General features: G+C 44.5%; 3 protein-coding genes across 4 annotated transcripts; 2 read left to right on the top strand and 1 right to left on the bottom strand.

The window, feature by feature from the left end:
• Window positions 1-13,767: 13,767 nt before the first annotated feature.
• RPS24 (ribosomal protein S24) lies at window positions 13,768-22,974 on the bottom strand. 2 transcript variants are annotated; one of them, XM_045024566.1, is made up of 7 exons: window positions 22,883-22,974; window positions 21,923-21,988; window positions 21,066-21,275; window positions 20,384-20,494; window positions 18,440-18,457; window positions 14,698-14,721; window positions 13,768-13,918 (listed from the first exon to the last, which is right to left on the bottom strand). In XM_045024566.1, the coding sequence occupies exons 1-5, from the start codon at window positions 22,883-22,885 to the stop codon at window positions 18,452-18,454; spliced, it is 396 nt and encodes a 131-aa protein (XP_044880501.1). In that variant the 5' UTR covers window positions 22,886-22,974; the 3' UTR covers window positions 13,768-13,918; window positions 14,698-14,721; window positions 18,440-18,451. The 2 variants fall into 2 exon arrangements, with proteins under 2 accessions (XP_044880501.1, XP_044880503.1); XM_045024568.1 differs by lacking the exon at window positions 18,440-18,457.
• Window positions 22,975-43,530: 20,556 nt separating this feature from the next.
• On the top strand, window positions 43,531-55,148 carry LOC123374519. Its single transcript, XM_045024590.1, has 3 exons — window positions 43,531-43,817; window positions 45,069-45,120; window positions 46,303-55,148. Exons 1-3 carry the CDS (start codon window positions 43,671-43,673, stop codon window positions 55,146-55,148), a joined length of 9,045 nt encoding a protein of 3,014 aa, XP_044880525.1. The 5' UTR covers window positions 43,531-43,670.
• A 21,707-nt stretch (window positions 55,149-76,855) lies between these two features.
• Window positions 76,856-132,790, top strand: POLR3A (RNA polymerase III subunit A). The gene is made up of 31 exons (XM_045024534.1): window positions 76,856-76,944; window positions 78,265-78,400; window positions 79,292-79,429; window positions 81,078-81,249; window positions 83,966-84,120; window positions 85,361-85,600; window positions 87,328-87,490; window positions 87,719-87,855; window positions 90,329-90,432; window positions 95,926-96,067; window positions 96,638-96,778; window positions 98,498-98,567; window positions 99,174-99,301; window positions 101,198-101,336; window positions 103,248-103,412; window positions 103,675-103,847; window positions 105,303-105,414; window positions 106,579-106,697; window positions 108,212-108,349; window positions 110,996-111,166; window positions 112,196-112,309; window positions 117,701-117,787; window positions 117,882-117,964; window positions 120,080-120,250; window positions 120,961-121,054; window positions 121,180-121,272; window positions 123,855-124,019; window positions 124,749-124,913; window positions 125,295-125,426; window positions 126,837-126,969; window positions 129,469-132,790. Exons 1-31 carry the CDS (start codon window positions 76,901-76,903, stop codon window positions 129,612-129,614), a joined length of 4,170 nt encoding a protein of 1,389 aa, XP_044880469.1. The 5' UTR covers window positions 76,856-76,900; the 3' UTR covers window positions 129,615-132,790.
• Window positions 132,791-138,778: the final 5,988 nt, after the last annotated feature.

The raw sequence follows: 138,778 nt of genomic DNA, 5'->3' as shown, positions 1-138,778 counted from the left end.
AAATGGAGGTATACTAGCTTCTGCATTAGAATGGTATGTCTGGGGCTCAATGGAATTTTTGAATTGGACAAAGAGTTCTTGAATTAGCATATCCTTAAAAAGATAGGAGACAGGGGAATTCACTACAATTCTAAGTCTAACTTACCTGTCACTTTTTAGCAAGCAAGCAAGAAAGAAAGAATAAACTAAGGAAGGAGAGAGAGAAAACTGTGCTTACTAGACTCAGACACAGGCCCCAAGATTACTTGATTCAACTTTTTTTTTTTTAAAGAAGCTAAGACATTAAATAGTTATATCAGAATAGCTCACTGTCTCTGAGCTTAAAATATTGTATCAAATGTTTGCTGGACCCCTAAGCTTTAATTTAAAAAATGTTTCTAGCTTTTTTTCTTTACAGAGATGAACCTCAAAAGCCTTATGTGTACTTGCAAAATGACCTGTGGGTGTCTGCAGATGAACTAGTACCACATATAGGGTTACCAGATGTCCTGTTTTTAAAGGGACATTCCCATTTTTTGGGACTTTTTCTTATATATGTGCCTATTACCCCCTACCCCCTCTCCCATTTTTTCACAGTTGCTATCTGGTCACCCTAACCACATAGAGTTTGTTCCCTAGGCTGCTCTATCGCTTGGGCTATCATAGACTAGCCCACGGTATTGGGGAGATATAATTGTCTCTCCAGAACCCCTTTCTCTTACTTTCCTGTGCCAAGTGGCGCTCAGGAAAGAATCGGCCCCTGTTGTGCAATTTCACTGCTTTGCACTAACATAGAGTATACGTTGTAAAACACATGTAAATGACTGCAACTCATGTCCTTGTGGGGATCTATGCTCAGTATCATTGGTGGCACTTGGAGTCAAATCTTGGGCAGCACCAGCCCAGCTACACCACTTGCTGATGTCTGTTGTCAGAACTGCTAATTTTACTTGTTTAGACAAGGTGTTAGCATAAACTAATTGCCAGGAAGTAGGCAGGTTTGTCAACATGGAGGAGGAAGGGGAATCTACATCAAAATGACTTAAGTTGTTTGTAACATCAGACACACTTTAAAATGTTGAAATTGCTACTCAGGGAACTAACCCCTTTTTTACCTTGCTTGAGACTGGAAAGTGGGAGACCACTATAATTAAGTTGACTGGATCCATCCATTTGACAATGGAATTTCTTTGATGGTTGGAGTAGAAATGAATGCCTCACTTTGCTATTCCTCCCATAAATTCCATGGTAATGCCAGTACCTCCTCCTGAGGTGGGGTGGTGGAGCCCAGAGAAAGTCTCATACTGGGGCAGAGGGGGAAGGAGATGATAGGAGGAGGGAACAGAGTCTTGCATGGAGGTGCGGAAGGGAAAGGAAAAGAAGTGGAAATAGAATGGATAGGGAGAAAAAAGTCTTACACTGGGGCAATGAAAGCCAGTTATCAAAGATGGGAAAGAGCTCCAGAATTGGTTGGACTGCTTTTCCTGGCAATGTGGTGGGGGATCTGAAGCTCATTCTGCCAGCCCTCTAACCCTCTAGTCCAAGGGAAGTGGTCTCTGGGGCACATAATTTCCACTAAGTCCCATCCTTGTATTGCCTGTAATAAAGTTACCCTGCTTAACTTTCCCACCCTCTCAATAAGAATTCATGTTCTGCCTAAAATAACCAAATTGGGACTCCAGAGAAAAAAGCATTGCAGTAAATGAATACAGAAGAAAATAATTTCCTCAGAATCTTCAAACCACTCAGTAACTCTTAGAAAGCCTGGGGAAAGAAAACCCTGAGAAAACCTTTCCTAGGGAGCTAGTAATGTGCACTCTTCCATTCTCGTGAATGAGGAGCCGTGCACCCAAGTGATAGGAACCCCATCACTTACTCTTATCTATGGGGTATCCTCTAATTTGATATGAAAGTGTAAAAATGTTTTGAAAGTAGGTCTTGGCACAATTCATGCCCTTCAAGCCTCTTCCAATGGAATCGTTTATCAAATATGTGAGACCATGTCAGAGTGAGGATTTCTGAGCCTTATCCTAACTTGCATTTTATGTATGGATTAATGAATGAAGAAATAAATCAAGAAAGACTGCTCTGCTCAGATTGCTCTCAGTTTGTCATATGCAATTTCTTTTTAATGTCCTACCTGGAAAAGGGAAAGAATCAGGCTTCCTCTTCATGTTGATTCTATCCACTGTTATTTGCCTTATTGAATAAATATATTTGCACTGAGCTGCCCAATAGATGGCACTGCTGGGATAAAAAACTTGCAACCCCCATCTTTATGTGCTCTGAGAATGGCCTGCTGGGACTTTCTACAATAGTTGTAGACTGGCTTTTAGAAGGGGCTTATATATTTAATGCCATTGGCCCCTTATGTGCTATGAAGTATGGAGATATTTTTTTTAGAAATTGAGGCAATTTTGCTCCCACTGTAGCCAGTGGGAATTTTGCTGGTATCTTCAATGGTAGGTCACATAAGGCAGGTTAAGTATCAGAGCTAAGTTAGTCTGGATCTGTAAAAGCAGCAAAGAGTCTTGTGGCACCTTATAGACTAACAGACGTTTTGGAGCATGAGCTTTCGTGGGTGAATACCCACTTCGTCGGATGCATCCGACGAAGTGGGTATTCACCCACGAAAGCTCATGCTCCAAAACGTCTGTTAGTCTATAAGGTGCCACAAGACTCTTTGCTGCTTTTATAAGGTAGGTTAGGTACCATGATCAGAGATCTTCTCTCCATGAGAGGGTTTCACTGATTTAACTACCTAAATCGATATAAGGTTCTCTTAAACCAAAATAAGAGTGTCTATATGGGGAGGCTGCATCTTTACAACTAAATTGGTTCTAACCCAACCCTTTCTTAGTTAACTCAGTGCATCTTTTTCATGTACACAAGGGCGGAATGGAGATGAAATGGTTTTAAAGCCTTTTCAAAGCTGTAATAAAGCAAGCCTTGCTACTGGGACTTGCAGAATCTGCCTGGAGTTATTTTCCTGCAGTATCATTAGGAAGAAGTGAAAATGGTGTAAAGGCATTGCTGGATCCCCACAGTAGCAGAATATCTGTGATCATTCTACGGTAATCATTAGTGGCCTGAATGATCTTCATTATTCTGCTGCTGGAAAATCCCCCATGTGCACCCCAAAGAATTGGGTTTGCTTTAGTCCTCATTTGCATTTTCTCTTTTATCCATACAATAACAGAAGTTCAGTGTTTCGACAGGTTGTCATCTGCACCATCCCCATCCTGAGGGCTGGTGCCATATATGCAATTGTTCTCCGCAGCCCCTTTTATCTTTCCTATATAGTGTTAAGAAAGTTGGAAGACGATTTCAATGTTTTAACATGTGTGCTATTGGAAAGAGGGTGTAGAGCATATGTTAGCATCACGCTAATATAACTAATCTGGAAGAGGCTGGATAGAGGGCTAGGAAGAGATGACATCCAGTGCAGGAGACTGGATTAAATTGGTTCTGAAACACTCTCTCTTAGCACTGATGTCATGAATTCACAGATTGTTTGCTTACTAGAGTGTTTGTTTTTTCCTTATTGATAGTTTGTTTGTTATATTTGGAAAAGAGAAAGGAAAGGAAGAAAGGACATCTGTGTTTAGACGTGCAGGAGAGAAATAAAGCAAGCCTTTTGAATGTGTCTTTTCCTCACATTTAGAGATTAGTTTAGCCTTTGCAATTTATATCTGATCCCAGCTGGGTGTGGAGGAGAATGAAGGGAGAGAGTGAGTTAGGAGGAGGAAAAAAGAGAGGGAAACTGAATAGAAATGTGGCCCAAATTCTGAAGTCCCAACACAGTACAAATTTTGTCTGAGTAAGGACAATTTCAGGAATTTAAGGCTGACCCAAGGCTTACTGAAGTCATTGGAAGGACATGCATCTGATGAAGTGGGTATTCACCTACAAAAGCTTATTCTTCAATATGGCTGTTAGTCTGTAAGGTGCCACAGGACTCTTTGTCGCTTTTTACAGATCCAGACTAACATAGCTACCCCTCTGATAATTGGAAGGACTGTCAGTGACCTCAGTGGGCTTTGCAACTTCAACAATCAAGCCCTTCATACACAGATCCAAGGAAAGAGAGACTTAGAAATCCATATGTCAGTGATTCTAAGTCACATTTATTCTAAATTATAAATTAAATTAATACAATTTTGGAAGGTGGATCCATACATTGAATTTGCTGGTGCTGGTCTTTCTGGGTGAGTCTATCTTTAGGCTCAGTATTGTCCTGTCTATTGTGCAATGTTTTGAAGGATTTTCTTTCTGGTATATTGCAGGCCTGTCCATTTGTCTATCCATTTTATTACTTTTTATTGCATAGACAATATTTCAGCGAAATCTCACTTCACCAGCCAACTGCCATGGACTACTAGCACAAGAGAAAGTGCCATCTCTACCTGAAAAGTAATCAAAGAGGGGAAAATCAAAAAAGTTAATAGCCACAGCTGCCACTTTGAGTTCCCCTGACACAAACTCTTTCGGCTATAGGATATCAGCCAGAGTTCAGGTAATAACAGTGGTGTAGTGCAAAGTTTTATTGCCACTAGTAGGCAATGACTCCTGAGTAGAGCTGGTCAAACTTTTTCAGTAGAAACATTTGTGAAGAGAAAAGACCTTTTCTGAAAACAAAGTTTTGCCTGGAAATATGAACTAAGCAAACTTTTCCCACATCTGTTTAGCTTAATCAACTGGCATCTGATGCCTACCCAACCTACTTGAGCAGATTGGCATGGTTTTTTATGAAGCCAGACTTCTTCCTTTCCAGCCAGGCTAATCCTGCAGGGCATAAGCAAACACCAATACACCATGAAAAATTCCAATTTTAGCCATACATGCCAACCTGAACACTGCCGCTGGTGAAATCTCCAAATTCCTCCCTGGTATATATGATTTATAGCCATTTATTGGTCAGAATCTACCCAATAGGACCTTCCATAAGACCAAGATTCCTCATAGTCCTCTCCAACTTCAAATATGAAGTGTTTTTTCATTCTGGTGTCCAAGATGAAACACCAGCTGAATGCAATAGTTAATGCTATAATGTGGTCATACATAACCACACAAGTTCCTCCATAAGCTTCATTTAAATTAGTCAGCCATGATTTTCCTCCCACTCTCCTAAAATGTGTCCGCTCATCCTTCTCTGTGTAACTTTGCAAACATGGCAATGACACCCAAGTATGCCTCACCATACAGTGGAAAATATTTAAATGAAGAGGTAGTGGAACTACCCAGCCGAAGAACACATGTTTGTTATACTTTAGAACTCTAGTAAGCCTTAATCCAGGGGTCCTGGCCAGTGTGAATAACAAAGGATTTTTCAAAATTTCTTTGGGGGTTGTTTGTTTTTCTCATTTAGCAGTCACAGCTCTCACTCAGATTTTTATAAACAGGCATAGGGCTGGGGAATGTTTTAAACATTTTATTGATGTATCGGGTATTCACTTAAGGGGGCTTCAATGTATTTTGACAATATTATTACACTTGTGCAGCAAAAACAAGCATCTCAAGAATCCTTATGAAAACATATGAAGGGAAATTATTGTGATTTGCTATTATGTTCCAGCTGTCTTCTAATGAGATCATTTTCATTCTATTTCAAAATAAAGGGTAGGGGGCCTCATTTCTGGACTGGTGGCCCCAATTCAAGAAATTGCTTAGGCACATGCTTAAGTCATGTACTTTAAAGTAAAAAATTTTCCTAAACAGGGATGGATTTAAGCATATGCTTAAGTGCTTTCCTGAATCAGACCCTGGCTAAATTGACATGAGCCTCGCAGTAAACTCAAAAAGAACAGGAGTACTTGTGGCACCTTAGAGACTAACACATTTATTTGAGCATAAGCTTTCGTAGGCTACAGCCCACTTCATCGGATGCATGCAGTGGAAAATACAGTAGGAAGATAGATATATACAGAGAGAACATGAAACAATGGGTATTACCATAGTAACTTTACACAAAGTAAAACTATTTCCCCATGCTTTTTTCCCCCCCCCCCCCCCCCACTCCCAGTTCCTTACATCTCCTTGTCAATTGCTGGAAATGGACGATTTTCATTACCACTACAAACAGTTCTTTTTCTCTCCTGCTGATAATAGCTCACCTTAACTGATCACTCTCCTTATAGTGTGTATGGTAACACCCATTGTTTCATGTTCTCTGTGTATATATATCTATCTTCCTACTGTATTTTCCACTGCATGCATCCGATGAAGTGGGCTGTAGCCTACGAAAGATTATGATCAAATAAATGTGTTAGTCTCTAACGTGCCACAAGTACTCCTGTTCTTTTTGTGGATACAGACTAATACGGCTGCTACTCTGAAACAGTAAACTCAGCCATCCAGTGTGCAATATGGGGCTCCTATTCCACTCAGAGGTAGCCTCAATAGGTGTTGATGATGAAAAGGCTAATATACCTTTAAACAATGAGGAGTGGAGTGAATGTACCACTATAATGTATCCAAAACCCCAGCTGTTGTAATAGCACAGTGAATGTTCCTGTTTCTTAAAGGGTGGCAAGCATGTCGAACCCTTCTCAGTCTTAATTACAAAACAAAACAAAAAAGGATCCTCTTACTGTATATCTTTATTTATCCTCTCATCTGCTGTAGCATTTTAATATCCACATTTCAGTAGAAGACAGATGCCTAGTTTTTAACACTCTGTTGTAATGGCTTAATACTCTAGGTAAGATTGGGGGGGGAGCCACATTGAGCACAACTTTCGAGCAAATGGGCTTGAATATTCATTAAACAACATTTAAATTAAACACCCAAACTCTAAAAGCAGCAACATATGGCCTGTTTTATTTTACATCAACTGAATGGGAGGTTGTGCCATTAGTTTCTGCAGACATAATGTTTGTTACAAATGAAGTATGTTTTCCTTTAGGGACTGCAACACCATTTCTGTATCAGTGCGGTGTGGTGAGCCCCCAAAGGGCTGGGTATATTTCACGTGTGAAGTGCTCTTGACAACACTCTTCAAAATGTAAACAAAATTCCCATAAATCTTCAATGGGGAGGGGAGGCTGGGGCAAATTAAACACTTTAATAAGGAACAAACAAGGAAGACAGCTCTCACTTTTCAGGATTTTATTGTGGTTTATAGAATCTATTCATGCTCCTGTCCTCCCCCCATTCCTTTGTGATTAGACATTTTTGTATCACTAACTGTGTGTCATGTGGCTCTACAGTCCTCTGCTGGTTAAACAGCTGCCTTGCACCAGCTCTTAGAGAATCCATCTGGTTTCTTCTGAGCGTCTTCCCCAAAAAGCAGGAAGGAAAGTGCTTGCTCTTGAAGTTGTCATAGACAGGAAATGGGTTTACAAGACATGTTCGCTGCTCAGCAAGCTCTGAGGAAAGTATTTTATAGTCCGCTGTGTTTCAGTTCCCAGGACAGCTGCTTAGAAGGTCAAACAAATAAGAAAAGAGGGTGCTGAGAGAGATCCCTCTGAGAGTTGAAAACCAGAAGGGGAAACCACTATATCTGAGATTTTGGGCTCAGTTCTCGCTCTGCGGTGCTCACATAACTCTCAAGACAGTTAGCACTCCATATTAACTGAAGAAAAGACCTGAGAGAGACCGGGCTATGTGTTGATTAGGCAGGTACCTTCAGGACCATGCTCCTGTTGTTCCTATATACAAACACATGCCACTGAATTTACATTAGCAAACACATGATGTTTGTTTACATTTTTTTAAGTTAAGAAACCCAGCAGTATTTATTCTGTATCTTTAATAAAGAGAGAGAGAGTTAATGTGGAGTTGGTTAAATGTGGCTGCCAGACACATGCTGATTGTTTACTTTTTGTGTTTCTCTCGGGTTGAACAATGGGATTTTACTAATCCGTTTCCCTTTTGTTTATAGTCCGTGTATTTTCCGACTTCTCATGCACTAGTATGCTGCTTCAGTGGGTTGGGATACAAACACGAGAGAGGAATGTTCAATGCCAGACAAGCTGCCTTTTTCAAAGAATTCATGCAAACATTTCTGTACACTTTCAGATTTTTGTAAAATCTGGCTTTTACAAAACACTGAAATTGAGCCTAAATCAAACTAACCATCCTCTTTAGTATTTAGTTAGAGGGAAATGGCTTGAAACCTAGTCAGCTCAAAAAAAAAACAAAAAAAAAAACAATGTAGTTTGAACTATTGCATCTGCCTGAGCCAATTTTTTTTCTTTGTTTGTTCGTTTTCTCTTATAATTACACTTTTCTACTCTTTAAAAATGCTTTTCTCTCCTCTTTTTGCTGCATGGAAAGATCTACACAAACTACAGGGGAAACAATGAAACTGACAAAGTGCTGTCAAATTCACAAAATGAATACTTTTTTTTTTTTACTTGTAACAATATTAGATAAATTTTCAGTGTGATTTTTAAGTTGGCTGTGTCCCTTTAAACTAGTCAGCAAATGTTAAAACAGGAAAGTGTCTGAGCTAGTCTTTTACCTACCTACAGTCAGGACTATTGTAGAAAAGGTACATCAACAACCAGGCAAGCAAAATGTTTACAGAAAATTATGTCAGGACAGTACAATCAGATCAGATCATGATGAAACAAAATGAAGCATGGTTTTTGAAACTCAGGTCAATTTAAATTCTGGCCAGCCTCATTAGATAGCATTTTAACCTAACAAGTATAAAACACCTTCTTCTGCCCCCAGTCAAGGAAAGGATTTGTACATTTTGCCTCAGATTGTAAGAATATCTACAGTTGTTGAGAGAAGACACAGATGAGAGAAATGTACTTCTGCCTAAGCTTGCTACTTGACCCCGTTTATGATTTCTGTATGTATGAATAGCAATATCTGCAAAGGAAGATAGTTCTTTCTTCTTATTATAGTACTTGTTGCCGATGGCCAACTCCTGGAAAAAATACAATTATCTTCTAGGGCTCAGGATGCCTTTTAGCCACTTATGCAGCTGTTTCATTAGCCACAGCTCTTCTGGAGAGTGAAAGCTAAAATTAAAAGGGAACTTATTGAATTCCAAATGAAGGTAAAATTCATAGGGGAATATGAATTTGAAGCTTGTTTTTTTTTTAAAAAGAGTTCACACTACTGGGGTTCACCAAGTGTTACCAATGCAAGACTGTGCTCCCCAGTTAAGCCCTTAAAGCAAGCCCCAAAGCTTTAGTGTACCAGGATATGCCCTGTCATAGCATCAGTGTTGTCAAAGCCTACCTAAAACTGACCATAGCCACAGCACCTAATTTGTCTTTTTAGTCAGGCAGAATTTCACACTATAGGTAAAATAATAATTGGGGTCACAGTGCAAAGTTCACATGTGAGACTGATTTTTTTGAAAATTTAGAGGGAAGATGGGCTGTCAATATCTGGAGTTTTTCCTCAACCAAAATATCCATCCTCAAGATGAGGCCATTAAGCTGTGACTTGGATCTGATCAAACACAAACTTCAGGGATGTTCAGATTTGGAGTTTTAGATCAGGTTCATCATCTCAAATATCAATCCTCCATCGACAGCCGCCCTGGTGTAAAGTTCTATATCCCACCCTTTTTCCTAGGAGCTGCTGTTTATATTAAGAATGCTGTACACTACCCTATCAAGCCACTTAGAGTACCTGATTTCTTCTGCTCACTGTTTGCTCTGAAATAGATTTGAGTGTGACCTATGTATAATAGAATACTACAAATTAGAAATAGTATCTATAACATCATTTTATCCCTCCCCTAACCGTACAGGATTGCTCCCCAAAGCCTATTTCCTGCTGTTCCTGGGTCTGAAATGATGGTGATGGGTTAATGAAGATCTTACCATTCAACCTAAGATGGGACTATTGACAAGCTGGTAGTTTAATTTAGAGGTCTCTACCCCATAAATCTCTCACTGGTTTTAATTTGGCCTTCATGAAGGTCATAAGAAAGATACTCATGGTTGAAGATGGTCTATTAAGGAAACCCCCAATCTTGAAAAAAGACTAAGTACATTATATTGAAGCCAGGGCAAAAAAGCAGGTAGCTATAACTAAAACTGTGGCTTCTACAGAGGACAGGACACATTAAGATCAGCAAGAGACACAAAGGTGTCTTCAGTACACAGCAGGAATGGCATAAAGATTCCTCTCTTCACCCATGCCTTCTATATAATTTTTACCTCCCATAGGAAAGAGTTACCTTAGAGTATCATCACAGCATGAAGAGTGTGTGTGCATGTGTGTTAAATTTTGAGTTACAGAACAGCAGCTACTCCTAGCTCAGATTGTATAGCAGGAATGAAAAATGTTGCCAGAATAAAATCATATATAAGGGGAGAACGCTCGGAATAATTTAGAAACAAAGTTTTCAATTAACAAATCAGTTGCCTGCCATATTCCACCCTGGGTGGCAGAGAACATCCCCACAGACCACATATTTTCAGCTCAAAAAAGACCCCAAAGCATTGAAGATAAACTCAGGTAACTGTATGATATGTCATCAGTCTGATACGGTAAGTTCATTTCAAACTACCTGTACTTCAAAATGACCTGCTATATTCTCCCTAAAGGTGAGCCCATTGGAAATCCTTAGTGTCCCAAACTGCTGGATAATTTTCAAACAACAATTATAAACTAAACCTTTAGAAGGAAAAAATCTGTTTCCCCATTAATTCACTGGTCTGAGCTGTCACTGCACAGACGAGCTGAATATGTCGCAGTTGCAGATCACAGATACATACCACAAGATATGCTGGAGGAATGGTGCTGGGCTATAGGTAGGGCCCTACCAAATTCACAGCTATGAAAAATGCATCACGGATCATGAAATCTGGTCTTTCGTGTACTTTTACCCTATACTATACAGATTTAATGGGGGAGACCAGCATTTCTCAAACTGAGTGTCCAGACCCAAAAGGGGAATGGGGGGGGGGGTGTCACAGTATTGCCACCCTTACTTTTCCACTACCTTCAGAGCTGGGTGGCCAGAGAGTGGTAGCTGCTGGCTAATGGCCCAGCTCTGAAGGGAGCAGCACAGAAATAAGGGTGGCAATACTACACCTACCCCCAGCCTCCTTTCAGGTCAGGCCCCCTACAGTTACAACACTGTGAAATTTCATATTTAAATACCTGAAATCATGAAATTTATGATTTTTTAAATCTATGACCATGAAATTGACCAAAATGGACTGTGAATTTGGTAGGGCCCTAGCTATAGGTAGCCAAAGAAATGGCAGACAATGTATATACACTGTTATATATATATATATATATATATATATATATATATACACATATATATATATATACACATACACACACACACACACACACACTGCTCTGCTTTGAAAAAAAAATCTCATAAATATGATTTGATAAACAATCCTGGGATTTAAAAAAAATATGTTTTACCAAACTGCTCTTTCAGTGAGAAATGCCATCCTAATACTGAATTAAATCCTCCTGTGAACTATAGATATACCCTTTCTGCAACTTCTGTAAAAGTCACAGGAGAATTTTTGCCACAATTACAGCTACTCCACTGCAAAAGGGTTTTGTATTTGTTTTAATTTGTACAATCACTTTATCAAATAGCCTTTTTTTTCTTATAGCTAAAGGAAGGAGACAAAGGAGGAGTCAGAACAGGACAAGCAATATAGATTTACATCAGTGCTCTAGTGGTGCCTTCATAATATTTGAACTGCTTAGTACATTTTATTTTTTATATAGTTCTCTTGAAACAGTGTTAAGGCTGATTGCTGATTTATTACTCCTCACCCCCCACCACCACTACTGCCTTCTCCTCTCCCACTTCTGAGAAGGGTTTGCCCTCTGCTGTTCAGCATGATGTGGCTTCTAGGTTTTTGTTTTTACAGAAACCATTCAGGTATTTGTATTGCTTTGTTCACACTACCCTCTAGTGATGGTTCTAATATATTTGATAGTGCTAAACAAGATGCAAGGAGAAGAGGCTTAGGAAGGGAGTCTCACAGCTTTTAAAATACATAATTTAATATCCAATCCAAGCTCAATTAAGTCAATGGGTGTAATTCCATGACTAGAACAAGCTTTGAATGAGGCTCCTTTATGTTTCTTTGCTCTTTTATAAGGAGGAAACATAGCCCCTTGTTATTTCATCTTACAAAATTCACTAGAGATAGGAAAGGAATTAAATGTGTATGTAATAACCCATTCCCACAGCAAATCCCACACCTTTTATTACACGGAAGCTCCCATGTCCACACGGATCCATGTTTCCTTCACTGCTGCTCACAAAACCTTCCTTCTCCCTCATATCCTCATCATTCCTCTTTCCTTAAGAGGTCCCCCCACAGAAGTTTGCAAGGGCTTGAGGTGGGGCACTCTTAATACTCACACAGGAGGTCTCCTGGGATGGGAAACTGCTTAACAGGTGAGATGCATCCATCATTCAGTAGTTTGTTCTTAGACAAGTAGTGAAATAGGAAAAAAAAGCATCCCAACTGATTGATTAAAGGCAACACACATTACTTTCAATTATAGATTTTTTTCATATCTTAATGGCTTTATTCCATTTTTTATTAACAGCACATTAATATAAATGTATGATATTATAAATGAGCCTAGAGCAAACACTTAAAAAATCTGCATCTGAGTGCACATCAAAATAAGGTGCCATTTTTACTGGGGCACCCATGGCTAGGCAGGTACACAGAAAAGGTGTTGTTTTTTTTAAGTCTTCCCTACTTTTCACTCACCCTATCCTTATAGAACTACACACTCTCTCATTGAGTGCATGCTGCAGACTCTACTGCATCATTAGCATAGTTTAGTAATAAAAACACCCATTGTTTCCATGGGGTGCGTGTGTACACACACAGACAGAACATGAAACAATGGGTGTTACCATACACTCACTCTCGTTAGAATGTGTATGGTAACACCTATTGTTTCATGTTCTCTCTGTGTGTGCGTGTGTGTGCGCGCGCGCGTGCGTATATATATAGAGAGAGAGAGTCTTCTCTGCAGCAACATGTTTGTTCCTGAACTTTGTTTTGTGTTTCTTGGCATAGATACCCAAGTGCTGAATTTTCAAAAGTCCATTATGTATTAATACAGGAGCTACAGGATAAAGTAAAAGCTGGATCTGACCTGATTGATAGCCCACACTCCCACGCCTCTAATCTGCTTGACAGGGAAGTCTAAAAATATGGTTGAGTTTTCTTATTGACTTTCAGGGGGGGCAAGAATAGGTCATTACTTGTCAATACAGTGATTTATACATTTGTGCAAACATGTTAAACTCAGACCTGAGCATAAACAAAAAATACTTAAACACTATTAATAAAGTCCAGCAACTGGCTAATAGATTAATCTTGTTTGCAAAGTTCTAGCCCCGGAATTAAGTTTGATCATACCTTATCACCACTTGAAAATATAGCTTGGCAAGTTTCACAACTTTCCAAAGACCCGCTTTCAAGCAATTGAAGTATAAGACCACTTCACTAAGCATGTTGGTTTAGTTCAGGGGTTCTCAAACAGGGGGTTATTATGAGGGGGGGGAGGGGGGGAAGCTGTCAGCTTCCACCCCAAACCCCACTTTGCATCCAGCATTATTAATGGTGTTAAATATATTAAAAAGTGCTTTTAATTTATAAGGGGGGGGAGGGGTCACTCACATAGCAAGCCTCTGAGTAAGGGGTCACCAGTACAAAAGTTTGAGAACCCCATGTCTAGTTCCTACTGTTTATAAATCAACTCAAGATATTTGGACATGACTGTCTTCAAGTAAAAATATTGATGCTGAAATAATGCTCATACCAAAAAGTGTAAACAATGCACCAGATCTGAACAATCCCGTATCTTTCAAATTCAGTTTATAAGATCTTTATTGTACATTTAAAACTGTTTAAAAAAAAAAAAGAGCATTTCAGTTTGTATAGTTTATTTGACAAGCTTCTGTTAGATCACCATCATCTTCTCTTGTTACCTTTGCAGGATAACTTAGTCTCTGTAAAAGGAGGATGGAAAATAGTCAGCCCTATAACATTATCTTTGCAATGGAATGTAGTCGGCTTTTTTTTTTTTACATTAGAAAAGTGACAAAGGCCCTTATCATGCAATTAGTCCTGTGCAGAAAAAGGCCACTGCAAGATCAGAGCTTCAGACACTCAATTCTTTAAAAATGCTATGAACAATTATTAAACCATAAGATAGGATTTAAAGTATATTTGATAGCCTTTTAGTTAAGTCTCATCAGTCCACTTGAGAGACTTCTTGCTGGTATTAAGATAGAAGTTATGATTATAAAGCTGTCAATTTCTATCAGTGAAACAAACATACTGCTTTAAGCAGTAGTAAAAATACTCAGCATCATCCCATTATATTAGTTATTAATTAAATTAAAAGGACAATTTGAGAAGTCATCACAATTTTTCTATTATGAGAGATAAATCTACATTTTCAGCATTTACTTTACTCTAAACATTAGAGTCCACTTTGTTTACTGTAAGTTACATGATTTCCTTGTGTAGTTTGGGTCTTCCACACAATGGAGGTGTGGGTGAGGCCACGGGGAACATGCCCACAAAAACTAGCAGTCGATACCGTATGCAAAGAGAGGAGTGTTACCTTAAAATTTAAAAAACTGTGTTAAAAACTTCCTTGTGGCCTTATGTTCAAAGTCAGCACAGCAGGATAAAATGTTAAAGTCATTTGATTAAGATGAATTCTTAAAAGAAAAACCAAATCACCAGCATAGCAGAATGCCAAACATTTAAGAAGTTATACCTGTTATTTCCATTTGCCAGCTCACTGAAACAAGAAAACAAAAAAAAAAAAAAAAAATCAGTAAATACTTGAACACCAAACAAATTACATGGTCATTATTACACAGTCATGTTACCCTAGAAAATCCAACTTGTTTATGCGAGTGTGTCCTAAAAAAAGGGCTAATGGCACTGTTGGGTTTCATGCTTATTTTCAGTAACTTTCCTAAAAAGTTCACCCTGTTCATAAAATATTGGAGCGGGGGACCTTGCTTTAACTAGCAACATTGTAGGCTCCACTGTGGCCCGGAAAATCAAGTGTGTTCCAACTGCTTAAAAAATAGTCAAAGATTTGATGAGGCAGGTTGATCAGGCTTCTTATAAGAGTCTTCTTCTCTTTATTAGTTACAAAGATCAGGGGATCAATTTTCACAATTATACAACTGAGTATTGCCACACAGATGGCTACTTAGGCCATTGATATGCTTGAGTGTGAGTGCTAATTTACATATGTTATGAAAAACAAGCTAATACCTTTAAACATAATGAAAGCTGTCAATGTAAAAAAGCACTCAAATCAGATACAAGAAGAGTTGCTAATACAGCTTTACTATAAGGGTACCTTTGGGGCACCCAGAGATGGGGTAGATTTGTGTGCCATAAGGAGCAGTAAAAATAGTCATGTGACAATGCAAGGAAAGGCACATTGCTATTCAGATTTAAGATGTTCAGAGGTTGTGGTGTATGAAACTGTCAAGCCACGAAAAGTCAGGAGCTAAATGATCATGAAGAGAAAGCAGGCTACGTTGTCAGTTCCTTAGCTTTCTGCCTTAGTCATGTAGAAGCAAGAGTAAGGCCATGTCTACATTAGCACTTATATCAGCAAAACTCTTTTCACATCCCTGAGCCACGGAAGTTTTACCAGCAAAATTGCTGGTGTGCATAGCGCTATGTTGACAGGAGACTCTCTCCCACCAACAACATAGCTACTGCCATTTGCTGAGCTGGTTTTATTACATCAATGGGAAAGCTCTCTCCCATTGGTATAACATGGCTACATGAGCGATCCTACAGTAACACAGCTGTATTGGTGCAGCTGTACAAGCTTATAGCGGTAAATCTAGACATGGCCTAAAAGACTTCAAGTAAGATAGATCATTTATAGTCACAGCCTTCCCCTAACTCCAGCCATCAGTGGCCATTCACCATATAGATGCACCAGAGCCAACAGGATAAGCTATAAGTTTACAATAATGGATGCAACTTTACCCCTTGAAAATGGAGTAAACTCCATATGTGCAAATAGCAGTTTTTCCCAGTGCAGCCACACCAGTGTCCGATCACCAGAGTCTGAAATTTAGACTATTTTCCAGTGTAAACAAGGCCTTACAATGGATGTATAATGGTACATCCCAAAAGAGAACACACACATCCCAATTCAAACAACCTAAAGTGAGAGAAAGTGGTATGGTATGACCCCTATGTTCACAACAGGAAGGGCAAATGAAAGCAATTCAACGTGCATATATTTACATTTTCAGATATACTTAGCATACATTTCAGACATTACATTTCCATTTTGAAGATTCAAGTATATACAAAGCCAAAAACTGATTTAGCAACAACCGTATTTCCATGCAAGTTAAGACTATTACAAGTGACTAGACTTACTCAGAAACAGAGTTTCCTTTAGTTACCAATGCGCCTATAATGATTAATGTTTCAATTACAGTGACTACTCTGCTCTGCTTTTTGTTCCCCCAAAGAGCTCTGCAGCCAAATGAAGAAGATGTGGACATCTACTTCTACTCTACCCCAATGCTTCATTTTTTGTTATTCCTCCATCCGTAAACCTCCTCAAAATAAGTTTTACAGAAATATCACTAACTTCAGTTTTTCTAGTTCATTTAAAAGATTGTTATGTCTGTCTATTTAAACTATGTAAGCTTTAAGTAATATAGTATACCTCAAACCATTCTTTAATTGAGACATTGTTACGTTATTTGGAACAGCGTGTACACATAACCTACCACCATGGGGCCTTGATCATGGTCTCTAGAGACACTAGCATAGTAATAAATATTGGCCACGTGTTTTATAAATTAGAAGAATAATCCATGTGCACTAGGCTGTTAAATTAGTCAGATCTAGATCCTTTAAGTCAGGTGTGCCCAACCTACAACACACTAGAGCATGTCATAAGGCCCAGGGCCTGCTTCAACACAATACACTAAAGGCAGATTTATTAGTGTTTTATCATGTTTACATATTCTTAAATTGTGATTTTTTTTTTTACTCCCCCCCCCCCCATTTTCTATCGTTCTGATATACATTTTATGTACTGATTTCTTGATTTTTAACTAAAACTACTGTATATAAACCTATCCATCTGTTTGGCCCTCACAAGGTGGTGCTTAGGTTTATGTGCCCCTCCTGTATAATGAAGTTGATCACCACTGCTGTTAAGTGATGCCCCCAAGCCAATTTTTAAACTCTGGTCAACCTCAAATGAGAATAAAATCAGTCAAGAGAACAATTACTTCATTTCAAGGATTATACACCACATCAGTCAAAAGAGTAGCATTAAATTATTTTATCGTCTACTTGTCCTACCTAGACTGAGATGCATTATAAGTAGGGCCCTGTGTAAATCATGAGGTTTGGGGTTTTTTAGGGAACTCATGAGTGTAAATGGCGAAGTATAGAATTTCACACAGAGTTTGCAGGGAATGAATTTAGCCAGCAAAATTTAAACCATAAGCATACAACAAATACACTGATTAAACTCATTCCGCCCTTGAAATTGACTAAGTTTGCACACAAGGTGGGTGAGGTAATATCTTATTGGGCCAACTTCTGTTGGTGAAAGAGACAAGCTTTCAAACTACAAACCACTAAGAGCTCTTCTTAAATAAAGTGCATTCCTCTTTACTATTATGCAGTTAATATTAGCAGGGCTTCATCTTTATTAACCAGCATATTACAGTGTTTAAACAAAAAGAAAAAAAAAAAGGATCAAAATGAAGCCTCAGTTTTAAATGCAAGATTTGAGCACTTGGATTCCGTAAACTAAAATTGATACAAGATATATATATGTACACACACTATAGGTAGTAAGCATGTCTTTCATAAAATGGATTATAATGAGGACGTAACCTAACTGTCTAACAAAGACTTTGAGCTACACAACAATTCACACCTTCAAAAGTTTAGGAATCCAGAATCCAAAAATTAAGTATTCTATACATACAGTAGTTGCCTGGGTATGTGGTTACAGCAGGTGCACACTGCCTTATGGTACTATGGCTTAAATCCAGAAAAGCATGGTGCCTTTGTGGTAAACACGTTACACATGCAGCTGTTTTTGTTTTTTTGTTTAAATATGCTGTTAAAAAAAATGAGCCAATACTTTTCACTTCATGCTCAATGCATACTGTTGAGGCATCATCCTTCACCCCATTCATTGGTATTTCATAACAAGTTATGATATGCACAAGTACTTTTAGAGAGCTTGTCAAGATCCAGTGTATTTGGATGAGCAGTGACAGAAAACCAGATTTCACTTCTGCACCAGTTTTAGTTAGCCACCCTCTGTTTCTGTAGCAGTGTTTGCACAGTAGCAGAATACTGTATACTGAAGGGCAGAAATGAACTCAGGTTCAAAGTGAGAGCACAGGCATGCAAAGCAATACACAAGCACATCTCAAGCGTGTAAGTGATGCATAATTCATACAGCCACCACCACATCCATTCTCACTCAGTACCTGCTAGTCACTTCACTTCTGATGAATTCCAAGAAAGTAAGAAAGGTTAAAGTAAAGAAATGTTACTAAGATTCAAGAAAGGATATTTGGTTATTTATAGCATTTTAGCAACAACAACTACTATTTACTAGAAAGATCAGCTTTTTCTATTACCCACCACCTTCACTCTACCTCCAAAGCAGTGCTAAAAACACTAAAGTCTGATTTTAAGTATCCTTAGTATATATTGTACCTCTCAAATCCTTTTGAGTAACACTGTTCTGTCTTTAAAGTTTCATTTCTACACTGTACCTCAGTTTTTTTATTCTGCTTGAGAACATCCCAAGATCCCCCTCCAAGTCAGGCTGGCTTGCCATCCCTCTGCAGGATTGACACAGCTACCACCAGAGGCTGAGCACCAGTGACTGACCAGGCAGAAGAGAACAGCTGTGTCAGATAGACATTCTACCTCCTCACAGCCTGCACAGGTGGAGGGCACTGCCTCAAACACATGGCTCCTAACGCTAAGGGCTTGGCTACACTTGCCGCGCAATAAAGGAGCCCCGGGCACCCTAGCTAACTGCCCGTCCACACTGGCAACATGCGTAGAGCGCTCTGTCTCCACGGCTACAGCACTGCTCGTACTCCACCTTGGTGAGAGGAATAATGTTTGCTGCACCTTGGCTACAACACACAGGCATCAGTGTTGGTTACTGTGCTCTGATTGGCCTCCGGAAACGTCCCATAATCCCCTTAAGTCAAGTGGCCACTCTTGTCATTGTTTTGAACTCCCGTAGGAATGCGGAAATGCACTTTCAAAGCTCCAGTTTCTGACAGCCATCGTGAAAGCCATTAGTGTGGAATGCAGTGTGTAAGATGGGGGGGAGGGAAGGTCTGCTGCTGTTGGAACTTACAAGACAGCATGCTGACATGCTCTCCCCCCACATACACATAACACACTCCCTGTCACACTCCACCCCCCCCCCCATTTGAAAAGCACATTGCAGTCACTTGCATGCTGGGATAGCTGCCCATAATGCAGCGCACCCAATACAGCTGCAAGTGCCACAAATGTGGCCACGCCAGTGTGCAAGCAGCTGTCAGTGTAGGACAGACTGCAGTGCTTTCCTTAGTACACTCTCTGAAGGCTGGTTTAAACTCACAGCCATCTACATCTGCAAGTGTAGCCATGCTCTCTGTGATTGGGGGAGGGAGCATAGGATCCTACCAGCAGCCCACCAGGCTGGCTGGAATTCTTGCACATGGTGGAGGTGGAAATGTAATGAACAAAACTCAAGTCCGGGGAGAACTTAAGTTTTATTGTCCATCATCGGAGTTATCTAGTAATTAAAGTGAGGTGTCCATTACTTTGATTGCAACAAAGTACTGTTTCACAAGATTTAAAAAAAGAATATTAAATATGCTATCACTTAAATCTTCATATTAAGTTAGCTACTGAGCAGTAATCAGGTGAGCAAAACTATATGAGAAACTCAGAGTTAAACACACCTCGGGAATGGAGGCTGTTCATTACTCTGAAATGTTCGTAACTCTAAACAAAACATTAGGGCTATTCTTTCAAAAGTTTATAACCGAACACTGATTTAATACAACTTTGAAATTTTACTATGTAGAAGAAAAAAGCTGCTTTCCTTGTTCTTTTTATATGTACTTCATGTTTAACACAGTATTTGGTGGGAGTTTCTTGGTCTCTGCTGCTGCCTGATTGCATACTTCTAGTTCCAAATGACGTGTGTGGTTGATTGGTCAGTTTGTAACACTGAGGTTCTACTGTAAACTACTGAGTTAGAACTACACAGGATCTCATAAGTTACCTTCTGTTATCCAGTAGGAAAGGTAAAAAAAAAATTTAAGAAAGAAAATTATTTTGTTGAGGAAGAAACCTGTCTACCAAAGAAACTAAAAATCCAGTATCTATGCTGTAGTCTGCAGGTTTCATCATACCTTCTTGCCAGCACCAACATTTGCCTTGGCTGTGCCCCTGACTTTCTTCATTCTGTTCTTCCGCTCCTTTCGCTGTTTTCTTGAAGTCTTCTTCTTTTCATACAAGCCATGCTAGTAGTAAGAGAATTATGCCCACAATTACTGAAGTGAACTCAATAGTATCTATAAAGTGTTTCTATATTAAATATTTACATATTTCAAAAGCTTTAATAATTCAAAGTATACTTATTAATGTAAGCCCTAAAAATGTATTTAAGTTCTGTAGACAACTGCTAATACCGCACCTAATACAAAGTGAGGCAACTTTATGTGCTGAAAATGTAGAAATAAAGTTGAGTATATTTTTAAGAACATATATACTATGCATGCTAATCCCATGATCTTGTGCCCATTCCATTAACCATTAGGTTGTACTGCTAAAATCCACAGCTGATCATAAATCATTTCATTCCCCTTCATCTGCATTACAACAAAAAGCTTGTTTCTACTCTGTAAATTCATGAATAGAGAGAAGGGATTTTTATTTATAGATCTCATTTTTGTACCTCAATAAAAGAGCCTAAGTTAATAGTTTCACTTTGCTGCAATGTTTCAGGTTTTGGACCCTAACTATATGCAAGATGCCCTTTAGAACAAACAGCAAGCTTCTTGGCACTGTAAAAATTGCAGGCAAGAAACTCACCCTGGCCAGTCTGTGCTTTGGTTCATTCTTCTTTGCATAGTCGAGGGAATCATAAATCATGCCAAAGCCTGTTGTCTTGCCACCACCAAAATGGGTTCTGAAGCCAAAGACGAAAATTACATCTGGCGTTGTTTTGTACATTTTTGCCAGCTTTTCCCTGATTTCAGTTTTGGGAACTGTGGCCTTTCCAGGATGAAGAACATCGATCACCTACAGAGGCAAGTTTTTCCCATTAGAAATATCCATACTTTATAATAGTATAAAGATATTCCATACATAACAATAATATCTAAACAGCCTTAAAATAGCTAATAAGGAAAATATCACTACCCACAGTTGGCATCTAACTTAACACACCACAGCAACAATGGAAGCCAGCAGTTCCCATTTGGTGTACATCTCACTATACAGAGACTCAAGAGTCAAAAATCAAGTTAAAAACTACCATCATTGCAGAGTTCTCATGAGCTCTGCTTCCACATTATTCTCCATGCCACTCACAGTAGCTTTGGCTACATCTTCAGAATAAAAGTGCAGCAAAGCAATTAGTGGGCAGATTAGCATTTTCAAGCTTTAACAATGATCATAGGGAATACTTCGGTCCTATTCCCTAATTAGAATCTTCGTACACATTTAATGGTCTAGCAAGACATTACAACAAATTAATTTAAATGGCAACTATAGACAGCCTACCCACTAGGCAGGTATAGCTTGAAAAAAGTCTACCCAATATAGAAGTCTTTTCCCTAGTCATTCTAAAGAGTACAAGCTTTAAGAACTAAAAGTACAGTAACATAAAACACATAATTCAGCATAAACAGATAAGCAAAACTAAGGTAGTACCCAATATTTCTTACCATTTGCTTACGCTGAAGCAGTCTATTAGTCATGAACTTCCTGGTTCTGATGGTCACTGTGTCATTCTACAAGATAGTTCAGAAAACCAATTAATATCCATTTGAGTTCTTCCATGATCTTTCTCACCAAGATGGTACATCAACACAGTACTTCAAATAACTCATCAGCTGGTTTGCAAAAACTGATGAAAAACCTGGTCTGAAACTCATGGCAAGATGCTGCTGCAATACAACCTCCACCTGTGCTAGAAGAGCTATTGCAAGGATGCAGAAAAAAAAGCTGTCATGGTAATACTTACGGAATTCATGCAGTTTGCAGCCCACAGAACAATGTCCACAACCTGTCTGACACTGAGCACCCACCAGTATGCAATATTATTTATTGTAAAAAGGAAACTAGACCTGGGTTATGGGGCACTAACAGGGATACAAGTCATGTTTGTTACACGAACAGTTCAGGTTTGATCCACCTGTAGACCAAGAATTTTTTATACCAAGGTGTAGTTTAAACCTCGCGTGTAAGGTGAATACAATCCCTACATATGAAAAGAAAGTGCCTGCGGAGGCGGGCTACTAAGCGTTTGTCAGGGTGCAAAGGGGAACCATCACTTGCCTGAGCACCCCCGGCCGCTGCAGCTGCGCCTCGGTCCAGCGCCCGGGAAGCGCTGGGTCGGGGGCAGAGACGCAGCGGGAGGCGAGGTGGGACGGAATGCGCGTGTCACGTGTCACATCCCCCCCCCGCCGCGCTGCCCGGGGAGCCCCAACCCAGAGGCCCGGCGCGGGGGGGGGGGGGAGTAAAGCGGCCCCGCCGCTACCCTGACTCCCGCCCGGGCTCCCCAATGCCCGCGCAGCCGCCCCCCGCCAGTGGGCCCGGGAGGCCGCGGGGTCCCGGGAGCCCCGCGGCGGCAGGATGGCGGCGGTACAAGGCGGATAAAAACGGGTCGCGCCGCGGACACTCACCATCTCGGCGGTTAGCTCTCTCCGAGGGAGCGAGGAAAGGAAGAAGGACCCCGCCGCAGCCAATCATATCCCGGCGCGCGGGGGCCTAGTGAGGGGGCAGAGCCGAACGCGAGGGCGCCTCATTAGAGCCTGAGTAAAAGTGCATGAGAGAGGCGACCAGCCCAGCGCCTGACTGAAAATACGGGGTTGGAGCATCCTGCTTGGCCGAACTTTGCCAACCTGCGGGCTGGAGGGGAAGAAACTTAATCATTTCTTCATTTTTGTTGGATGCAGCGGTGATTATAAACAGGAAATTCTGGGAGTTTCCACGCCCACTCCCCCAAAAAAATTATGTTACACATTCCCCATTAAAGTATTAGTTATTTCTTATTTAATTGTATTATGGTAGCACCAACAAGCTCCAGTTATGGACCAGGACCCCATTAGGCAGGGCACTGTACAAACACACACCAAAAAGATTGTTAAGTACACAGATGTAGGTGATGGAACCTTGCAGTATTGTCTTTTCTCTGAAGGACATGTGATAATACAATCTGAGTTTACACACAACCTGAATACCTTTACACAGTTAAATAATAATTATTGTAGAAAAAAATTACTTCATTAAATAAGAGTTAGGCAGTGTCTAAACAAGGGTATTGATTTTGTTCCAGACGTCCTTGCTTGTTCCACCATCCTGGCTGATGGTGCTGCCCAAGGTTTTTCAGCTCTGCTTCCACATCAGTAAAGCCAGGAACACCTTCAGGATCTTAAATACAGTCTGGAAAGCATCAAAATACAACACCAAAACCAAACTCAAGATTTATCAGAACTGCGTATTTTCAACACTACTTTACAGTGCAGAACGCTGGAGAATGAGAAAGTCTGACATGTCCAAACTGTCTTCATTCCATACAACCTGCTTCAGAAAAATCCTCTGTATCTTTTGGCCCAGAACAATCTCACATCAAGATCTAGTGACACAGTGCAGAAAAGGGGATATGAGCACCATCATTGCCAGGAGGTGTTGGAGATGGATCTGTCATGTGCTTTGGATGGAAATTGATTCCGTCACCAGAGTAGCAATAAGATAGACACCTGAAGGCAAGTGAAAATGAGGCTGCTCGAAAACAATATGTTGAAGAGCTGTGGAAGCCAAGCTGAACACCATGGGGCACAGCTGGGGAACCCTGGAAAGACTTGTCAGAAACAGACAGGAGTGAAAGAGCTTCATCACTGCTCTAAACACCAGAGGCGTAATACGAACATGATGATGAAACTAGGGTACGCTTTTTAAAATGTCCCATCATTACTAAGGTTATGATTTTGTCACAGATCATGGAAGTCACAGAATCCATAACTTCCAGAGACCTCTGTGACTTCAGCCCAAAATGGCTGGGAGCTGCGGAATCCCCCTGCTGCCGGTGGCCTCCAGGAGCTACAGGGTACCCTCACAACCAGAGGCAGTGGGGCCCCTGAGTACTGAGCTGCCACAGGGAGAGGGGTTTTCCTGCAGTTCTCTCTTTTGTCACGCATATTTTAGTAAAAGTCACGGACAGGTCACAGGCTTCTGTGAGTTATTCTTTATTGCCCATGATTGGTCTGTAACTTTTACTAAAAACGTGTGACAAAATCTTAGCCTTAACCATTACATATAAATTATGTAGGTGTACCATTGGCTGCTAGTGGCATTTTAAACAGCATTGATTAGACCTTTTCAGAGCAACTAAGAAGTATGTGAGTTGTGGGGGAGAGAGGAATTATGAGAGACTGTACAAGGCAGATATGGTAAAGAAGTTATTTGGACAGAGTGCACTGGAGGTGGGTGATGGAGATTATTCTGGGGGGCTTCACTACAGTGACAATGTTGTGGATCATTCTGAGGGCTGTACTAGAGGGACATACAGGGGCTATCGGGGAAGCACTGGGGGTGTTGGAGATTATCCTGGGGAATGCAATAGGGGGCCATTGGGGATTATTCTGGGGCCTGCACTAGGGGAGTGCTGTAGGCTTTCCTGGGGCTGCATTAGGGATTGCGGTGAGGTGAGGGGATTGTTTCGGGGCAGTGGTTTCCCCAGGAATTTAAATTGGGGAAGGGTGGGTGTTCGAATTTAGGGGGGGGTGCTCAGGGCCAATAAGGGTTGAGACTGGGAGGGTGAAGTTTGGCTGTATGGCACCATAGTAAAAACTGAAAACTGTTTCATGACCATTTTATTAGATTTAACTCGTTTTTAAGTCATCACACAAATTAAAGTTGGCTACTCAAGCCTTCTATGCAGCACTACGTCTAATCCTTCTTGGTTTCATGTTAGAGTTGTGCACAACTCTGTTAATGAACTTCCTGAATGCAATGCGTTCATCTTTGGTGGCTTCTCGTGTGTCCGGTACTTCCATTCCTTCAATTGATATGCTCATTAGTTCATTGGCATGATCAGGCAGAAGACGACTTCTTTCAGAACACAAAATTCTATTCAATGATGAAAAAGAACACTCAACTGTAGCTATTGTGACTGAGAGTAGCAAGAGATAATTCCTACTTCTTTCATCCCAGGAAACCGAACACAAAGATTGGGTCGAGCCACTAGTGATGATAAAGAAGTTGAAGTCAAATCTCCATTCATCGTATGATATTGTGTTCAAATTCTCTATTCTGTCCAGATCACATGGCAGCCCCATTGCTGGTAGTGCCTCACTCCACTCAACTGTTAGTGTTTTAAAGGACAGGCATCTGTAAAAGCTATGTAGAGGTTGAGTAGAATCTAGAATTCGCTGTTGTAGATTTAAGTCTGTGTACTTTTTCAGTTGTCTTAAATACTTCTCGTCTTCTTCACTTAAGGATTCAGTATAAAATGCCTCGTGTTAGGAGATAGATATTCAGGCCTGTCTGCAAAGGCCTATACTTTAAGAATTTAGGTGTATTCTTATCACTTAGCTAGTTATGGAAGTATAAAAGAAAGGATCAAAGATCACTATCTGTGTAATGGCCTTCTCTTACTGTGACAGGCTAAGGCAGGGGTCGGCAACCTTTCAGAAGTGGTGTGCCAAGTCTTCATTTATTCACTCTAATTTAAGGTTTTGCGTGCCAATAATACATTTTAACCTTTTTAGAAGGTCTTTTTCTATAAGTCTATACTATAACTAAAGTATTGTTGTATGTAAAGTAAATAAAGGTTTCAGAATGTTTAAGAAGCTTAATTTAAAATTAAATTAAAATGCAGAGCCCCCTGGACTGGTGGCCAGGACCCGGGCAGTCTGAGTGCCACTGAAAATCAGCTTGTGTGCCACCTTCGGCACCCGTGCCATAGGTTGCCTACCCCTGGGCTAAGGCCTTCAGCTAAGATGTAGTTAGGCAGCCATAAGTTGGGAAGTGTATGGCACATCCTCACATTCCAAACTAGTCACATAGAAATAAGGTGCTATTGGGCTATTAGAAATACAATCCTGTCCTGATATTCCTATCACCTCCAGAGAAAGAGAAGTGCCTAGAAGATGTAAAAGAAAACTTAGTTTAATAGCATCCTGTCTGGCAAGAACTCACTTATCAATAGACACAGCTGGAAAACCCTTATGTCTATATAGATGTAGTTGTGAGATCCTCACTTCTGTATTGTTTTGTATGTTTATTTGCATGGTCTCTGTCTGGTTCTGTCTGCTGTATAATTAATTTTGTTGGATGTAAACCAATTAAAGTGGGGGGTATAATTGGTTAAATAACCATGTTACAATATGTTAGGATTGGTTAGTTAAATTTCAGTAAAATGATTTGTTAAGGAATAGCTAAGCAAAATGCAGGTTTTACTATATAGTCTGCAGTCAATCAGGAAGTGGGGGGGTGGAAATGAGAACAGGGACTGGGAATGGGGGAATTGGGATCATGTTTTGCTAAAGGGGGAAATGGGAACAGGGGATGGGAACAGAAACAGGGACACAGGCTCTGTGGTGTCAGAGCTGGGAAGGGGGACACTGAGGAAGGAAACTGGAATCATGCTTGCTGGAAGTTCACCCCAATAAACATTGAATTGTTTGCGTCTTTGGACTTCGGGTATTATTGCTCTCTGTTCATGCAAGAAGGACCAGGGAAGTAGGAGGGTGAAGGAATAAGCCCCCTAACACCTCCATTAGTCAACCTCTGGACTGAAGTCTCTGCTTCTTCCAGTACTTTTTCAATGGATAGCTCTCTGATTGATCCATATATAGCTTCTATTGCTGGACAAAGATCTACTACTGTTGTAGCAGATGCCTGGATGGTATTGTTTAATGACCCAAGTGGTTTCAACAATAGACTTATAAGAGAGAGAATGGAAATAGTCTTCTCTGAATGTAGTAGCAAAAGTAATCCACCAGCCACTTTGACCCAAACATCGGGAACTGCCTTTAGCTTTTGGAGACACTGTTTCTTCAGTAGGTAGCTGTATTTGTGCTTCGGTCTGGTCCGATGTAGATATACCTCTTAACCCTCAGATGACATGTTGATATATTCTTGGTTCTTGATGTGTTCTTCACCTTGGTTAGTTTTTGATGCCTTTGAGTGGAAAAAATGTATTTTTTTTTACTTTTCATTTTCACTTTGACCTGCAACATATAAAAGAGATATGAATAAAGTGAATGTTTTGTTAGGATAATGGAAATTTAACATAAAGCTAAAGCAAGTTACACCAAAACACATGACAGGTCTAGATTTCTAAAATATATATATATTATATATATAATTTTTTTAAAAAATATTTAATTTAAATTGACTTTTGAAAAGTAAGCCATCATGGGATAAGAGGGAAGTCCTCTCATGGATCAGTAACTGGTTAAAAGATGGGAAACAAAGGGTAGGAATAAATTATCAGTTTTCAGAATGGAGAGAAATAAATAGTGGTATCCCTAGGGGTCGGTACTGGGACCATTACTGTTCAACAGGTTCATAAATGATCTGGAAAAATGGGTAAACAGTGAAATGGCAAAATTTGCAGATGATATAAAACTATTCAAGATACTTAAGTCCCACACAGACTGTGAAGAGCTACAAAGGGATCTCACAAAACTGGGTGACTGGGCAACAAAATGGCAGATGAAATTTAATATTGATAAATGCAAAGTAATGCACATTGGAAAATAGTCTCAACTATATATACACAAAATGATAGAGCCTGAATTAGCTGTTAAACACTCAAGAAAGAGATCTTGGTGTCATTGTGGATAATTCTCTGAAAACATCCACTCAATGTGCAGCGGCAGTCAAAAAAGCAAACAGAATGTTGGGAATCATTAAGAAAGGGATAGATAATAAGACGAAAAATATCATATTGCCTCTATATAAATCCATGGTAGGTGCACACCTTGAATTCTGTGTGTAGATCTGGTCACCCCATCCCAAAAGAGATATATTGGAATTGGAAAAGGTACAGAGATGGGCAACTAAAATGATTAGGGGTCTAAAACGGGAGGAGAGATTAAAGTGACTGGGAATTTTCAGCTTAGAAAAGAGATGACTAAGAGGGCATATGATAAAGGACTATAAAATCTTGAGTGGTGTGAAGAAAGTGAATAAGGAAATGTTATTTAATCCTTCACATAACACAAGAACTAGCAATCACCCAATGAAATTAATAGGAAGCAGGTTTTTAAAAAAACAAAACAAAAGGAAGTACTTCTTCACACAACAAAGTCAACTCGTGGAACTCTTTGCCAGGGGATGCTGTGAAGACTAAAACTATAACAGGATTAAAAAAAAACTAGATAAATTCCTGGAGAATAGGTCCATCAGTGGCTATTAGCCAGGATGGGGAGGGATGCAACACCATGCTTTGAGTATCCCTAGCCTGTTTGCCAGAAGCTGGGAATGCGCAACAGGGGATGGATCACTTGATGATTGATTACCTGTTCTGTTCATTCCCTCTGAAGCACCTGGCCTTGACCACTGTCAGAAGACAGGATACTGAGCTATATGAACCATTGGTCTGACCCAGTATGACTATTCTTATGTAAAAAATTATAATAATAAAAATGTTTAGTACAGAAACTCCCCAACATAATGACCTCTCAAGATAGAAATGATGTGAGATAACAACGTTGGCAAATAATGCATTTTAAAAATCTTGGCCTACTAGGAAACATAGTTATATAAGTTTCCATTCACAGTCACAAATCTAACATTCTGGAGCAAAGTCACTAAAATATAATCCAACAAAGAAATGTTTATTTAACATGCTCCTCACTTTCCCCTCCACCACACCCCACTCACCAGGGTTGTCCTTGGTCAGTGGAGACTTAGAGTTCAGAGGTGCTTTCATTAAAGTGACCATACGTACTGGTTTTACCAGTACAGTACTGTTTTTTTGGACATTGGTCTGGTTAGTCGTGAGATGTAACCAGTACAGTTTAGGACTACAAAATCAAAAATTATTAATTTATCAAAAGATTGAGTACATCAAATCAATCCTTGATAAACCAGTCTAAATCAATTTTATTAATTTATCCTAGTTTTAGTTTTATTTTACACGATGGTTCTTGTCGTTGGATCTTGGCAATACTCGGCATTCAGCACACGCACAGTCACTATATTGTGGCCGCGGCGACTCTTCGATAATACTCCCGCGCATTACATACAGCCCGACCGTGGGAACTCGATGATGACGTCATCACACAGAGCCCGCCAAAATCGACCAATTCGGTGTTAGCTTCGGACTATAAAAGGCCCTCCGCAGCACAGGACAGGCACCAGTGATCTGGCATCTTCGGACCGTGACACTGGCCCTCAGAGCTCCGCGCTCTCTCGGTTACTCGAGCTTTTTGCTCCGCCGTTTTCACAGCGCACCTCGCTGCTTCGCCAGGACCCGATGACTTCGCCCCCTTGGACCAGGATCGACGCCTTCGCCCCTTTGGACCAGGACCGGCGTCTTCGCCCCCCTCGATCCTGGACCGGTGACTTCGCCCCCTCGGACCAAGACCGACATCCAACGAAGTTTGTAATAATTGTTTATTTTTGGACACCCATGGCGCCAAAACGACGAAAGTGCGTCTTCAATGACGAGTTAAAATCGAAATATACATTCATCAAAGCAAGTACTAATAATGACAATAGTGAGGTAGAATGTGTAAAATGCAGAAGTATATTTTCTATTGCAAACAGTGGAAAAACCAACATTGAAAACCACATACAAACAGTCAAACATAAACGGGCCGTGTCTGCAGCAATTGCAAGTACGAGTGTGACATCATATTTTAAGAAAAAACAATTTGAAGATGCTGAAAGAAAACTAGCTGCAGCTGAAGGTTTATGGGCGTACCACACAGTAATGCATAATCACTCATTCCGATCAATGTATTGTACCTGCAAACTGATTAAAACATGTTTTGATGCCAGGTTTACATGTTCTAGAACAAAATGCGAGGCAATAGTTACCGATGTGCTGGTGCCTTATGAGAAACAGTTATTGGAAGAGGATTTAGATGCTGCAAATTTTATTTCTATTTATTCTGATGCATCAAACCACAGGGAAATAAAGTTGATTCCCATAATAATAAGATATTTTTCATACCAGTCTGGAATACATGTCAAATTTTTGGAAGTAAGAGATTTGCCAGGCGAAACATCTGACATAGTTACTGATTATATTTTGGAAGTATTAAAAAAGTATCATTTAGATACCAAGGTACTTGAATTTTGTGCTGACAACACCAATACTAACTTTGGAGGAATGCGAAGAAGTGGGAAAAATAACATTTTTACCAAGCTGAAATCAAATTTGGGTGGAAGAGAGCTTGTGGGAATTGGTTGTGCCGCTCATATTTTGAACAATGCTATACAAACTGCAGCCGACTGTGTACCAATTGATGTGCAAACTTTCATCACCAAGATTTATTCATACTTTTATATATATACAGTGCGCGTTAATGAATTGAAAGAATTTTGTGAATTCGTGGACATCGAATATAAGAAAGTCTTGGGATACAGTGCCACACGATGGTTGGCGTTACGACCCGCGATTGAGCGCGTCCTACAAATATATCCTGCCTTAAAATCATATTTTGCCTCAAACGAGAAGAGCCCCACAATTATCACAAATTATTTTGATAATTCAGAGACAGAGTCTTGGCTTTACTTTTTGCATAACGTGTCATCAATGTTCCACAATGCTATTTTGAAAATAGAAGGACAGGAGATTTCTATTATAGAAACTAGCAATATTTACAGTGACTTAAAAACAAAATTAGCTGACAGAAAAGCAAACGTTTTCTTGCCGTTACAGGTGCGGCAAAATTTGAAGCAGCTTGAGGAAGAAGGCATATTAAAACCTGCTATTTTCAAAGAAAAAGTGGTAGAATTTTATGACACATGTATTCAATATCTAGAGGAATGGGAAGGACCTATTAAGCATACCAAAAAATTCAATTGGGTTTTGTTAAACACTAAACTCACCCATGACAACATTCAAGTTTGCAGTGATTACATTCTTCAGTATTTTTCTGAAATCAATTTAGTAGAAGATGAACTGTTTGATGAAACCTGCTTTTTCCTGCGCTACATTACAGATGAAAAAATTACTCACTGGAGACAAAATTCTGTACCAGTATCGAACAGATGGATTGAAATATTCAAAGCCTTCAGTGAAAATGATGTTTCCTACAAAAACATTGGCAAATTGGTAGAATATTGTCTCTGTTTACCAGGAACCAATGCACCTGCCGAACGTCTTTTTTCTTTGATGAACAATTTCTGGTCCAGTGATAAAACTCAATTACATGTTGAAACTTTGAAATGTTTGCTAATTACTAAATATAATTTTAACCAAACTTGCATGGAATTTTATAAAAACATCCAGGAAAACGAATTATTATTAAAATCAATCCACTCTTCACAAAAATATAAGAAGCAAAATTAGGAATGTAGATTAAGTACTTTTGTACCATTTTTTATTAAAACCATTTTGTTTTACTGCTACACTTGTTTCTTTATTACTTGGATCCCAAAATCCTAAGTATACAATTATGTACTAATCTACCCATATCAAATATTTGTTTTTTTTTCGCAAAATTACTTTCATAATATATAATATAAATAAAAGAAGTACATTTTATTGTATTCTTTCACTTAAAGAAAAAAAAAAGATAAGCATACTCCGCAATATTTTTTCAGCTTATATTCTACGACAGCGACTATTACTCATGCTGGCTGAGCTATTTTAAATGTCCTGGTTTTAAATTTGAAAAAAATGGTCACCTTACCTAGCCTCTGTTCATCAGAGGATGGAGATGGATGGCAGGAGAGAGATCACTTGATCATTGCCTGTTAGGTTCACTCCCTCTGGGGCACCTGGCATTGGCCACTGTTGGTAGACAGATACTGGGCTAGATGGACCTTTGGTCTGACCCGGTACGGACATTCTTATGTTCTTATGTTCTTATGTAATGGTGTAGGTAATCCACCTCTCCAAGAGGTGGTAGCTAAGTGGATTGAAAAATTCTTCCGCTGACCCCATGCCAACTATATCGGGGTTAGGTTGATATAGCTACAACTCTCAGGTGTGTGGATTTTTTTGCTTTTGCAAAAAAAAAGCAAATGTAATTTTTGGATGCAATAACAGAGGCATAGCATGCAAGTCAAGGGAGGTGATAGTGCCGCTGCACTGGGAGCTGGTTCGGCCTCAGCTGGAGAACTGTGTCTAATTTGGTCACCAGTGTATAGGAAGGACGTAGAGAAACTGGAAATGACCAGAGGCAAGTGACAAACTTGATGAAAGGGAGAGAATTCAAGCCATATGAGTGAAGGCTAAAGGAAGTGGGTATGTTTAGTTTGGGAAAGAGGAGACTGAGGGGGACATGGCAGCAGTGTTCCAGGATTTCAACAATTTCCACCCCACCACCAACCTCAGCCTGGACCAGTCCACACAAGAGATCCACTTCCTGGACACTGCAGTGCAAATAAGCGATGGTCACATAAACACCACCCTATACCGGAAACCTGCTGACTGCTATACTTACCTACATGCCTCCAGCTTACATCCAGGACACACCACACGATCCATTGTCTACAGCTAAGCCCTAAGATACAACCGCATTTGCTCCAATCCCTCAGACAGAGATAAACACCTATAGGATCTCTATTAAACATTCTTAAAACTACAATACCCACCTGGGGAAGTGAAGAAACAGATTGACAGAGCCAGAAAGGTATCCAGAAGTCACCTACTACGCAATGGGCCCAACAAAGAAAGTAACACAACGCCACTAGCTGTCACCTACAGCCCCCAACTAAAACCTCTCCAGCGCATCAGCAAGGATCTTCAACCAATGCTGAAGGACGATCCCTCACTCTCACATACCTTGGGGGAAAGGCCAGTCCTCGCTTACAGACAGCCTCCAAACCTGAATCAAATACTCACCAGCAATTACACACCACACAACAAAAACACTAACTCAGGAAACAATCCCTGCAAAAAAAACCCCATTGCCAACTCTGTCCACATATCTATTCAAGGGACACCATCATAGGACCTAACCGCATCAGCCACACCATTAGGGGCTTGTTCACCTACACATCTACCAATGTGATATATGCCATCATGTGCCAGCAATCCCTCTCTGCCGTGTACACTGGCCAAACTGGACAGTCTCTATGCAAAAGAATAAATGGACAAAAATCAGACATCAAGAATTGTAACATTCAAAAACCAGTAGGAGAACACTTCAATCTCTCTGGACACTCAATGGCAGACTTAAAGCTGGCAATTTTTTAACAAAAAAAATTAAAACAGACTCCAACGAGAAACTGCAGAACTGGAATTAATTTGCAAACTGGACGCCATCAAATTAGGCATGAATAATGACTGGGAGTGGATGGATTACTACAAAAAATAATTTTTTCCCTCTGCTGATACTCACACCTTCTTGTCAACTGTTGGGAATGGGCCACCTTGATTGCATTGGCCTCGTTAGCACTACAAAAGGCCTCAGCCTGGTATTCACCCCTTCTTGTCAACTGCTGAGAATACGTCACATCCACCTTAATTGAATTGGCTCGTTACTACTGACCCCGCACTTGTAAGGTAACTCCCATCTTTTCATGTGCTATTCTGCTTACTGTATTTTTCGCTCTATGCATCTGATGAAGTGGGTTTTAGTTTATGCCCAAATACATTTGTTCATCTCTAAGGCACCACAACGACTCCTCGTTGTTTTTGCTGATACAGACTAACACAGCTACCGCTCTGAAATAAAAAAAGATGGAGAAAAGTTGTTCACTCTTGCCACATAGGGCAGGACAAGAGGCACTGGGTTCAAACTACAGCATAGCAGACAGGGGCGGCTCTATGTATTTTGGCCGTGTACCTGGGAGGTTCCATGGTCCCTGCCGCCGAATTACCCCCAAAGCCGCGGGACCGGCAGACCTCCCGCAGGCATGCCACTGAAGGCTGCCTGATTGCTGCCCTCACGGTGACCATCAGGCCACCCACCCCGTGGCTTGCTGCACCAGGCACGCGCTTGGAGTGCTGGTGCCTGGAGCTGCCCCTGATAGCAGATTTAGATTAAATCTCAGGATAAACTGCCTAAATGTAGGAACAGGAAGCCAATGGAACAGACACCTCGGGAAATCATGGAGGCTCCTTTACTGCAGGTTTTCTAAAGGAGGCTGGACAGTCATCTGTCCTGGATGGCTTAGACACAACAAATCCCGCATATTGGCAGAGGTTAGATTAGCTGACCCTTGCAGTTCCTTTTCACCCTGTGGCTGTAGGATTCTATGATGTAAAATGCCAGTGTAGACCAGACCTTAGTCAAACACAAAGGATTCACTAATGGATTGGCCATTGTAGGTGGTGCTGGTGGCACCACTGTTGGTTAAGGCTGTCTGACACCTTCAATTAGGAGACCTCATTTTCAGTTGCTTATAAATTTGCCAAACTTTAAGCATTTGGACTGAAATTTCACACAGAATATCAGGGTTAGAAGGGACCTCAGGAGGTTGTCTAGTCCAACACACTGCTCAAAAGCAGGACCAATCCCCAGATGCCTAAACAGCCCCCTTCAACGATTGAACTCACCACCCTGGGTTTGGCCGGCCAATGCTCAAATCACTGAGCTATCCCTCCCCCAAAGCCATACAACACAGCACCACCAGGCATTGAACCAAGGATCTCCTGTGTACCCAGCTGGTGCTTTAGCCAGCTAAGCCACGGTGCCTGCTTCAAGAAAGTGTTTGCAACACATACCAGGTGTCTGCTTCTGGCTGAATTGTTTTTTTGAGTTTCCAGCATAACATTTGAGCCGACTTCTCAAATGAAGCTAGGAGAAAAGATGTGTTGCCCATGCTGAAACATTCTTAGCTGACTTTTATCTCCATGGAGCTGCTTGGGATCCTCACTGGAACAATTCTAACAGCTACCGCTCCCCCGTTAAGAACCAGAGCCCTGAAATGGAAGAGGATGACAAGGTGAAAGTGTCTCTGCATTAACACACAGCTGGCTCCTGAGGTCTTTACACAGTTCTTACTCCAGTGGCAGTTTTGCCTCAGTGGGGCTTGAGCAAACAGTAGGCCATGGCCTCAGAATTTGGCCTTGCATTCTACATCTACTAACCATTTCATCCTGAAGAATCTACTGTGGCACTGACATGCAGCCACTTTGGGGCTGGAGGCCATCAGCCCAGGAGGGTACAGCAAAGAGGGACATTTTAACCCATGATACTGAAGCAAACTCATCCACTGTGGCAAGGGCCCTTGGATGTTTAATGGCTGTGCAGAGCGGAAAGGACCACAGACCTATTCTCTGTCCCATCACGTCCACATTGCACTGAGTTTGTCGAGCAGGTGATCTCCTCAGCAAGAAGTGGGTACCTGTGAATTCTGAGACAGACACGTCTTCCCTGGGAATCCCCCTCAGGTAGCGGTGTCACACACCTCTCTCACTCCAGCATCTGCAGCAATATCCCACACCAAAAGCTGACACAGTAATGTGCACCATTTCTAATATAGCTCTGTGCAATCCCAGGAAGGTTCACTCAGCCTCTAGCAGGTAAGCAAGCATTTGAATGCAAACAGGCTGGAGAGAAGCCTGTCTAGGCTTCTGTGTTCTTTATCCAGCTTTGGGAGTAAACAGTAATTAAGGGACCTTCCCAAAGGGAGATAAAAACTCTTGGGCTCTGTGCTGAGTCAGAGAGGAATTGGCTGGTCTGTGCATTTGTGTATATTTAAAATTGTAGTTGATTAGTAGGAAAACAAATGATAATGTTTAAAACTCCCTGTAAAGTCCCAGGTGGGATGGGTAGATAGTAGACAGACAGATCTATAGAAAGATGCCTGAGGGGAGACAGATGCATTTTCTGCAGGCACACGGTGCTGTTACTAAGGGATCAGAGTAATTCTCACTAGTAATTATCATCATACTGTGCAGAACCATTCACTGAAGAATGTTCAAAACACCTAGTAAAGGAAAGTCATTATGACCATGCCACATTAAACAGATAGGTAAACTGAGGCACAGGGAGATGTTATTTGGCCGAGGACACACAGAGATTGAGTGGCAGGATGATAGACAGAACCCAGGCATCCTGACTTCCCTGCCATAACCACAATCTCTCCGTCACACAAAGAGGGAAATGTACTCCTGCTCTGGCAGGGGCTGTTCATTGGGTGGGATGCAGAGGTTAGGCTGGAAGAGGAAGCCTGTGCCTTCACCATACACGTTTTAGAACTAGCTGGAGCTCTCCACTCCTGTGAGGTGTGAACTCCGGGACTCCACTTCTGCTCCCACTCAGAAACCTGCCAACTCATCACAGTCACTAGGGTGGCTTCAGGGGAACAGACTTAGAAAAAGCAACACCAACAGAATACTCCTGTGGATAGAGTACAGTTGGGGTCCTGCCTGGGGACAGAGGCCTCACCCCAAAGCTGCCAGGAAACAAGAGTGTGGGGGAGCTATAAGCAGGATAGAGACTGGATTAGTGTTTGCATTGGATTTGTTCTCTGCCTCTTGCTTCACTTTCTTCCAGTGTCTCCTAAGTGGAATTGAAATCTAATGTTCCAGGCTGTCAGACTTTCCAGGACTGCAGCAGCTGGAGGGCACTTGGATTCCCACAGCTGGACTCCCTGCCTGCTCATCTGGCTAATTGGGGTATTTCTCCAGTGCGGAGCACCGGGGTTTTAAGTACTGAAATGAGACTGAATGAATTCTCCTGACAAGGGCAACAGGGACGCCGTGTTCACCTGCATTCAAGTTACTAACGCTCTGTACCTGCCACTCATGGTTTGACCTTTGTCTGTAGCTAAGGCAAAGGGAGGGGGAGGCCCTGATTTGGCTGGATTAGTGTGTTAATTATTTTTTATCATTATTTGTGTTGTGGAAGAATCCAGAGGCCCCGCTCCAGTTCAGGGCCCCTTGTGCTGGGCCCTTCACAAACACTGAAGGAGAAACAGACCCTGCACGAAGGGGCTTATAAGTCACATTAAGACAAGACACAGCTACTGTGTGCAGCAAACCAGAATGTGGGTAGGTGGGAGATGGGGGAGGAACAGCACTAAGAATGGGTGGTTCCACAGGCTGCTGGGTTGGTGTGAGACAGCTGAAATGCACAGCCCTGCCCTGGCTCCATAACGATGCTGGCTGTGGTGGGACCCAACTGAGAGTGCCAATTCTGTAGAGGGCAAGCATAGGAGTTTATTACACACAGCGCTGGCGGAGTGTCACCTTGCTTATTAGGCTCAGAGACACTGCCAATCAATTGATTACAATAGAATATATAGATTTTCCATGGGCGGGGGGAAATGACAGGGTAGGCAGTTCCACACCCCGGGATAGGTTTTGCAGCAAGACAAGATAGCACATTAGCCAGTGGTTAAAAGGTTACATAATGTCTCCGCCCATGGTCTCAAGTTAGCAAGTTAACATTTAATTAATACTTTGATAAAATGTTATTAATATAAAATAACCCAGGGGTTCTCAAACTGGGGGTCGGGACCCCTCAGGGGGTCACGAGGTTATTACTGGGGGTTGCGAGCTGTCAGCCTCAACCTCAAACCCCGCTTTGCCTCCAGCATTTATAATAGTGTTAAATATACAAAAAAGTGTTTTTAATTTATAAGGGGGGGGCCACATGCAGAAGTTTGCTATGTGAAAGGGGTCACCAGTACAAAAGTGTGAGAACCACTGAATTAACTCCTCTGGAGACTTGGGGAATGCAGGGGAGAGGGGTCTCCCTTGGTAGGGTTGGGAAGGAGGTAGGTGGTGTCGGATATTGCTCTTCTCATGTGATCCCTCCCCCATGGAAAAGATAACAGCTTGGCTCTTTGTGTTAAATAGCTGTCTGCAAGCTCAAACTGCTGAATGAGCTTTAGGGTAGGGAAGGCTGTGCCTTCCCAAACAGCCTGGCCCTGCCCCCTATCTGACCCCATCTACTTCCTGCCCCCCAACTGCCCCCCAACTGCCCCCCAACTGCCCCCCTCAGAATCCCCAACCCATCCTGCACCTTGTCCCCTCACCACCTCCCCAAGACCCCCCAACCACCACCCCAGGACCCCACCTCCCACCAACCCCCCCCCGTTCCCTGTCCCCTGACTGCCCAGACCCCTATTAGCCCCCCCACCAAGTCCTGACAGACCCCCAGAATGCCCACAATCCAACCCCCGTTCCCCATCCCCTGACTGCCTCCCCAGAACCTCTGCCCCCTACCTGTCCCCTGACTGTCCCCAGGACTCCCTGCCCCTTATCCAACCCCCCCAGCCCCGGCCCCCTGCCATGCTGCTTACCCCACCTCCCCCCTCTCCCGGGGGCTCAGCGTACCACGTCCAGGAGCGGCCCTGGACAGCACTGAGGCGGCGTGGCTCCAGTGGGGCATGAGCTCGCAGCCCCGCCCCCTTACCACGCAGCTCCGAGTGGGGAGGAGCTCAGGCCCCGCCCAAGCCATGCCCCTTTAGCTCTGTCCAGGGCTGCTTGTGGGTTACCCCCGCCTCTCCTCTCTCTCGGAGCCTCAGCGCACCGCATCCAGAAGCTACCCTGGCCCCTGGACAGTGCTGCCGCAGCATGGCTCCGGCGGGACCGGAGCTCGCAGCCCCGCCCGCTTACCATGCGGCTCTGAGCAGGGAGGAGCTCAGGTCTGCTCCCTGATAAAATCCTGCAGGCTCTGTTGTTGTTCCACCTGTCAGGTCAGGAAGGCCTGCTTCTCGGTCTGTTGGGCCAACTGGAGATTGACCAAGGTCTGCTTCATCTCCTCCTGCTGCTTCACCAGCCATTTTAGGGTCTCTTCCATCTCCAGGGTCACCAACCACAGTCACTGGCGTCAAATCCTGGATGAGTCCCCACATTTAACACCAGTCTAGGCACCAAAAACACCCAGAGACCAACCGAGGTGCAGCACCCGTGTCCTTTTATTGTTTGTGTCTGTTCCCACCACCTATTATTTACAAGTATTTACAGAGACCAACACTCTGGGAGACTACTAGCCTCCCAACCAGCAGGGATCTAGACCCCACACCCCTCCCTTTCCTGTCTCTCCCCTCCCTTCCTGTCTCTTAGCCAGCTTTATAGGGCAGGCTGGCTACCCAGACCTGCAGGTGGAGCCACTCTGGTAATTAGAGCATGACCCCTCAGCCAGCCCAACTAACCCTTTTTCCTCTTGAACAGGGCTAATGGGCCTGGCTTGTCTTTCCTAGCCAACACCCTGTTATAGGTGCCACAAGTACTCATGTTCTAATCATTTTTGCATGTTTTGTTTCCATGCAGCTTGCAGGGACCGAATGGCTGGGCAGCAGTTCTGAAGAAAAGGACCTAGGGGTTACAGTGGACAAAAAGCTGAATATGAGTCAACAGTGTGCCCTTGTTGCCAAGAAGGCTAATGGCATTTTGGGTTGTATAAGTAGGGGCATTTCCAGCAGATTGAGGGACGTGATCATTCCCATCTATTCAGCACTGGTGAGGCCTCATTTGGAGTACTGTGTCCAGTTTTGGGCCCCACACTACAAGAAGGATGTGGATAAATTGGAGAGAGTCCAGCAGAGGGCAACAAAAATGATTAGGGGGCTGGAGCACATGACTTATGAGGAGAGGCTGAGGGAACTGAGATTGTTTAGCCTGCAGAAGAGAAGAATGAGGGGGGATTTGATAGCTGCTTTCAACTACCTGAAAGGGGGTTCCAAAGAGGATGGATCTAGACTGTTCTCAGTGGTAGAAGATGACAGAACAAGGAGTAATGGTCTCAAGTTGCAGAGGGGGAGGTTTAGGTTGGACATTAGGAAAAACTTTTTCACTAGTAGGGTGGTGAAGCACTGGAATGGGTTACCTAGGGAGGTGGTGGAATCTCCTTCCTTAGAGGTTTTTAAGGTCAGGCTTGACAAAGCCCTGGCTGGGATGATTTAGTTGGGTTTGGTCCTGCTTTGAGCAGGGGGTTGGACTAGATGACCTCCTGAGGTCCCTTCCAACCCTGAGATTCTATGATTCTATGATTGCAGGCACTTCACTCTTGTTACTCTTTCTTTTAACGTCTGTTAGCAAGCTACCTCGTTCTTACGTAGTTCCCCTTTCGGAAGTTAAACGTTACCGTGGTGAGCTTTGTTGGTATTTCCCTCCCTACAAGGATGTTAAATTTAATTACATTATAGTCACTATTACCAAGTGCTGTAGATATATTCACCTCTTGGACCAGACCGTGTGCTCCACTTAGGACTAAATCAAGAATTTCCTATCGCCTGGTGGATTCCAAGACTAGCTGCTCTAGGAAGCAGTCATTAGTGGTGCCTAGAAATGTTTTGTCTGCATCCTGTCCTGAGGTGACATGTATCCAATCAATACAGGGATAGTTGCAATCCCCTATTAGTATTGGGATTTTTTGTTATTGTAACCTCTCTAATGTCCCTGAGCATTTCACAGTCACTGTCACCATCCTGGTCAGCTGGTCAGTAATATATTCCTACTGCTATACTCTTATCCAAGCATGGAATTTCTATCCATAGTCTATGGTTCAGTTTGATTCCTTTAAGATTTTTACTATATTTAACTGTCTCTTTCTTTCACACACAGTGCCACTCCCCCACCAGCATGACCTACACGGTCATTCCTCTACATTTTGTGCCCTGGTATTCCCCTGTCCCATTCATTATCATCAGTCCATCACGTTTCCGTGAGGCCTGTTATATCAATGTCCTCATTTAATACCAGACATTCAAGTTCACCCATTTTAGTATTTAGACTTCTAGCATTTGTACACAAGCACTTAGAGACTTTGTCGATATTTAGATGTCTGCCTTCATAGGATGTAATTGAATGGGACTTTCTTTTGTCTGTTTCTCTTCAGTCCCTACCTGCACTTATCACTGTCTGTCCTTGTCTCTTATCTAGGATATAGAGTATCCCCTTCAATAAATCCTTGCCTAAGAGATTTACCCAGGCTGTTGGTGGATTCTCCATCACTTGGCAATTTTTGAATCACGATTGGCTGTTTTTTCTAAAAGCTCTGCTCTAGGAACTATTATGGGGCTGGTCTCTGGCCTGTGCTGTACAGAGAGTCAAACTAGATGATCACGATGGACTTGGACTTGGAATCCATGAATCATTCTCCTTAGGTCCCCTTAAGTGAAGCCCATGGGAGCCCCAGTTCTCACTGGACAGTACTAGAGAACAGACCCCCGTGTGGCTGTATCTTCCCTGCCCTGTCTTGATATCCCAAGGAAGCTGGTGCATTTTTTCCAGTCCAACCCCCCATCCCTACTCCCCCACCCCATACACACACACTGGGCTCACTACAGCTAAGCAACTGAAGCTCTTCGAGTTCCACTGAAGTCAAGGCACTTTGCTGAAGTGGGGACCTCAGTAAATAACCAGCTGGCTGTAACCTTGGTCCTTCTTTATCCATCTCCTATGCACCACTGTTTGCCCCTGCCCCCTGCCATGTGCCAGGCTGGAAATTACATTGCCAGCCCATTGGCACAAGGACTGGGGTCTAAATCTTAGTTGCCTAGACACCCTTTGAAGATATAGGCCCATGTCATTATATCTGAGCCTGGCACACTTCTCCCTGAGGCCCTGCCCCCACCCCACCCCTTCTCCCCAAGCCCCTGCCCCCACGTAACCCCTTCTCCCCATGGCCCTGTCCCCACATCACCCTAAGCCCCAAGTACCTGCCCCCATCCCGCCCCTTTTCCCTGAGGCCCTGCCCCCACCCCGCCCCTTCTCCCTGAGCCCCTGCCCCCATGCCACCCCATCTCCCCAATTCCCTGCCCCCACATAACCCCTTATTCTCAAGGCCCTGCCCCCATCCTGCTTCATCTCCCCATTCCCTTGCCCCTATGCAGCCCCTTCTCCCCGAGGCTGTGCCTTCATCCTGTCCCTTCTCCCCAAACTCCCCACCCCACATTGCTCCTTCTCCCCAAGGCCCTGTCCCCACCCCACCCCTATGGGGGCCTGCATGTACCTTAAAAAATAGCCTCGGTTTAATGATGTCCCGACATGCAGGTCTAGTACCCAGAAAAAGTAGACAGGTGTGACCTAAACCTGACGAGAAATGTTACGCTGAGTTTTATATTGCCTGCTCCGACCAGAGTACAGCATACTGCCAAAGACAACGGCAACGCCTGGCAGGTTGTGTCAGGCAGACTTGTAGCCCATGAAGGGGTACCTGCGTGCACTGTCTGCCTGTACGCTACACAACGTAGGCTGTGCATCAGCAGACATGTGTCGTCAAGCGACCTGGGTCTAGGCTCTGCTACTGACTTGCTGTGTTGTCTTGGCCCAGTCAGCAAATTCAGCAAAAATATTTCTTTTGAAAATTTGGACCAGGTCTAATAATAATACAGGAATGGCTGTCGCTCTAATTCCCAGATTTATCAAAAATAAAACTCCACAACTCAGTTTACTTTTATTTATTTAAACTCTACATGAAAAATAAGAGGGCTATCAAAAGGTCACAAATGCGTTGCAAACAGAACAGTTTGTACTATATAATTTCAGTGTTATGACCCTCCAGAGTGCAAAAATCTTGAGTCAGGTCCCATAAAAATCGAGAGATTGGTTCCAAAACCATGATTAAAAAAAATAATAAATTTGGATTCTCTTTATTCACCTTCTGGGTTTTCAATCTTTAGGGTGCACTTGGGTCACATTTTTTCTTTTCTGAACAACCATGAATGCCAGAAACTTACTTATTGTTGTCATGGAAGCTGAGAGTCTCATATAATCACGTGACTCCAGCAGTTGAGGCTTTGCATCAAATGTAGCAAATCTCCTGATAAAATGCAAGCATGGGCAATGTTGTGTGAATGTGTACAGTAAATGGAGATATCCTTAGTCATACTGAGCAGAGAATTGCTTATCAGATTTTCTTCTGAAAATTCTCCTCTCCCTGTCTCTGAATTGAACAGTGCCAGGGTGGAAGATGGTGGCACATAAGAACGGCCATATAGGGTCAGACCAAAGGTCCATCTAGTTCAGTATCACGTCTTCTGACATTGGCCGGTGGATGTTGACAGACAGACACCTGGTCTGGGGACCAGTCCCATCCAGAGCCTCACAGCGCCTGCCTGATTCACTGTGGTGTTACTCCAATTTAATGCCATTCTCCAAGGGGTTATGCTGGTGAATGCCATTCCAGAAGGATACAGTCTCTAAGGTACAGTCTCTAAGTACCTACATGGGGTGCTGGGGAGGGGCTGCAGGAAGCCAGGGTCTTGCCCACCTCTGATGCCTGCAGTCCCTTTGTGATGTCAGGACCCGCCTGGTCCTGGCCCTTTATGATGCGTCACTGGAACAAACAGCCCCTCAGGTGAGATCCAGCCACAGCAGTAGCAGGGAGTGTAGTGTCTCCACCCCCAGTGCGCGTCCAGACCGTCCTCCCCAGCATGTTTGACACGGGAGTGGGGATCATGCAGAGCTGGTTCTGTGCCTGCTTTGACAGCTCCTGGGTGTTGTACACCTGCGTCCTTCTGGTCCTGGTCATCTGGGTGGCCATCATGACTCAGCACAGCTTCTCCTGGAGAAGCAGGATGGTAGGAGGACCCTCCCCCACCCCCACCCCCAAGCCGTCCTGCACTCTCAGCAGAGCTTGCCTGGACACAGCCTCATGGAAGGGAGGGTGGGTGGGTAGGAGCGCCCGAGGCCCCCTGTTCTGACCAGGCCCCATTGGGCTGGTGGGGCCAGGGGCGGCTCTACCTTTTTGGCCGCCCCAAGCAGTCATGCGCGGGAGGCGCCCCGGAGCCGCGGGAGCAGCGGACCTCCCGCGGGCATGACTGTGGAGGGTCCGCTGGTCGCGCGGCTCGGCTGGACCTCCCGCAGCTGCGGACGGTTCGCAGGTCTGGCGGCTCCGCTTGAGCTGCCGCAGTCATGCCTGGGGGAGGTCCAGCCGAGCCGCGGGACCAGCGAACTGTCCGCAGTCATGCCTGCGGGAGGTCCGGTCGTCCCGGGGCTCCGGTGGACCTCCCGCAGGCATGACTGCAGCAGGTCCGCCAGCCCAGCCTGCCGCCCCCCCGGGAAAGGGCCGCCCCACGCGCGTGCTTGCTGCGCTGGGGTCTGGAGCCGGCCCTGGGTGGGGCACATCCACAGAGAGAGACAGGGCCACAGACAGAGCTCGTGGCTCCATTCATTGGTTGTTCCTTACTGCCCCGACCACCAGCTAGTGCTAGAAATGCCAGGGCTCTCCCTCGTGGTCCCAGGGCTCCTGGCACCCCTGGCACTAAGCCGGCTCTGGCCAGTTATTTCCCTCCGCTGTGGGAAGCTGACCAACAAACCCTCCCAGCTCCCTCCCAAAGCCACAAGCTTTCCTGGGTCCCTGGCCTCCCAGCCGGCCAGGGAGAGGGCAGGCAAGAGGTGGGGGGAGAAAGGGGGAATCCAGGACAGATCTTTGGGTTTGGTCAGTTGGGGATCCTGCCTTGGGTCCCAGATCAGTTGGGGAGCTGGGCTCGCAGGTGGGAACCATGGGAGACGGGGAGAGAAGAGGAAGCCAGAGCACATTGCGAAGCCCAAGGGCCTGGTCCCTATTCGACTCATAACACTGGGGGCAGAAATCACCCACTCTGGTGTGGCGATGCCCCGATGTCGGAGGGTGGGGGACCCAGGATTGTTCCAATGACACTTGGATGGGGAGCCCGGGCCATGGCCGAAGGAGCCTGAAGTTCTCCAGCTGCAGGAGGTGGAGGGAAGCGTGGGCACCCCTGGCACCGGGCTGGGCTGGGCGGGAGGCTGGCACTGCACGGCCTCAGTCTGGGTACCACGTAACTCTGCCGCTTCCTTGGCTCCCGCAGGCTCTTCTGGTCAGCAGGCTCCGGTGGAGGGGGACGGAGGACGAGGGAGAAGGTAAGGCCCTGCCTCACGTTCCCTGATGGCTCCCTGGCTCAGAATCCCAGGCCTTCTCCCAAGCCCTCCACCCTGGCCCAGGGGTCCCACACGAGGCCCCTCAGACTTGGCCTGCCCCTGGGGATAGGAGCAGGAGCCAAGGTGCTGACTGAAGCCGGGATAAGCTGACATGCTGCTAACAAACCGTCATCTGGGGGCTTTGCAGCGATGGAGGCAAACACCCAATTGTCTGTCCCCTCTGGCAGGTTGTCCCCATGTCCTCCAGGGCTTTGCGCAGGCTAATGGTGAGCATCGGGGGGGAGCTACTTGCCCTTCCCAGAACAGGGAAGCTTTGCCAGCAGGAGGCACTGCCCACTGCCCAGCAGATCTTGTCTTTATTTCACCCCATCTGCTCTGTCTTGGATAGGGGTGTAGCCCCCTGGCACTCCGTTGCTGTGCATCGTACCAGGGCTTGCAAGGCCAAGGCGGCTAAGTGCTGCCAGCCCCTGACATTTGCCAGAGAGATTTCCTGGGATCCCGCACACTGGCGAGACCCATTTCTGCAGGATGGGGCACCGGCTGGGTTATTTGCACCAGGACCATGTGCCATCCGGGTTTCTGGTACTGGGATAGCGCACCGGCCAGATTCACGGCCCTGGCACGATGCCCGGGCTGGGTTCACGGTGCTGGGACTTCACCGTGGCCAGGTTCACAGCACTGGCAGTGTTTGAGAGGGGGCCTGGCGTGGTGCTGGCGGAGTGTTTCATCGGGCTCCGGGCTCTCACAAGCTCAGCATGCCTGGTTCTGGAGCAGCAGCGCAGAGTGGCCTGGGGCCAGGGCACTGGAATGAAGGGGCTGGGGGGCCATGCCCACTGACTTTTGACTGGCTGTAAGGGTGAGCAACAGGAGGCAGGGCGTGCAGAGAAGAAAGAGCAAGAGGGGGCAGGCTCTTGGAGGGAAGCAGTGGCGGAGGAGCGGGGCTTGGTGTGGGGGCGAGGCCTCGGGAGGAATGGGTCACAGGCGGGTGGGGCGCTGGGAGAAGGAGTGGCACGGGGCAGGCCCTCGGGGTTAGGAGCAGTGCGGGAATGGGGATTCGGGGTTGGGGTGGTACAGGTGGGTAGGGTCACGGTTTGGGTGCCCGTGGCCCCCGCTATGTTCAGGCCCCATCTCTCCTCAGAAGCCCTCTCTGCTGTTCTGTTTTAGGTGCAAAGAAGCAGCGAGTGAAACAGCCGCGTGACCGGCTGTGCCGGGACCCCCCATGCCGCGCTCACCGAGCTGCCAGGCGCTGCTCCATCCGCCAGCTGCTGTGTGACAACTCAGACTGCGCCCTGTGCAACGAGGCGGCCCGGCAAGCCGAGCGGCTGGTATACGCCGATAGGGCCAGCGCATGGGTCCCTGCCGGGCCAGGGTCACCTCCTGCTCCCGCCTCCCGCTCCAAAGGGAGAAACCTGCTGGGTAGATCCATGTGGAGAGGCCTGGATGTGCTGCAGTGGTGCCGCTCTAGGACATGTATAGGCGACCAGGTCCTCCCACCTGCGCAGGGCCCCTTCCCACCCAGCAAGTCCCGCTCCCCTCCCGAGCGCCAGGCAGGCAGCCGGAAAACGGAGCGCCGCCCACCGAGGGAGGATGAGGAGGGGCTACCCCACCCACAGCAAGTCAAAGGCTCCTCCACAGAGCAGGACGAATGTCTCTTCTGCTCCTCTCTCTGGGATGAGACTCTCCTTCGCGGGCAAGAGCAGGCCCAGAGCTCCTCTTCTCTACAGCATGAGCCACTCCTACTCGCTTGGGAGCTGAGAACTGGATCGAGCCAGCACGAGCCATTTCTTCCCAGGCATGAGGAGTACCCCAGCCCCGCTCCTGCCCAGCACGAGCCCTTCCCTCCAAGCCAAGCGGAACGTGGCTGGGTCGGGAGTTTCCTGCGCAGAGGCAGAGCAAGGAGCCCCCAGGCCGCTCCCCAGAGGCAGGTGCATCGCCCCGATTGGGTGCCGTTTCTGGCCAAGTCCCCAGGCGGGACCAGGATGTCAGGGCGGGAGGCCAAACGGCAGCGAGACCGAGAAAGCACAGCACCCAGGGCCACGGGGGAAGCTCCAATGTCTCTGCCTGGGAGACCCCTGGTGCAGGTCAGCCCTGGAGCCCTGCGTGTGGCCGGCAGGCTCGAATTGGCCGAAGCGGAGACCCCCTTCCTCCAACGCGACGTCAGGGCGAGTCTCGAGCGGCACGTCCAGGTGAAGAGGCTACAGCACACCCTGGGGCTGTCCTGCACCCTGCAGAGCGCTTTGAAGATCTTCATGCCCCCAGCACCGAAACCCATCGCACGCAAACCCTCGGGGGCAGGCAGGGTGGTGACGATGCCACAGGCCCTGCCCTTCCTGAGCGTCGGCTCCAGGACAGAGCTGGAGCGGCATCTGCAAAGGATGGTGCATCTGAAGAGATGGGGGCTGCCCAGGAGGATCCAGGAGTCATTGAGGCTGCTGATGCCAGCCACACCTCCACACCCCCGGCTCAGCCCCCTGCCATCTGGGAAATGGGCTCCAAGGGGGCCAGGCCCAGTGACAAGGGCAGCCCAGACGCCCAGCCTCAGAGCTAGAGCCCCAGCCCAGGCCTCCCAGGGCCCCGCCAGAGCGTCCAAATCTGCGCCCGGCTCGCACTGCTGCAGAGACACTCGGGAGCTGCAGGGGCACATTGCCAGGAAGGGCTTGGAAATCAGACTAGGCGCGCTGCCCACCGTGCTGAGGAGCTCTCAGAAAATGGCTGCCCTGGGGCGCAGAGACCTGCTCCTGCCTAAACTGATCCCCCCAGGCTGCAAGGCTCCCCTGGCCCGCCACCGGCTCTGCCCCCTGCTCAGCTGCAAGGCGGGCAGCGTGGAGCTCAACGTGAGGCACAAGCACATCCAGTACCTCTGGGCTCTCCCCACCCTGTACGCAGAGTCCCTGGCCAAAATGGTGCCCTGCCCGCCCGTGCCACCCGCCCCCCTGCTGCCCCTGGGTGTGGCCATCGAGTTCTGCCCCCTGGAGACCCCCTTCATGGCCCCCGAGGGCCGGGAGCTGCTGGAGAGGCATGTCCTGAGGAAGCGGCTGCAGCACGAATGGGGCCTGCCGGGCCTGGTGCGGCGATCGCTGAGGTGTTTCATGCCACCCCCGCCCACACGCCCCAGGCCCAAGAGAAGCGACCGGCCGGCAGCCATGGAGCTCCGTGTCAGCAGCGGGGCCCCTCCCATCCCTCTGGCCACCAAGAGGGAGCTGGAAGCCCACATCCGGCGGAGGGTGGCTGAGAGGAGGTGGGGGCTCCCCAGGAGGGTGCAGGAGTCCCTGTGGGGCTTCATGCCTCCCACGACCGCAGCTCCGGGGACACATCCAGACACACAAGGCAGAAGGGCCAGCCGGCCGCTCAGGGGGCTGTCAGCGAGAAGGGCTCCAAGAGAATCACCCTCCAGGGTGGCACCCGTGGGCCCCACAGTGGTGGCTGTCTCCTTAGCCGGGCCCCTGGGAAGTGCATGGCGCCAGCCGCTCAGCCGGGACACGTGCCACCAGCTGCTGGGGAGACATGTGACCAGGAAAAACATAGAGATCCGTCTGGGCCTGATCCCCCACAGGGCCCAACACTCACAGGAAGCCGCCCGCCGGGTGGGAAAGCTCCCCTTGCCCCGGCTGATTCAGCCGGGCCAGAGATCCCTGGAGCTGCGGCCCCGGGAGCTGCTCTTCCTGGAGCAGGCGGCCTCAGATCACCTGGAGCTCAACCTTCTCCACAAGCACCTGAGCTTCAGGTGGGGGCTGCCCACGCTTTACCGACAGTCCCTGGCCAAGCTGTTCCACGCAGGCCCCTCGCCCGCCCCGCCGCCCGCAAGCTCCCGCGCAGCTGGGACCGAGTTCACGGAGCAGGAGCTGCCCTTCCTCCCACCGGGAGCCCGGGAGGAGCTGGAGCTGCACGTCAGGAAGAAGAGGCTGCAGCACGAGTGGGGGCTGCCTCTGATCATCCAGAAATCCATGCGGGGCCTGATGGCGGCTCCCCCCCGCCCCGGCCAGCCCAAGGCCCCTCCGCCAGTTGACGGGAACGTGGCCGTTCTCCAGCCCGAGCTGTCCTTCCTCAGAGAGGGCAGCAGACGAGAGCTGGAGCTCAGCCTCCGCAAGAGACTCATGCACCGGCGCTGGGGGCTTCCCAGGAGGATCCAGGAGTCGGTGTGGCTGCTCCAGCCTGCCTCAGCCCCTGCGGAGTTCAGGCCTCGCAGCTGTACAGAAAAGGATGCAGAGGGGCCTTTCCTGCTGCCCTGGCACAAGAGCACCGTGCACCTGGAGCGGGGCGTGGGGAAAGCCAGGACAGTGGTCGCTGCTCCCCACCCGTGGCTCAGCCTGGGACGTGACGCTCAGGAGCGGCTGCAGATCCACGTGGCAAAGAAATGTGTGGAGACCCGGCTGGGGGCCGTCCCCGCTGCAGTGAGACACTCTTGGCAAAGGCTGCATCTCGTGTCCCGGCTGCCCCTCCCCAAGCTGATCCCTGCTGGGGACAGGGCCCCGAAAGCCAGGAACCCCCTGCTGCCCTTCGTGCACCCAGAGGACGTCTGCCACCTAGAGCTGAATGTGCAGCACAAACATCTCACGGCCCTGTGGGGCCTGGGCACTCTCTACACCCAGTCCCTCAGCAGGATGGTCCCCAGGGCGCCCCCTGGGCCGGTTCCACCCCGTGAGGCTGAAGTCGAGTTCTGGGCGCGGGAGGCTCTGTTCCTGCGCCCGGAGGCCAGAGAGGCCCTGGAGCTGCACGTCAGGAAGAAGAGGCTGCAGCACGAGTGGGGGCTGCCTCTAATTGTCCAGAAATCCATGCGGGGCCTGATGGCGGCTGCCCCCCGCCCTGGCCAGCCCAAGGCCCCTCCGCCGGCTGACAGGGACGTGGCCATTCTCCAGCCCGAGCTGTCCTTCCTCAGTGAGGGCAGCAGACGAGAGCTGGAGCTCAGCCTCCGCAAGAGACTCATGCACCGGCGCTGGGGGCTGCCCAGGAGGATCCAGGAGTCGGTCCGGCTGCTCCAGCCTGCCTCAGCGCACGCGGAGCTTAGGCCCCATGGACCCGCGGAAAGGGATGCAGAGGGGCCTTTCCTGCTGCCCTGGAACAAGAGCACCGTGCACCTGGAGCGTGGCATGGGGAAAGCCAGGAGAGTGGTCGCTGCTCCCCACCCACTGCTCAGCCTGGGATGTGACGCTCAGGAGCGGCTGCAGATCCACGTGGCAAAGAAATGTGTGGAGACCCGGCTGGGGGCCATCCCCACTGCAGTGAGACGCTCTTGGCAAAGGCTGCATCTCGTGTCCCGGCTGCCCCTCCCCAAGCTGATCCCTGCTGGGGACAGGGCCCCGAAAGCCAGGAACCCCCTGCTGCCCTTCGTGCACCCAGAGGGCGTCTGCCACCTAGAGTTGAATGTGCAGCACAAACATCTCACGGCCCTGTGGGGCCTGGGCACTCTCCACTCCCAGTCCCTCAGCAGGATGGTCCCCAGGGCGCCCCCTGGGCTGGTTCCACCCCGTGAGGCTGAAGTCGAGTTCTGGGCACGGGAGGCTCTGTTCCTGGGCCCGGAGGCCAGAGAGGCCCTGGAGCTGCACGTCAGGAAGAAGAGGCTGCAGCATGAATGGGGCTTCCCTGCACTCATCAAACGGTCGCTCAGAGCCTTTGTGCCGGCACCCCCGCTGCCGGGGCCGACCACAGCCCGCCAATGCACCGAGCTGCACGTCCTCGTTCTGGGGCAAGAGCCTTCGCTCATGGACGGGGACACAAGAGGCCGCCTGGAGCGTCACCTCCGGAAGTTGACGCTGCAGCGGAGGTGGGGCCTTCCCCGGAGGATCCAGGAGTCCTTGCGGCTGTTTGCTGCTTTTGCCCCGCCGGCTGGCCCGCAGCTTCCTGGGGCCGGTGGAGAAAAGGGCGTTGGGCAAAGCCGGCTGGGGCCCAGCCAGCCAGACGTCCCCGCAGGGAGCCGCTTGGCAGGAGACAGCAGAACCCATGGCCTTGCTGCTGAGCGGAGGGACGAGCTCCAGCGGCACCTCGCGAGGAAGTGTCTAGAGATCAGGCTGGGGGTGAGGCCGGCCCTGGTGAAGAGATCCCAGAGAGTGGCCAGGGAGGGGGAGAGGATACGCCTCCCCAGGCTGATCTGCGCAGGCCAGAAGCCCCCCAAGCCCAGGGCCGGCTCCCTGCTCTGCCTGCCACCCACAGCTATGAATACACTAGACATGAACGTGAGACACAAGCAGCTGGTGCATTTCTGGGGGCTGCCCACGCTGCAGGAGGCGTCCCTGCGGAGGATGATGCCGAAGGCTCCGGCTGTGCTGCTGGGGAGCGCAGCAGGGAGGGCCTGGATGCAGATGGGCCTGGCTGGACGCATGGGGGCTGAGGAGCCGGAGAGGAACGGCTACAAGGAGCCGCCTCTGGTCACGGGGCCGCCTCTGGTCACAGCCAAGGCCAGGGACCGTCTAGAGAGCCACATCCTGAGAAAGAAGCTCCAGCACAAGTGGGGCTTACCGCGTGTTGTGCTGAGATCCCTGGGCGCGTTCACACCCCCACCGCCTGGGAGGGGCCCCCCGAGGCAGGTCCAGGCCCCAGCCAGCGAGAGCGTCGCCACGGGCAGCCTGCTCTTCCTGCACACAGAGACCAGGGAGCGCCTGGAGTCACACGTGAGGAAACTGGCCCTAGAGCGGAGATGGGGCCTGCCCAAGAGGATCCTGGAGTCCTTAAGGATGTTCCTGCCACCTGCCCCACCAGGAGCAGAGCCCAGAGGCCAAACCCAGCCCCTGCTCCATGTCTTCCCTACACTCCCCCAAGGTCCTACAGCCCTCTCCACGGGGCAATCGGAAGAGCTCCAGCCAGGCCCCAGGGAGCCCCTCACCCACCGGTCCCAGCACTGGCTTGAAATGGGGGTAAAGGAGGGCGAAGCCAGCTGCCCTGAGGTAGTGTCCCAACACACCCTGGGGAGCAGCAGCAGGAGAAGCCAGGAGACCTCCCAGACAAGCAATGGGGAAGGGCCCCCCAGCTCCCCAGGCCACTTCCCGGAGGATGAGGCAGAGCTAAAATCCACCCTGGACTTTCCCAGGAAGAAGGTGCTGGGAATTTCCCACAGGGCCCAGGAGTCCCAGAGACGGGCCTTGCGCCCGGCGGCCCATGAGTCTTACCCACAGCAGAGAGAGCAGAGCTCTGAGGAAAGTCCTGGGCACTGGAGGACCCACGATGGCGAAGGAGCTCCGCGGATGGCGGGGACCGGCAGGCGCTCCCGGAGCTCGTCTGTGGAGACAGCCATTTGGAATGAGAAGAGGATCTTGCGGGAGCTGGAATCCAGCTTCAGGAGAATAGCCCGGAGCCGCAGCCGCCATGGCCCAGGGGGGAAGCAGTCTCTGTCTCTGGAAATCGTGGGCCACCTGGAAATGGGCCATTGCACATGCTTGGACTGCCCATGCTGCAAGCTAGAGAGGTGGGACGGCGCCCGCTCTCCAGGGGCCAGCTCTCCTGGGTGGCAGACACAGCATATCCATGCAAGGGGGTCAGCAACTCTCCTAGGAGACGCGGCAGCTCCAAGCTCTATGCATGCTGAGCCCGGATGGCAGGGGCAGGGCACTCCCAGCATGGCAAAAGATGAACCTCCTGCCTCCTCTCCGTCGTCTCCGGAGGGCAGCGAGTCCAGGGCCTCTGACTGGTCTGAGGGAGAAAGCTCTTGCACAGCCTCTCGCCCAGCGCCCAAGGGGCCCACGCTGGCACGGGTGCATCTTGCTTCTCCGCGGGCCGCAGCACACTGGCTGGACATCCACTTGGCGCAGAAGGCCCTGGGCTCCTTCATCCTGCCGCCCTGTGTCATACGCTCCCAGGCCATCTATGCCGACATGGCAGCTGAGCGGCTGAGAGCCGCTGCCCAGGAACACAGGCGGGAAATGAACATCCGGCTGCAGCACAGGAGGGGCCGGAAAAGCCAGCTGGGAGGGCCCCATCAGGAAGCCCTCGGAGAAAGAACCCACCCCACGGGCACAGGAGAGCCGGGATTCCTGACAGCTGGCTCCTTGGGCCAGAGACTGATCAGAGAGTCCCAGAGCCAGACAAACCAGTACCTGTGTGAGATATGCCATGGCCTCTTCACCGCCGGTGAGGAGGGACTCAGCCCCCCGCCCTGTCCTGCCGAGGGGGCTGGGAAGTCAGACGTGGCGAGGGCTCAGCTAGAGACTCACATGCGCCCGAGGGGCAGGAAGACGTCAGATGATGCCTGCAGAGGGGAGCAAGGTGCATCCTACCAGCGGTCTCAGGATCTGGGCCGTGCAGCTGGCGCCCCCCTGTACGAAGGTCCTGCTGGCGCTGTGGATGGAGAGGAAGCAGGGGGCCAGACGTGCGCCCCACTAGTACATCATCCCCGGCCAGTAACCAGAGACAATGTGGGAGACAAAGTTTCATCCGCAACCTCCAATGAGCTTGTGGGCCCCCTGACCAGCAGCCAGGGGCCAGCCAGCCCCTCGGAGCAGCGCCCGCGGTCTGCAGAGGGGCTGTCCCAGTTCAGCACCGAGGGCGAGTGGGAGATGGTCGGGGACTGGGACAGCGAGGCCGTGGCAGCCTGGGATGCGGAAGGAGAAGGCAGCCTGGGGTGGAAGGAGAGGAGGGACACCAAGGGGCGACGTGGCATGAGAGAGATGCCGGCGGAAGGGACAGGCCCCAGGGCTGGAACCAACATGAGGCAGACAGAGGCCCTGGTACTGACTGAGGCACCGCCTGGGGTTGAACAGCCGCCCCGTGCACCTCCAGGGAGAGGGGCTGAGTCACTGTCCATCCCCTGCAAGGGGAAGGGCTCCACCTTCAGGGGAATCATGCTGGGCTTCCTCAAACGCGTCACCTCCAGGGCATCGGTGGAGAAGAGAGGGCAAGTTGACAGGTCAATGGCTGCACCACACGGAGCCCCGCCGCCCCCTCAGAAACTCTCCCCATCCCCCAAGAGCATGACCTTCAACGCCAACGTCCACGTGCGGGCAGAGGTCAGGAGATGCCAGTTGTGTTCCAGCATGGAGGAGATGGACGATGCTGGGAGAAAGGAGCCAGCCGCAGCTGCTCGGACCAGGGGGCTGCCAGGGAATGGGGCTCCCCAGGGATCTGGGGCAGCCTCCCCCAATGCCAGGCGAGGAGACAGCATGACCAGAGGAGAAGAACCTTCTCCAGAGGAAACAGGGCCCTCAGCAGAGTATGGTGGATACCAAGAGCTGGTGACCCTGAGAGTGACCGAATGCAGGGAGGGGAAGGTGCATGACCCCAGTGGGATGCCGGCTACGTCAGTGGGACCTTCCGCCCCGTGGCCATCACCCCCAGCCTGCCGCGCTGCCAGGGACGCCAGAACAACCGGCAGTCACAAGGGAGAAGGAGGCAAAGGAGTCTCACAGTCTGGCTCAGCATCCCTGGGCTCCAATCAGCCGTCTCCCATGGAGTCCTCCAGAACAAAGCCCAGAGAGCAGAGAGGTCGGGGACTCAGCCCTTCTCGCCCACGGGGCCGGTCCAGGAGCCGGGTGGAAGGCCCACGGTGCAGCGGCAGGGCCAGAGGACTGGATAGCGAGGGGATCCAGGCCCACAGCAGAGAGTGGAGATCCAGCAGCAGAGGGAGGCCCACCGGTAGAAGAACAAGGTCCAGAAGCAGAGAAGGGGAATCCCTGGTGGGAGAGGAAGTCCAGAATCGGCAGGGCACACGCAGGAGGCCAGACAAGGCCAGGTCACACGGGGTGGCCACACCAGCCAATGGCGTGGGAGGAAATGCCACCGAGGACACATCCGGGACAGTCGGAGTGTCTAATCTGGAGCGCCGTGGGCACCGGGCCAGGCTGGAAACTGAGCTTCCGCAGCCGGGGTCACGTCCTGGCAAGAGTGCAGGCCAGGTGTGCTGGTTCCACCAGCATCATGCTCATGCCCACCTTCGCTACGTACACGACAGAACGCCAGCGCTGTGCGGAGAGAACCTGTGTGCCCTGCGGGAGAGGATACAGGCCCGGCGGAAGAAGCTGTCCCCGTCACTCAACAGCGCCGCCTCCGAAGAGGAGAGCCACCTCCGGGCCTTGGACGAAAGTTAGGGTTGGGTCTTGCAGGTGGCTAATAAACCTCTATTTTGTGTGCAATCCGCAGGAGTGATCTGGGGCCCGACACAGCAGCAGAGGGGAGGGCAGGGTCTAGTGGCTGGCACTACTGTTGCCAGGTGTCCAGTTTTTGACAGGAAGGCCTGGTTGAAAAGGGACCATGGTGGCTCCAGTCAGCACTGCTGACCAGGCCATTAAAAGTCTACTTGGCAGCACAATGGGGCTAAGGTAGGTTTCCTGCCTTCCGTGGCTTCACACGGCACCCAGAAGTAACGGTATGTCCCCCTTCCAGTTCCTACGCGTAGGGGCAGCCAGGAGGCTCTGCACGCTGCCTCCACCCCAAGCGCCAGCTTCACAGCTCCCATTGGCTGTGGTTCCCAGCCAATGGGAGCTGCGGGGACGGCGTCTGCAGTCAGGGCAGCATGCAGAGCCCCCTGGCCGTGCCTCTGGGTAGGAGTCGGAGGGAGAACATGCCACTGCTTTCGGGAGCTATCTGAAGTAAGTGCTGCCTAGATCCTTCACCCTGACCCCCTCCTGCTCCCCAACCCCTGTCCCAGCCCTGACCCCCTCCCACTCCCCAAACCCCTCATCCCCATCCTCACCCCAAAGCCTGCACTCCCAGCTGAAGTCCTCAAACCCCCGCACCTCAACCCTGAATTCCTCATTTCTGGCCCCACCCCAGAGCCGTCACTCCCAGACAGAGCCCTCACCCCCTCCCACACCCCAACCTCCAGAGCCAGCCCAGTGAAATGAGCGAGTGAGCGAGGGTGGGGAGAGTGAGCGATGGAGGGAGGGGGGATGGAGTGAGAGGGGGCGGGGCCTCGGAGAAGGGCAGGGTCAGGGCAAGGGTGTTCAGTTTTGTGCAAGTAGAACGTTGGCAACCCAGCCTGTGCAGCGCCTGGCACAACAGGGCCTGATCCCAGCTGGGGCAGGGCCTGTATCTCACACTGTGTCTGGGCAGCACCCGGCACAACAGGGCCTGATCCCAGCTGGGGCAGCGCCTGTCTCTCTCGCTGTGTCTAGGCAGCGCCTGTCTCTCTCGCTGTGTCTGGGCAGCGCCTGTCTCTCACACTGTGTCTGGGCAGTGCCTGGCACAACAGGGCCCTGATTCCAGCTGGGACAGCGCCTGTCTCTCACACTGTGTCTGGGCAGCGCCTGTCTCTCTCGCTGTGTCTCGGCAGCACCCGGCACAACAGGGCCCTGATTCTAGCTGGGGCAGCGCCTGTCTCTCACACTGTGTCTCACACCCATGGCCAGCTGGGCAGCACCCGGCACAAGGGAGCTCTGATCTCAGCTGCAGCTGTGAGATAATTAATGATAACGAGCAGAAGCTGAGCTATAATTAGCATCCTTCGAACTGCATTCAGGCCCATCAGCCCCATCCTGGAGCAGGGTGCCCTGTGCTGGGCACACATGGCATACAAGTCATCTCCTGCCCCACAGAGCTCTCAGGCTTAGGCCCCGATCCTGTGGTGAGCTGTGGGCACAGCTGTGTCCCTACATGCTGCGCCTCACAGGAGTGGGGCTAACCTGGGACAAGACAGGACAGGTGGGTGCGGGGCGGCTGCCCGGCTGGCCGTGGGTGTGCAGAGGAGCTGGGTGTGATTGGGAGATGGCCTCAGCTGTATTGTTAACAGAGGGGAACAAGGCTCACAAGGTAGGAGGGGAACAAGGCTCATAAGGTAGGAGCCCCCTTAGGAAGGAATCAAGCATGGGGGACCCAGTGGCGGGGCACAGGCCTGACACTCAAGAGGCCTGGGTTCAATTCCTGCTTCAGACAGGTCCATCCTGGGTGATCCTGAGCAAGTCCCTGCGGCTGGACCCACAAAGTCTCTGGGGTAGAGCGATGCAGCATGGCGCTGTCAGTCACTTCGATCCCTGGGCTCCACGAAGCGGAGCTCGGCGCCTGGGCTCCCTGCACAGTGACTGGGAGAGGTGGGCGCCTGGGAAGGGGACCCACAAAGCCAGCACACCAGGCGCAGAGCCACATACGCCAGCAAGGTGCTAACGCCCCCCCCCCCCCCCACTGGAGCCAGTCTCTAGGAAAGTATCAGAGGGGTAGCTGTGTTAGTCTGGATCTGTAAAAGCAGCAAAGAATCCTGTGGCACCTTATAGACCAACACGTTTTGGAGCATGAGCTTTTGTGGGTGAATACCCACTGTGTCGGTTGCATGTAGTGGAAATCTCCAGGGGCAGGTATATATATGCAAGCAAGAAGCAGGCTACAGATAACGAGGTTAGTTCAATCAGGGAGGATGAGGCCCTCTTCTAGCAGCTGAGGTGTGAAAACACCTCATCAGGGATCTACAACCCATCCTGGACAATGATCCCACACTTTCACAGGCCTTGGGTGGCAGGCCAGTCCTCGCCCACATACAACCTGCCAACCTGAAGCATAGTCTCACTAGTAACTGCACACCGCACCATAGTAACTAACTCAGGAACCAATCCATGCAACAAACCTCGATTGCAACTTCCCACATATCTACACCAGCGACACCATCACAGGACCTAACCAGATCAGCCACACCATCACCGGTTCATTCACCTGCATGTCCACCAATGTAATATACGCCATCATATGCCAGCAATGCCCCTCTGCCACATACATCAGCCAAACTGGACAGTCTCTACGGAAAAGGATAAATGGACACAAATCAGATATTAGGAATGGCAATATACAAAAACCTGTAGGAGAACACTTCAACCTCCTTGGCCACACAATAGCAGATCTTAAGGTGGCCATCCTGCAGCAAAAAAAACTTCAGGACCAGACTCCAAAGAGAAACTGCTGAGCTTCAGTTTATCTGCAAATTTGACACCATCAGCTCAGCATTAAACGAAGACTGTGAATGGCTAGCCAACTACAGAACCAGTTTCTCCTCCCTTGGTTTTCACACCTCAGCTGCTAGAAGAGGGCCTCATCCTCCCTGATTGAACTAACCTCATTATCTGTTGCCTGCTTCTTGCTTGCATATATATACCTGCCCCTGGAGATTTCCACTACATGCATCCGAGGAAGTGGGTATTCACCCATGAAAGCTCATGCTCCAAAACGTCTGTTATTTTATAAGGTGTCACAGGACTCTTTGCTGCTTTTACAGTCTCTAGGAAACAGATACATTCATGGAGGTTAAGTCCATTCATGGCTATTAGCCAGGATGGGCAAGGAATTGTGTCCCTAGTCTCTGTTTGTCAGAGGGTGGAGATGGATGCCAGGAGAGAGATCACTTGATCATTGTCTGTTAGGTTCAGTCCCTCTGGGGCACTTGACATTGGTCACTGACGGGTTAAAATCCATGTGCATTTTATACAACAACCTGGTATATGGATTGTGCCAGCTCTTTTCCAGACCCAAAGTCCAGAGTTTGGTCAGGAGACCAGAGGCCTAGCAAACAGTGATTAGCTAAGAGAAAGCTGGGGTAAACAAGATTTTGTTTTTGGGGTAAACAACTAACAGAAGTTGCTAGATCACAGGCCCTGGTTCTCATGGGTGACTTTAATCACCCCGATATCTGCTGGGAGAGCAATACAGCAGTGCACAGACAATCTCGGAAGTTTCTGGAAAGTGTAGGGGACAATTTCCTGGTGCAAGTGCTGGAGGAACCAACTAGGGGAAAAGCTCTTCTTGACCTGCTGCTCACAAACAGGGAAGAAATAGTAGAGGAGGCAATAGTGGATGGGAACCTGGGAGGCAGTGACCATGAGATGGTCGAGTTCAGGATCCTGACACAAGGAAAAAGGGAAAGCAGTAGAACAGAGACCCTGGACTTCAGAAAAGCAGACTTCGACTCCCTCAGGGAACTGATGGGCAAGGTCCCCTGGGAGAATAACATGACGGGGAAAGGAGTCGAGGAAAGCTGGCTGTATTTCAAAGAAACCTTATTGAGGTTGCAGGAACAAACCATCCCGATGTGTAGGAAGAAAAGTAAATATGGCAGGCGACCAGCTTGGCTTAACAGTGAAATCCTTGCTCGTCTTAAACACAAAAGAACCGCTTACAAGAAGTGGAAGATTGGACAAATAACCAGGGAGGAGTATAAAAGTATTGTTCAGGCATGCAGGAGTGAAATCAGGAAGGCCAAATCACGCTTGGAGTTGCAGCTAGCCGGAGATGTTAGGAGTAACAAGAAGGGTTTCTTTAGGTATGTTAGCAACAGGAAGAAAGTCAAGGAAAGTGTGGGCCCCTTGCTGAATGAGGGAGGGAACCTAGTGACAGAGGATGTGGAGAAAGCTAGTGTACTCAATGCTTTTTTTGCCTCTGTCTTCACAGACAAGGTCAGCTCCCAGACAGCTGCACTCTGCAGCACGGTATGGGGAGGAGGTGACCAGCTCTCTGTGGAGAAAGAAGTAGTTCGGGGCTATTTAGGAAAGCTGGACGAGCACAAGTCCATGGGGCCGGATGCGCTGCATCCAAGGGTGCTAAAGGAGTTGGCCGATGAGATTGCAGAGCCATTGGCCATTATCTTTGAAAAATCATGGCGATCGGGCGAGGTCCCGGATGACTGGAAAAAAGCTAATGTAGTGCCCATCTTTAAAAAAGGGAAGAAGGAAGATCCAGGGAACTACAGGCCAGTCAGTCTCACCTCAGTCCCTGGAAAAATCATGGAACAGGTCCTCAAGGAATCAATCCTGAACCACTTAAAGGAAGGGAAAGTGATCAGGAACAGTCAGCATGGATTCACCAAGGGCAAGTCATGCCTGACTAACCTAATTGCCTTCTATGACGAGATAACCGGCTCTGTGGATGAGGGGAAAGCAGTGGATGTACTATTTCTGGACTTTAGCAAAGCTTTTGATACAGTCTCCCACAGTATTCTTGCCAGCAAGTTAAAGAAGTATGGGCTGGATGAATGGATGGTAAGGTGGATAGAAAACTGGCTAGATGGTCGGGCTCAACGGGTAGTGATCAATGGTTCCATGTCTAGTTGGCAGCCGGTATCAAGTGGAGTGCCCCAAGGGTCGGTGCTGGGGCCGGTTTTGTTCAATATCTTCATTAACGATCTGGAGGATGGTGTGGACTGCACCCTTAGCAAGTTTGCAGATGACACTAAACTGGGAGGAGTGGTTGATACGCTGGAGGGTAGGGCTAGGATACAGAGGGACCTAGACAAATTAGAGGATTGGGCCAAAAGAAATATGATGAGGTTCAACAAGGACAAGTGCAGAGTCCTGCACTTAGGACGGAAGAATCCCATGCACTGCTACAGACTAGGGACCGAATGGCTGGGCAGCAGTTCTGCAGAAAAGGACCTAGGGGTTACAGTGGACGAAAAGCTGAATATGAGTCAACAGTGTGCCCTTGTTGCCAAGAAGGCTAATGGCATTTTGGGTTGTATAAGTAGGGGCATTTCCAGCAGAGCACATGCTCGGGGGAACTAGATTGGGGCTAGCGAGAATAGGCCTTTGGGTGGCGGATGCAGCAGACACACAGGTGGGAGCAGGTGCTCTCCGTTAGCTTTTGTAACTCTGCTTTAGTTCTAATCACACCTCCCTTCTTTGAGTGCAGACTGTGGCTCCTTTTCATGAATTCCCAAGACAACCCCTGGTACTGGAGGGGAGACCAGAGGAGAAGGCAGAGATAACAGGGCTGTGGGGAACAACAAAGGATCCATTCTGGAGATGGAACAACTGAAACCCCCAAGGAGTTGAAATTCTTGGGTAGTTCAGCAGACTCCGGGAAGAGATTTAGGCAGAGTTTTGAGATATATCTATGCAAGCAGCTGGGTTTAGTGAGAAAGGAGACCAGAAGACAATAGCAATCCTTTTAAATATGTCAGGATTTGATCAGGGGGTGGCTTTATTAGCATGGAACTTGGGCTTTATCTACTCTAACCTTTTTGTCAATAAAACTATTCTCTGTCAGGGTTATGAAAAAAACCACACCCCTGACCGACAAAAGTTTCACCAACAACAGCGCTGGTGTGGACAGCCCCACGTTGGCAGGAGATGCTCTCCAGCCGACACAGCTCCTGCCGCAAAGTAGGGGTGGTTTAATTATGATGGCGGGGAGCTCTATCCTGCCAGCGCAGAGTGGCTACACAGCAGACCTTGCAGGGCGCAGCTGCAGCAGTACATTTGTGCTGCTGTGAGGTGTGTAGTGTAGACATAGCCCCAGTGGGGCAGAGGGAGCAGGTTATTCCACACTTTACAGAAATGTGAAGCGCCTTGTGTAGCGCAAAAGAGCAAAACATTTGAAAGGTGAAAGTTTCACCTTAGAAGAGAAAATGAAGGTGAATCCTTTGACGAATTCCTAACTGAGCTGGAGCTAATGAGCCCAACCTGCAACAGTACTCAGGCCGGTGGAGTGAGAGCAGGAGTTCAGCCCAAATTCAGTGCACCTGGAATGATAGATACAAAGCAGCAGACACACAACGGGTTGGTTCGTGCCCTGAAGGGAGTGTTATGTAGAGAGACGTAGGGATACACAACGAATGACAGGGAGTCTGGTCCATTTCCTACCAGTAACATTGAGTAGCAGGTATCGTTGAACTTTGAATTTCCTGTGTTCCTTTCAACCTGCCCAGACCCAAAATGTGGCACCCAGGGTGTGACAAGGACCCAGACAGAGGCTCACACAAATATTGTCCTTGCAGGGGACTCCAGATAAATGTATAGATTATATGGCCAGGAGGGACCCTGCTCTGACCTCCTGGATTGCACAGGCCATAGGACTGCCCTAGATTAATTCCTGTTTGAACTAGAGCAGATATTTGGGAAAAAAACATTTCATCTTGATTGAAACGTGGCCAGTGATGGAGACACACCACAATACTTGCTAAATTGTTTCAATGGTCAATTATCCTCAGTGTTGAAAAATTCCACTTTGTCTCTCATTTCAGTTTGTCTAGGTTCAATGCCCAGCCACTGACTCTTGTTAGACCTTTACCTTCTAGTTTTAAAAGCCCACTTTATCAAATGTCTGTTTCCATTTATAAGTGCTGATAGAATGCAATCATGTCACTCCATAACCATTTCCTCATGAAGAGGCTGAGTTCACTGAGGTCCTGGGGCAGAGTTGCACTGCCCTCCTCCCTCCCCCACCCCGAGAAAGTTCTGTCTCCTGCACTGACAAGCTTTACCCCTGCTGTCGAGAATCCCATTGTGCCAGAGAAGTGCAGTTGCTTGAACTTAGGGTCTGTCAGTGCCAAGGCCTTTGGGTACATTGAAGGTAAGGAGCAAGAGCTTGAACTTGACATTCTCTGGGAAACCAGTGTGGAGCGTAGAGAACAGGTCTGATGTGCTCGCAGTAATCTGTGCTGCTGAGGAGACTCTGCAGCCTTTGGTACCAATTGGAGTTTCATAAGCACTGAAGATATCCTGCCCAGGTGTATTCCATTCTATAGTCTAGACAGGAGTGACTAAGGTCTATGTAACTAAAGCCAGCTCATCATCCACCAGGGTGGGATGGAGTCTCCCAGTCAACCAAAGATGGTAGAAAGCACAGCTCACAGACGCTGCTATCAGAGAGCTCAGTGTCAGCATGGCATTCAAGAGCCCTCTAGACTATGGACTGAATTGTCCAGGTGTGGGTGTGAACCTTCAGCCAAAGAAGGCTGCATCGTAGCTGCCAACTCTTCAAAATATTTAGTTCTGCGCACAAGCATCACCTCTGTCTTTAGCCAGCTGTTCCATCCAAGAACAAGGCCATCTTGGCAATAGTGGTGTGATCAAGTGGGAAGGAGAGGGAGGAGCTCGGTGCCACCTGCACATTGCTGCACATGCTCCATGTTGTGGGAGAAGTTCTGATAGAGGCTGCATGGAGATGTTGAAAACCCCCATAGAGAGAATTGATCCTTGTGGGAATCAACCAGGGATGGGTCTAGTGCTGGAGGTGCAGTTTTCCATCCTCACTAATTGGGTGCATCCCTCCAAGAAGGATTCAGACCATTTTAGTGAATCCCTCTGGACTCCTCCTGCCCCTCAGGTGTGACAGCAGTATCTCATTGTTAACAGTGTCAAACAGTGCAAAGAGGTACAGGAGGATCAGCATGGATGTGTGAACCCCTGTCCACTAGAGCAAGTTGCATAGGACAGCTCAAAAAGAACAGGAGTACTTGTGGCACCTTAGAGACTAACAAATTTATTTGAGCACAAGACTAACATGGCTGCTACTCTAAATAGGACAGGTCAGCAATTTGTCATGAGGGATATAAGAACATATATAACATGAGAACAGCCCTACTGTCAGACCAAAGGTCCATCTAGCCCAGTATTCTCTCTTCCGACAGTGGCCAATGCCAGGTGCCCCAGAGGGAATGAACAGAGCAGGGAATCCACAAATGATGCATCCCCTGTGGCCCAGTCCCAGATTCTGGCAAACAGAGGCTAGGGACACCATCCCTGCTCATCCTGGCTAATAGCCATTGATGGAGTTCCACGGGTTGACTGTGTGTTGTGTGAAGAAATACTTCCTTTTGTTTGTTTTAAACCTGCTGCCTATTAATTTAATTGGGTGACCCCTAATTCTTGTGTTATGTGACAGAGTAAATAACACTTCCTTATTTACTTTTTCCACACCAGTCATGACTTTATAGCTCTCTAACATTTTCCACCTTAATCATAGCTTTTTCCATCTGAAAAGTCTGTGTCTTTTTAATCTCTCCTCACCCAGAACCTACTCCATACCCGTCATTATTTTTGTTGCCCTTTTTTGAACCTTTTCCAATTCCATATTTTATTTTATTTTAGATGGGGTGACCACATCTGCACACAGTATTCAATATGTGGGTGTACAATGGATTTATATAGAGGCAATATGTTATTTCCTGACTTCTTATCTATCCATTTCTTAATGATTCACAACATTCTGTTAGCTTTTTTGACTGCTGCTGCACATTGCGTGGATGTTTTCAGAGAACTATCCACGATGACTCCAAGATCTCTTTTTTGAGTGGTAACCAGACCCCAACATTTTATATGTATAGGTGGGATTGTTTTCTAATGTGCATTAAATTGCATTTATCAACACTGAATTTCATCCGCCATTTTGTTGCCCAGTCACCCAGTTTCATGAGATCCCTTTGTAACTCTTTGCAGTCTGGTTTGGACTTAACGATGTTGTGTAGTTTTGTATCATCTGCAGATTTTGCCACCTAACTCTCTACTCCTTTTTCCAGATCATGTATGAATATGTTGAATAGGAGTGATCCTAGTACAGATCCCTGGGGGGGTGTCATAAACAGATAGTTAAGGGTTAATGCCTCTTTTACCTGTAAAGGGTTAAGAAGTTCACCTAGCCTAGCTGACACCTGACCAGAGAAATGGAGTGGAAAAGATCAAGGAATCAGCCTCTTATCAGAGTAATGAGTAAGAAGGAAGGAAATAAATAGGTTTATGTTTATTTTCTTTTGTAACTTGTCTTGGCATTAGGGGAATAATCAAAATTGGGTATTCTTGTGTGTACTAAGGTTTTTGCCCAGGGGAACATCCTGTGTTTTAAATCTGTTGTCTGTGAGATCAGCTTGTATGCTGTCTCCCAGAGGTTTTTTTTCTTTTACCTTTCTTTTCTTTAATTAAAAGCTTTCTTTTTAAGAACCTGATTAATTTTTTCCCTGTTTTTTAGATCTAAGGGGATTGGATCTGGACTCACCAGGGATTGGTGGGGGGGGGGGAAAGGGAGAGGGAATGAGTAATTCTTCCTTGTTTTAAGATCCAAGGGGTTTGGATCAGTGTTCACCAGGAAATTGGTGGAGGAGTCTTTGAAGGCTATCCAGGAAGGGCAAGGTTTTTGGGGGGGAAGACAGTTTTCCAGATATCAGAGGGGTAGCCGTGTTAGTCTGGATCTGTAAAAGCAGCAAAGAATCCTGTGGCACCTTATAGACTAACAGACGTTTTGCAGCATGAGCTTTCGTGGGTGAATACCCACTTCTTTGGATGCAAGTAGTGGAAATTTCCAGGGGCAGGTATATATATGCAAGCAAGAAGCAAGCTAGAGATAAGGAGGTTAGTTCAATCAGGGAGGATGAGGCCCTGTTCTAGCAGTTGAGTGAAAACCAAGGGAGGAGAAACTGGTTCTGTAGTTGGCAAGCCATTCACAGTCTTTGTTTAATCCTGAGCTGATGGTGTCAAATTTGCAGATGAGCTGAAGCTCAGCAGTTTCTCTTTGAAGTCTGGTCCTGAAGTTTTTTTGCTGCAGGATGGCCACCTTAAGATCTGCTATTGTGTGGCCAGGGAGGTTGAAGTGTTCTCCTACAGGTTTTTGTATATTGCCATTCCTAATATCTGATTTGTGTCCATTTATCCTTTTCCTTAGAGACTGTCCAGTTTGGCCGATGTACATAGCAGAGGGGCATTGCTGGCATATGATGGCGTATATTACATTGGTGGACGTGCAGGTGAATGAACCAGTGATGGTGTGGCTGATCTGGTTAGGTCCTGTGATGGTGTCGCTGGTGTAGATATGTGGGCAGAGTTGGCATCGAGGTTTGTTGCATGGATTGGTTCCTGGGTTAGAGTTACTATGGTGCGGTGTGCAGTTACTGGTGAGAATATGCTTCAGGTTGGCAGGTTGTCTGTGGGCGAGGACTGGCCTGCCACCCAAGGCCTGTGAAAGTGTGGGATCATTGTCCAGGATGGGTTGTAGATCCCTGATGATGCGTTGGAGGGTTTTAGTTGGGGACTGTATGTGATGGCCAGTGGAGTCCTGTTGGTTTCTTTCTTGGGTTTGTCTTGCAGTAGGAGGCTTCTGGGTACACGTCTGGCTCTGTCGATCTGTTTCCTTATTTCCTCGTGCGGGTACTGTAGTTTTGAGAACGCTTGGTGGAGATTTTGTAGGTGTTGGTCTCTGTCTGCAGGGTTAGAGCAGATGCGGTTGTACCTCAGTGCTTGGCTGTAGACAATGGATCTTGTGGTGTGCCCGGGATGGAAGCTGGAGGCATGAAGGTAGACATAGTGGTCGGTAGGTTTTCGGTATAGGGTGGTGTTAATATGACCATCACTTATTTGCACTGTGGTGTCTAGGAAGTGGACCTCCTGTGTAGATTGGTCCAGGCTGAGGTTGATGGTGGGGTGGAAGCTGTTGAAATCGTGGTGGAATTCTTCCAGAGTCTCCTTCCCAGGGGTCCAGATGATGAAGATGTCATCAATGTAGCATAGGTAGAGAAGGGGCGTGAGCGGACGGGAGCTGAGGAAGCATTGTTCTAGGTCGGCCATAAAAATATTGGCATGTTGTGGGGCCATGTGGGTGCCCATAGCGGTGCCACTGACCTGGAGATATATATTGTCATCAAATCTGAAATAGTTGTGTGTGAGGATAAAGGCACAGAGCTCAGCAACCAGTTGTGCTGTGGCATCATCAGGGATACTGTTCCTGACAGCTTGTATTTCATCTGTGTGTGGGATGTTTGTGTAGAGAGCCTCTACCTCCATGGTGGCTAGGATGGTGTTTTCTGGAAGGTCACCAATGCAGTGTAGTTTCCTCAGGAAATCAGTGGTGTCACGGAGATAGCCGGGAGTGCTGGTGGCATAGGGTCTGAGTAGAGAGTCAACATATCTAGACAGTCCTTCAGTCAGAGTGCCAATGCCTGAGATGATGGGGCGTCCAGGATTTCCGGGTTTGTGGATCTTGAGTAGTAGATGGAATAACCCTGGTCGGGGCTCTAAGGGTATGTTGATTTGTTCCGGTGTTAGTGTAGGGAGTATCCTGAGTAGATGGTGCAGTTTCTTAGTGTATTCCTCAGTGGGATCTGAGGGAAGTGGCCTGTAGAATTTGGTATTGGAGAGTTGTCTGGGGGCCTCCTTTTGATAGTCAGACCAGTTCATGATGACTACAGCACCTCCTTTATCACCCTCTTTGATTATAATGTCAGGATGGTTTCTGAGGCTGTGGATGGCATTGCGTTCTGCACGACTTAGGTTATGAGGCAAGCGATGTTGTTTTCCACAATTTCTGTCTGTGCACGTCAGCGGAAGCATTCAATGTATAGGTCCAGACTGTCATTTCGACCCTCAGGAGGAGTCCATGTGAAGTTCTTCTTCTTGTGCTGTTGGTGGGAGGGTAACTGTGTATCATTGCGCTGTTCAGTGTTGTCCTGAAAGTATTCTTTGAGTCGGAGATGGCGAAAGTAGGCTTCCAGATCGCCGCAGAACTGTATCATGTTGGTGGGGGTGGCAGGGCAGAAAGAGAGTCCCCGAGATAGGACAGACTTTTCTTCTGGGATCAATGACGTCACTGACTTCTGCTCCTTTTGCAGAGCAACTGGCCTTGTCCAGGTTTCTCAGCTCAGTGTCACCTTCCTTATTTTGCACCTTTGTTCAGCCCTGCTTCCATTCCCATTTGTTGTCCTCCCCCCATTCGATTGATTCCTGGGTCCTGTGCCCCTCCCATGTCACAGTGGGCCCTTTCCAAGCCAAATTTTCACATATGGTATAGGATTCCACTGAGTAGAAGGAGGTCATGCATGTGAAATGAATAGCAAGTCCTCTATGTGACAAAAGGTAAGTGCAGTCCATTTCACTCTAATGATATTCATCACACTGAATATTCTTTCGCAGTCAGCGTTGCTTGCAGCAAGTGTGTCTCCTGGAAGGGTGAGTTTAAGCCTTCCAGGAACGTTTTTTCCTTCAGAAGCATAGAATCCACAAATCCCAAGTGTTTCCTGTTGATTTGTTCCCAACTTGTTTCCTCTTCCTTTTCTCCAAAGTAAGGATTCTCTTGCCATTTTTCAGGATTCAAAACCAACACATTGTTAATTAAGTTCTTATAATCAGAAGCCCTTTCTTCATGTGCACTTCAATCAGCGTTGTTTGAAGCACTTGTGAATAGTTTTGTCCTCATGTTGTCAACGACTGCTTGGATGAATTGAGATGAGTTGATTCTAGGGCTTTTTCCAGCACTGTTTAGTTTTGTTTTTGACCATCATGGGTTGTTCAGCCTTCTGGGCTTGTTCAGAGTGAACTCCTGGGTCTGTTTTTAGACTTTGGTTCTCTTGATGTATATTTTCATTAGGTTGTCTGCTTTGGGAATGGTCATTTCTCATTCTTGTAACAGAACTGAGGACTTGTCCCAGCATTAAAGAAAAGGTTCTGAGAAAATGTACAGAGCATAGCTTTGCGTGCTGTGCTTGAAATTTAGCACGTTCACTTACAACTCTTGACCAGTCTTGTGGGGCCTCCTCAAAGTGTTTTGCCAAAGCAGAGTATGTGTGCCAGATTGCACTGCCTGTTCTGCATGTTGGCACCACACACCTGACATTGAACACTTAGACAATGTACTTCAAAACACTGGCAAATGCATTCGCATGAGCTCTCAGTTCACGAGATTTTTTTGGCGATTGACTGTAAAACAAATACAATACATCCAAAAAAGCCTTAAAGTCATTTGTTCCTCCAATGACTTCTGAAGCTTCATCAACAGCAAGTGCCAGTCTCTGGTTGAGGCAATGCCATAATATCATGGTAGGAAAGTCCATTTGCAGAAGTTTTCCAACACCGGCTTTGACTCCTAACGTCACATTAGGATCCTTGCCCTGTGCTGTTCCTGTTTCCAGTAGGAGCTGTAGGGGTGGTGCCTTCAGGCAAGGCGACGGCGGCGTGCAAAGACCTCCCGCCACTCCCTTCCCCCCCAGGGGCCGCACTCCGTAGGGAAGGCCCATGTCTGCGCTCCTTCCAGCCAGGGCAGCAAAGGGTCAGCAGGACAGGCTGGGAGCCCCACCGGGAGTCATCAGGAGCCCAGCTGGGAACACATGCCTCCACTTTCAACATCCCCAGCTGGCCCCTTTCTTACCGGTATGGCATATCATGGCACACCAGCCTACTTTTACCTCTGGATTTTTCACACTGTTGCTCCAAGAGACTTTCTCTGAGATACTGTCCTGTCTGCCAATCCTGGCCAGTGCCAGGTGCCCCAGAGGGAATGAACAGAACAAGGAATCAGCAAGTGATCCATCCCCTGGCAAATGGAGGCTAGGGACAGAATCCCTGCCCATCCTTGTTAATAGTGTTAATAGCACTTGTAATTGCACATCAAAGCACTTAGAGCGAAATGTCTCGATAGCCAGCTCACTTCATTTAGAGGTTTAAAGGATAGTTTCATTTTCTGTGACATTTGCCATTTCCTCAAATTATCCTCTTTGGACTGAGGATCTGCAGAAGACTGTATAAATGGTCTAAGTGTCTCTATTGTCTCTATTGTCTTTGTTCCACGCATCAACTAACCCCAGATCTTCCCGATGGGCCACACAGTGTTCTGTTGAATGTGGTATGCACTGCTTGAATTGTGTGGCAAGAACATTGTTTTTCCCCTAGCATGACAGAAACACCATCTGAAGTGAACATCACCATTTTTATTATGTCCAGATTATTCAGAATGTAGAAATCTTTGATAGCAGCTCTATAGCTTGTGCATTACAAGCAGATAATTTAATAATTCCACCAAACACCCTTATGCACTGCAGATACTGCATCTCTGAATTTAAAGTAAATTATAAGCATCTTGTTACAGAAATATCTGTTTTCATCAGTACTAAGTGTATGATTGCAGAAATCACGTCAGAGATTTGCCTGTCTTCCTAATACTTTTGCGTTAAAGCATAGTTTTTGCTATGCCCCCTGACTGGTACATACAGCTACTTTTGCCATGTGATTATTTATATTTTGCACGGGATTCATGGAGATGTTAATTTGTACTGCAAGCAGAACATTGTCTATGAGAACTTTTATTTCTTCTGGCTTTGAACGTTGTCTTCCTATCAGTTCCAGTCTCTTCTGTCTGTCATTAGTGGTTTCTAATAGAATACTTCGCAAATCAAATCCCAGTGAGTGAGAATTTATGCTTCTAAGAATATGTACAGCAGATTCATGACTTTGCTTGATAAATGCTCTTCATGTAGTCCATCTTCCATCCATCTTTGCATTTAGCAAAGTCACTGGATGGTCCAGCTTGAACACAAATTTTGCAGATCAAGCCCACATCTGCACTGTACCGGAATAAAAGGTAATAATTGGAGATATACCAATCTCCTAGAACTGGAAGGGAGCTTGAAAGGTCATCAAGTCCAGCTCCCTGCTTTCATTAGCAGGACCAATTTTTGCCCCAGATTCCTAAGTGGCCCCCTCAAGGATTGAACTCACAACCCTGGGTTTAGCAGGCCAATGCTCAAACCACTGAGCTATCCCTCCCCTGTGGTTGTAAAAAAATCTTCCATCTAGACTGCTGAGATTTCATTTTGACTATTTCATCCAGCCACACTCCTTTGAACGTGAGGCAGCATTTCTTCTTAGGATTTTCCCCTTTGTTGGTTGGTGCTGTTTGCCTTCATTTACACATGGCTGTTAAAAGCGTATGTTTTTGTTAATAAATAGAATCTCCACAAAAGCATAATTAAAATCAATAATAATTTTTAAAATTCTACATTCAGTTCTGATATTATACACAATTACTGTAGTCAAGACTTTTCCAATATTGTTTGTTTATACGTTTGATGTGAGAGAAGCAACTCAGAACTTTAATCGTTAAATTGAGCCACACCATCATTACATTGAACCGAAAACCCTATAAGGTTATTGCATATATGTACTTTTATCAGCAAAATACATATTGTGACTAAGTGGGACTGGTTTTAATGTTCCCTCTGAATACTGTGGGGGGGCCTCAGCTCTGGCCGACCCTCTGTTGCCTGGCAACTAATGGCCAGGCCCTTCCCCCTGCAAGGGGATGCTAAAGGTGTGGGAGAACAAAGAGATCAGGTGACCTCCTGGCCCAGGAAAAAGACAAAGGCCAGAGAGGAGGGGCTGGATGGGGGGTTGGTAGTTATTTGGAAGCTGGCTGGAAGATGGAGGGGAGCCCCGAGGAGGCTTGGGCCTCCCAGCGGGGCGGTGGCCTCCCTGGGGCCCCAGATGGACCTAACTAAGGGGGGTCTTGCTGTCTGTACTGGCAAGACCTGTTTTGGACTGTGTTCCTGTCATCTAAATAAACCTCTGTTTTACTGGCTGGCTGAGAGTCACGTCTGACTGCGAAGTGGGGGTGCAGGACCCTCTGGCTTCTCCAGGACCCCACCTGGGCGGACTCGCTGTGGGAAGCACATGGAGGGGCACATGCTGAATGCTACGTGTGAGCTTCCTGCCCTAAAGATAGTCAGCTCCAAGGGAGAGGAGACTCCCCAAAGTCCTGACTGGCTTTGTGGGGAGCAGTTCCAGAGCATCGCCCGGGGACTTCGTGACACACATATATTACAAGTATAAATTTTATCAATCTTATTGAAAATTGGGTGAAAATCAAGAGCTTATCAACCGCACGCCACTTCGCAACTGCCCCACGGCCACGTGTGTTTCTCTGTTCCGGTGTCCCAGCATGAAGTTAGATGTCAGCACCAGTCCAGTGACTATGGAGTGAAATTCAAATGATTAATTTTTTTTTCCTGTCACAAACACAATGAAGCCCTGACATTCTGACAAAAGTTTCTTTGACAAGTTGCCATGGCTGAGGATGTGCGCGGCTGTAATAATCAGGTGTGTGGCGCTTGATGGACTGTTGTGCAGGTGGCAGCTTCGAGGGAGCATTGACCCCATGCAGGTTGCCATGATCCTGTTTAGCAGCCCTTGGTAATATGGCTTGGGCCTGTGTTTGATTGCGGAACGCTGTGTGCGGATCGCTCTCTGATACAAATCCCTGAAGTCTTCAAATGTACCTGCTGTGAAGACTTTGTTGTGTGACATGGCCTGGAAATGTTGCTACTGTCTGCTTTGGCTTCACATTTTCGGAGGCTTTTTGTATCAAGTTGAGCAGTGTCAATATGGGAATCTGTGCAGCCCAAAATTTCTGGTGCGGGGATTGTCTGGGCCATTTCAAATCCCAGAACGGTGGGCAAAGCCCTCCGGGTGCTAACGGCCTGGGACTGGGAATCTACTATTTGGGGCAAAACAGGGAAAATGGGAACAGGAGTGTGAGTGAGAGGTTTAAACTCAGGAGCAAGATGGGGCCGTTCCTGGATCGTGCCAGCTGCACCAGAAACAGAGTCCAGGAATGCTGCCCAGAGGAACGTTGCCCAGGCGTGTAAGTCAGCTAAGGAACAGAAACAGACCCCCTATAGTTGCAGGGAATCTCCTTGTGCAGTATCATCCTTCTACATCGATTGATGGCTCTTTCGGCCAGTGCTAGGGAGAGTCTGAAGTGTCATGACTCCATGGTGTTACCTTGTTAGTAAGGGTGGGGTTTTGCCCTGAGGGGCTTTGGTTAAGAGACTAGGAGACCTGCTCCATGAAACACACATTGTTTACTGAGTGATACTGTAGCATATATACACAACAGTAAAAACCTGCTCTATATGGTTTACCTTAATCCTAGCTCTGTTCTTGCTACTGGAGGCCCTCCAGATCACAAGGCTGCTGTCCTTCTGTAGCTGAGGAAGAAACCAACTCTTCTCTCTGTCCTGCCCTCTACACTCTGAGGCAAACAACTCACTGCGCACGTACAAACTTCAAACTAAACCTGTCTCTAGGCAAACTTTTCTCATTTTCCCACCAATAAACAAGGGTGGCCACCTACTAATCATAATCATTGTCTGAACTCTGTGGCTGGGTCTTTGGCCAGGAAGGGGTGCACTGCAGCCAGGCCTGCCCTTGGCCCCTCCCTCTGGAATTTCTCTGGGCTGGATCCCACACACTTGTGCAATAGGGCAAAGTTTTTCTTCCTGCTGCCTTGAAGAGGCAGTTTTATCTCTTACAAGCGTTGCAGGAACATCTTTCAATGGGATGCTCTGGACCCCTTTGGACACCGCACTTTCTGTTCCCAACAGGTCAGCCGGATGGACCCCCCCCAGGAGACCTGACCCCCAGGTTTCCCTTAAAACCTGATCCACAGGAGGGGGGTCTGGCATTTTAAATGCAGACTGTTCACCCTCCTCCTGGGAAAGTCCCACCCTACAAAAGGTGGGCAGACTCTCTGCCCTCCTCCCTCACCTTCCATCTGGGCTTCCCTCTCTGGGTCAGACACTCCTGTGTCCCCCAAAAGGGAAGGTGACCCTGGTCCATCTGTGCATTCACAGCTACCAGCTATGGCAGACTCTTCACTGGCCAGCAAAATCCTCCCCTCTTTTTACTCAGGTTAGGTTTGCTTCCAGGCTACAGAGATCTTGGGGTCTGTTTCCACCGCAGGGGTCACCAGGACCCCAACATCCACCTTTGGGATACACGCCTCTGTGCACCCCAGGAGAGGCCCTGCCCCCTGCTGATCTGCGACTTCCTGGCAGTCAGCAGCCCGGGTGGCCTCCTTGCTACAAGGTGGTATGGAAACTTGGTAGACTGCTTGTAACACCATCCATGATGAAAAACTGCTACTTCATATCCAATCTATCTAGTATTTTAGGCTTAGTTTGCGGGTTTTGTTATTTGCTAGGTAATCTACTTTGACCTGTTTTTCAATCACTTTTAATTGCTTAAAATCTATCTTTTTGTAGTTACACTTATTTTTCCGTTTATCGAAATCAGTGCACCTTTGCGTGTCTGGAGAAAATCTCGGCTCGGTTAACACAGATGTCCTTCCCACATCAAGGGGAGGGGAGCTCTATTAGTGAGCTCACATTGTACAGATCCCCATGCAGAGCCAGACAGTATAAAGGTGGGTTTATACTCCAGTGCGGGTTGTGAGCCTCAGGAGCTGGGAAATTGGCTGATGTCCACGGTTTGCTCTTGGGTGGTTCAGGTAAGCCCTTGGGTAGCTCAGTTTGGGTGAGTTGTCACCCTCTGCTGTCATAGTGGGTGATAACAGGGCCTGGAGAGGCTGAATCACCAGCAAAGCAGTGTGAACAAGGTGTCTCAGAGTGTGGGGGAGTCAGGGCCCTGCACCCCTCTTCCTGGGATTCACAGTGACTCTCAGCCAGCAAGTAAGACGGAAGGTTTATTGGACAATAGGAACTCAGTCTACAGCAGAGCTTCTGGGCACAGCCAGGACCCCTCAATCAAGTCCTTCTGGGGGTTCAGGGAGCTTAGACCCCAGCTTGGGGTTCCCTGCATTGCACCACCCAGCCCAAACTGAAACTAAAAATCCCTCCAGCAGCTCTCTTCCACCTCCCCTCTGCTCCTCCTCCCGTTGTTCAGTCTCCTAGGCAGAAGGTGTGATTTCTCCCAACCCCACTTCTGGCTCAGGTTACAGCTCAGTAGATTTACTCTCATCCCCAATGTAACCTCCCTGCAACATTCCCAGGTCAAATCTGCCCTGCTTCCTGCTCCATCACACAAGGGCCAGCCCACTTGCGTGGTTAGAGGGGCACAGCTATTGGCAAAGCTCCCAGATTGCTCCCCAGAAGTCACATCCCCTAACACTCATACTCTCTGGAGTGCAAATTAGCCCCACGGGCGTCTGTGATGCAAACATGGGGGAGGGACTGTAGTCCGAAGAAAAGATCCAGACATAGCAATTGTTTCATTCCTTTACCACTGTGTTCTCACCCCAGCAGTGCACACCTACCTAAAATAAAATAAAAATGGCCCCTGGGCAACAGATTTGGGAATCTCAATGAATTCCAGGTGTTTCTGGACTTTGGAGTGGTGAAGGAATCAGAGTGAGCAGAGAAGTCCCATTGTATTAGTTCTGACAGAGGTTAGCACAACCCATTTCTTCATGGATTTCAGAAAGATCAACACAGTAGCAAAGAGTAGATGAACACTGGGAACTGACAGATGTATATTCAGTTTTAGATCTCACAAACGGACACTGGCAAATACCTTTTGAGCTAGAATCCTGGGAGAAGAAAGCCTTTTCCAGGCCCTTGGCTTGCATCAATTCAAGAATATATGTCACAGTATGGCAGTGACTTTTCAGAGGCTACACACAGAAAACAAAGCCATCATCAATTGCTAGGCTGAACAGTGTGTGAGATTCAGTTTGTCTTGAAAATCTGAACTCCTGTTATCTGAAAATCATTTCCTCACTCCCTGGGGAGGCTCTTGGGATGAATTTTTTCAGGGTCTATTTTCTGCTCTTCACAGAGCTCAGGGAATTCTCTGGGAGCCCTGGCCAACCGGAGAGTCCTCAGGGACTGACAGGTGAGTCATAAAGGTCGTTGGCCGGTATGCTGAGTCTCAGACATTCGAGATTCATATGTCGATTCTCAGTGCTCTGCCTTCCTGTCGCTGTAAGGAGATTTCCACCCTCTGCTGAGCAGGATTTTGGTGAGTTGCTTGTTTCTGCGTTAAAGTTAGTGTTCAGGGCTCAGTCAGAGACAAGGAACTGATCTTAAAAACAAGAATTTGTCTAAATGATTTCTAGTACGTACATAGTTCCAATTTATCAGGTAAACCCCTTGGTCTTTCTGACAATACTAAACAGTTCAACTCGCCGTGCTGGTGATTTTCTGCCCCAAAGGTTCTTGACTTGAGACAGTTAGAAGTAAACAGGAAGGGTTCCAAGGTTCACTAGCTACCTTTTTGGGGGTGTCTGTTTTTTTCTTTGGTTCACTCAAGTTTTCCAATTCAGCCACTCCACTGCCCTGTTCGGAAGTGTAGCCAAAGCCTCTCCAGTGGGTATCTGTGTTACCAGAGGGTTCACAACAAGAAAGTACACCTCACAGGTGGGGGGCAAGAAGGCACCTTGCTCATTCCTCCAGCTGCTCACTGTTCACTCTGGCTACTGCTGTTTTTTGTGTCACCATTCACTTCACCACTCTATTGCCAACGGCCCTGCACAGTCACCTTCTGCTGCCACCTGCCATTGTGACCTCCGTGAGTTGGTCTCTTGAGGTTCCACCAGCTTTCAGTGATTTCAGCTGAGCTCTCAGTGGGTAAACCTCGCTGCCCCCACAGCAGGACTAAGCACTTAGACCTGATTATCAGTGATTTAAGCTGCAGCGGTCACTTAACAGAACAAAAGACTATCTATGGAGCCTAATCAGCTTTGTCTTTAAACAGTGGAGAGGGACAGGTCCCCACCCCACCCTTGAGGTCCTGATGCCCTCAATCAGCACAGGCTAAGTAAAGTTCTACTGCCCTTTACTCATACAATAAAAGCAACATTTCATTCCCCTCCACCCCCACATTCAAGTGATTTGTAACCCAACCCCAGCCAAAATCTATCACTTGGGCAACACAGCTCTGTTTGCTGGATACCTAGGAAGATTAGGTGTGACTGTAAATGCAATCTGGTCCTGAAACCTTTCCCCCCAGCCCCAGCTCATCACTAGCTGTCAGGGAGAGCTCATTTAGACTTTGCTTACAACTCATCATTTGAAATTATTAGGTTGGCCATCACCAAAATGAATGCACTGACACTGTCATAAAAAACAACAGCTGTATAAGGAAGCTAGTCTATGTTCATACTTTTCAAATCTATTATACTTTTTCAGAGACATGTATTTTATCATACACTCTATGTGCTTTTAAAGTGTGTATTAATGTTTCAATTTCAATTCAATTTCCAGTCACTAAATTGGCATGTAACTAACTAGGTCACAAAACTGAGGGGGAGGGGTGCTGGGGAAATTCCGGGGGAGGGCGGGTAGGGAAATCACTGTTTCGGGGTCTACAATAGTTGACCCCATCGGAGCCAGCCCCGAGCCGCCTGGGCGGGCCTGCCCCTTGTAGCCAGCAGGTGTCGCTGCAGGTAGCGGCCGCAGCGCTGCGACTCGCTGTGTGCCGTCCTCAGCTCCCCGCGCGGCTCCGGCGGTGCCTCTCCTTGTTGGCGGTGGGCGGGGCGAGGAGAAGGAGGACGCCGAGCGGCCGGTGCCGCGAGCTCTGCAGCGCGGTGGGGGCGCGCGGCCCCGGCTTCCTTCCCCCGCCCCGTCTGTGCGGGCAGCGCCCCGCGTGCCGCCGCCATCATGGTGAAGGAGCAGTTCAGGGAGACCGACGTGGCCAAGAAAATGTGAGATGGCGGCGGGGGGGGCTGTGCCGCTGGAGGGGGCGGGGTCAGCCCCAGGTCGGAGGGGGGCCCCCCTGTGCCGCTGGGTGGAGGGGTTCAGCCCCGGGCTGGAGGGAGTGTCTGGGTGACAGAGGGGAGTCGGCCCACCTGCAAATACTGATTTGTGTCTGTGCCCTCGCTAAAGAGCACCCGTCTTTGTGCTCCAAGTGCATGTGACAGTGCTTAAGAACTACAGCAACATTAATGCATAATCGTAACTAGCCAGGGCTCCGTGGTGGGGGCTGGTTTATCTGGTTAACTTTTGTGTTTTAAATCGGTATTTAAACACACACAAAAAAAGCTGATCATATCAGGCACGTAGAAGTGTTGGTGCATTAGTACATGTTTCTAGTCTGACATTGGGATTTGCTTAATGAAAGTCAGAATCAGCTCTCCTGACCCTTTCGTTCATGTTGGCCACCGTGGTTTCTAAATTATTTTATATAATGTATCTGCACTTATTCTGGTGGTTTGAGCATTGGCCTGCTAAACCCAGGGTTGTGAGTTCAATCCTTGAAGGGGCCATTTAGGGATCCGGGGCAAAAATCTGTCTGGGGATTGGTCCTGCTTTGAGCAGGAGGTTGGACTAGATCAGGGGTAGGCAACCTGTGGCACCCGCGAGCTGATTTTCAGTGGCACTCACACTGTCCTGGTCCTGGCTACCGGTCCAGGGGGGCTCTGCATTTTAATTTAATTTTAAATGAAGCTTCTTAAACATTTTTAAAACTTTGTTTACTTTATATACAACAATAATTCAGTTATATATTATAGACTTATAGAAAGAGACCTTCTAAAACATTTAAATGTATTACTGGCATGTGAAACCTTAAATTAGAGTGAATAAATGAAGGTTTGGCACACCACTTCTGAAAGGTTGCCGATCCCTGGACTAGATGATCTCCAGAGGTCCCTTCCAACCCAGATATTCTATTATTCTGTATAGGTGGGCTTGTTTAGTTAGAAAAGAAACCAAACACTGGTTGATTAACGTGGGAGCAGAGTGGGGTTGGGTGGCGCTCCTTCCCTGCCCCCTGTGAGGGCTGGTCCCGGGCTCTGTCATGACCCCCTGAATGATCCTATGGGTGACACAGTTTAGGGACCACTGCTCTATAGTCTGTTGATGATCCTTAAATAACTATTAGCTGTAAAGCAAAAATCTAATACACAGATACGTGCTTTTTTCCCAGAGATGGAAGTATAGTTTTGCTTTGGCTTTATTTTAACTCAAATTAGCTTCTTGTATATCTATTTTTAAATCAAGTTTTGTAATTTTTCCTGTTCTAGAAGCCACATCTGTTTTGGCATGAAATCTCCAGAAGAGATGCGCCAACAGGCTCACATTCAGGTGGTTAGTAAGAACTTGTACAGCCAGGACAACCACCACTCTCCACTGCAGTATGGAGTACTGGACCATCGTATGGTAAGGATCATTGGTATTTCTTGGTTGGTTTTTTGTGTGGAAATATTTTAAATGCTTATGAACAATGCTGAAATGAAAACTGAATTCCACTATACAGCCACAGAACCGGTGTGCCTGTGCAAGGTTCCACTTAAACTACGTGAGCTGAAGAGAAATAAGGTGGTTATGTCTCCTTGGCTCTTCTGCTGAAATTGCCAGTTGCAATGGTGTCTTGTGATACAAGCATCTTTTCACTTGGAATGTGACTTGTGCCATTAAACATTTCACACTGTTGGACAGATCAGGCAGACTCACTTTTGAGACTGGACACACATTCCTCCTCATGCTTTTCACATGACCACAAAATGGCCACACTCTCTGGGTATGTCTGCCTCAGGGTGTGATTTGCTGGTTGTGTAGACAGCAGCACAGGTTTCAGCATGTGCTGTCAGTGCAAGTATGTACTCAGGGGGATCAGGTGGGGTTGTGCAACCTGCACTGAAATCCACGCTGGTGTGTCCTCGCTGCTGCTGTTAGCAACCTAGCCACATTAAAGCTAGTGTTGGTATAGCTGCACAAGCTGCAAATCACATCAACTGTAGTGTGGACATACAGTTAGTACCATGTCACTGTAATAGTCTTTCCAGATGAATAGGGCTGAATGAGCAGGAGCAGTGCAAGATGCTCTGTTTCTGTGGAGATTGGATGTTGCGTATGATGCTTTCAGTGTATTACCAGCTCTTGCTGACTGAGAGCAAGAGTTCAGAGTTGAAATAATCCAGAAGTCTTTCATGCGAGTGTACAGAGAACTGTCCATGGGCATATTGACTAATTTAAGAGCAGCTGTGGTAGCTTCTTTTGTTCCCGCAGTTTGGTAATTGCAGCTATAATGGTTTTGTATTTTTTTCAAAGGGTACCAGTGAAAAGGACCGTCCATGTGAAACATGTGGGAAGAATCTAGCTGACTGTTTAGGGCATTATGGCTACATTGACTTGGAGCTGCCATGTTTCCATGTTGGGTACTTTAAAGCTGTCATAGGCATCTTACAGGTAAAATAATTTTCCTTAATTGGAAGGGACAGAAATTCTTATACCCAGCCTAAGGAGGGGGAGAGGTCAGAAAAACTGAGGCTTCACTTCATTTGGATTATCCCTCTGGGAGCCCTGAAAGAGATGGTGGTATTTTATGTAGAACACTTTGTACAGTCATTTGGTACAGAAGCTGATGTAAATGATAGGTTACAGACTATAGTTAATAGTTCTGCAATTTCACATTTGAGTTCCTTCAGAACTCTTGAGTGAATACCATCTGGTCTGGGGATTTATTACTGTTTAGTGTATCCATTTGTTCCAAAATCTCCTCTAATGACACCTCAATCTGGGACAGTTCCTCAGATTTGTCACCTAAAAAGAATGGCTCAGATTTGGTAATCTCCCTCACATCCTCAGCCATGAAGACCAATGCAAAGAATTCATTTAGTTTATCTGCAATGGCCTTGTTGTCCTTGAGTGCTCCTTTACGATCTGAATAGTCTAATGGCCCTCGTGGTTGTTTAGCAGGCTTTCTGCTTCTGATGTACTTTAAAATTTTTTTGCTATTTAAAATTTGGCTAGCTGTTCTTCCAATTCTTTTTGGGCCTTCCTAATTATATTTTTACATTTCATTTGCCAGAATTTATGCTCCTTTCTATTTTCCTCATTAGGATTTAACTTCCACTTTTTAAAGGATGCCTTTCTTTTCCTCTCAATGCTTCATTTACTTTGTTTATCCACTGTCACATTTTTTTTTCCATTCTCTTATGCTGTTTTTTAATTTGGGGTATACATTTAAGTTGAGCCTCTATTATGGTGTCTTTAAAAAGTTTCCATGCAGCTTGAAGGGATTTCACTTTTGGCACTGTACCTTTTAATTTTTGTTTAACTAACTTCATTTTTGTATAGTCCCCCTTTCTGAAATTAAATGCTACAGCTGCTGTGGTGTTTTCTCTGCCACAGAGATGTTAAATTTTATTATATTATGATCACTACTACCAAGCGGTCCAGCTATGTTCACCTCTTGGACCAGATCCTATGCTCCATTTAGGATTAAATCAAGGATTGCCTCTCCTCTTATGGGTTCCAGGACTAGCTGCTCCTAGAAGCAGTTATTTAAGGTGTCAAGAAACTTTATCTCAGCATCCTGTCCTGACATGACATTGTACCCAGTCAATATGGGGCTAATTGAAATCCCCCATTATTATTGAGGTTTTTTTTATTTTTATAGCCTCCCTAATCATTTCAAAGTCACTGTCACTATCCTGGTCAGGTGGTTGGTAATATATCCGAATATTCTTCTTCTTAGAGCATGGAATTATTATCCATAGAGATTCTATGGTACAGTTTTTATTCAAAGTTTTGTCTCTTAAGTGATGCCAATAAACTTAAGTTGTCTCTTTGCATGGACATTTAATTTCCTGCAGAACTTTTCTTAAGGAGAGCAAAGATTTGTTCTGTTGGCCAGAGTTTCCCAACTTGCTCACATCTGTTGGGCAGTGTGCTGTACTTGGGTTCCCCCACTAAGGCAGTGACATTTCACCCATGAAACTGCATGTATAACTGTGTGTGAAGAACTGTGGTATCCCTCCTCATAATTTGTCCCTAATCACATATTTATTTCTCACTAACAAAAGAACAAGGGTTAATCAATTGTTTGTTTTAGATGATCTGCAAGACCTGTTGCCGTATCCTGTTGTCCTCAGAGGAGAGAAAACAGTTTTTGGATTATCTGAAGAGGCCTGGTCTTACCTACCTGCAGAAACGGGGTTTGAAAAAGAAAGTCTCTGAAAAGTGCAGAAAGAAAAGCACCTGCCCTTATTGTGGTGCTTTCAATGGTGAGTGTGGAAACTAGCAGGTGGTGGTTGGTATTTAGCATGACTTTTTTTTTTTTTTTCCCCACTAGTGCCCAGCCTGTGAAGAGCATCACAATGTTGTGTTGTCTTTTCATCATTCAACAATCACCGATGTTTTTTTCCAGATCTTAACCTATAGCTGACACTTAAACATAGGCTAAAACCCAAAAACCTTCTTGAGTATACTAGACAATTGTTCAAAGCTGTGCTACAACAAGTGGCTTGAATCTACCTGATGACTATCCTATTCCTGCAAATATGAGGCTTGATAGTCCTAATTTTGACCTAATTAAAGAGCCTGTTATCCATAATTGTGCTTAGTCATCTTTGTGAAGCCTAATATGCTGTTGACCATTTCCTGCAGTAATGAGTTTGACAAGTCAGTAATGCTTAGCATAGAAGTGTTCCAGATGGAGTTGTAATAATTGCAGATCATACTGATATTTGATTCATTGGTCAGTTACTGGGTAGAAAACCTTATGTGATACATTTTTTTTCTTTAAAAAAAAAAAAAATCAAAGTCTCTTGTGACTACCCTTAATACAAAATGAGTAACATTGCAGTTAAGTATTGTTAATATTGCTATAGTATTATAGCTTTGCAATTTTATAGTGACAATCTGATTAAAATAGTCAGCATATGAATTCTCTTTAATGTAATGTGTCCAGCAACTCTCACTATTTGTATTGCGATAATAACTGAAGGTCTCACTTAAGAGGACTGGGGCTTGATAGTACTAGTACTGTACAAATGCATAGGAAGGCAGAGATTTAATAAGTGTGTTCCAATCCATGCATTTAAATCTGTATCTTTTTTGTCATGAATGCATTCATGATGTTTGTGAACATGTCTTGTAGCTGCCGCTACTGGTAACATTAAAATCATGTTTTTGTGATCATCTTTTTTTTTTTTAATTTCACTTCCGTTCCAGTATGGTTTTATTTCATGACTGTCTAAAGTTAGAGAGGAGTTCTTTACATGAATTAAAATCTACATCTCTAAGCCAAGCTTTCAGATGATACAAAACTCTCTGAAGACCTGCTAAAACCAAAGCTTTTAAAAGTTGTTTTGGAAATAACTTGGGAAGGGAGGGAGCAAGGTAGTAATCAAAATGTGATTTTATTTCTTTAAGGTCTAGTGTGTCTCAGCTTCCTAGGGTAGAAATGAATTCCCTGTGCTATTGGAAAAACAAAAAAATATTTGCTTTCCAGCAGTATAAAGCATTCAGTTTCAGCCATTGCATAAACTGCTGTGTCAGACTTAATATTATCACTTGTTCCTCATTTTAGCAGTATTTAAGTCCCACACCTTGTGCAAGTAAAAATCAGTCACTGAAATTATACTTTAGAGCCTGTTTTCTCACCTCTAAAAAGAAGGTAATATTTGCCTTGAGAGTGTTGTAATGAATGCTTTTACAACAGTTCAAAAACATGAGGCTATATTTTGGTGTCAGCTGTGTATATGTGGGGTTTCCTATATAAGTCAATATGTAGAGTCCATAACAGTTTTTGAAGCTAGATATGGCCCTAAAAAACACTGCAAAAACTTGAGTTTTTAAATTCCTTTGTGTTGTATTCCGTCATCCAGAGACACAATATATTGCTACTCATCTTGCAGAACCATCTATTTCCTTTAACACATACACAGGAACAGGTTCTGAAAAGATGAAATACTCATCAAATGAGCATCTCAATCTGCTGGACATGCAAAAACATTTTAAAAAGAAAAACCTCATCTGCATTGTGAAGGTTTAGAGAGGTTAATTGAAGTGGTGGGGAAATAGGTTAATATAGTTCAGTGGTTCTCAAACTTTTTTTTACTGGTGACTGCTTTCACACAGCAAGCTTCTCAGTGCAACCTCTCCTAATAAATTAAACACACTTAAGTATACTTAACACCATTATAAACGCTGGAGGCAAAGCGGGGTTTGGGGTGGAGGTTGACAGCTTGTGACCCCCCAGGAAATAACCTCATGACCCCCTGATGGGTCCTGACCCCCCCAGTTTGAGAACCCCTGATATAGTGTCCTTTTCCTTCTGGGGTCAGATGCTCACATGAGTCAGAAGTAGAAATTTGCTTTTTGGGGGATTTCTTGTTCTTTGAACTTATTCCAGCTAATGCAGCATCTAACTGATTTGGCAGTTATTGTTGGTGCTTTTGTGTTTTATTTCCCAAATCAGTTTATGCTCATTTTCAATGAGCACAGGAGAACACAATTTGAGAGGAGTAGCTGGTTCAAGGACAGATAATGGTTATAATGTCCTGCACAGTTAAGTCACTGGGTAAAATCACTCTGGATTAGTAATGATCAAAAGTTACTATCTGAATGACTTATGAGTGAAATGAGTTGGTGCACTCTGGTCCAGTTCCTAGTGCAAGACCATCTACATTGCAAAAACCCCATACCACTGTTGAGGAGAGATTGAATGGACATGTAGAGTGAGCCACTCTCTCATCCTTAGAAGTAGTCCAGGTCACAGCTGAGATGCACTGAACAGGCAACGTGGGGAAACTTTCATTGCTGCGGCTGTTGCTCCTCCTGTTCTGTGAACAGAGGCATCTGGTATCTAAAGGTGACCAGAGCCAGCACCTTCCCCTAATGCTATGTTCACTAAAAAAAATTTAAAATATTTTTTAGTGAATAGCTCAAGAGTTGAGGTTTTTTGTTGTTTTTTTAAACAAAATTGTCTTCTTGTAGGTACTGTAAAGAAGTGTGGCTTATTGAAGATAATCCATGAAAAGTACAAGACCAATAAGAAAGTGGTGGATCCAATAGTATCCAGTTTCCTTCAGTCCTTTGAAACTGCCATAGAACATAACAAAGAAGTAGAATCCTTGCTGGGGAGAGCTCAGGTGAATTAGTGTGTCTACCAGTGCCTGTTTTGACAATGCTTGAATTTTCTGCTAACTTTGATACATAAATTCCTGAATGATGAGCTGAAGTATTTAGTATAGGAGTAAAGGACTAGTGCTGGTCCAGCCTTTGAATATGTGGAGAGGAGAATTTGAAGAACAATTATCATACTACCTGGCTGAGGGAGATGATAATGGTTTCTGCAAGGAGCAGCATCTTTAACCAGTCAAGTAATTGTGGTACACAGTTTCCTGCATGCAAAAGATAGGGATGCTCCTGGTAGAGGATCAGTAGCAGTCAGTGAACAAAGCTTAGTGGTGAAATCATGGTGACAGGAAGCAGAGAAGAGATTTAGGCTACTGCAGACTATCTCTGGGGACAGTTACCTTCAATCACTGTCTTGAATATTTGTAATACTCCATAAACCCTACCTATGATTGGAAGAGCTGAGAACTGAACAGGAAGGAGTGACCAAAGAATAGTACAAGAATATATATAGTTTTCGTGGTTTTGCTGAGCTTGGCATTGTATGGGGGTTTTCCCTTGGATTTTAACAGGTCATTCAGTTCTTGGTATGGTTGTTTGGAAAATGCAAATAGAAAACATTGTGATACAGAGTTTGTCTCTCTCTCCAATTGCAATAGGGCAGCTTTATAAAGACAGGCATTTCTTGCCAGCTTTGTGTGTGTTGATGAATTGTGAAATGTCAGCAATATATTATTCTTCAGTCAGGGAAAAAAAGGTTAGGTTTAGCAAGTTATTTTAAAATTTAATGAAAATATGTAGGATATAATGCTGTAATCTGTGACCTCTAGTAATTGAAATTGGTGGTAATTATACCTTACTGCAAGCATGTTATAAGATGATTACATTGCTTGGCAAGTAATGATGAAATACACCATTTCCAGTTCAGATTTCTCTCTCTAGATTAGTTGTTACAGTAGTCTGTTTTCTATAGCAATATGGGTAAGAGGAGAAGTTTGAGGGAAAGAATCAATGAGCCAGAGTTTACTGGGACTGCGATTCTAAATAAACAAACCAAAAGACACATTAGTTTTTGTTTGCCTTAAGAATAACTTCCTCTACATATGGTTTGGTTTTGTTTTTAAATCAACTTTTTACTTGAACAACTGGCAGAGAAGGGTGGCAAATGAAGTAAACTGTATTAAGATGTAGCCAAAAATGAGCTGTTATGCCCTTGAAGGTTGCAGTATGACTTCCTTCTTTTTAATTTTGTAGGAGAACTTGACTCCTTTAATGGTGTTGAACCTCTTTAAAAGAATCCCAGCAGAAGATATACCTCTGCTTCTGATGAATCCAGAAGCAGGAAAGCCTTCAGACTTGATCCTGACACGACTCCTGGTACCTCCATTGTGCATCAGACCCTCTGTTGTGAGCGACTTGAAGTCTGGCACCAACGAAGATGACTTGACGATGAAGCTTACAGAGATAATTTTCCTCAATGATGTAATCAAAAAGGTGAGCCCACCTGCCTGAAACTGCTGCTCTTTTTAAAAATAAATAAATAAATAAGGCTGGATTAGACTTGGGGGTAACTGGTTTTACTTGTCGCTGTGAGGTCTGACGTTGCATTCATTCTGACTTCAGCGTAAGAAACAGCTGCAGTATTTGGCCCTATGTGAAATGGCAGGAATGGTGGACTCAGACTGAGCTTTCTGTTTGGCTCTTGGTGTTACACCAGTGTGTTAGCGACCTCCTAAACGTGGACTGGACTAATTGCTTTTCCTGAAGTATTCTCATTATGCCACATTTAGCATGTTTTGGGATGACTGTTGCACTTGATGGAAGCACAAGGAAATAATAGTTCATAGGCCCAGAAATTCACACACCCCTCTTTACCCATCTGGTTTCTTATTTTATACCTCTGTCTCTCTCTGCCAGGGAGTCCTTTCCAACTTCCCTTTTGATGTGTATGGGAGCCTGTCTTTTTCTCTTTCTCTACCCCATCACTCTTAAGAATTCAAGTCACAGTTACCATTCTTCCTTAGTTAAGGACTGAAAGGGATGCTAGAGCTAGTCAAGTTTGTTGCCTAGTTGGAAGGGCTGTTGTGCAGCTCGGCAGCTTTCTTTTTGCCCCAGGCCAGTATTTCCCAGACTTCTGAAAGCTCATCTCTCCCTCTCACCTCTTTCTACTCTTCCATGTAGTCTTAAAAGCCTACCCAAAATGAGTAGCTTATTGGGCTTGTCTGCATGTAGAGTTTGATCAATTTTAAATTTTTTTTTTTTTTAAACCACTGCAAAAGATTGTGTGCGCATATTCTTTTTTGGGTTAAACCAGATTTACTTGGGTTTAGTTTAAATTGATTATGAACAGGTTTAAGTTAAATAGAAATAAGTGATTTAATGCAGTGCAACTAAATCTGAAGAAAAGTGCATAGATAAAGGGAGTTAGCACTCATTTAAATCAATGGGGCACTTCCCAGCTCAGAGCTATTTCAGCTGTCTGCGAGCTCAGGCAGACATTAGTTACATTCAGGTCATGCTTTCAAGGTTGTATTTCAACAGTAACAGCTAGAAACTTTTTTTAAAAACTGAAACTGGAGAACAATTGAGAAGCTTGTTCACCATCTCCCAAAAGCTAGTCCTTTGTATCTCTGACTTTTCTCCCACATTGGGAAATGCTGCTCTAGGTTGTGTATGCTGTCTCCTGGGAAGAAGAGAAACTAGCACTGGGTTATAACCTGTTTCTCTGCAAGATGTTGCGCAACAGAACTATATCCTCAGATTGGCTTAACCTGTTGTTCCATCTTAGTTTCTGCCACAGAGATGCAGGAGTGAAACCTTGAGTGATGGTCTTTGCCCGGAAGAGGGCTAAACACAATGGAATTTTGTTTGCCACCACTCTGATAAGTTAATTGTTTAATGAATCATGTCTCCACAGCATGATCTTTGTATTATACATTCAAGTATTAAAATGGTCAGTTAATCAAACAAACACAAATCCTTTAGTTTGTCATTAATCAGAAGCTGATTTTGCCAGAAGGAAAATGTGTGTTGCCAGGTTCTGCTCAGTTACATCCATGCAGCATTCACGCATGAACAGAATGTGTCCCACTGTTCCTTATGGTGAAGGTGCCAATGTCTTGTTGATTTAGTGTGATGCAAAGCTTTCTGAAAAATTTGTTCAATGCCAATTGTGTGTGTCACTAAATTTGTTTTGTGAAATGGGTAATTGTCTTGTTTAGCATAGGATATCGGGAGCCAAAACACAGATGATAATGGAAGACTGGGACTTCCTACAGCTGCAGTGTGCCCTCTACATTAACAGTGAGCTCTCTGGAATTCCTCTTAACATGGCACCCAAGAAATGGACCAGAGGTTTTGTTCAAAGACTCAAAGGGAAGCAGGGTATGTCTAAATTCTTCCTTTCCCACCTCCCAAAAGTTTTTTTTTTTTTTTCATTGGTTTGGTTTTTTTAGCCAAAACGTTTGCCATTGCATAGTGATCAGGTCAGTGTTTGTAGATCAAGCTAGCAAGGCTTTCCCTGTATGATGTGCCTACTGTGCTGTATTAACACTTTACCATTTTGTATAATGGTACTGTTTTCCCAACTAGTTTTAAGTTGCTTTATTTTAGGTCGGTTTAGAGGCAATCTGTCCGGAAAGCGAGTGGACTTCTCAGGCAGAACAGTCATTTCACCTGACCCCAACTTACGAATAGATGAAGTGGCTGTGCCTGTTCACGTTGCCAAAATATTAACATTCCCTGAAAAAGTAAGTAGTATAAAACTGAAATTTTTTCATGCATTTTTCTGCATGATCCATTGTGGTGTTCAAATCACTGGAGAAAAAGGGAGTCGTGTGTGTGTGTGTGTGTGTGTACGTACACACACACACACACACACACACACAGAATGGCATGCAGCTTCAGGTGCTCAGTGCCCTCAGTCAGCACCAGAAGGTCATAGTGGCATAGGTTCATTGTCCATTGTAAAGCTGACTTGATTCACGGAGCAAGACAATGGGAATGCTGACTGTGAGGAGGGAGGCCTGAAGGGACAATCCTGAAAAACAGCAAAGTTGGTTTTGCCCAACCCATTTTAAATTTTTGTATGGCTTCATATATGTTACTGTGTGTCCGAGTGAAAACTGGCTTTGTACGTATTTCTAAAAAATCACGCCTTTCATATCTTACTCTTTCTGTGATACTGTCTGTACTTTCTTTTCTCATTGCTCTGATTAATTGTGTACCACAAAATAGACCAGCTGTGTAATGAGGTTGTCAGCTTTGCTTAAGAAAACTGTTCATATTTCTTCTTTAAAATTCTAATATTACTTTACTTTTGTGTTAACATAGACTTTTGCATTTTAACTAGGGCTGTCGATTAATCAAAGTTCACTCATGCAATTAACTCGAACTAATCGCAATTTAAAAAATTAATCGTGATTAATCACACTGTTAGTAATAGAATACCATTTATTTAAATATTTTTGGATGTTTTCTACATTTTCAAATATATTGATTTCAGTTACAACACAGGAGACAGTGTACAGTGTTCACTTCATATTTTTTATTACAAATATTTTCACTAAAAATGATAAACAAATATTTTCAATTCACCTCATACAAGTACTGTAGTGCAATCTCTTTATTGTGTAAGTGTAATTTACAAATGTAGATTTTTTTTCGTTACATAACTGCACTCAAAAACATAACAATGTATAACTTTAGAGCCTACAAGTCCACTCAGTCCTCCTCCTTATTCTGCCAATCGCTAAGACAAACAAGTTTGCTCACATTTATGGGAGATACTGTTGTCTGTTTCTTATTTACAGTGTCACCTGAAAATGAGAATATGGCATTTTTGTAGCTGGCATTGCAAGGTATTTATGTGCCAGATATGCTAAACATTCATGTGCCCCTTCATGCTTTGACCACCATTCCAGAGGACATGCTTCCATGCTGATGACACTCATTTAAAAAAAAAAAAAAAAGGCATTAATTAAATTTATGATTGAACTCCGTGGGGGAGAATTGTATGTCTCTTGTTCTTTTACATCCACATTCTATCATATGTTTCATGTGATAGCAGTCTCGGATGATGACCCAGCACATGTTCATATTAAGAATACTTTCGCAAAAGATTTGACAAAACACAAAGAAGGTACCAGTGTAACATTTCTAAAAATAGCTACAGCTCTCAAGTTTAAGAATCTGAAGTGCTGCCCAAAATCTGAGAGGGACAAGGTGTGGAGCATGCTTTCAGAAGTCTTAGAAGAGATGCGGAAACCACAGAACCCAAACCACCAAAAAAGAAAATCCAGCCTTCTGCTGGTGATATCTGACTCAGATGATGAAAATGAACATGCGTCGGTCCACTGTGCTTTGGATCATTATTGAGCAGAACCCATCATCAGTATGGATGCCTGTCCTTTGGAATGGTGGTTGAAGCATGAAGGGACATATGAATCTTTAGTGCATCTGGCACATAAATATCTTGTGATGCTGGGTACAAGGTGCCATTTGAATGCCTGTTCTCACTTTCAGGTTATATTGTAAACAAGAAGCAGGCAGCATTATCTCCAGCAAATGTAAACAAATTTGTTTGAGTGATTGGCTGAAGTAGGACTGAGTGGACTTGTAGGCTGTAAAGTTTTACATTGTTTTATTTTTTAATGCAGTTATATTTTTGTACATAATTCTACATTTTGTAAGTTCAACTTTCATGATAAAGAGGTTGCACTACAGTACTTGTATTAGGTGAATTGAAAAATACTTTTTTTCACCATGCAAATATTTGTAATAAAAAAAATAGTGAGCACTGTACACTTCATATCCTGTGTTGTAATTGAAATCCAATATATTTGAAAATGTAGAAAACATCCAAAAATATTTACATGGTATTCTATTGTTTAACAGCGTGATTAATTGCGATTAATTTTTTTAATCGCTTGACATCCCTAATTTTAACATAGATCCCAGCATTTTTAGAGAGCTTTTCAAGCTTCCCTCTATTTGTAAATTTGGCCAGCAAGCTATTCATTCCAATTCAGTCAACAGTCTTGCCTCCATAAGGTCAAGATTGGCTTGTATTTTTCTTCTCTTCCCCTTCCTCCAGCAGCTTTAAAATAAGAGGGGACAACTGTCATTAAACTGATCCTGAAAAATCCCAAAACACAAACCCAAGGAATAGCAAGTGGTGTTAAAATGTCTCGCTTGTTTCTAACTGATACAGTCATGTTGCAGGTGAACAAAGCTAACCTAAATTTTATGAGGAAACTCGTACGGAATGGTCCTGAAGTTCACCCTGGAGCTAATTTCATTCAACAGAGGCACACACAAATGAAAAGGTACTTATCTGTACAGGTTCACTTTCCACCTACCACCACTACCTGGTCTAATTGCTTAGTTTTTAGTTAATCAGCAGATTATTCATCATTGGGACTCCTCTGGTTTTTTTTTGTTTTTGTTTTTGTTTTGTTTGATGTCATCTTCAATAAAGGATATAAACAATACTCCATGACCTAAAGGTTGCCTGTGCAAGTAAACATGAACATAGATAAATCCTTCTGTTAGAACATTTTGGTAGGCATAGATTCAATGTCATTGCTAGTAAGCAACAGTTGGATTGCTACATGTGAATGACATACCCCTATTTGCTGATAACTTAAAACAAATCAATTTTCTTAAAGAAAAAAATTAATTATTCATGAATATCCTGTTTGCTGACTGCTCCATGTTTGCCATGGAGAATGATGTAGCCATTTGCTGTTTTAATTAACATACAGTAGTTATCTTTAATATTAAACTGACCTCAGTCCTTATCTAAAACTTTGATGAAAAACATTGTCCCTAAGGCCTGGTCTACACTAGGACTTTAAATCGAATTTAGCAGCGTTAATTCGAATTAACCGCTCAACCGTCCACACCAGGAAGCCGTTTAATTCGACCTAGAGGGCTCTTTAGTTCGAATTCGGTACTCCACCCCGACGAGGGGAGTAGCGCTAAATTCGACATGGCTATCTCGAATTAGGCTAGGTGTGGATGCAAATCGAACTTAGTAGCTCCGGGAGCTATCCCACAGTGCACCACTCTGTTGACGCTCTGGACAGCAGTCCAAGCTTGGATTCTCTGACCAGCCACACAGGAAACGACCCGGGAAAATTTGAATTCCTTTTCCTGTCTGGGCACTTTGAATCTGACGTCCTGGCTGGACATCGGGGCGAGCTCCGCAGCACCTGCCACGATGCAGAGCTCTCCAGCAGAGGAGTCCATGCAATCCCAGAATAGAAAGAGGTCCCCAGCATGGACAGACCGGGAAGTCCTGGATCTGATCGCTGTGTGGGGCGATGAGTCTGTGCTTTCGGAGCTGCGCTCCAACAAACGGAATGCAAAGACCTACGAGAAGGTCTCCAAAGCCATGGCACTCAGAGGATACAGCCGGGATACAACGCAGTGCCGCGTGAAAATCAAGGACCTGAGACAAGGCTACCAAAAAGTCAGAGCGGCAAACGGACGCTCCGTAGCCCAGCCCCAGACATGCCGCTTCTACGAGGCACTGCATGCCATTCTAGGTGGGTCTGCCACCACTGCCCCACCAGTGACCGTGGACTCAGTGGATGGCATAGTGTAGACGGGCAGTTCCTCGGCGATGTTCGCCATTGGGGAAGATGAGGAAGGGTTTGTGGAGGACGACGCAGGCGACAGCGCTTACAATACCGCTTTCCCCGACAGCCAGGATCTCTTCATCACCCTCACAGAGATCCCCTACCAACCCTCCCCGGCCGTTAACCCGGACTCAGAATCAGGGGAAGGATCAGTCGGTAAGTGCTATAAACATGGAAACATTTATTTTTTAAAAAACAGGAATAAAAACTATATAAAAAGTTTTCCATATAAAACTATATAAAAAGAAGGTCCACACATATAGGGATGGAACAGAAATCCTCTTGGGACACTTCCAGTAAGCTCTCGTAGAGGTGCTCGAAAAGCCTCCGCAGGAGGTTCCTGGGGAGAGGTGCCTTATTTGGTGCTCCGTGGAAGCGCACTCTTCCGCGCCAGGCCATCCTAACGTACAGCGGAATCATTGCCTCGACCTGCATGGCAGCATACGGTCCTGGTCTGTGCAGGGATTCTCGCAGCATCCTCTCTCTCTCTCTCTCTCTCTCTCCGAGTGACCCGCCTCAGGGTAATCTCGTTCGGCGACTGCTGCATCTAATTAGGGCAATTAGTGTACTGTTACTATTGTGAATGCTTGACTTTTACTTTGCATAGCAATGACCTTCGTTTAACAGCCACGTGTTGGAGGCCGAAGAGGAAAAGCATAGTGATCTTTCCCGGGCACAGCCGCGAGGGGCTGGAACAGGGTCAGACTTTATGCTTTCCAGATAGCTGTGCCCTCCCGCTGAAGGCAATCCATTAACTGTTAAGCAGCCTATAGTGTAGGGCTTACCAGGCCTGGCTGCTACACAGATTCAGCTGTACCGCCCCACTTGTTCGATCTCCTGTGCAAGATCGCAGCCAATGAAAGCATATTCCGAAATCTCGAACTTGTCCTGAGAGCTCGTGAGACTAGGTGCCCTGTATGGTCTTGCTCACAGAAACTGAGTAGACTGTGTTCAGTGTTCGCAAACATGTATCTTTTCAAGGAAATCACTTCCTTTTTCCCATCACACAGCTGCGGCTCTTTCATGAACTGCCCCGGCATCCCCCTCACAGAGGCTGGTGCAGATTAGGCGGCGAAAGAAAAAGACTAGGGACGACATGTTCTCGGAACTGATGGCCTGCTCCAGAGCCGAGGCGGCCGAGCAGAGACAGTGGAGGGAGACCCTATGTCAGCACCAGCGCTCACACAGCGAACAGGAGGACAGGTGGCGGCAGGAAGACCAGCAGGCGACTCAAACGCTGCTTGGGCTAATGAGGGAGCAAACGGACACGCTCTGGCGCCTTGTAGATGTTCTGCAGGACCGCAGGCAGGAGCAGAGAGCCCCCCTGCACTGTATCTGCAACCGCCATCCCCCGCCACAAAGTCCTGTCCCCCCCTCACCCAAAGTAACAAGAAGGAGGGGCACTAGGGGCCGTGAAAACTGTCACTGCACCCCAGCAGAGCGCTCATGTACCACACAGCTCCCATGCCATAAATTTTGAGAAGTGCTTCCCTTCCTGGATCACCCAGTCCCAAATCCAAGTTTCATCCCCCTACTGTGTAGTTGAGTATTAAAAGTAGTTTGTTGTTATTCACTGTTTCCGTCACGTTTTTCTTGTCGGAAGACTTTGTGTGAAGGGGGGGGGGGTTTAATTGCATAGGAGAGCCTCCATTACCAGGGTACAGACTTGGGGGCAGGATCAACAGCAGGACACACACAGACTGCAGTCACTAGGCACTAGGGTCAGTCTGGGAGGTGTATGCTGCCCCGGGTCAGTCTGGGAGGTGTATGCTGCCCCAGGGTCCTAGCGTCTGCCATCCACAAATGGCAAGGCAGGCTGCCCTTACCATGCCCTTCCACCCTAGCCACGAGCCTCTCGGATGCCCTGAGCCCCAGCAAGAGCCCTCATCCACGGACAAATACTCACCCTTCCCACACACCCCTCACCCCTTCCTACGCCCCAGCACAGAGCCTGCATCCAAACTCCGTCCCAAAGACGGCACCCCTCACCCCTTCCTGCAAACCCACCCCTTCCTGCACACCCACCTGCAACCGTCCTCCCCCCAGAGACCGCTGTAGGAGCAGGAGCCTGTCATTCCTCTAGTGTAGAAGCGGTCTGTACATCAGTGCACACCGTACCCACCACAGTCTGCGTCCATGTTTCAACCCTTGAACAGGAATTCATAATTAAATAAAACTTTGTTAATAATCAGTGTTCCATTAAAGTTATTTTAAAACGTGTGTTGGAAGGGGGGAAACCTGGAGAACGGGGTATGTAACCGCAGATCGAAGTCAACAGTCACTGAAACAGGCTCAGGTTCAGCTTCTCTGTAAATCAAGTGGACAGTCATAGGTTACCCTGCTCTCCGAGGAACCTAGCTTTCAAAGCCTCCCGGATGCACAGCGCTTCCCGCTGGGATCTTCTATCGGCACGGCTGTCTGGCTGAGCGTAATCAGCAGCCAGGCGATTTGCCTCAACCTCCCATCCCGCCATAAAGGTCTCCCCCTTGCTCTCTCAGAGATTGTGGAGCACACAGCAAGCAGCAATAACAACGGGGATATTTTTTTCGCTGAGGTCCGAGCGAGTCAGTAAGCTCCGCCATCTCCCCTTGAGACGTCCAAAAGCACACTCCACCACCATTCTGCACTTGCTCAGCCGGTAGTTGAAGAGTTCCTTCTCACTGTCCAAGGCGCCTGTATAGGGCTTCATGAGCCAGGGCATTAGCGGGTAGGCTGGGTCCCCGAGGATCACTGTAGGCATCTGCACATCCCCAACCGTTATTTTGTGGTCCGGGAAGAAACTACCTGCCTGCAGGCGTCTAAACAGACCAGAGTTCCTGAACACACGCGCGTCATGAACCTTGCCCGGCCACCCGACGTAGATGTTGGTAAAACGTCCCCTATGGTCCACCAGTGCTTGCAGCACCATAGAAAAGTAGCCCTTTCAGTTAATGTACTGGCTGGCCTGGTGGGCTGGTCCCAGGATAGGGATGTGAGTCCCATCTATAGCCCCACCGCAGTTTGGGAATCCCATCGTGGCGAAGCCATCTCTGACGACCTGGACGTTTCCTAGAGTCACTACCTTTGAGAGAAGTTGCTCAACGATTGCGTGGGCTACTTGAATCACAGCAAGCCCTACGGTAGATTTGCCCACGCCAAAGTGGTTCGCTACTGACCGGTAACTGTCTGGCGTTGCAAGTTTCCAGAGGGCTATGGCCACTCGCTTCTGCACAGTCAGGGCTGCTCGCATCCGGGTGTCCTGGCGCTTCAGGGCAGGGGACAGCAAGTCACAGAGTTCAAGGAAAGTGCCCTTACGCATCCTGAAGTTTCGCAGCCACTGTGATTCATCCCAGACCTGCAGCACTATGCGGTCCCACCAGTCCGTGCTTGTTTCCCGGGCCCAGAATCGCCGTTCCACACCATGAACTTGACCCATTGCCACCATGATCTCCACTGCGCGGCGTACCCTGCTTTGTGAGAGGTCTGCGCCACTCTGTGACTTCCTGTCCTCACCGCGCTGCCGGAGCCTCCTCGCCCGATTTCTCAGCAGCTGACTGTGGAAGAGGTGGACGATAAGGTGCGAGGAGTTGACAACGGCCATAAGTGCCATAAGCATGATCGCAGCGGGCTCCATGCTCGCAGTGCTGTGGCGTCCGCGCTGTAACCGACCAGAGAAGGGCGCAAACAGATTTCCCGCCGGCGCTTTCAGGGAGGGAGGGCGTGATTGACGGTTCAATGACGACAGTTACCCAAAACCACCCTCGACACATTTTTTTTCCCCCAGCAGGCATTGGGGGCTCTACCCAGCATTCCAATGGGCAGCGGGGACTGTGGGATAGCTTCCCACAGTGCACCGCTTCCAAAGTCGACGCTGGCCCCGTTACTGTGGACTCAGACAGTCGAATTAGTGTATTTAGTGTGGATACACAAATTCGACTTCATAAGGTCGATTCCACAAATTCGAGTTAAGTAGATTCGAAATAGTCTTGTAGTGTAGACGTACCCTTAGTTCCACTCAGTGACAGAGACTCTGTTAATATTTAATAAACTTGCAGAATGCATGTCTGGTTCAAAGTGGCTGTCACTGGAGTCTTTTTAAGAAATCAGAGTACAAATAAGAGGATGCTCTTTAGTTGTCTATTTCTTTGAGGTTTTTTTTCATGAGATTTTGACTCTATTGACGTGTTTTATTTCAAGGTTTTTGAAATATGGAAACCGTGAGAAGATGGCTCAGGAACTCAAGTATGGTGACATTGTAGAGAGGCATCTCATAGATGGGGATATAGTTCTGTTCAACCGACAGCCCTCTCTGCACAAGCTGAGCATCATGGCTCACATAGTGAGTATACACACAGCCTGGCTATCATGTAACTTTGACCTTTAGTGGTTTAGTTTTGTTTATTAATCTCTCACTCAAACTGTTTTTTTTTTTGGGGGCATCTTAAAACAACGCTACTTGGAAATGGTCCAAACGAAATAGTTTTGCGCTTGTGCATAGGAGTCAAAGTGAAACTGAGTAGTCTTTTGTTCAAATGCCACTGATTTTATGTTTGTGCATGTATATATGCATCTCGATAGATGTAAAAATAAAAAAAAATGCAGTGTTAGTAAGAACCCTGATATCTAAGAACATGCTGCGTCTTGTACTTTGCATGTAATGTTGCAGGGTCAAGGGGTTAGTAAATAAATTCACTCAACTTTGGTTAAGTGACTTGGTAAGCCTCCACCAGTTTCTATGTAAATTAAAACAAGTAATTAGATGTATCGTCTCAAGAGTCTTTTTATATTTTAAAAAACTGTAAAAGCACAGTTTGCAAGGAAACCACTCTCAAAACTTGTAGATGCTGGAACCTTGTAAATTCGATGTGATTCGCTGTGTCTGTGGCATCACTTCTTATCTCTCTTGCAGGCGAGAGTAAAGCCCCACAGGACCTTCAGGTTTAATGAATGTGTCTGTACACCATACAATGCTGATTTTGATGGAGATGAAATGAATCTTCATCTTCCTCAAACAGAGGAGGCCAAAGCAGAAGCACTGATTCTCATGGGGGTAAATGGAGTATCTTACTGTCTGGCTTGTGGTAATGTGATATTGCATTTCTGTATAAGCAGCACCCTGTATTTTTCAGTTGCCAGTGAGAGCTGCATTCTTCAGGTAGGCCGCTTGACTGCTTCAAGAGACCAGTGCTAAATTCTGCAGCCAACTGAATATTCCATGCTAGTGTTAAGGCACCTTCAGAAAACGAGGCTTTTTTTGTTTTGTTTTGTTTTTTAAACAGAATTAGAGGCATCACAGTGATACCTACTTATATTCCCTGAAAATGTGGTTTGTTCTGAGTGCCTGTCTTCCTGTAGTGACATGCTGCAGAAATGAGGGGCTTTTGCTGTGGAATGTATTTTACCTTATGCCACCACACATAATCTCCCCTCCCAACTGATAAGGCAACAGTGGGGCAGTGAGTTCCCTTTTCAAAAGTAAGTTGGGACTTCATGCCCGTAGACATGGCCTACAGCAGCATAACTACAGCACCATAGCTATGCTGCTGTAACGCCCAGTGTAGATGCAGACTATAACAGTGGGGGAGGGTTTTCAGTCACTGTAGGAACTCCATATCCCTGAGCAACAGTAGCTAGGTTGATGGAAGCATTCTCAGTAGACTTATCTGTGTCTACGCTGGGGTTAGGTTGGCATAGCTGTGGTGCTCAGGTGTGGATTTTTCACCCCAAGGGCTGTTGGTATCTAGACCAAATTTTGAGTGTAGACCAGCCCTTAGGAGCCAATTGAGTTTTATGTAAAGCAGTGGCAAGTGCATCTGAGAAGACCCTACTGGGGAGACTCATACTGTACCCTGACATTGGCTCCAGATATATGGGAGACCACTGGCAGCTACTTCACCTTCAGACTAGCAATTACCGGTACTCATGCTAGGGGATTGAAGTTATAGTAGGTCTCCGATATCTCCAGGCTGCCAAGACTACAGCCACACAGGACCCAGATCAGATTTAAGACATGAGAAAGTAGCCAATGTAGGCACTTGATGAAACAGTCAGACCAATGGTGCGGTCACCAAACTCACAACTTTACAAGAACCACCAGCAATACTATCCCTTGTACTTGTAATTTGACTAATAACTTGACCTATCAATTCAACCACTATCAGTAGAAACTCCTCCTCCTCCCCCTCTGACCAAAGATCTGTTACAGTTAGACTCAACAGTCTCTTGCTAAACAGCCATGTGACATAGGTTTGTTATTAATCTCTCTCTCTCTCTCTCGTATTTTACTTGTGTGTTTAGGAATCTACCTTTTTGGCATCTGTCGATTTCCCCGCGCCCCCACCACCACACACATGATTGGAAAGTAACCTCCAAAATGTGCCAGGTTTTCTTCTATGAGTAAAACTTGTTTGTATATATGCCATCCCTCTGGATCCCCAGATCTGGTGGCTGGTGCTGAACATGCAGGTTGCAAGGGAGTACCTATCTCCCCATGTCTTTTTCCCTAACCTAATCCATAGCTTAGATGTGTACTAGTTGTAGGGATAGGATAGGGTCTAGAACTAGGGTTTCCTCCAGTTTACAGGATTTGTCCTACATAGTAGAGTAAATCCGAACACTTAAACTATGCAATTGGGCCTTTAATGTTTGTTACAAGCTCTGCCTTAAAAGGTCTGTTCTTTCAATTGTATTGCAATAGTAATGTATGTTAAATTAATCTTCTCTACAGAATATTTCACGCATACTCATTTTTCATTCTTGTGTTCTACAGACCAAAGCAAACTTGGTAACACCAAGAAATGGAGAGCCTTTGATTGCTGCTATTCAAGATTTTCTTACAGGTCTGTGTAAAGATCATTTTAGAGATGTGTGTGACTTAAAAAACGTTTCTTTTTTGAAAATCAATAATGTCCCATATAAATCTATAAATGAACTTTTAAAAAAAAAAATTATTTTGCCCTGTTGCAAGATGTATCAAAATGGATTCCCTGACTATGAAGCAATTAAACTGATGCTTCACAATGCTTTTCAGTTATGATTTGGCATGAAGGGGTTACTTGTAATAGTAGGGTTAAAAAAATGTTATCTTTAAGTTGATGGAGTCACTTATGTGTCTGCAAGGTTATTTAATGTTATAGAAAACGTCCAGAGGGTATATCAGTGGCCAGAGAGTTCATAAGGAAGAGGATGTTTGATAGCAATTCTCAGATGGTCTTTTAGACTTTAAATCTAATAGGAGAAAAATTAATTTTTTACGTTTATAAATTGCTGGTTACAGGCATTCATTTAAAAATCATAAGTGCAGGGAAAGAATTTAGAGCCAATATTACATCTGCATTGCTGTCATCTGTATCAAGTGGATAACACATGGTCAGAGTAATGCTTAACATGCAATCACTTTTAAATTTTACTTCAGCCTGTTAGGTTAACCTTTTTTCACATTCTAGGTGCCTATCTTCTCACACTAAAAGACACCTTTTTTGACCGAGCCAAGGCCTGTCAAATTATTGCTTCTATCCTGGTTGGCAAGGATGAGAAGATTAAAGTTCGCCTTCCACCACCAGCAATCCTGAAGGTGTGTAGTCCTGTTTAGTTTTTTTTTTTAAACTGTTGCAAAGATTTTTGGCCATGATTTCTCTTGGATGTTATGCATACTTGACCCATTGTCATAGCCGCCAAAAGACAGAATTTTAGTGACAGCTGTTCTTAGAGTGGTTACTTGTGCTGTAAATGTATTGTGCATGGGGATGGAGACAGAAGCAGGGCTTGATGCTGCTGCTTTAACTTCACAATAGATCTGGCAGCATGCTGTGAGGATCATAAGTCAGGGCCATGGGTAGAGAAAAGTTGTGGAATCTAGAGAGAGTAACTAGAACTGTGCAGACTACCTGTCTTGGTGCAGTGTGCAATCCATCTGCCCCAAATCATCAGTGCTTTTGGCTCTCCACTACGCTGAGTCAGCTATGCATAGTGGCATGATGAGGGTTCCTTATGGTCCTGCTGCCTCAACATACCTACTGTGGTTTGAAAGAGGGGAACCCTAATCTGATATATCTGAGCAAGCTCCTTAAACCAGGAATATAGATGCAGGTGAAGTTCTTCACAGACATGAGAGGTTGGAATGCAGCAGGTGATTGTCCCCTCAGAGCCTGTACTTTGCAATTTCACTGACCCCAATCGTGATGGGATTTGACGCAGAAGTTAGTGGGGGCTGCATATTGGTGCATCAGAACTTGAATGGGTCATCTGGTACTGATGCTTTAGCTGCTGCCACCTCCATGCATTGAGGAGTCCTGTAGCTTCAGCACAGATGGTTTAGTGAAAAAGAACTTGATCCTTATCTTTCCCATTCAATCTCCTGCCCTCCTGCTGACTTGTCCTCAGCTCCTACACCACAATACACAGCAACACCATGGGGAGTCTAGAGCATTTAAGGCAGTGGAAAACATCCTAGGGATCATGGGGGACTATTGGTGGTAATGGGGAGCAGGATCTGGGATGGAAGAGGTGGAGCTAAGAAGAGCTCTGCTCCATAGCTGCCTATGGTCCTATTTCATATTCAGCTGCACAATCTTCATTCTGATGACATAATTAAGTTTAGAACATGGTGTTTATACATCACCAGTGTACATGTGTCTGGAGAAATAGTCATGCACTTTTTATTGTGATGTAGAGGAATTTTGATGTATATATTGTGGTTATCTGCTTAATCAAATATTAAGTAAATGACTTGCAAATGAACATGTATACTGATACTTAGAGTGATCTTAAAATTGATAAATATCCATGTGCTGTAAAGTATAATTATTAATGTGTTGAGAGTGTAGGGAAATTGGAGCCTCAAAGGATAATAGTCATCTAAAGCAAAGATGGGAAGTCCGTTTTGAGGTGAGGTAAAGGTTTTCCTTTGTAACAAGACACTGAGTCTATGATGATAGCATTTTGCCAAATGACTGTAGATTTAGATTTGTGTCAGCTGCTTATATTGGCTAGCTGTATTTCATCTGGCTGATGTACACAATAATGTGATCTCTAAGCCAAATGCACACTTATTGACGAAAGCACTGTATACTGAACAAGAGAAACTAGATTCACAGCACTGTAAATGCGGGGAATGAGGTGAAGCTGGCAATCATCTGCATTTTAACTTTTTATTTTAATTAATTATTTATTTATTTCCAACCAGTGTCAGAGAGAAGTGGCGGCGTGGAGGGGGTATTCATTCATTCGCACATCTGCCCTCTGTCCTTCATCCAAAAATATTTAAGTTCTGGTTCCTTGGGGTAGTGGGGTTTCTGTTCTCACTTAAGTGAATAATGGCAGCCATCTCAGCAAACTGACTGGCGCAGGTTGTTCTACCAAGATATTAACCACAGTTTTAGAGCAGCATATTGAAGTTGGCTGTTTCGGCACTATAACCCTATCGAAAACATTCTGACGGTTTCTGATTGTTTCCCTTTGTTGCCTTCAGCCTGTAACCCTGTGGACAGGAAAGCAGGTCTTCAGCCTCATTCTCAAACCTAGTGATGACTGTGCTGTGAAAGCCAATCTCCGAACCAAAGGAAAACAGTACTCTGGCAGAGGGGAGGATCTGTGTGTCAATGATTCTTGTGAGTGACCTTGCCTGCTCAACTGCTCCTCAATTATGAGTTCATAACAAATCTGCGCCAGTGACTCCTTTTCTGTTACTAGTCCGTAATTGAGTTCACAGCAGGGAAATGTGACTGAAGAAAATGCTGTTAAATGCTATTTTTCGCTGTTAAACATGAAAATACAAGTAAAATATGCAAGAATGTGACTATTTGATTCACATACAAAATAGGCAATTTCTCAAAAGTTGGTGTTTGCTCAGACATAGAACACTAAGGACAAATCATGAATTTTATTAATAAAATATTTATATAGCACTTAACTTGTCATGACACCTTACAGAGATTTAAAAAAAAAAAACATAGTCTCTACCCCAAAGATCTTACCATTTTAAACTTGACAAATGCAGAACTTGAAGCTAGGCAAAGGAAGGCGATAAGGAAAGTAGAGATGGCGCAAAACAGAGTTGCTGTACAGCGAGCATATTACACATCTGATATTATTAAACGAGCAGTCCACAGCTAACCATTTCTGTAACCAGAAAAATCCTTCCTCTGTTTTAGTGAGGTTTTTATCCCATATCCCTGCCACCTTTTTCTTCACCATGAACTAGCTGCAGGGGAGCAGAGCAGTGTAAACCCAAGAAAATTCTCCCACCATAGGAAGAAATTGCAGAGGGATGTAACAGGCCTTAGAAGATGCAGTGGAAACCCTAGTTTCTTGGAGTCGGCAGCCTCAGTGGAAGCAACAATCCCTCTGAGTTTCTTTGAAGCTAGTGTTGCAGTCTTTGGCGTACCTGTTCTGTTGTGAAGCAACAACAGTCCAATCCGGAAAAGGTCTTCTGCAAGACCTCATGAAATCCCAACATGGCTTTTGAGGTGTACTCTGTCATCAATGAATATCAATGGCTATTTACTGTTCAGCAAGTAGGTTTTGTTGCATCCTTTTTCAAAAAATAAATAAAACAATAACTTGGGTCTGCTAGTAGAGCTATGTCAGTTGGGGGATGAGAAGTGTGATGCCTGACCCACATAGCTGTGCCAGCATAAGTCCTAGTAAAGATGCAGTTACACCAGCAAAACTGCTTTCACTGGTATAGCTTGATTGACATGGGGGGTGGGGAGGTTACTATAGCAGGTTACTACCCTTTACAGGTATAGCTGTGTCCACACTAGGAGCACTTAATAGACCAGCTTACCGATTCCTAGTGTACATGTAACTATGGTGTACCTTTACTGAGTCAGGACAGTGCAGTGATTAAAGTCCATCTATATACCCAAGCCCTTCCTTGAATGTAGCATATTGGAGTTGGAGTGCTCACATATTATGTTGCTTACTTTCTAGTGCCATTGTGTCCAATTACTGACTTGTTCCCAAATAAAATAACTCTCTTCAATGATTCTTTGCTAACTATAGTCACTTAACATTTTTATCAAAGTTAAGTGTGGCTTTTGGCTGGGAAACTGCTTGCACTGATTTGCCTATTGTGTTTTAAACTATGTGAGCAAAAACGGACTAATTTAAGATGTTGCTCAGAAGATTTAAAATTGCTTTTTATCACATTTAATTCTTCTGTGGGAGTTAAAAAATTAAAATGTGCAGTGTTAAGGTTGCTTTAAGTTATGGGCTACTGCTCTTTCTTAAAAGAGAATCTGGCAATTGAAGCATTTACCTGGGGAAAGGATGGGAAATAGACTTAAAAATCTATGGGAAATGTTGTTGCAGACGGAGGATTGTTTTGGAGACGCTTTCACTGCACCCTCTTTATTCAGTGTTCTGCTTCTACAGGCATAATGTGTATGTTTGCAGGCTTTTTTGTTTTGACAGCCCACACTGTTATGATTTAAACTCTATTAAATTACTAGTAACCTAAGTTAAGCTCTTGGTCTCTTCGGGTGTCAGGCTTTCAGTATTTTCCTTTGTGCCTCCAGATGTTACAATCCAGAATAGCCAGTTGATGAGTGGCAGTATGGACAAAGGAACCTTAGGATCAGGATCCAAGAACAATATCTTTTACATTCTGCTGAGAGACTGGGGGCAGGTAGAGGCTGCAGATGCTATGTCACGGCTAGCCAGGCTTGCTCCTGTTTACCTCTGTAAGTAACCTGAGAGGTGCCTTTCACTGTAGAATATTTTAATGTAAAAATCCAGGAAGGTTTCTATTAAAAATGTAGCCTATTTAGAGAAGGAAAAATCAATAAGATACTAAGTTGATGGAAATGGAGAAAAGTGCACCTGTTCACAACTTTGTCTTGAATTCAAGTGACATGTTTGCAAATGCCATATAATGGAGAGAAATTCTGTGATAGTTATCTGCAAAGAACTCAGTGAACTGAACTTTTTTATGTTTTACTGTAGCTAACCGTGGGTTCTCAATTGGGATTGGTGATGTAACTCCAGGACAGGGACTGCTAAAGGCTAAATATGAACTTCTGAATGATGGCTATAAGAAATGTGATGAATACATTGAAGCTTTGCGCACTGGTAAGCTGCAGCAGCAGCCTGGCTGTACCGCAGAAGAGACATTAGAGGTGAGTGGTGATTCACTTGTTAAAATAGTGTTGAATACGAGTGCCATGCACTCAGGCCAAGACACTCAGGTTTATTAAATCAAACCTTTATTTTAACGAAAAGCATACCTTGCTTTACAAATACTGTTAAAGTACGAAACAGCAAACATACAGAAAAAAGCCATGGCTAGTTACCTTCTCCTGGGGCTTAGGGCGTCATCATGGATTTTTCCTACGAAGCTCTGACTGCCCATTTTATTACACATCCATATTACATATTCATTACTTAACATTCATGACACAATGGTGATTGGAAGATAAGTATCTTATGTAACTCATACAATACTCATGTGCGAACTTTAATTGGCATGTAACTTTCTGTTGTTTTTGTGGTGGTCTCTGGTTGATTGTGCACTCTTGTGCATATTTTGGCCAGGTCACTTTGACCTGTTTCTCTGCATAGGGGTTTTTTAGGACCTTCCAGTCCATTTTTCTAACTGCTTTTGACAACACAATTTATAGATACATTATTCTTCAATTTAAGCACATCCTGTTGTCCTCTGTCCTATATAGCTGTTGTAAACAAACAAGTTTACTTGATGACAAGATCATTTAAAGCAACATTTCGCTTATGTCAGGCAAGCTGCAAACTAGGCCAAAGCCAGCCTTACTTACAGACAGGACTGTTAAAAATAAGTCATCATACCAGCCTATTACAAGATAGGAGTACTTGTGGCACCTTACTCCTGTTCTTTTTGCGGATACAGACTAACACAGCTGCTACTCTGAAACCTATTAAAAGATAGTGAGATTTGATTAATAGATTGTAAAATATGCAGTGGGTTTTAAATATGACTGTTTGAAAACTAGGAGGAATGAATTGTTGTACTTAAATATGTGCCTAACATGAAACACCTGGGTAGTCATGTAGAGGTCATCTCTTTAACAGTTTCAAGTCTTGATCCTCTTATCTAGTATATTTCTAGAAATGCTCAATCACTGTTTTTCTTAAGATTTATAAAACTAAAATAGGATCTCGCTTTGCTAGTCATCAAGTCTGATGCTGGTCACAAAATGCAGTAGTTTCACCATACTGCTCAAAGTAGAGAGTTGTAGTAAGGCCTCTTGTTACTAAATGTAATGCTTGCACCAAATACGTTTATAGAACATATATAAATAGACTTGACAAACGAACAAAGTACATTGTGTTGCAATATCTTTTATATACATTTGCTTGCTGTCTTACTGACAATTTGCCAGTCTATAGTGGGTCTCCAGTTCTGTAGTTCATTTTACTAAGATTCTCGTGCATTTCAAAAAGCAGGTTTTTTTTCTCTTAATGCTCTTGTTTGCCTTTTTGATGCTGTTTTAGACTTCATACTGAATACTACTGAAGGTTTTTTGGTGGCTAGCCTTAGTATACTGCTATGTGCATATTTGTTACTAATACTAAATATCTAAACTCTCTGATTCTAGGCCTTAATCCTTAAAGAACTCTCTGTGATCAGAGACCATGCTGGCAGTGCCTGTCTCAGAGAACTAGATAAAAGTAACAGTCCCCTTATCATGGCTCTCTGTGGTTCTAAAGGTAAGATTAGTCAAGTTTTGGAATTGTGTGAAGTTTTGCTGCCTACATAATTTGCCCTTAATTATTTGTTCTGCCTTTGTGTTAATCATTATGTAGTCTGTTTTGTCTAAAACATGCAGTTGTGTAAGCATTAGATTTGTAGCATCGCTTTCCGTTCCTTTTGAGAGGGTAAAGCTAGCTTCTTTTTTAAATTAACTTGTAAATAATCACACATTGTTTTATTTAGAGGCTTATTACTCTACAATAAGAGCATCCATCCAGCACTCGAGGTGCCCTTGGGAATCTTTTGGAAAAACACAAATAAAGACACGTTAATTACCCCCAAGGTTAAATAACCCAGCAAAAATATAAGTGTGTCAGAAAAAGTAATCATCGGGAAGACTTTCCACATCTATTATCAAGTCATTCCATGTTGTGATCTGTTTTTCTGATCTCTGCTTCTACAAGATCAATTGAATAATTGTTTTTCTTTTTTGTTTGGATGTTGTCTGATCTTTGCCATTAATTTCCTGTGTGACCTTGGGCAAGTCAATTGCACTCTCTGCTTCCATTTCCCCATCTGTATTGGATAGGTGTAATACTTCACAGGGGTGAAGAAGTGTTATTAATATTTAAATCACTTTGGGATCTTGAAGTGAAAGCTATAGCAAGTTTTGTGGTGTTCTGCTTATTTTCAGAAGGAGTTAATCAAATGATACTATGTCTGTAGAGAAAATAAAGACTCTGAATTCAAGATGGGTTTTTAAAGCAGTTGATATTGCATCTGTCAACAGCAAAAGAGATGTTGACAAATAATAAGAAATGGCATTAACAGACATGGATTATATGCTGTTGATAGGTTAACTTGTTCGGTATTTTTATTATACTAAGGTCTATAATCAAATAAGAATGTCATAAAGATCCATGATCCACAGAAAACTAGATTCATTGATTGACAGACGGGGAGTTCCTTGTAGGGATGACTTAATTAATTTTGATTGGTATCTCCAGCCTGTGAATATAAATTTGACTGAATAGGAGAAGTAACTGAAGAGTTGAATTAATTGACTGATGCAAATTTAGAAACTTTTTTTTAATGACCTAGTAAGTGGTGCACCATTCATCTCGTTTGAACAAGCATCCTTTACAAAGGATTACTAATTTTGATGTCTCCTGTTTCTCCAGGTTCCTTTATTAATATATCCCAGATGATTGCCTGTGTAGGACAACAGGCTATCAGTGGGTCACGCGTGCCTGATGGATTTGAAAATAGGTCTCTGCCTCACTTTGAGAAGCACTGTAAGGTCAGTAGCCTTGCACTAAATAAGATTCAATGAAATCCATCTGTGAACTGGGAATAAGTTCAGATGAGTCATTACTCGGTCCTTCCATTAGTGAAGGACTGCCTCCAAGGGTTACACCATAAAGTTCAAGTACAATATTTTAAATGGAGAAGTAGGGACAAGGAGCTGATGCTCTTTGCCTTCATTTATTTTCAGGAATCTTCATTAGCCTGAACCTTAACAGCTGAACTTTTAACTTCTGGTTGCCCTTTTCTGCCAAATAGTCCCTTCCTTGAAATATTTAAACAATACTTTATTATCTTAAAGTTATTTCAACAAATATTAATTTAACATAACACTGAGGATATGTTCATGATTCTTACATTGCTTACAAACAAGATTCTCGTAATCTTTGCCTTTTTTCCTTTCTTTTGAATACTGATTCATTGCACTAAGGTGTCTCGTGGGTGCTGTGCTGCTGGTTTTGTTTCTTATGATGGATTTCAAGAATTTTAGTGCATGTGAAATATATCCACTGGGTCACTCTGGAGTCTGAATTTCTCTATAGAACAGATACAGCATGACAAATAGTATTGCAACTTTATATCAGTGTTTCTCAATCCTGTTGTGAAGGGACCAGTTCCCAAGGTCAAGAGTCTAGAACTGTCTCCACGTTAATACAGTCCTATCTGAGACTGCCAGTTAAAATAATGGCATCAATTCATTTCCTAGTAAAGAAGTGTCAATATAGCAACCCTCGAACAGCCCCGTAAGCTCACCAGTTCATGTCATTCAGGTTACTGAATACCTGTCAAGTGGTAACTCTAAATCACTACCTGCCAGGACTCAGTTGCAATTTCTGAACTAACAGAGAAAGTTGCTTACTGCCGTCCAGTAACCTGAACCTGCAGTTCCCTTTTTATTAAGAAAATGCTCCAGGTAACTTTTGTTTATGGTAGAAATACACATGATATAAATTCCATCAACTTTAATTTCCCAACCTTGTCCATTTTGTCTGTTACTAATTAAATGATGGTACAAAGTAGCCTGCTTTAAGGGTTGGTGCTTCTTACCCTCTCCATCCACTGTTCTGCTTCACAGAATATGGGAATGACTTTTGGGTCAGATGCTAGTGATGGGATTAGGAATAGTATAGAGAAGGTTCCAGTCAATCCTCTAGTTACTCAGTTTGCTTAATAAACTTGTAAATTGGCTTTGAGCAGTTTGTGTAAAGTCTATTGACCAGACCCTCATCAATGGCCAAAACAAGCTATTCAAAAGAATTTAGAAGCTCCAACTCTATGAAACGTGTAACATACTCTGTTCCATAGGCTCAGGTTAGGAAGATTCCGGTAGAAGTAATGTCTCTGTCATTCTTCCTCCTCTCCACTCAAAAATGAGTGCTCACATTGTCCTCCAACCAGATTGCAACTCAGGAGCGTGTGCATAGTCCTATTAGACTAAATGGTTTTTCTATTGCAGACTTCTAGAATGTGTGGTATGTCTTTTTAGAACTTTTTTCCCCTCCCCTCTAGCTTCCAGCTGCAAAAGGTTTTGTTGCTAATAGCTTCTATTCTGGCTTGACTCCAACTGAGTTCTTCTTCCATACGATGGCTGGTCGGGAAGGTCTAGTTGATACAGCTGTAAAAACAGCCGAAACTGGATATATGCAGGTAATGCTCGACAGGGGTATAAAGATGTATAACAGTTTTGCTGTTGCAAGAGGGTTATGGTTGTCAGTCATATCGTTAATATGAGATGCTGTTAGATCTCATCGATCTAGTGCTGGATGTTGGAAAGTATGATCATTCATCTTCTAAAGTGGGCTTTCATTAAGTGACATGGGAGCGGAACTGTCCGTGTATCTTCCGAGTACAGTGACCAATCCTTGTTCATAAGTGTCCTGATTTGCTGAGCACCTCCTGCAAAGTGGTAAGTGCCTTCAGTTTCTCTTGAAGTTAATGAAGGTCTGAGGGCGTGGAGCATCTGAGTGGATCAGGCGCCTGTGATGATGCTTTGGTCACTTAGCCTTCATTCCAGTAAAAAACAAAGATGATACCGGTGAAACTTCAAACTCTTTTTTGTTTTGACCCATCAAAACAAAAGGGAAGTTGTCTCCATTACCCAAATGTAAGCATGGACTGTCCTGGGGCAAACCTGCTTGCCCTATTTTTGTGAGTAATCTCAGGGTCTTCAGTGGGATTACTCAAGTAAGGCAAGCAGAATTTGGCCCCTTCTTCAAGAATGAAAACTTACTTTAAGGTGGTGTCTGGCCTAACCTTTTGCTTCTGTGTAGGTAAATCAGAATTCTCCCATTGGGCCTTCCCTCTGATTAAAATCAATGTGAGTGCTCTTGAAATTCACATACCTAAATACTTAAGATCATGTCAATGCTCTTATGTAGAGGCATTATTCAATATATTTCTGTGCAACCTCTGACCCCATTCAGAGGGTTTAACATTCTGGGGTGCAATCCAGACCAGTGAGGGGCTGTGTCACCACTGGCCCTCTAACCTTGGGGCCTTAATGCTTTGCTGCTGTAGCTCCCACTTAGGCCACTCACAGATAGCATGCAGGTCACCCCTGAGTGTCTGTGTGTAGCCACAGCCCAAGTCCAGAAACAGTGACCCCAGCAGTCTGGCAGCAAATCTGCCACACTCTGGCTTCCAGCAGCCTTGCTTACTACTTGCGATGTGACCCCCCCACACACACTTCCAGTCCCAGATTTTCCCCAGAAAAGTGTGTTCTGCACTTGTCCAGCCCTCTCCTGGACAGTCAAGCTATATTAGGTCCATTGCCCCTCCAGGGGCTCAATATACAACAGTTTGCTACCATAAATGGAGTTACTCACACAGTTCAGTTTCAAGACAACACTGGATTGTAAAACTACAGAGAGGTTTTTAAGTCAGTACAAATATAAGGCATTAAAGTTAGAAATGGTTACAAGAGAAATAAGTTTAGAAAGTGTTTTATCTTTAACAAACTAGTCTTGGTTCAAGGTGAAATTCTGACCACAAGTTTCCAGTAACATTGCTGCCCAAGTTTCAGGTCAGGATCTGCTCTCTAAGTCCATAGGCTGTTTCTTTTGTCGTCTTAGATGAGCGAGAGGGAAATGGATAGGGAGAGACAACGTGTGGTGTTTTTATCCATTACTTTTATAGTTTAGTCACCCTTTTGAAATGTATTTTCCTGAGGGTTACCCCTTGATCAGGGGTTCTCAGACAGTGGGTCAGGACCCCATTTTAATGGAGTTGCCAAGACTGCAGTTAGACTTGCTGGGGCCTAGGACTGGGGCTGAAACTGAAGCTCGACCCCCACTGCTTGGGGCTGAAGCCGAAGCCCGGGGAAGGGTGGCTAAGGTTACATGCCCCCTGCCCAGGGCGGGAGCCCTTGGGCTTCAGCTTTGGCTCCTGTCCGGGGCAGCAGGGCTGGGGTGGGTTCAGGCTTGGGTCCCCCCTCCTGGGGTCATGTAATTTTTGTTGTCAGAAGGGGGGTGGGGGGCATGGTGCTATGAAGTTTGAGAACCGCTGCCCTAGATAAAATTCCTTCCAGCTATGAGGATGGAGACATGGGGTCTCGTTGTAAAAGAGATTTCATGCTGCCGTTTGCTTAAAATGCAGATTTGCCTTGTCTCCCTCTTGCTTTTTCAAGGACCTTGTAACTATTTCTATGTAAATTGAAGTAAACACACATTCCTTAAGACCTGTTTGTCCAGTCCTGCCCAATCGCAGCTGTGTGGGTTGACCATGTGCCACAAACACCTTGAAGCCTAACTCATAAATTAGAAAACTCTGTTTTTTTTTTTAAAAAGGTCAACTTCAGAGGCAGATGTTCAGTGGTGATATTTTTAACTGTCTCTGCTCTTTTCTTCTCCCTACAAGACCATATACATGGTAATGTGTCACCTATGTTCTTGCATTATTTAAAAAAAATTCCAGGAAGCAAAGCTGGTTAGAGAAACCACATGATTGAAAAGGCATTTCCTTGAAAACATGTTTGTATTTTTAAATTCCAGATAAATTGGGCTGTATCAGGTTCTAATGGTGGTAAATTTGAGTGTGTGTGCACCAAAATTACATGATAGGAGGAGCAGGAAGGAAAGCTTGCAGGCCTTCAGAATGCTTTGAATATTTTATTGCTACTGAGTTTTTTTTTGCTCTCAGGGGAATATAAAATTAAATCTTATGAATGGTGTATGAATTAAAAAAGTTTTATTTTCTCAGTCCACATTCCATAGGTTTTTGTAACTCCAATGCATGGGTATTCCTAAAAAATAGCTGTCTTTACTTCCCCCCCTTTTTTTTTCCACCCCCCTCCAGAGACGGCTGGTGAAATCTCTGGAAGATCTTTGCTCTCAATATGATCTCACTGTCAGAAGTTCTACTGGTGACATTATACAGTTCATTTATGGGGGAGATGGCTTAGATCCTGCTGCTATGGAAGGGAAAGACGAACCTTTGGAATTCAAGCGAGTCCTGGACAACATCAGAGTAAGATTTTCCTGAAATCATTTGTTTGAAATACATTTAGGCTCTCTAGTTGTCAGAGGCATGTAATACTATGTGGGACATAAAGAAGAAAAGTGTCATGATACAACATGGAGAATCATTCTAATGTAAGGATTTATTTTAAACTAAATTTCTTGCAGATCTATGTTAAGTAAAGAATTCTATAGCTTTCTTTGAAATTGAGTGACTAGATTATCACTTGGGTTTTTTTAAGATGTTAGTGCAGGGGTCAGCAACCTTTCAGATGTGGTGTGCCAAGTCTTCATTTATTCACTCTGATTTAAGGTTTTGTGTGCCAGTCATACATTTTAACGTTTTTAGAAGGTCTCTTTCTACAAGTCTATAATATATAACTAAACTATTGTATGTAAGTAGGGTTTTTAAAATGTTTAAGAAGCTTCATTTAAAATTAAATTAAAATGCAGAGCCCCCCAGACCGGTGTCCAGGACCCAGGCAGTGTGAGTGCCACTGAAAATAAGTTTGTGTGCTGCAGGTTGCCTACCCCTGTGTTAGTGCCTGACCCAAAGCCCATTGAAGTCAGTGGTTGGACTACTGTTGACTTATTTGGGTGATTGACTGGTTCCTTATTGCACACACTAATGTTCTGAAAATTATTCTTCCGTGTTGGGTTGTTGGATTTCTCAGCTCACAGGAAAAGAGCCTTGTTTGCTGTCTCTAAGCCTAGCATGGTATTGTGAAACACTTGAATGCTAAACATGCTGAACATGTCTTTTCAGAATGTCCATATTTTATTTTGCCTAAGACTAAAGGTTTTCTGTGGAAGTGGCAATTTGGACTTAAGTGACTGGCTGTGATAATTTGATTTGTGTAATCAGAAACATGTGGATTGATTTTCCAAGTACATATATTTGGGACACTATGCAGTGAGGTGTTAAGCGACTCTATTGTCCATGTGGAACACACAACTAATCTCTCTAAAATTTTTAATGTAATGTCCCTGTGGTCTCTATATATGTAGAAGTATAACTCTCTTTATGTTGTTGCTTAAGGCGGTATATCCATGTCAAAATGAACCAGCTCTTAGTAAAAATGAATTGGTGTTAACTGCTGAGTCCATCATGAAGAAAGTTGAATTCCTTTGCTGCCAAGACAGTTTCCTACAGGTAACTTTTTAATCTTAATAATCATGAAATAAAAAGAAATATCACTTCCCTCATAAATCAAGGATTTTAAACAATTGAGAGAGCTTTTATTTAAAGACCGATGAAGAGCTTTTCAAAAGAAAAGTTTTATCCACGACTAGCAGCAACACCTACTGTACTAATCTGTCTTTAAGATATTTCTGATTACTGCATTCACGATGGTGTAAGACTAGCACAGGGGTCAGCAACCTTTCAGAAGTGGTGTGCCAAGTCTTCATTTATTCACTCTAATTTAAGGTTTTGCGTGCCAGTAATACATTTTAACATTTTCAGAAGGTCTCTTTCTATAAGTCTATAATATATAACTAAACTGTTGTATGTAAAGTAAATAAGGTTTTTAAAATGTTTAAGAAGCTTCATTTAAAATTTAAATTTAAAATGCAGAGCCCCCCGGACCGGTGGCCAGGACTCAGGCAATGTGAGTGCCACTGAAAATCAGCTCGTGTGGCGCCTTCGGCATGCATGCCATAGGTTGCCTACCCCGGGACGAGCACTTCAGTATGGATAATTAATTTCTTTCTTTGTCGTCTTGGGTAAATCTGTGTTTGCTACAATAGCTTTATAAAGGAAGGAAAGTCTAGTTGTTTGAGTAAGGGCCAATCATTGACCTGCTGAAACACCTTAGTCAAATCTCTTGATTGCTCTGTACCTCATTTTTACCATCTGTAAAATAGTTCTAGTAATTAGCTATCTCAGAGGAGCATTAAGGAATAATGTGATATTTGACGTATAACTGTGAAAGTACTAATATCAAGAGCTCTTTCCTTTTATCCATCTTTTGTGTAACTATCTTTTGTCATTTTCCCTGCTCCCTTTACTAAACACTCATTTTCTTACGGTTCCCAATCCAACAAAGGACTTTAAATACATGCTTTCTGTACTGGGGCCTGTTTTCTGAGGCTTATCCACACTCCTTTTTTAAAAAAAAAAAAAATGGTTGCTTGCAGAGGATTTCAAGTTTTACAAAAGTACTAGGTAACTTAAATATTTAGAGAGATGAGTAGATATCCTAATTTGAGTTTTCTCCTTCGGTGACAAATGCTAATGTCTGCACTGCCCCGCAGTTTGGACTATTCGGGTGTATATAGCAGTGCACACCGAAGTGCTGTTGTCACTCCCCCCATGTGGATGCTGCAGGCATGAACTAAAAGGTTCTTAGTTCACATTAATATAATCCTGAAGAGGGACCTTTTATTTCACGCCTGCGACATTCACAAAGGGGAGTGACAGCACAGCACTTTGGTGCGCACTGCTGTTAACACCCCCGTAGACTGAACTGCGGGGCAATATAGATGAGCCCTAAGAAAATGAAGAATTAACCTGGACTGATGCAGCTTGAAATGGCCTCTGGGATATCGGTGATGAGACTATGAATTTCAGTGACTGGCTCTAGTGGCTCTTTGCTATTTATGATGGATCACTGTGATCCAGAGTAGAAGGTGACAAGATTTGTAAACAGTTCTTTATATACATGACTTGCTATCTAAATGCCAGGGCTGAGTCAGTAGACTACTGTGGATACAAATAGAAGTGTATACAAATCTCAACTTCATGGGCTGGTAAACAATTTCTTCACCGCTCCCAGAAATAAATTCTGATCTGATAGCATTACAAGGTTCAAAGTTAATTCTCTTTATTTTAGAACTGCGCTAGATTTTAATGCTCCTTTCAAAAGTCAAACTAGGATGCACAGATGTAGCTACATCACTTAGCATTAACTTTTTTGAATGATTTATTTCTGACCAGTAAATTGCAGACATTGTTACTTTTTCTTCTCTTCTTTTACCTTTTTCTCCCCCCTCCATTCATTCTTGAAGGCATTAACTGAGACAGGTTATGAAAAATATAATGAGGTAATTGTAGCATGCGTGTGCACTGTATGAGCATTAATGTTAGTGCTATTTAAATTAAGATATTTGTGCAAGATCTTGTAGTAACAAATGGGACTGTATATGTTACTGTCTGGCAAATTATAATTAAGATTTCTCCTGCATTAATCCACTACATCTTTTTTAATTTTTGGATGAAAACAAAGCTCAGATGTGATGAGAAGGTCGCTGCTAGCTAAATTCCAAGAATTAGTCACTTAAGGTTTTACTTCGGCACACCACTTTTTTTTTCTCTCCTCTTTCGTATCAGTCTTCTTAATCACCTAAGGTTATTGACTCAGTCTAATAGCTTGAAACTCCAGCTTGTTTCAGAAATATATGGCAATTGGAGGTACCTTAGCATAATTTCCCGTTGATACTTGGAAAGGTCTTTGGAACTTTGGTGGTTTTCCCTGCTTCTCATGCATGTGGAAGACCCTTGAAAATAGTAAATCTCTCTCCAGTGCTTCACTTTGCATTCTGTACCATCATTTCTTTGTTATGATGGCTAAAACTAGCATTTAATTGAGAATCATAGAAATGTAGGGCTGGAAGGGACTCAAGAGGTTATCAAGTCCAGCTTCCTGCACTGAGGCCGGACCAAGTAAACCTAGACCATTCCTGACAGATTTGTCCAACATGTTAAAAACATCCAATGATGGGGGTTTTTACAATCTCCCTTGGAAGCCTATTCTAGTGCATGATTACCCTTATAGTTAGGTTAGGATATTTGGAAAATCTTTCTAATTGTTCCTGCTGCTGATTATGCCCATTACTACACCTCTACCCCAATATAACGCTGTCCTCGGGAGCTAGAAAATCTTACCGCATTATAGGTGAAACTGCTTTGATCTGCCGGCGTGCACAGCCCCCTCTCCCCAAGACCAATGCTTTACCGCGTTATATCCGATTAGTGTTATATCGGGTCACGTTATATTGGGGTAGAAGTGTACTTCTCCTACCTTCAGTGGACAGTTCATCACAGTCCTCCTTATAATAGTCTTCAAAAATGTTAAGGACCATCAGGTTCCTCCCCACCCCCCATCTTCTTTTCTCAAAACTACATATGCCTAGTTCTTTTCACCTTTCCTCATAGGGCAGGTTTTCTAAGCCTTTTACCATTTTTTTTTTGCTCTCCTTTAGACTCTCCAGTTTGTCCACATCTGTCCTAAAGTGTGGCACCTAAAACTGGGCATAGTATCCAACTGAGGCTTCCCCAGTGGTGAATAGAGTAGAACAGTTACCTCCCATGTCTGACATACGATGCTCCTGTTAATACACCCCGGAATGATATTGGCATTTTTCACAACTGCATCACATTGTTGGTTTATATTCAATTTGTGATCCACTGTAGCAGCCAGATGCTTTACAGTAGTAGTATCTCCAAATCAGTTATTCCCCATTTGATTTTTTTTCCCTTCCTGAATGAAGTACTTTGCACTTCTCATACTGAATTTCATCTTGTTGAGTTCAGACCAATTCTCCAGTTTGATCACCTAGGATTTGCAGCTCAGAAGCCTGTATACAGAAGCATTCCGATTGCTTGTTTTGAAAGCTGTTTAGGTATTCAGGAACAGTTAAAGCAAACACATTGTCTGTCAGTAAATGAGTTTGCTTGTCTGGGTCCTATCCTATCTCTGTCAAAGATTCTCACTGTTGCTAACTCTTGCCATTTCATTGCAAGTCTTAGAATGTTTCATTTATTTTCAAAAAGCCCAGCTCTGGAAGGCATGTGATTAGGTAAAAATCTAGGCTTTCATTTTTTAAAAAGTAAATTTCTAGCCCTCCAGGTTAGAGTAGCAATTGAAATGTGGCTCAAAAAGTTCACAGTTGTATGGCTTTTAACCACTTCATGATTTTTGGTATCTTAGAGTTGGAAGTACTGCTTCCTGTGTAACCTTACCAAATCATTTAACCTCCCTTTCCATTTGCTCATCTGTAGTAGGGAGATGATGCTTACTTACCATGTGGTTATTTAATACTTAGCTGTTAAGGGGGAATAAAAGCTTGAGGTTTGAGATGGTCTGGTGGAAGGATCTGTAAAAGTGAAAAGTATACTTTTCAGTGAACATGATTAAAGGGAGAAAAGTGTACTGCAAGGTGAAAATCGGCAGAAATAACTTATATTTGTAATCTTCTAAATGGGGATAAAATAAGCACCAATTTCTGGGGCATACTTTTATTATCTAACTCTTCCATTTTGACCTAGTCTGCAAATTCTGATTTACAGTAGTGGACTGTTAAACTAAAAATGCCTTGAATGTTGAGCAAAACATCCACATCTTGGAGTTAACCTGCAGAGTCTGCTGTGACAGATATACTCTGACAGTTTTATTAATGGCGCATGCTGTGGTTGGGAAATAGCTAGAAAGGTTATTCCTGATATTTATTTAGTGGATGGAATAACTTTTTTTTTAAATGCCCAATTACTGAGGATACTGGATGGATCTGCAGATTATTTGGACACCTCAGAGTTGGTGGGATTAGTGCAGTATTTAGTGCAGGAGTTGGCAACCTTTCAGAAGTGGTGTGCCAGGTCTTCATTTATTCACTCTAATTTAAGGTTTCGCATGCCAGTAATACATTTTAACGTTTTTAGAAGGTCTTTCTATGTCTATAATATATAACTAAACTATTGTATGTAAAGTAAAGTTTTTAAAATGTTTAAGAAGCTTCATTTACAATTCAATTAAAATGCAGAGCCCCCCCCCAGACCGGTGGCCAGGACCCAGGCAGTATGAGTGACACTGAAAATAAGCTTGCATGCCGCCTTTGGCACACATGCCATAGGTTGCGTACCTCTGACCTAGTGGATAAGCGTCCACATCACACAGTCAGTAAAGTTGGCTGCCTCACCAGAGGGGCCACGGATTTGAATAGACTCTGAAAACTGAATTATCCTCTGCTGTAGAAATAGTTCTTCCAAGTCATTATTGAAGTACATTGACACGGTAGCAGAGTTTGGAGAAGGTTGCTTTGTTACTGCTTATACTGATCCTGTTTGCATGCAAATAGAGAACTTAACTCTTCAGGAATCATTAACTTTTAAAATATTGTTGGGTAAGCCTGTCACTAATATTGGCATTGCATAACTAAAACGCAACAGTTGGGGAGCAGGAAAAAGAGGGATAAGTGAGAAGCACAGAGATCCTCCAAAGTGGAAAATCTTGGGTCAGCAAAGTCAAAACTATTTTTGTCAGTTTCTAGGAGAATGCTGATGAGGGATACTTTATATGTATTGGTATAAATTCCTGATGTGCTGCAGTTGATTTTTTTTTCCCACTTACATCAAAGGTGAATTTGGTTTGAGGTACCCACACACTGTGTGCCTAGGTTTTGCTGTCTTCCTTCTCATAGTGTGCATTTCTGATTTAGTCTTGTAAAAAAGTTATTTCAGATCTGTAACCAAATAGCATTTACCGCAGTAGGGCTGGAGTATGAGACTCATCTATTGCATAATTCTTTCTTGTTTTTTTAATTTCAGGAGATTAAAAAATTCATCAAAAGCGTTTCTGAAAAGATCAAGAAAACCAGGGACAAATATGGTATTAATGACAATGGCACAACAGAGGTAACTGCCTTCAAAGGGGTAACAACAAATGCACTTACAGTAAAGCTCCATAATCCATCGGATTTCTAACATTTGTGTCTCATTGTCTCTTCAGCCACGTGTCTTGTACCAATTGGATCGAATTACCCCAACGCAGCTAGAGAAGTTTCTAGAGACCTGTAGGGACAAATATATGAGGTACAAGTTTCAGGACTTGTTTTCTTCTAATTGGCTTATATCAATTCATTGTTCACCACCACTTTATACAAGTTAGGGGTAGGGCTTGTAACTGATTGACTGTAATTGTTGCTACAATAGTGAGAATGTAATTGTTGCTACAATAGTGCCTTCTGTTGCTACTGTTGGTGTAATTTATGTTGCTTAGAGGTGTAAGGTTGTTTTTTTTTCCAGACCCCTGAGCAACATAAGTTATACCAACAAAAGAGGTAGTATAGATATGGCCTTAGTATTAGGATAGTGTTCAAGTTATGTCAGTTTGAAGGCCATTACATCCTTGACTGTTAATCTTGATCTATAAACAGACTATAGACAATCATTATCTTTAGACACTCGTTTCAGGGAGACAGCTTCTGTACTGTAAGAAAACACTGATAGTCTGGAGGCTCTTCTCTCTGTTGTTCATCGTGAGTTGATTCATATGTACAGAGAAGGTTCATAATGCCTTGGGATTGGTTCATTGGGATATAAATGAGGGTCACAGCTATCCTCTGGTCTCCTACATGCACTCACTGCATTGGTTATTTGCTAAACTTATTTCTGCTGTGGCTTAATGCTTCTAGAACAGTGGTTTTCAAAAAAAATTTCATTTGCTGACCCTTAAAAAATTTCAAATGGAGGTGCAGACCTCTTTGGAAATCTTAGATATAGTCTGCGGACCCCTAGGTTGAAAACCACTGTTCTAGAAGCACTAGGTTTATGTAGAAGATAATTTACAGCAGACTTGTTATTAACTGACATGTTGGTTTTCTTTGCTGTGATTACTTAGCTTATGCTCACCTGGGTAATGTTCTTCGGTGCAAAGCATATGTTACCTGTTCCACAGCTCCCTTTTTGGTGTTAACCTGTTTGTATAGCCTTGGTTGATGTTCGAGGTACACTAGTAAATTCTGGTTTTAATTAAGGTTTTGATGTAGTAATCTTCTCCTTGTGATTTCACAGTGGTATAATTTTGGAAGGGACTTAGTTGCTGTGAAACATTTCTTTGCTTAGTTACATTGTAGTTGAACAGGAGAGAACTCCTACCAGGACTGAGGGTACTCTCTCTGTCAGAGAGAGACGTAGCTATACCGATGTAAGTTTTGAGTGTAGACCAGCCCTAATTTAAATAACTATTGTTTGCTGCCATACAACCTCTTTGTTGATTGCATCAAATCTCACAGGCTAACCACTGTAAGGCCTGGTTTGTATTGGGAAGAGTATTCTCCAAGGAAAACCCAGGGTGACGCTGAAGGTTGCACTGCTGATTTAGCAGGTGGCATTCTCTCTTGACTTTGGTGTTGGGGGGGAAAATGTGCTCCTGGAGTGCTGATCCCATTTCACTCTTCGCAAAAATAGAAATGTTAATTCCAATGTCCTGACAAAACTACAGTTAGATTTTAAACTTCTCATAAAAACCTCTCTTTTCCTTTGTAGCTTCATGTTGCATATGGTGGCATACTTAACTTCCCGTGCTGTTGCTGTTATCTGTTCGAATAGCAGATGCATTGATGCTATAATAAAGCAATAACATGATCTGATTTTATTCTCATTAGAGGCTCTCCCTCTCCGAAATTAGATTTCTCTAAGGTGACCCCATGATCCAGAACTTTTTCCTCTTGAAAAGCCAAAAAAAAGCCACTATAATGTATTGAAACCCAATCTTCTAGCTTTGTCAACCCATCAAGAACAATTCGATAATGGAGAATTTGTATTTGGAATATGGGAATTGCCAGTGTATTGGTCCATCTGATGATGAATTCTGTATCTAGCAAAGACCAGTACCTAATACTTCAGAAGAAGATGAACTTCTTTCAGTTGACCTGACCAGTTGTGGAATGTTTTATAACTGGGGCAGTGGAATTTCTCTATGCCTCTGGCAGTCATTCACATTGCATGAAATTGGTGTTTTGTCTCTTTCCTGCCAGCCCTAGCACTGGTGAAGAAAATACAGTTTAAAAACTCTTATTAGCACTTCTGGAATAATGCTTAACTTTACTCAGCCTAGATTTAGTATCTTAATGAGCAATTTGTTTTATCCTGTGTCTTTGATTTGAGGTTGGTTTGTTTGTTTTTAACCCCTGACTTTCTTCTCAGGGCACAGATGGAGCCTGGCTCAGCAGTCGGAGCTCTGTGTGCTCAGAGTATTGGTGAGCCTGGCACACAGATGACTCTGAAAACTTTCCACTTTGCTGGTGTTGCCTCAATGAACATCACTCTGGGTGTTCCTAGAATCAAAGAAATTATTAATGCCTCCAAAGCAATCAGGTACTGAAAGCTTTTTTTAATTCCTCTGCTTTAGTGAAAAGTGATTAACCTGCAGCCCAAAGTAGGATCTGTCTTGCAAGAATATGCGAGGCTTACACTGTCAAATATCTAAACAAGATGAACTAGGTTACTCATCAAATTTGTATCTTAATTGGCAGAAAATCTCATATTTCAGTCCATCCAAATAATGACTTTTCTAGTGGCCAAAACACAAAGTTGGGTGTTCATTTCCCTTGAAACACTCACTTAAAGACTACAGACTGTCAAGAGATTAGTCTAAATCAGATGGGTCTAGCTAGAGCAGTAGTTAAAACACTTATATATTTCTGATGTGCACCTGGAGCCATATTTAAGCACTGCTACAGTAGACTAAGCCATAAAAACTTACTATAACCTCTTGGAGTATAGCATATAACCTCTTGGAGTATATAGCAGTGCAGACCGAAGTGCAGTATGTATACATTGGAGTTTGAATTCCAATAACTGTCTTATTCCTTCAAGCATGAGCTATTGAAAGAATAGTTTTCTTAGACATTGTGTCAATTTTGGGTACTATTATTTCCTAGCAAGCAGCAGTCTCTTTTACAGCCTGTCCTGTTTGTCCCTATAGTGGATGGTAGTTGAGACAGACCACAGAAGCTAGGATGTAACAGAAAGCTGCTGTTCTATAATCTAGCTAGTAAATTTTATTGCTGTCTTATTCTGTGTAGCACACCTATTATCACAGCACACTTGGACAAGGATGATGATTCTGATTTTGCCCGTCTGGTTAAGGGAAGAATTGAGAAAACCCTATTAGGAGAGGTAGGAAAATCTTCATTGTTGGTACTACATTACATTTTAAAACTCTAGTCTGTATTGTTGCAGACTCTTTGCAGTGGATAGTAACCATTCTCGGAGAGATTCTAACTATTCCATCTGGATCTCAGATTTCAGAGTACATCGAAGAAGTGTTTCTTCCTGATGATTGCTTTATACTGGTCAAGCTCTCTCTGGAGCGGATTAGACTGCTGAGACTAGAGGTGAGTTTTCCAGATCTTGTTGATTGTACTACTCAGAAAACCAGAACAAGCAGTGGTCCCTTCTTCCACACCAGTTGATGCCCTTTTCAGAGATGTCAATGAAACAAGCTAGTTAAAGAGCAAATGGAAAGTGCCATCCACGGGATGTCCATATAAGGTTTACAATTCCGTTTAGTACTCAAAGTTGACATTGCAGAGCATTGCCTAGAGCTGGGAATAGCACAGGCAGGCAGTGTTCAGGTTTCCTGACCTATTTAACTTCAGGATTTATTCAATAGAACAACTAAGTTGCACAGAATTATGGTCATCTTGTAAGTAGATCATTGCTGAAATTATTTTCTCTTAAGCCTTTTGCTAAGAACAGATCTTGTGAGGTAAATGGCTCTTGTGCTATGTGGCAAATTGAGCTCTGTGAGACAAGGTGGGTGAGGTAGTTGTCATGCTGTCTAGAGTAGCTCACGTCTGTGAGCATCAAAAACAGGGCAGACAACACAATCTGTTGTTCTCTATAATTAGATTTTACAAGATGGACTTAGTGATAAATGGTCATGTACACCAAAAATCTTGCACTGTCCAGGTTGCTTCCAGTCGCAAGAGACCAGTCACTTACCCCAGATCTTCCACAAAAGACTGTAGCCAGTCCTGTAACAAACTATCTAAAGGTTTATTAACTAGGAAAAAGAAACAAAAGTTATTGACAAGTTAAAGCAAGCAAACATACACAAATGAGTTCCTAAACATGATTCCTAAAGATGACAGAGATGTGGTAAACTGTCAATTCAAAATGTCTTTCAGGGTGGACCCAGGGGTTATCCCTGGGGATCTCTGCCTCTGTTTACTGTCTCGGCCCCTGTGAGTTAAAACAGCAAAGAGATTACAAATTTTCCTGTGACTCTGTTTTATCTCTTACATTTGGCCTTCCAGTTCATGAGAGAAACCCCCCTGTACATAGCATTTCCAAGGTCTTGATAGGGTCATTCACCAATCCTTTGTACTATGATGATTCTTAATGGCCCGTTTAATCTTGCTAGGCCTCCTTACTGGGTGTGAGAGGTGATTCCCGTGACTGGGCTCACAAATTCAGAGCAAACATTTTCAAAGTTATAAAGCAATACACCTCTACCCCGATATAACATGGTCCTCGGGAGACCAAAAAAATCTCACCGCGTTATAGGTGAGACCGCGTTATATCAAAGTTACTTTGGCCCCCCCGTTCCTTGTTCCCTGACCGCCTCCTCCAGCAACCTCCAACCCCCTTGTCCCCTGACTGCTCTGACCCCTATCCACCTGCCCCCTGACAGGCACTTACTGGCAGCAGCGGGAAGTGTAGCAGCCTGGCCCCAGCCTGCTCCACTCGGCCACCTCCCAGCCACGGCATTCCACTTCCCACCGTTGATGAGTGCCAGGAAGTTGGGGAAAGGATCACCTCCTCTCCCTGCACTCACCTGTGGCGGGAAGCGAAGTGACACGACCCCACCCCGCTCCGCTTTCCTTGCCCCGGCCCCAGCCGCGTGGCTGGGGAAAGGTCCTACACTCACCTGCCTGGCAGGAAGTGGAGCGCTATGGCTGGGAGCTGGCAGAGTGGAGATGGCTGGGGCTGGGCTGCTCCACTTCTTACCGCCAGTGAGTGCGGGGAGGTTGGGGAGGGGACGACCCCTGTACTCACTGGCGGCGGGAAGCGGAGCACTGTGTCTGGGAACTGGCAGAGTGGAGCGGGCTGGGGCTGGACTGCTCCACTTCTGCTGCTGCTGGTGAGTGCGGGGGGGGGATCCTTTTCCCCCAAATCCCCTCTCCCAAGCGACATGGCTGGTGCCGGGGCGAGGGAAGCAGAGTGGGCTGCTCCTGTCCCCCTGCTAATCCCCCAGGCCACTCTGGGACTGCGGGGCCCCCACAGCTCCTGCCCCCCTGACCTGGCCCGGCACCCTTAACACGCCGCTCAGAGCTGCGTGTCAGAGCTTTACTGTGTTGTATGCGAACCTGCGTTATCTCAGGGTAGAGGTGTACTTGCATATTTCCTTATAGCGTGGGGGGTACAGGCATTACAAGTGAAACTAATGCATGCAGCAACTTGCAAGCATTTCATCGAATCTAAACACTAAATATATTCTGGTAAGACTAATACCTATTTTGAACAAAACTTAACATACAGGTGAGCTGGTTTGGTTTCCAACTATGAGTTTGTCAGTTCTTAGCTAATGCCAGCTCTGCACTTGGTTTACTAGCATCACAGGAATATCTCTTTATTATTCACCCACCTTGTGTGTCTAATATCCTGGGACTGACACAACTGCAATAACATGGCAAACAGTTTAGTTCTGTGTCATATTCAATAAAAGTTCACCCTTAAACAACACTATAGTGAGACTGAAGTGGCATCTGGGCCTGTGTGGACCATCTGCAGAGGGGCACACTTCACTCTCAGCTATTTTGTGATAATCTACAAGCATTCCATTTGTTAGCCCCATCCAGCTGCGATAGTATTCTGGTTGATTAGTGGAGCAGAAATCTGATTTCTGCATGGCTGAAAGATTTAAAATGGTTAAAGAACACATTTTAATATTCAAGGATTCATTTTGCCACAGGTGAATGCAGAGACTGTGCGATATTCTATCTGCACATCTAAGCTACGAGTGAAGCCTGGGGATGTTGCCGTTCATGGAGAGGCAGTTGTCTGCGTGACCCCTCGTGAGAATAGTAAGAGTTCAATGTATTATGTCTTGCAATCGCTGAAAGAAGAGCTACCAAAGGTAAGCAGAATCTCTTCCTTTTGCAATTGGTAACTGCTTCAATTTGCATGTGGGATACGCTTGTGTTTCTAGATTGTATTGAGTGTCAATATGGTCTAGTTGTCTGAGTCCCGAACTCCTCAGTTCTAATGCCAGCAATGCTGCTGGCTCTCGTTTCAGCCTTAACATTTCCTGTGTCTCTCCCCGTACATAAAATGGAGATTGTAATATTTTTCTTAAAACATTCTTACAAAGTATGTTTGATCATAAGACATTTTGAAGATGGAAAGTGCTATTTGAGTACCAAATTTTCTACCACTTAAAAATAGGGCAGGTTTTGAAAGGAGTCTATAATAGAATCTGTCAAATGCGTTGCTAAGCTTGTGTGAGGATCATGTCTAGTTTAGGTCTAAACATAGTTGCAAACAAAACCTGTAACTCATAGGGTGCATGCTGAGTGCCATACAGAGGAAGAGGTAGAGATCTGTGGTACATCTGATTTTCTGAACCCCCTAGATGTAGGGGCAGAGAAGACTAGTTATAAAACAGTAATGTGGTGAATGCCCCTCTTACATGTCTCTCTGGAGCATTCAACACAATAGAAATTAGACACTAATATTTAATTTAATGTGGAGTTTTTAGATAGCTTTGAGGACTGATTTGAAGCCTTAGATGTAAGTGTTCTCGCATTGACTATTTAAAGCTGCATGGACAGGACAAGTTGTTTAAAAAAGTTCTTATTTTGAAAAGATCGTAGTGCAAGGTATCCCAGAGGTGTCTCGAGCTGTCATTCACATTGATGAGCAGAGTGGCAAGGAGAAATACAAACTTCTGGTGGAAGGTGATAACCTACGAGCTGTCATGGCCACCCATGGAGTCAAAGGAACTAAGACTACTTCTAACAACACTTACGAGGTAGTGCTCAAGTGTCTCTTATCACTACTTTTGTCTGCATCTTGATTCCTATTTATGCTCACTTACAGACAGTTAATGCAGTTTACAACTGATCACTTCTACTTTCACAAGTAACCTGTCAGTGTGTGTATGATCATAAAAGACTAATTCAGATGCCAACTTCAATTACTTTTAATAAGCAAATGGTTTTTATTAATTAAGGTTGTGTTTTAAAAAAAAAAAAAGTGGTGGGGTTGGTAGAATGTGCATCCCAGGAAAATCACTTCAGATTTTTCTAGTTAGATCACTGAGAAAATCTTCAGTCCCATGTGCAAGCAAAGAAATGTTTCAGCTCTCCAAGTATTTCACGTCTTCATTTATCCAACGTGATCTCTCTCCTAGGTAGAGAAAACACTAGGCATTGAAGCTGCTCGAACAACCATTATCAATGAGATTCAGTACACTATGGTAAACCATGGTATGAGCATTGACAGGAGGCATGTTATGCTGCTATCAGATCTGATGACATACAAGGTTTGTGCTGTGTTCTTTTTGGTCTCTTTATCCAAACTATCTTTAGAGAGTCAGTAGAAGAGCTTTCAGCTGAGGAGTATTAATAGGCTATATACTGAAGTAACTGCCAATCACACTAATTAATCCCTGTGACTGAGTTGATATCTCAAACTTAAATGGTGACTTAATCCATAATTTGAGAACAGCAGTCTGTTTGAAGAGCTTCATTTAGAGGTTGTGGGTGTCCTTATTTCACCCTGGAGGTCAGCTCATTGGCACATTACAATAAAGAGCATAGGGTTGGTGTGGGCACCCAAGCACGTACAACAGTTGCGCTTCATAGCAGAGGGCAGGGTAGAGTCCTTGTAAATGGAAGCAGATTACATAATGGAGTATGGACTGGGGTTATAGCACTGGCCATTTTGATGCAATGTCAGTATTCCTCAGGAAAGGAAAATAGCTATTCACATCCATGATAATGTATGTTGACTATAACCGAGCTGTGTTTGTGTTAATGTACATAATGGAGCGAATCCTTTCCCATGTGTTCAGCTATAGTACAGGAGTTTAACACGGGAATTTTTCCCTCAGGGAAAGTGTCTAAGGAACTGTAGCTTTTCCTTGTTTCCTGAAGCTGCAGGGCAGTTACTGTTGCACCTTTGGGACTGCAATAGCTTCTGTATTGGTTGTGGCACCTTTCCAAAATTTTGTCTGCAGCAAGCCCCCAGCCCCACTTTCCATTTCATTGGAGAAGGGGCACAGAGCACAGTGTTGGTAAGCTTGTCGGGTTTCCAGAATCCACTTCTTTCCCTTACGCTTCTGTCCCATGTATCAGAACTGTACTAGCTCTATTATGATCAAGGTGCTCTGTAGCAACATAGTTAGAAACAGGATTAGATCTAATATGTTTAAATTCAAGTGGATTTTCTAAGGTGACTAAAATGAAGGATTTGCATTATCCAGTCATTTTACACTTGGAGTCAGATTTATCGGCCAACAATAATTGACAGTCTCCGCTAAGTTCTTTATAGCAGCCTTCTAGCAGCCTCCACAAAGATGGGGTTTGTTTTGTTTTGAAGTGGTTGATTAATAGTTTAACATTTTTCTGTCATCCATATGCCTTTTTTGATTCGAACCTTTTGCAATTTCCTTGACATCATAAAGTTTCAAGCAATTTATAGTTGATTCTACAGCCTATGAATAAATATGTTTTGGTTTTATTTAAACTTGCTTTACTACCAAAGCCTTAGCCTTCAAAAGACTTAAGCATGAAGCAGCAGAACAGAGGCTACACTTCAAACTGCAGACTTTTGTTCAGTACTGTTAAAATAAACTATATATTTTGTCATATCCACTTACTTTGATTCTTCAGTAACTTTAACCAAACCCTTGGAACCATGACTGTCTTTTTTTGTTTCTGCATTGGTCTAGGGTGAAGTCCTGGGCATTACTAGGTTTGGGCTGGCAAAAATGAAGGAAAGTGTGTTAATGCTGGCTTCTTTTGAAAAGACTGCAGACCATCTGTTTGATGCTGCCTACTTTGGGCAGAAGGATTGTGTGTGTGGTAGGTATTGTAGGTTGGACTGTAGCATGCAGTATTCACTCACCTGCAAAACACTCTTAAAGCGTGTGTGTGTGTTGCCCACCTGCCAAAGCTTTCTGTGTGCCTCCCAAAACACTAAAATGAATCTAGATCACATTCTAGAAGCGTCAGAAGTGGGGCTGGATAAAACATGTTGACCCCAGAAGTCTGACAGACACTACCCTAGGGCCACATCCTGTTCTCATCCAACGATGTTAAAGTCAGTTCAAGCCCTGCCTGTGCTGCTGGGGATTAAATTTATCGCTTGGGATTTTTTCCCCCTTAACTAAATGAAATAGCAGGAAATTAGTCCCTCTTCTTAATTACCTAGCAAGATCAGTGTTCTTGTGTTCACTTTACAAGTTTTGTTGACCATTACTAAAACCTAAAGTGAATTAAGGAAAATAGTTCTGTTTTGTTTTTAGGCTCCCTTTTTGTTTGTACTTTAAAGTGCTGTACATATCTGTGATACTTTGAATAATGAATATTTATGATGGGTTTCATCAACTGCAACAAGAAAACCCAGATGGCCAAGGGGCTTGAACTCTTCGGCACTCAGAGGCCATGGGCATAAACAAGGTATAAAATCCTAGCGAGAACTCTTGTTCAAACAGATAAAAGCTTTTTAGTTCACCTTCAAAATGTACATGCATATTTCTAGGCTTATAAATTAGTGAACTAATGTCAGTTGCAGCTTTCTCTTATTCCACTGAACGGATGAAAGGCACAAACTGACTAAAATTTAAAATGTAAAAAAGCTGATGCAGTTTTCTAGATCAACTTTGATAGTTAAATATTTGAGTTTTGTCATTTGATTGATTATCCTTTCAATCCCTTAATTTTAAGTTTTCACGCGTACTCTGTACATGATTAGAAATCTGTTTCCCCATCCAATTTAAGTTCAGTTTAGACGGTTATCTACTCAATTAAGCTAAGGAGTTGGAGAGGCGAGCAGATTTTATTACAACTCTGTAATGACAACATGTTAGTTCAGAGTCTAGCATAGTAGAGCCGTTATCCCTCATTAGGGCTTCTGGGTGCTACTGAAATATAAAAATACTAATATAACAGAGGCTTCGTTTGGGACATGTTGAAAATATAGAGCTGAATCCACTGACTACTTTGTGGCTAGAAATGCTTGTGAAGAGATGGAGATAGTTTGGAAAGCTTGGCATGGCTAGTCCATATTTTAAGAGCTGTGTCTCCTTCTAGCCATCTGTGCCTCCCTTGTGATTGACTTTTATTAATGTTTGTTTTCTTTGCTGTGATTGTGGTTAAAGTGAGGGTCCTGTGGTGAACTTGCTCCATCCTGAACGGTATGGAAAAGAAAATGTTTGCTTAAAGTCCCCTCTGACTGAGTTTCCCTCTTCCTCAATCAAGATTTTACTAAGGACCTTTTCATGCTGCCCTCTTCCTGTAACAGTTTAGTTCAAATATGGAAATGGGATGGACAAAACACAAAATTTTATTTCCAAATGTAAAGAGGTAGTATTGGCAGTTTTTCTTACAGGCAAGCCGTGTACAATCACATGTTCATACGAGTAGGAAATATAGGTATATCATTTTGGTTTGAAGGGCACACGTTATTGCTGTTCATTATTACTTACTTGAATTATTGTAGTGTGTTGGGTCCCCAGTCATAAGCCAGGATCCCGTAGTGCTAGGCTGTAGAAACTCGGAACAAAAATACAGTCCCTGCTCCAAAGAGCCAACAATCCAAGTAGAGACAAAACACTGCTTTTTATTTTCATGTGTAAAAGTTGAAATCTTTGAATATATCATAATTGAAGAGCAGTGTTCTAGGAGTACATATAAAAAACACAGTAATGCAGCACATTGCTGAAAAGTTAGGAAATAACCTTTTGCATGTACCCATGTATTGCATGCATTCATGACTTCACTTCCAAACCATATATTAACTGACACATCAAAGGCACTAGGGCTCACTTGAAGGCTAAATCCATGGCAAGATTGATAACTTTCAACACCTGCACTTCTAAGTCATCAAAATGCAAAAAAAAATTAATAAGAACAGCTGAAGTGGTGAGAAACTCCAGACTTCATTTCACTTGAAAATCTGTCAGCCTAAGAGAACTTTACCAGACTGCACAAAATCCTTGCCGCTGTGACAAACAGTAGACAGGTCAACATGCAGGATAAATTCCCAGCAGAGTTTGGTTCATACCTAACAATAGGCAGTGCCTTGTCCACTGTAAATTCAGTGTCAAACAAAGCTATAAATCCATTTTAATAACTGAAGCTCCTTCACTGCTGATAGTTGGCAAACGAGAAAAAACATGTATTGGTTGTGATGAGCATCTTGCTTAACTGTGTCTGGTGGAGAGAGCTTTTGACATGTTTGGCTTTATATGAAAGGTTCTAACAAGGTTTTGCTGTGAGGATATATACAGAGGGGAATCAGCAAAGCAAGTAATTTTGGAAACTTTTAGTCACTTAACCCTGTTTTTTTTTCTCTCCTAGGTGTTTCTGAGTGTATCATCATGGGAATTCCAATGAACATTGGAACAGGACTCTTCAAACTGCTGCACAAAGCAGACAAGGAGTCAACCCCTCCTAGGAGGCCCCTTATTTTTGATAACGAATTTCATATTCCACTTATCACATAGGAGCTACGCAACACCAATTTGCAAGAACATGGTATAAAGCTTAAACTAAAGTGATTTTACTATACTCATCTCAAAATCAGTTTGAGCTGTGACTTGGTAAATGAAATATTGTCATAGGAGTTGGGCAGTAGTTCACTAGTTGCTGACACAGACATTTAAAGGAGATACTCATCTATACAGATAAGTCGAAATTGGTTTAAAATGAATGTCAGTTGACAATGGTTAGTTGCTAATATGAAAGAATTTTCCATGCTACAAATATTAAGATGCAGCACACTGGCTGGAAGACAACTGGAGGAATCGTTACATTACTTAAAATAAATACTCCCAAAGCGTGGTGAATGCGGTGTAATAGGAATTGACTTTTTTTTCCTATGTCATCACAAATAAAAACATCCCTTTTCTGACAGATACACTCAACTTCTTGGTGTTGGGAGTTGAGGTGTTTCGAATACAAAGCACAGGTGCAATGACATCGGTGCCTTTAGAAGTGGAAATTTTTGGACTGCTATCTCTAGAGGATCACTAGTAGAACTGGTTAAATGACTACAAAAGGTGCATATAAGGCGGTTACAGCTAAGAATTATATGCTAAAGCATTAGGATACCAGAGGAAGGCAAGCTTTCAATCTAATAATTTCTTTACAGAAGAAATATAATTGCTATTAGGTTTTACGAGATGTATTGGTCCATGCAACATGAAAAAGCAGTGTAAGCAATTTGTCTACAAGAAAAGAGCTTTTTGCTCAAGGAGACAATGTGTCCTTTGTGCTGAACCTACTAATTGAGATTGGCAAAATGCTGAAGTAAGACATTATTAAATAATGGCAGAAATATACTGCCTTTTTGCCTGAAAATCATCTCTGCAGTCTGTCTTTCCCTTATGGTTTATTGCTGCATTACTGAGCTTGACAAGAGATGTAACATTGTTTTGGGTGTTCTCATGACCAGGCTAAAGAAAAGACAAGTAGCATGTGATGGTTTGTCAGTACATGTTGATTGTAGTGCAGGATAGTAAAAGTACTTTTATCGGGGGGGTTTTCCCCCAAAGAGCAGGTGATTATTGCTGTATATCCATGATCTGCTGGTCTGTAGACATGACTTCCTGTAAGCAAAATCCTGGTAGCAACACCGAGTAGTCAGGAAAATCTGTACTGAATAACTGTTCTCTGGGTTTACACTAACTAAACTTGGGAAAGTGGGGGCAGCTGAACATGAGGGAGGGGTATATGAGACACATGCAGTGTGTGTGAGGTTGTAGTACAAGATTTAGATGAAGATAAGTTATACAGTGTACATCTGAGAAATCTGATGCTTTGTAGTATATGAATAGCCATTAGGATTCTTACAGTGTGGCGGGTTACTGTACCTTGTATGTTCTCGCAGTGCTATCTAGGGTTTTAGTTTGCTTTTATCAGTACAACTGAGCTATTTGTTCAGATTTGACAAAGATTTGTTCAACACACTGATCTGTGAATGTGGGCAGGATGTATGTGGAAATGGCCTTTCAATGGGAGCTGCAGAAGTCACATCTGCAGTTCCTAAAGTTGAGGAATGAACACTAGAAGGTTGCATTGAATGCCCAATTCACACCACCTTGTTCCTCACCCAAACGCAGAGGTATGTATTAGTAAAAGTAGAAGAGAACCAGACTTTGGGGGGCATATACCAGAAGACCAACTCACTTCTCTTTTGTGTGTGTAATGTGAGTGACTGAATATTGCCATTGTTAATAGAAAACAATGCGGTCTGATTTCTGGGCAAAATTCTGCCTTCTGTATTATCATTTCCATAAATTCTCCTTATACTAAATTATTATTTGGTGCTATATTTTCCTCCCCAAAGATTCTGTTCCAGTGAGGATTTAATGGAGGTTACAAAATGTGAACCGAAGCTGGCATTAAAGGTTAAGAGAAGGCTTTTGTGTACAAGGATGATACACAGCTAACTTTTTTCATGGTATAGCATATGTGTTATTGCTGAAACTGTAAGCACGTGGCAGCCTTATTTTTGTAAATGTCTCAAGTCAGCCAAGCTTCTTTGAACTTTTTGTTTTTAAAATGAGTGAAGTAGAAAAGTCATCTTTCATGTTTGATAACAAAAGTACTGAAATATAATTGCTTAATTCTAGTTAGAATAATGTCTTTTCTTTCCCTTTAACCCACTGCAGTTAGAACAATGCCTTTACTTTCACTTTAACTCATTGGAGTAATCTTCAGACTGAAACCATTCAATATAAATACAGTATTCCTGAATGTACACTGATGATTTTGGGGCGGGGGAGAATTAACTTTTAAGAACTGTTTTTGTTTGTTTGTTTGGTAAGCAATATTGCCTGGAAGCAGGCACAGCAAATTTGCTTCAAATACCTTCATAACTTGGGTCAGGATGGAAAGGAAAAGGATAGCCTTCAGAGCAGCCTCCTTAACTTCTAAGGCTAAGATTGTACAGTCATGAAGTGAAGCCAGCTCTGTGTCTAACCTGCTGCTTGCCTGGGTGTGTCCAGAGGTGACTTAGTGTCTGGGACAGGGTGCATGTGCACTGTGATTTTTATTACATTCCATGGCCAATAGAAAGATACAATGCTGTGTTAAGAGAATATTAGCCCTTTTGTCTGTAGAGTCTGAGATGAAGCAGTGATTTCTGTACGTGGAGGTGGATGAATTAAAAAAAGAAAAGACCTAGATGAAAAGTTATATATTGCTACCCTAAAATGTGAATCTGTGGCTTTTGGGTGAACTACTGAGGCATATTCAGTGTAGGTTCAGGCAGGGTAAAAAGAGGACAGATTTGGAGGCTTACAAATCACTAGTGTAGAAATTGGTACTAAACTCATTACAAGCCACTCTTAAATATTTTTGGAAAGCAGCAGCAAAATGCAACCTGCAGAGTAAACTTGCATACTTCAGTTGAATGGCCCTCTTGCAGACCAGTAGATCTGGTCTGTGGGGGGAGGTATTATTTTAAGGATATGACTAAGACACAAATTGAGGGATAACAAACTCCTCCTTCCTGCAGATAAATACTTGAGTGTAGCATAGAAGATTCTTGTAGTACTGTACTGTGTTGCTGTGTATAAAGATTTTTCTAAAGATGTAATTGTGGTGGGCTTTGTATTGGAGCAAATGACTGCTTCAGTTTTTTGTAAATATGAATAATAAAACATTTAACAACTTACACTTTTCGGTGCTCTGTTCTAAGCATGCTTTAATGGTCTTCACTAAATTAAATATATTGCTTATCCTAATAATAAGAGGAAAAGAACAAAGGAGAAGTTGACATTTTATGTCTGCTTACTGATGCATTGATATGCTCAATTAATTTGGGAGCAAATTACTGATGGTGACCTGACCTCTTTCTCCTTCATTTATTTAAAGTAATTCAGGCAGATTAGAATTATCAGATATTTTAAATCTGTTTCCAATAACTGGAAGCAGATCATTTTGAAGACTTAACACAATGCTTCAATACTAGAAAAATACTTGCACTGACAAAAAATTAGTTAATGTTGAATATGTAGTGCTCCGTACATTGAAAACATAAATGGACTCCTTGCAATTGATTCATGGCTGGAAAACATGTGTTGGCTACAGGCCTTTAAATTCAACCTGCTGCAGTGCATTTCCGCAGCTAATCTTTAATGTCAAATCACATCTTATTTTTGTAAGGCACCACTGAACAAAGCTCTCTGTGATACGTTACAAGTACAGTATGTGGAAATTCAGGTCTGCAATGCAAAACTTGTAAGTCAATTCAAGAATACTAACAAGAAACTAGCCCTACCAATGCCTTCTCAAGTAATCTGGTTTTAGACAGCAATTGAAGTGGATCTGTAGTGCAAGATCCAGATGTTTCCTGCTCTGTACAGCAGATACAAACTGAGTTAAACACGAATTTATGTTGAATGCCCCTCCTAACCAGACTGTGTACTTGACAATCTGTTCAATTAAAAAAATATTGAATATTGATAAAAATAGCAAAGGGAAATCCAAAAAATTAAACTTGCTAATCAATCTTATACTACCTTGTCAAGTCAACAAAATAAACCGAATAGTGTGGGCTTTGCTCCTAGGCAGTTATTTGGGGGTTTTATGGTCAATTCAGTAAAACCAAACTAAATTTCAAAATACTTCACAGGATTCTGATGAGACTCCATCTCTATTTCTCACTTCATTTTTTTTAAAACCAAATTGATGTTGCAGGATCTTTCATCTCAACTTACATCAGACCCATCTGGTTGCAGCTAATAAGTAATTGTTTCAAATGCTGACTTAATTGCTTTCAAATGCTTTCCCATATGTGTATCACCAATGCATCCAGCTTCTGCAGAATACAAGCACTTAAGGTTTATGATTACAAAAGAATCTCAACTATGATACAGTGTAACCAGTCCTGCTGCAGTCAAGCCATTGAGAGCAACTGTAGCTGTTTCACTGTGAGGCTGAAGGGGGAGCGCTCCTCCCTCTCAGTGTTGCCAACCTCAAGCATTAAAAATCATGTGACTTTAAAATGTCTTTTTTTTAAAATAGGTTTCTTACGTTTGCCTTCTGGTTTTTAGCCTTTAGGCTTCATGTTTTAAAAAAAAAAAAAAAATTCTCCACAACCATAACTAGAACCTTTCCTTGATGAATTTTTTGAAAGCGGAGTCCCATGTAATGATCAGTCTCCATGAGTTGGGGCGTTAAGGAAAACACTAAATATTGCAAGACCTGTAGTAAAACTGTGACACTTTGGAGCCATGTGGGCCTCTGCTGTGCAACTGAGCAAATGGAGAAGCAGCTGCAATGGACCCCTTCTGGCACTTCTGGACTCTTCCCTACTCTGGGCCTGTTTACAGGAGCACTGAAGACTAGCAGTTGCTCTGGGCTGCACTCTTTCTGGGTCAGGCCAGCTTCTCTCCCATCACTTACCTTCAGCCTAAAACTGGAAATTTTGAAAACTGGGTTTTTTGACTAAAAATTTCTGCATCTAGAGTCAGTTCTGCAGAAATGTTCTTAATGGTTTTTTATCATAAAACATTTTGGTCAAACCAAATGGTTCATTTTGGAAACGCTGCCACACTGCTTCATGGGACTGTAGCTGAGTTATTTCATGTCCCCATTGTCTTTTGAGCTGGGCTCCCCATCCAGACTACATCTTCCATGAAGCCTTTCACTTCCAGCCTTCCCCAGGTCCATGCTTGCCCTCTGTACTGCAAGTGAGAGATATAGTCTGACCAGGTGGCCCGGCCTAAAGAGGAAAATGGGAGCATATGAAGCCCTGTGATTTCCAAATCAATGTTTCATCAAAAAATTAGACACAGATTATATTCATTTTCATTGAGGTTTGGGGGTGGGGAGGCTGGGAGAGAGAACATTTTCCCAACCAGTTCTACTGTAGAGGCCTATCCTGGAGCACCCGTTCTCTGCCATCCTGCCCCATTCTCCCACAGCCGGTCCTAGACTGTTCCTACCCCTCTGCCTCCCTAGGGAAAGAAACCTGCCTTCTTTATCATCTACACAGTAGGGGGCAAAGACCCCAGCTGCTCTATGGCTATTCTTTAGATGGGGCTTTAGGTAGAGCAGAATCCCTGGTCCCTCTGTGGGGCTGGAAAAGTGGGTTGCATGCAGCACAGAGCTAAGGCAGCTGATGAGAAGATTGGGGTCCAAAGGGATGGAAAGGTGCTAAGGCCATTCCTGCAGTTGTGGTGTTCTCAGTAGCAGTTTGCCAGATTTGGTGATGAAGAGGGAGGAGAGACATGCCAGTGAATTCAGTGGTAGTGGGAGAATGTTAGTGAGTTGGGGGGGGCTGCAGGGTGACTGAGTGGAGGGGGTCATAGGACAAGTCAAGTGGAGGAGCCGAGCAGAGTGGTGTCGGCATGGAGAGTTGAGAGCTTGCTATGAGGTATGCTGCTATGGTATCTGTGCATATGGGTCGAAGGAGCGGACTAAGAATATGCAGAGGGATGTGAATAAATCTTGTGTGTGGAGGGGGAGGTATGGAGGGGGTGTGCAGGGTTACAGGTGTTTGGTGTTAAGGGTGGCCTGGTGAGTGTTCCCGACAGGCTTGGAAGCCTGTATTACGTTACTCTCTCTAATAACGTATGTACCCCAGATAGTTCTGACAGATCTGTATATAAACCTGACAAAATTATCTCGTTTACAGAAGAGGCTCATAACTTAAACCAGTGGAATAAGATTTCATAATCTTTATCCTGACAAATACGCTTTAACTGTCTGTTCCCTGAGTTGTGTTTTTAATACAAAAAATATTTAGGGTGAAAATATTGTGCAAAGAAAAAGGAACTTGTGTGCCACAATAAACTACTGAAGAGAGAACCAAACTTTCTGGGGAAGGTGCTATGTAATAAGTATCTTTAAAACGTAACACTTTTTTTTTTTTCTGGAAATTGTTTCACAAATGTATCATTCACATTTTGCAGATGGAGAAACCAAAGCACATAAGAGACTTTCCTGAGACGTTAGTGAGTTGGCAAAACTGGGAATAAACCTAGAGCTATGTCATCTTGCCTACATTAAGTTAAAAAAAGCTAATGTAATATAAGATCTTCCCCATAATTAATACAAAATCAATATGACAAACAGATACTGTATTATAATGTGCAATTGCAAATTAAAATACAGCAAAGTATTTCCTGATTTTTTTTTCCAGGTATTACTTACAATTCCCAAGTACCCATCAACCAAATTTTAGACTAAGTTAAGGGAGCAAGCTTTTTACATGAGTTTAATAGCCAATTGTGAAGCAATGTACTTGTGGACAGGGACATCCTTGGAACCTACAGCAGGTGAACTATAGTTCTGTATAGGATTGGCATGTAAGGACTGGCATATACTTAATAAATAATCATTTCTATCTTCAAAGCACTTAGCTAACAGTCTTACATATTCAACTCTTGGTGAGTGTAGCCAGTAAGTAAAGTTGCAGAGAGAAAACCTAACCTGCTCAATTCCTGCAGTACAATCAGAATCATAGGACTGGAAGCAGAGATGACCTGTGCTTGCCGATAATGGGTGGGCAGAGTGAGGGCAGCTGGCTTTAGCAATGTCATTGAATATGCTCAGTCTGTGTGAGCATGCTCATTACAAGCCAATAGTAAAGGGGGGGGGGGAGATGTGACCCTGCATACCCCCTCCATGCATCACCCTGGATTGGAAACGACCTTGAGATGTCTTTAAGCCAGTCCCATGCACTTAAGGCAGGACTAAGTATTATCTAGATCATCGCTGACAGGTGTTTGTCTAACCTGCTCTTAAAAATGTTCAATGATGGAGATTCCACAACTGCCCTAGGCAATGTATTCCAGTGCTTAACCACCCTGACAGGTAGTTTTTCCTAATGTCCAACCTAAACTGCCTTTGCTGCAATTTAAGCCCATTGCTTCTTGTCGTATCCTCTCAGGTTAAAGAGAACAAGTTTTCTCCCTCCTCCTTTTATGTACTTGAAAACTGTTATGTCCCCTTTGTCTTCTCTTTTCCAGACTAAACAAACACAATTTTTTCAATCATCCCTCATAGGTCATGTTTTCTAGACCTTTAATCATTTTTGTTGCTCTTCTCTGTTGTCCACCTCTTTCCTGAAATGTGGTGCCCAGAACTGGACACAATACTTCAGATGAGCCCTAATCAGCGTAGAGCGGAAGAATTATTTTGTGTCTTGCTTACAACACTCCTACTAATACATCCCAGAATGATGTTTGGTTTTTTTGCAACAGTTACACTGTTGACTCATATTTAGCTTGTGCTCCACAATGCCGCCCCTTGCCCCAGATCTCTTTTGGCAATACTCTTTCCTAGGCAGTCATTTCCCATTTTGTATGTGTACATCTGATTGATCTTTCCCAAGTGGGCTACTTAGCATTTGTACAATACATGAATAGAATCAATTAGAACCATTAGCCAGCTGAACAAATATGCAGAAAGCTATTATGTAAACTACACATAAAAATATCTAGGTGTGTTCTTCAGCTGTGATTACAGCATTGATTCTGCCACTTTAGGGATAAATCTTGAACACATTATAGTTAGAGGAGTAAATTGAAAGAATAAGAGATTGTCCTTCAGTTTTAAAGAACCATGGTACTCTATTGTGGGAGTGCTCATGAAAACAAGCAGAGGTCTCCTGCACTTGTTTGACCTTGTATGGCAGGGGTCCCCAATGTGGTGCCCGTGGGCACCATGGCGCCCGCTGGGGCGTCTAAGTGCACCTGCGTACTGGCCAGCGGATGAGCATCTGGCAAAATGCCACTGAAATTCGGCGGCATTTTGGCAGCAATGCCTCTGGATGGCGCTGCTTGCCGCTGACAAACAGCGTCGCCACCGAAATGCTGCCGAAATTCAGCAGCAACGCCTCTGGATGATGCCGCTTGTTAGTGGCATTTCGGCAGATGTTCGTCCACCGCCCCGGTCCTCCATGGCTCGTTGTCTGGCGCCCGCCAGATGAAAAAGGTTGGGGACCGCTGTTGTATGGTAATACAAACTGATCTAAAGAAAGTTTCGCCATACACCCTTATGAACCCAAGAAAAGCATTCCTCCAATGATTGCTCTCCATTTAGTATAACAAGTAGTTAGATACTCAATTACCACTAGAGAGCAGCATTCAGTTTTTAGAAGGAAAAGATTGGAGTAGTTATTTATTACATAGGATAAATTGTGGTGTGTATGATGTTTTGATTGCATTTGCAATGTCAAAGCAAAAGCATATCCATGAGAAGAAAAACAAGGTAAAATTATTCACATTACAAAGAATATTAAGATGAGGAGAGCACTTTGGGGAAAACCCAAATCACAAAGTGTCTAGTCTTCGGCTCCAGTGAGTCTTGAAGAAACTATGCTTGTTCCATCTGGCCAGAAAATTGGCCCTGATTTTATGGCCCTCTGGGTGGGAGCAAGGGTGAGCAAAGAGGTGACTTCAAGAGTGAAGGGCTGTGGTCATTCCCCAGGATACATAGTGGATTATACTTTGCAAGGGGGAGGCCAATTTCCAAGGAAATAGAAAGTGGGTAGAGTCCCCCTGCTTGCCCCTCCCCCAAGCTAATCAAAAGTTACAAACTCGCTTATTCTTTGTAACAAGCACTTAAATAATCGCTCCAAGAGCTTTTCCAAAGCATGATGTTTTGCCATCCAGCCGAGTAACCGTCATGATGTTTGAGCTGCTTCACTAAT

This window comes from Mauremys mutica, chromosome 7, assembly GCF_020497125.1.
Source record: "Mauremys mutica isolate MM-2020 ecotype Southern chromosome 7, ASM2049712v1, whole genome shotgun sequence".
In the NCBI taxonomy this organism is placed as follows: Eukaryota; Metazoa; Chordata; order Testudines; family Geoemydidae; genus Mauremys; species Mauremys mutica.
This window is presented reverse-complemented; position numbering and strand designations above follow the sequence as displayed.

Bases quoted from the DNA above. Each gene is read 5' to 3' on its own strand.
- RPS24 (XM_045024566.1), bottom strand. The intron at 21,276-21,922 runs GTAAGAAATATT...TTGCCTCTGTAG, and splicing joins TGCTTCAGCGTAAGCAAATG to GTGATCGATGTTCTTCATCC. The intron at 20,495-21,065 runs GTGAGTTTCTTG...TCTTACTACTAG, and splicing joins CAAAGCACAGACTGGCCAGG to CATGGCTTGTATGAAAAGAA.
- LOC123374519 (XM_045024590.1), top strand. From the start codon at position 43,671: ATGTTTGACACGGGAGTGGGGATCATGCAGAGCTGGTTCTGTGCCTGC. The intron at 43,818-45,068 runs GTAGGAGGACCC...TGGCTCCCGCAG, and splicing joins TCTCCTGGAGAAGCAGGATG to GCTCTTCTGGTCAGCAGGCT. The intron at 45,121-46,302 runs GTAAGGCCCTGC...GTTCTGTTTTAG, and splicing joins GACGGAGGACGAGGGAGAAG to GTGCAAAGAAGCAGCGAGTG.
- POLR3A (XM_045024534.1), top strand. From the start codon at position 76,901: ATGGTGAAGGAGCAGTTCAGGGAGACCGACGTGGCCAAGAAAAT. The intron at 84,121-85,360 runs GTGAATTAGTGT...TTAATTTTGTAG, and splicing joins CCTTGCTGGGGAGAGCTCAG to GAGAACTTGACTCCTTTAAT. The intron at 121,055-121,179 runs GTAGGAAAATCT...TCTGGATCTCAG, and splicing joins AGAAAACCCTATTAGGAGAG to ATTTCAGAGTACATCGAAGA.